This window comes from Peromyscus eremicus, chromosome 7, assembly GCF_949786415.1.
Source record: "Peromyscus eremicus chromosome 7, PerEre_H2_v1, whole genome shotgun sequence".
NCBI lineage: Eukaryota > Metazoa > Chordata > Mammalia > Rodentia > Cricetidae > Peromyscus > Peromyscus eremicus.
Window position 1 is genome coordinate 55,079,326 of NC_081422.1, and position 125,107 is coordinate 55,204,432.

The 125,107-nt window shown below is 43.2% G+C and overlaps 1 protein-coding gene across 2 annotated transcripts; it reads right to left on the minus strand.

The window, feature by feature from the left end:
- Positions 1-12,655: 12,655 nt before the first annotated feature.
- On the minus strand, positions 12,656-118,012 carry Lrrc49 (leucine rich repeat containing 49). 2 transcript variants are annotated; one of them, XM_059268028.1, is made up of 17 exons: positions 117,661-118,012; positions 116,984-117,040; positions 114,480-114,567; positions 109,387-109,584; positions 108,970-109,072; positions 104,853-105,056; positions 100,672-100,738; positions 94,416-94,559; positions 79,084-79,145; positions 52,934-53,081; positions 42,654-42,737; positions 37,968-38,131; positions 29,621-29,858; positions 28,230-28,415; positions 23,771-23,880; positions 18,110-18,263; positions 12,656-13,293 (listed from the first exon to the last, which is right to left on the minus strand). In XM_059268028.1, exons 1-17 carry the CDS (start codon positions 117,706-117,708, stop codon positions 13,090-13,092), a joined length of 2,259 nt encoding a protein of 752 aa, XP_059124011.1. In that variant the 5' UTR covers positions 117,709-118,012; the 3' UTR covers positions 12,656-13,089. The 2 variants fall into 2 exon arrangements, with proteins under 2 accessions (XP_059124011.1, XP_059124012.1); XM_059268029.1 differs by lacking the exon at positions 109,387-109,584.
- Between the last annotated feature and the right edge of the window lie 7,095 nt (positions 118,013-125,107).

Here is a 125,107-nt window from a genome sequence, read left to right on the forward strand (position 1 = left end):
TTTGTGGTTGTGTGGAAGGCAGGCTGTGTGGAGTTCAGATCGGAACTTGGCAATCTACATGGCATGTAGGTGGGGAGGAGATGCAGTGACCATTGTCTCCATAGAAACCTTGGACTGCAGAACTTTCTTTTTTTTGTTTAGTTGATGCCAATTCTGTGATGTAAACTGAAAATGAGGCCTTTAGGAACTTGTGATTGGCTGAATACCAGCTACGTTTTCAGGCAAGAAAGTTGTTGTTGTTAACAAAAGGGATCTGGTCCCACTCCATTTTACAGAGAAAACACTGGGTTATATTCCGGCCTGCGCCCCCCTCCCCCCGTGTGTGTATACATATGGATGCATGTGTGTACGGAAGAGAGGCCAACAGTGTCTTCCTCAATTGCTCCCCATCTTATTTTTTGAGACCCAGTCTCTCACTGAACTTGTAACTCATTGATTTGGCTAGACTGGGTGGAAGTCCCAGGAAGTCTCCTGCCTCTGTCTCCCCAGTGCTGGGATTACAGACACGCATCACTACCATACACAACTTTTATGTGGGTGCTGGGCTGGGGATCCGAACTGGCGTCCTCATGCTTGTCCAGCAAGCACTCTATCAGCTGAGCCGTCTCCCTGCTCTCTGGACTCTGTTTTCTTTGTGTTGAGAAGATGATAGAAACAATTTCCCAAAAGAAAGTTACTATATGTCTGACTTCTTACCATGCTAAGTGAAGAAATGAGCAACAACTCAGGAGATATGGGGATTGTAAGGGTTGGTATCCTGGGGACAGGTGATGTTCAGTGGCTTTAAGTATAAAGAAGAGAATATCTTTATCAAACCCCTGCTTCACTGCCCCCTAAACACATCAAGGTTCAGGCATCTATATGGAAGAGGCAGCAGAGAGATTGTAAGAGCCAGAGGAGGTAGAAGATTCCAGGGAAACTGTCTTCCAGACACCACAGGACTAACGTACATGTGAATTCACAGGGACTGTGGCAACACTCACAGGGTCTATACTGGATCAAGCCAGACAGAGTCCAGGGCTGAGAGGGGGCAGAGGATAGAGGACCCAACCTCTAACAAAAGAGCTATTTGTAATAGAATTTCTTCATTGGCTTGTCACTGGGTAGACTAACCACACTCAAGGCAGGCCCCATGCCCAGGAGTAGTTGGAAAACACAAAAGCAACTCCATGTTTTTTGTTGGTGGTGGTGGTGGTGGGGTGTTTTGGCATTTTTGTCTTACTGATTTTTTGTTTGATTTTGATTTTTTTTTTTTTAATATTTATTTATTTATTATGTATACAGTGTTCTGCCTGCATGCCAGAGAGGGCATCAGATCTCATTACAGATGGTTGTGAGCCACCATGTGGTTGCTGGGAATTGAACTCAGGACCTCTGGAAGAGCAGCCAATGCTCTTAACCTCTGAGCCATCTCTCCAGCCCTGATTTTGATTTTTTTTTGGTTTCTTTTGGCTTGTTTTTTGCTTTTTGAGGTTTTTTTTTTTTTTTTTTTTTTTTTTTTTTTTTTTTTTTTTTTTTTTTAGAGAGAGAGAGAACATGAAGTTGAGCGGGTAGGGAGATGGGGCAGATCTGGGATAAGCTGGAGGAGGAAAAAACAAGATCAAAATATATTACATAAAAATTTTAAAATACAAAATTAAAAAAAGAAGTGAATGTCCATCAGGCTACCTTCTTAGCTAGTCTGTTCTTAGTGGACCTAGAGGAAGCCTGGTGCCAAGTGATCCTCACTCAAGTGATCTGAAGGAGGAAGCCTAGTCCTGAGTGATCTCCCAAGCAGCCAGGTTTCATGTCAGAGTGGCTCAAGTGTGAAGAAAAGATCACCGAGGCTCTGGGCACTGGAAGTCAGGAGCTGAAATGGAAGATCAGTTAGAGCCAGTGGTGGCTCCGGAAACACTGGGGAGCAGGGGGTGGCGGTCTGTCCTGTCAGAATGGAGACATGGTATTGAGGATGATCGCATATAAGTGTTTGCTTGGCACCAAGATCCTAGGTAGATAACACTGAATAATGCAAGGATAGAAAATGAGAGCTCTTATCAAAGATAGGAAGGAGTTTCCTCATGCCCATCCTTACTTGATTCTCTAGCTTGACAGGGAAGGAAGCAGACCACTGTGGATCACGGGGCTGGAGGTAGAGCACTTGCTAGCATGTGTGAAGCCTGGTGTTGAACCAGGAGCATCACAACAAGCAATGTGGTCTCCACAAACAAAGCAGTTGAAAGAGGAACAAAAAACACGAAACAGGAAGGACAAATAAAAGCATACATTACAGGCTAATTTAACCTACGTTAACTTTGCAAGCAGTAAATATAGGTGAACTAAATTCAACTTTTTAAAAGGTTGGTTACTGGATTGGATAGAAACATACATTTAAATTATACACCTTTAAAAAGAAACATACGGAAGCTGGGTATGCTCATATATGCCTGTAATTCCAGCAGTCAGGGGGCAGAAGCAGGAGAATCACCACATGTTTTGAGGGAAGCCAGGCTACAGATTCAGACTCTGTTTCAAAGAAAACATAAAAGCACAACTCTAGTAGAAACAGCTTCAAGGTATGTAATAACTGATCAGTCTTGTAGACAAGTAAAAGGATACAGATATCGGAACAGGTGTTTTGGAATTTTGGCCTAGTTGATGTCAACAAATGTAGTCTTCATTCAGAAATGGGAAGGAGCTCACCAGTCAAATCTTGGGTTAGATGTTGATGACACCACATTCATGTATCAAGAGAGCAGAGGCTGAGTATTCACAAAATGGGATCAAAGAAATCAAGAAACTGAACAGCATGCCTCTAAATAGCCTGTGGGTCAAAGAAGAAATTACTGGAAAGTGAAGACATATTTAAAAGTACTTGGCTCTTCTAAGTCTCTTTATATCATGGAGTAGGAGGGAATAGAGAGACAAGAGAAGTTTTACAGACAATACCTCTAATAAACATAGAGGCAGACACAAAGAAATATGAGCCAATAAAATCAAGTAATGTTTGAAAAGATAATATATAATTATTTTAGAAATGCAAGGTTGGCTTGAACTCTTAAAAGTCAGTGAGTATAGCCAATATGATGAGCAGATTGAAGAGGAAATATGTGATCATTTCAGTAGACATAGAACAAGTTCCACAAAATCCACTGTTCTTTTGTGATTTTAAAAAATCTCAACAAATTAAGAATAAAAAAGAACTAACTTAGTCAGCTCATCTATGAACAGCCTACTGCTACACTTAAAATGGTGAGGTACTAAATATGGTTAGCCTACTGTTAGGAAAACCAGTGAGTAACCTCATGTTTCTGTGGACGTTGAACTGGCAATCCTAGCCTACCCAATAACACAAGAAGAAAAAATTGAGAGAATTAGGATAGGAAAGGAAGATGTAACAGTGTCCTTTTTTTGGTTTTTCGAGACAAGGTTTCTCTGTGTAGTTTTGGTGCCTGTCCTGGATCTCACTCTGTAGACCAGGCTGGCCTTGAACTCACAGAGATCTGCCTGGCTCTGTCTCCCGAGTGTTGGGATTAAAGGCATGTGCTACCATCCCGGCCAAAAATGATCTTTTTTATGTAGAATGTCCGAAGAAAGTAATATGGGGTAGAGATAGGATACAAAGTCAAAATAGCAAACTCACATCATTTAAGATAGTTGTTTCAGGAGGGGGTATGGATTAGGAGGAGAGGGGAGATGAGAGGAGCTAGGAGTGGAGGGAGGGAATGTGTGGTTGGGATATATTGTATGAGAAAAGAATCTATTTTCAATAAAAAAGAAACAAGATAGTTATTTTCTATGAAGTTGCTGGCAACATGAAATTAGTCAACACGAAGTATTTGCCCCTGTGGGAAATACAAAGCTAGATTCTGGTGAAGTCTCTTTGGCTGTTTTGTCATCGAGCAAGCCATTATTTGGTTTTGAAGTGTGTTTCTGTGTAGAGACATCTTTCCCCATGTATACTGCTAGGTTGTTAACAATGAGCTCAGATCTAAGCAAAGTTTATCTAATACATGCATCTTTTCTAAGATGCACATCATAACCTTCTTACATTTAGGAACACTAGAGAACATAGGAACAGTAACCCTGTGGACATTTTAAACAGCAGAATCATCAAGAAAAAGCACAAAATGCAGTAAGTATGGCACCAAATATTAATTGAAAGAAGCACTTACTTGCATCATGAGAACTCAAACAAGAAGGCAATATTCCTTGTTTGACTTCTGCTGGGAGCATGTGTAGCAGGTGGCTCACGTTTTTAAATCATTTTGTGCATTTCCACAAATATTTGGGAAAGCTCCACGAGTATTGGCTTGAAGGTAACAAATAAATTTTACCTAGGAGACAAATTTCCAAATATAGAAGCCGAGAATTACAAGAATCAACTATACATAAAATCAAGAGTCAACTATATATAAAAAACTATGTCATTGGGCATGAAAATGCAATATACTTTCAATAGATAAAAATGCTGTGTTGGGCTGGAGAGATGGCTCAGAGGTTAAGAGCACTGGCTGCTCTTCCAGAGGTCCTGAGTTCAATTCCCAGCAACCACATGGTGGCTCACAACCATCCGTAATGAGATCTGGTGCCCTCTTCTGGCTTGCAGGCATACATGCAGGCAGAACACTGTATACATAATAAATAAATAAATCTTTTAAAAAATAAAAAATAAAATAAAATTTGTCTAAAAAAATGCTGTGTTATTCAGCTAAGTTAATCAACTTGTGTGTATGTGTATATGTTTATATGTATATGCATATGGGTGTGCAAGTAGGTGTGAATACATTTGTGTAGGGGTCTGAGGTCAGTGTGGGGTGTCTTCCTCAATTGCTCTCAACATCTTTTTTGTTTGTTTGTTTGTTTGTTTGTTTTCTTAGATAGAGTCTCTCAATAAACGTAGAACTCATCAATTCCTCTAGACTGGGCAGCCAGCAAGTCCCAGGGACCCTCCTGTCTCTGCCTCCCCAGGCCAGAGATTGAAGGCACGTGGAACCATGCCTGGCTCTTACATGTGTGCTGAGGGTCAAATTCAGGTTTGAGACATCTCTCCAGCCAGATAATCAATTCACAGCGATGTTTATTTTGGTTCATGGCTTTAGAGACTTTTGCCCATGGTCTGCTGGTTTTGTTGCTTTGCATCTGAGGTAGCTTTGGAGGGGATGCTGAGGGAGCTGCTTATATCATGGCAGCCAAGACTCCTTCCGGGATGGGCACTCCAGCACCTCCAGTTTCACTAGGCCCCATCTGTTAAGTGTTCCACTCCAGCACAGTCATACACAGGCCAACCCAGCCTTTAGCACCCAGGCCTTTGGGAGGCAATTGACTCAAACCACAGCAATGCTCAGAAATAAATTTACCTCAGAATAAACTGTAGTCTTAAAAACTACAACTGACAAGTATTTAAATACACAAACATATCATCTGGCATGATAAGAGCCATGGTTTGAGAGCCTCTCCAGTTCACTGTAGACTCAATAGAGTCCCAAGACTTTTAAAAATTTCATTTGCAAGCAGATTCTAAAATTTATACAGAAATACAGGAGACAGATTAGCCAAAGCAACTTTTTAAAAAGAAAAGCAAAGCTCAAAGTATTATAATACTTGTTTCCAAAACTTATATAGAGATGCAGGAATCAAGACACTGCAGGATTTGTGTACAAAAAAATGAAAAAGGGACAAAATAGTCATGAAAAAGAAATCTGTGCAAATATGTGCAAACCAATGGTGGGCTTTGCCTTTTCAAGTAGCAAGGCAGTTCAGTGTGGGGAAAGAAACCCTTTGAAACAGTCTGTATTGGAAAAAGGGGGCTTCCACAAGTGAGGGAAAATGAATTTGGACATCTGCCTCACACCATTCACAAAGAGAATTCCAAGATGAGCATGGTAGGTGCATACTTGTCCCCACAGTACTTGGGAGGCTGAGGGAGCAGGATCACCAGTTTGAGGCCAGCTTGAGCTACAGTATTGAGTTTAAATTCAACCTGGATTACTTTATTTAAAAACAACAAAAATCAATCAATCAATCCAAGAAGTTTAAGGTGTAATCAGCACAACTATAAAGCTTCCAGAAGAAGGGATGTGCAATCTGCCAATCTGAGGTAGGAAAAGCATTTTTAGAGAGAACATAGAAATCACTCAGCATAGAAGTGCATGCTCTGCTACTGTATCTAGAACTCATAGAGGACTCACATAAATTAATACTGAAGACAGCTCAAGCTTTATTAAAAAACAACAACAACAACAACAACAGAGGGTCATAGTCCTGAACATTTCACAAAGGATTTAAAAATGACCACAAAGCACACAAAAATGTGCCCAGCAGAACTTCACATGAGGGAAAATACAATTAAAGCATCAAAGAGATGTTGGGAAAAGACACTGAGAATAGCTCACATTGCTTTTGAAGCTCACAACAGACTCGGGCAAAAACCATGTAGCTCTCTGAGGCTCTGCCCGCTGCTTCTGCAGGAGGCTGTGCAGAATTGTCCAGCCACGATGAAAAGTGCCATTCCTTCTAAAGTTAAACTTGCCACTACTTTGTGAGGAGCAGTCGTGCTGCAGAAGAGGACTCCTCAAAACTGTCTTTACCTGCCAGAGCCTCGGCTGGACACAGCCTAGTGGAACGGATAATCAAATTGTCATATGTTTAGACCAAGCAACATAAATCAACGGATTAGCAATACATAACACAACACAGTTGATTCTCAAAGCACTGTGCTGGGTGGGAGAAGCCAGAGCAGGAAGAGTGTATTGCTGTGTGGTTCTGTTCCCAGTGGGGAATTACAGCCATAGCTGCTTACATAGGAGGGCGGGGGTTGTCTACAAAGAACTGAAGTAAGCAGGGTGTTAATCATGTTTTCAAATTGCACCAAATTGTGTCCTTATTTCATTCTACTGTATTTCTACTAGTTTGCTTTCTATCACTGTGATAAACACCATGACCAAACATAACTTGGGGTGCAGGGCGGCAGGGAATGGTGTTTATCTTACACATTCTGATTAGCCAATCACTGAGGAAAGCCAGGGCAGGAACTCAAGCAGAAGCAGAGGCAGGTGCCACCGCAGAATGCTGCATACTGGCTTGCTCCTCATGGCTTGCTCAGCCTGCCCTTTTATACCACCCAGGACCACCTGGCCAGGGGCAGCACCAACTACAGTGGACCAGGCCCTCACATATCAATCATCAACCAAGAAAATGCCTCACGGACATGCCCACAGGCTAATCTCGAGGAGGTAAATTCTCAGTTGACATTCCCTCTTGCCCAGGAGACTCTAGCTCACATCAAGTTGACAAAAATCTAGTTGGCATAACTGTATGTAAATCGTGTCTTAATACAAATTCCTTGAGCAATCATTCTTCTGCACAAAAGTCATCAATTTAGTATATAATACATACATACAATCTGGCGTGCGCGCGCGCACACACACACACACACACACACTTAGCATATACAAATGAAAACAAATACCCACACAACCTGACACACACACATGAATACACACAACCAGACACACACACAAGCTGGTGTATATACACAAACACACAATAGAACCAAACATACACACACACACACACACACACATTTATTTTCATACAGCTGTAGCTAGAATGAATTTTCTTGGGCCACCAACCAGCTCCCAAATAAAGACACGGAGACTTATCATTAATTATGAACGCTCTACTTTTAGCTTATGCTTGTTTTACAAGCTCTTTTAATTTATGTAACCTGTTTCTCTTCATCTACGTTTTGCCTTGGAGCTTTTTACCTTTCTTTAATTCTGTATGTCCTACTTTTCTGCTTCCTCTGTGTCTGTCTGTCTGTCTGTCTGGCCCTCGGCATCTCTTTTTCTTTCTTCCCCGAGCCTAAATTCTTCCTCCTACTCACTCTCCCTGCCCAGAAGTCCTGCCTATACCTCCTCCCTAGCTATTGGCCATTAAGCTTTTTATTAGACCAATCAGGTGCCTTAGGCAGGCAAGGTAAAACAGCAACACATTTTTACATAATTAAACAAACGCAACACATCTTTTCATAGTTAAACAAATATTCTACAACATGAAAAAGTTCAGCATATCTTTACATAGTTAAACAAATGCAACATATCTTTGCATAGTTAAACAAATATTCCGTAACACAAGCCAGGTTACAAAAACTGAAAACTCCAGTTGTCAGTGATGGTATGGGACAACGGGAGACTGTCTGCTTGTAGAAGAGCCTGGCAGACATCTCTTTATAAGGCCATGTGACAAGACTGAGCACAGCTGCATGTGCTTCAGGCCAGCAGGCCCTGTGCACATTGTGTACCATAGCAGCAGGTATGTTCCACAGGAAGCTCTTAATGTCCACTAGCAGGAAAGAGATGTGTCAGCACCCAGCCTACAGAGGAATCACAGTAACAGAAAGGAAACAATTACTACCATCAACATGGATGATCCTCAGAAAAACTGAAAAGAACATGTAGAGGAAAAGAACTGCATTTGACTCTACAAATTTGGAAAATATAAAACTCAATTAAATAAACTCCTTATGCATTTATGCATAACAGGAATAGTAGGGAAACAGGAACGGATAATCAGCATGAAATTCAATACAGTGGTTACCTTTAGGGAGGGGAGAAGGGACTCAGGGGCTCCTTCTCTATTTGTAATGTGTTATTTTAAGAACCTGAGGCAAATGTGGAAAATATTAAGATCTGTTATGCTTGGTGCTGGAGCCGGGTATTTATTTGAGATACTATTCGGCGTGCATTTCTGCATGCTGAAATCTTTCAAGATAAACACTAAGAAGGACTCAGTTCTCTTACAGCTGAAATTTAGAGGTACCATAACAAGGAACTCAGTTTCATTGTCTCCTAAAGAAGTGATTTTGCTCCCCTAGGAGTGCACTTATTCTCTGGGACACGATTATTCTCTAGAGCTTTGACTACACTTTGGCTCTTTCAGGAAAGGATCCGAGGTAGCCTGCAAGAAAGGGCACATACCAAGAACCAGGAAGCCATAAATATAAGTAGAAGGTCGGGATCAAAGATAACAAATATTCCATCAATACTGGTTGACCACAGTGGTTGTGATCAGGTTTCCAACTTGGGCTCAGAATTCTTGGCAGCAGGAACCACCTCTCCATCTTGAGCTGACCCAGAAAGGCGGGCTAGGAAAACTAACCTTTGTTCTCCAAGGTTTAAAATTAATATTTTCCTGAGTAGTCTTCTCTCTGTTTCATTTTGTGTTTGCTTTGTTAACTAGCCAGCACACTCCCCACCCCCACGAGCCCTGTTTCTCCTCTTCTTCCCTGACTCTGATCCCAGAGTATCTTACTAAACAGTCTCTGAGCCGGGAGAATTAAAGCCTGGGTTTACACAAAGAAGAGCTGACTGGGGCATGTTCAGGTCTATCAGGCGAGCATGTGATCACAGTAAAGATGGGGGGGTGGGGGGGTGGGGAGATGACTCAGTCTGTGAAATGCTTGCCATGCAAGCATGAGGACCCGAGTTCAAGCCTTAGCACTTATGCCAAGCAGTCAAGGATGAAGGTGTGTCTGCAATCTGTAATGACATTTGCAATCCCAGCCCTGGGGAGGTGGACAGAGAAGGATCCCTGGGGCTCACTGGCCACCCAGTCTAGCCCAGTCAGCAAGCTGCAGACCCAGTGAGAGGCCTTGTCTCAAAAAAATAAGATACGGGGTGATATCAAGCCCTGGCTTCCACACTCAAGTGCACTAACTTACACAGACATATATGAACACACATACACACACACCCACACACACAAGATAGGAAGATGTAAATTATTACCAACTCTAAATAAGCTCAATTATAATCAAAGAAAGCATAAAACACTGAGATTGGCTACATTAAGAAATATAGGGAAAACAAGCAAACTAAGTCTCTTAGATATAAAGATGATGTGACACCTGCTGCTAAATGTGGATGGCTCCAAACTGTATAATTTAGTTCACTCCAGCTTCTCCCTTCACCTCTCAGCTTCCTGTAGCCATGCGCACTACGGTCTGCACCTGGACATTTAGCCACTCTCTGCTCCTCCTCTGGACAGATGCTCCATGCACCGCTGCCTCTCATCTCAGAGGGTGGCTAGTGAGTCTTCTCGTTTGCCCAAGCCAACCCCCTAACATTATCATTCACCCTTGTCTCTCCTATCCCACATCCCACCAACCAGTAAATCTTACTGCCTCTGCCTCTAAAAGAAATCCAAGTGCAACATTATCATTCACCCTTGTCTCTCCTATTTCACATCCCACCAACCAGTAAATCTTACTGCCTCTGCCTCTAAAAGAAATCCAAGTGCAACCCTTCCTGACACCTCCTACCACCGCCACCTGGACCCACCACTATCTCTTCCTAGATGTGCCCGCCCAACATGGCCTCCCTGACTGCATTCTTGCACTCGACACCTCAAGTTGATTAGCCACACATTGTTGGTAAGAATATGGCCAGTATTATGCTTTTCATGTATCCTCACTATATAGCGATGTGCATGTGGTCATACATATTTCATGTTAGTATTTATACTTCACATCCTTCAATGTTCTATACATATAGACATACTGGAGATATTCTGTTTTAAGTTCTCAACACAACAGAACACAAAAGCAGATCAAAAAGACCACAGGCAACAAGCTTACTCTTGAGGCTGTTGAGACGGCTTTGCTGGTAAAGGTACTTGCTATCAGCCCTGATGACCTGAGTTCAATCCCTGGGACCTACATGATGGAAGGATAGAACAGACTAATACCAGTTGTCATCTGACCTCCACATGCACACCTTAGTGTGTATATAAACACATGTACACACACACACTAAACAAATAAATGTAACACACACAATCAATCAGTAATGTAACACACACACTCACACTCACACATGACTTTTCTTGACAGTGAATGGAGACCCTGCCTTCTAGTTTTAGGCTGAAATATGCTTAGCTGGGCTGCCAAACTGCTCCTGCCTCAGTTGTTCAGGACTCAGTTGTAACTAGAAGGCATATATTAAATTGTTGGTGAAAATGAGAGGGTACCTGCAGTGACCCTTGAGCAATCTAAAACACTGCGCAAGGAATCTTGGTTGTTGTGGTCATTATCATTCAGCAAGGAGGATATGCATCTCGGAGTATCCCCTGACCTTATCAGGAATGGATCAGGAACTTGGCAGGGTTGTGCTGGTTCACATACCAAGCATTCAGCCGTGCGAAACACTGTGAGTGGGGAGCTGATACCAGCTCCACCCTTAGCTCTGTAGCAGTTAAGTAACTTTAGATCCAATGGCACACTCTGTAAGTACCCAGGATGACTGCTAGAGTTGAACATGGATGGGGGCGGTATCTCCCTAATGAGAGGAGACTGGGTGTTTCTACTTTGGGGGTAAACACGAGCTCAATTTCTGCTTGAGATTGCCTTAAGAAGCAAAGTGACCCTTTGGTACATAGTAACCTGTACTATCTGTGGTGGTGGGGAGGTCTCTCGTCTGTTCTAACCTGAAAGCCCTGGAAATCCCAAGTAGAAAGAGAAATTGGTTGCATGGGTCTCCGCTCACTCCCAACAAAGGACTCTGGGTCACCTGGTGATCCTTTCATTCTGAGATGATTATTCTCACCTTGGAACTCTAGTAAGCAAAATGAGCTTGGAGGGTAGAGCCTGCTGGATACATAAGAGAGAAAGCCCAGTGTCTAAGAAACCATGCTTAGAAGAGATGGAAGGAAAGGAAATGCTTCTCGTCAAAGGAACAATTATTCCTCCCGTCTGTTTAGCATGACTTAAGGTGACTCCATCTTCCTGAGGGGTGGTCACTTAGCCAGGTGACTGACAGCCCAGTTGGAGTCCCAGGTCTCCATCCAGGCCAGAGGTAGATTCCATTCTCTTGACCAGAAGGAAATGGCTTTCCCTTAATGGGTCTGGAACACAATGAGGAAAAAGGTTCATGTGGGTCTCAAGCTAGTAAGGCAGAAACTCATATGCCAAAATACTAACCCAGGATAGCGACCTAAAAGTCTATGTTCAGAAATACCATACTAACTACTAAGCTGGAACACTCCTTCTGGATGGGAGGGCCTGACAGAGGTCCCAGGGTCTCTCTTAGGACCTCAATAGCAGCACTCGGCTTCCTCTGGTTCTCCGCCAGGCTTTCTGTCTTAAATCTCTTCTTTTGTTCACCCACATCTGGTGTTCTTACTGACACAATTGCTCTTAGGCAAAATCTGAGCACATTATCGAGTTCTCTTATTGACCCGCAGGATCGACTTCCTGAGGTTGTGCCATCCGCCCTTCTGACCAGAATAGACTAGTCCAACCTCTCATTGTCTTACTTACCTGTTTGGTTTTCAAAGTGAACTTAAAAACTACAATCGTCCACCCGTCCCTAATATTCTGAAGGATGAATACACATGTGTGCCTATTAAGAGACCCACAGTGGTCAATGACAGGAGGCAAGGCCTTTCAAAGAAGTGCATTACACACATGACTGCACCTTACACTCTCTCCTGAGTCCTGAAGACCAAGCATCCTCTTCCTGTGCTCAACTATCTTCACATTTCAGCCCACAGTGGTACCCTCTGGTACCCTGAGGTACCTGAACAGGCCTCTCCCATAGAGGTAGCTGAACATTAGGCATCTCACAAACAGAAGAGGAACATAACCACATTGGACTTTTTTCTTTTTTAACTAATGTATTTATTCTTCACTCATAAAAAAGAACATATGCTTGGCTTTGAAATCATGACATAAAATAAAAAGGCAAAAAAAAAGGAGAAAAGTCTAGAGGTTGGTAGAAGCATCTCATGCTAGCCTGTCAGCACACACTGCGTGCTTGGGGCTGGAGCAGGCCCACCAGTGAGAGCGGGAGCTGAAGAAGCATTCCGACCCAGCAGCCAGGCCTCCTCCTCCCATCCGCTCGGTTTCTCAAGGTTGTGTGGTCAGCATGCATGGGAAAGGAGTCCTCCCTCTCTCCTGTCTTCCTCCTTTCTCGACAGCGCAAGCAGCGAGGCTTCGATGCCACTCTTCCTAGTCTGTGGGATAGTGGTGGTGTCTCAACATGCCTAACCTGCATCTTGCCAAACTTTTAAAATGCTCCAATTGCCCAAATCCTCCAGAAGTAGGAGCCATCCCTATTTCTGGTCGGTGATCTGCTGCAGGCAGAGCTTCATGTAGGAATCCTTGCTGCGGATTTCTATGACGGCGTCCCTCACAAGCTCAATGAACATCTGTGGCCACAGCTTCTGCAGGGCCTCGTTTTTCATGTTGATTGCTGTGGCTTCCTTCACGAGGTCTTCTACATACATCTTGCAGAACTTCTTCTTGTCCTTTATTTCCTGTTAAGAAAAATTTACATTAAATCATAACTAAGCCAAAAGCCAAAACAATAATTAATAGAACCAGAGCTTGAAAGAATCAATTCTGCACCCCCTTGCCTCTCCTGTCCTGTTTCTTCAGGCTAGGAATTCTCTCCCAGCAGCTCCTGATAGGGGGTTCTGTTTCAGGAGGCAGCAGATAAGGCCTCTCACTGCTTTGCAGTCCTCTGCCTCAGTTGAGCACAGTACTTTCCAGAGGTCTAAGTGTTGGGGTGCTGATGCTGACCATTCTTCTAATTAGTCTGGGTTAGCTACTATGCATAATCCTTTATACTCATACTTTGAATTTACTTTCAAGTATAGAGACATACAAACACCACACCGTAGCCCAGGCTCTTGGGACAAAGTTTGAGAAAAGTGCCTAAAGAGGAAGCTCTATCACAAGCCTTGGACCCACACTACGTCATGAAAAGAACAGCATTATCACTCAGCTTCTGCGTCTGGCAGTCTGAAGATGAAAAAGCTATTTCTAAACACAGCAGGGTGCGTTTGGAGCCAGAAGACATTTGAGCATTCAGCTCCAATTTCATCAGGGGTGCTAACAAAATTATTCTATTGGGGCTAGGGTATAACTCAGTGGTAGGGGTTTTTAGTCTAGTATGTTTGAAGGCCCTGGGTCTGATTCCCAACACACACACACACACACACACACACACTTTATTTTGTCTGATAGTAGTAGAGGGAAAAGTCAGTGCGATACATGTGATGATGAGAATTATACCATAGGTAATGTGCTGATCAAGGTGGGAAGGTTAAATGTTGACAAGAAACTTAAGAAAAGGATCCATTTCAACTTCAAACTCAAACCACAATTCTAAGATGAATTAAATTAATAAAAGTGATACCATTGCTGAATGAAATGATTAGTCAGCAATCAGCCAGTGTCTACAGAGGACAGTCCCTGGACAAGGCCATCAGGCTGTCTTGAGGAAACATAAGAAATAGCAGGAGAGCCCAGGCTAGGCCCAGGAGGTCGCAATGCTCCAGGTGGTTGTCAGGAACTCACTACATGACCCTGAACAATTCCTGAGCTTCCAGTTTTCCTCGCCTGTCTAAGAGGAGAACTGAGTTCTTTAAAGTCCCTTAAATCTCTTTTAGATGAGGCAGGAGAATGGATGGATGGGCAAGACTCAAGCAACAGGACGTGTAATGAAAGGGACTGTTTAGCCTGATTTGTGAGCAACTCACCTCCATTAATTTTCCCAGCCACTCAGTGCGCACAGGAGAGGGAGGGACACAGCCCTTTCGCTGCACTGGTGTAAGTACTTTTCAAGATGTGGGGTGCGGGGGTGCGGGGGAGCGGAGGAATGCTGGGCTGTGAGTCAGGAGACAGTGATTAAGGGACTTGGGCAAGGTCTCCCAGGTAATAAGTGGTAATCAGGGCTCAAGGCCAAGTCTCTGGCTAGCTTGGTGCTTGTCCCAAAGTGTCACGTGGCTTCAGATTTCTTCCTTTGCCTTTGAGCTTTCTTAGAATAGGAGCCCGCATCTCCTCGGGTTACTTCCTCATTGCATTTTTATTGATCAAGCCACTTGAATCCAGACTTTGTTTGTTTGATTCTGCTGGAGCTCTTTCCATTAAAAATGACCTTGACTGTCAAATTTATAAAAAGTCTCTCTGCCTAGTTGGTCACTTGGAGTGTTCAAAAGTCACACCTACCCAACCAAGGCCATAAGATTTCTTCTTCTTTTTTAAAAATAAGAACTTCAAAGTTTTAATTTTTATACTTTGGCTTTTATTTGATCTGGAGTTAATTTTTGTCGTCCAGTATGGATGAGTTCAGCATGTTTTCCTCAGCACTATTTATGAATAGACTGCCCCCAGCAGTTTGTAATGGCTGCTGTCTGCCTAAGTCTCCCATGTACGTGCAGTGTGGCTCTGGCTCTGTGCTGTCCACAGTCTGTCTATTCCCACCTTGCCTTACTGCAGCATTGTTCTGGTTGGTTCTTGTTAACTCAACACAATCCAGAGACATCTGGGAACAAGAACCTCAGTTGCGAAAATGCCTCCATTAGACTGGTCTATAGGCAAGTCTACAGGTCATTTTCTTGATTAATGATTGATCACCCCTGGGCAGGTTGTCCTGGTGGCATAAGAAAGCAGACTAAGGAAGCCATTGGAGCAAGTCAGTAAGGAGCCTCTCTCCATGGCCTCTGTTCTGTTCCTGCCTCTGTTTTCCTGCCTTGAGTTCCTGCCCTGACTTACTGGATGAAGAACTAAAGGCCGTCAGGCGAAATAACCCCTTCCCTCCCCTAGCTGCTGTTGGCCAGGGTTTTACCACAGTAATAGAGACTTAACTGGGACACATACCCTTATGACAGTTACCTGGCACCTGGCACAGCACCTTTGTATACTCAAGGTTCTAGTTGTATCTGATAACTTTTAGGATTAAATAACCCTGTGCAAACTTGAACTAGAACTGCCTTATATTTATCTTATAACACAGAATACTTTGTCTATGGATCTAAACTTTTCAGTTCTTTTTTAGTGACCTGCAACACAATTTCAATTTCCCCCAATAAAGGGCGGGTGTGTTTTGTGCGAATATCGAACCCAAAGGTTGATGTCATGTGTTTTCCTCTAATGCTCTCCACTTTACTTTCTGAGGCAGGGTCTCTCAGTCTGGAGCTTAGTGATTCAGTAAGACCAGCTGGCCAAGAAACTCCAGGAGACTTCCAGCTGTCTCCTCGGTGCTAGGATTGCAGAGAGGTGCACACCGCCATGTCAGGTTTTCTACATTAGTCTGGAGATCCAAGCTCAAGCCTTCACGCTTGTGAGGCAAGCACTTTGCTGACTGAGGTGTCTCCTGATCCCAGCTTATACATATTTTCTTATCCATTCCCATAGTGTATCATTTATTCTCTACTTTCACAGTAAGTGGTATCCTATCTTATTTCTACACTGGTTGTAAGGTATGTAATTCATTTAATGTTTGCCTGGACGCTGCTTGATATTTCTTCACTTTTAATTCTGTGTGTGTGTGTGTGTGTGTGTGTGTGCGCGTGTGCGCGCACTTGGGTTTGTACATGTGAGTGCAATGCCCACAGACACCAGAGAAGGGCATCAGATCCTCTGGAGCAGGACCTAAAAGTGGTTGTGTGCTAGGAACCAAACTCATTCAGGTCCTCTGCAAGAACAGCATACGATCCTAACTTCTGAGCTTTTATTTTATTTTATTTAAAATACTAGCCCTAACTTGATATTTTAAAAGGATTTTTGCATTAATATTTCTAAGTATCTGACTTGGCTTTTATTTTCCTAGCAATTTTGGTGGATTTGGAGTCAATGTTGTGCTGTCTACCTTGAAAAAAACAAGAGTTTTCCTTTTTAAACATCCCTCAACAAACTAAAAATTAAAAAGCAGAATAATCTGTTTTCTGAGGTTACTGACTTGGCATGTTTCCTTATGAGATTGTCCCTGTTTACATGTAGCAATTTTGTATTTTTCTAACATGTTTTTCATGAGAATTTGTATATTTGGACTTCCTAAGCATATATGTTAATTATTTGTTGACAGGACTAATTACCCTTAGGAAGAGGCTTACAATCCTGCCAGCTCAGCTTTCATTTTCCTTGTCTGGCAAAACCAGGAAGTCCTCATTAGCTGACAGTTATGTGCTCAGCCTTTTCCTACTGTCTTCACATTTGACTGTGCGTGTGTGTGAGTATGAGTGATACTGGGAATGAACCCACGGCCCAGCGCACTTAGGCAAGTGCTCCACTGGGCTTCCCCGACCTCCCACACTAGAACATAGGGCAGAATCTGAGCATCTTTCAGGATGCTGCAGAAACTGTGAGATGAGTTGCTGAACGTTCTCAAGCTGTTATCCACAGACTTCTATGGATTCCAAAGATGCTTCGGATTGACAGCAGGGTGAAGGGAAGGTGGGAAAACAGAAGATCCAATTAAGTTCCAATGAAAGGAACTGCTGACCCCTCCCCAGCCTTCTTCCTCTAGGGCACTAGCACACTCTGCTGTTAGGTGCCCTGGCTTCTCAGCCACTTCTTAATACAGTTTAGAGCTGCCAGATAAGCATGTGAAAGCCTGCCACTTTAGTTCTGGTTTATACATACATTTGTCAATCAATCAATCAATCAATCAATCTCTTTATATATTTCTATAACTTGTCTGAAGAGATACAGAGAATTAAATAGATCTCATGTGGTGCCTCATCCATGTCATCAGATGCTCAGTAAATGTGCCTGCTCTTTCTTGCTCTTTTGTCTTCTGTCACCCCCTAACTCTGCCGGAGCATGGCACTCTCCTGCTATCAAGGCAGGCATTGCCCACTTTATCCACCTGAGCCTCTGGCCATGGCAATGCTGCATCCCCTCAGTAAACCCCACATAAGAAGTGCATGATTGCTCAAAGCAGCCATACAGTGCAGTTAGGAGACCCAAGGCACAGAATGCAATGCATAAACTAAACCCCATAAGCCGAGCCAGGAGCTCTGGAGTGGAGATTCTGCTGTGCCCTTTATTGATCTGGCACCAGCTGGAGAAACACCCGTGGAAGCCTCTTTCCTTTTCTCTTAATCTAGGCAGATCAGGTGTGTGAGTCCTATTTTAGTTGGGATTTTTGGTGCAGCTTTCTTATGAAGATGGTTTTGTTGAGATGGAGACACTGGAGCCAGAGGCTCTCTCTCTCTGAGGCATGCCACCCTCCCAGGCCCTGCTGGGGTTGTCCAAGCATTGTGTGAAAAAGGACAAAGTGCACAATCTGATTCCATGCTGCGTGGACAACAGGAGGCACTAGACCCACAGCCCCAGTTACTGTACCTCCAGCTTCTCGTGGTAGAATTCCCGGGTGGTGTAATTCAGGGTAGCGCGATTTGTGTTTTCTCCCATGAGCCTTTTGCTGTCGCTGGTCTCCTCACTGACAATGCCAGGCTTTTTACCTTTGCTTTCCAGTAGATAGCGGTATTGCTTCTTCCTGCAGAAGACAGTAAAGGGGTTCAGGGTTATTTATCAGAATAAAAAGATTATGTGCAATTTTTGCTGACTTCAGAGGGCGCGCATGCTCTGTTGAATGCCAGATCTGTAGAGTGAAGTAGTTAGTACTCCAATGTTTTCACTAATTAAGGTATTTGATGTACATTATTTGTTTTGTTTGAGACACAGTTTCACCATCGTAGCCCAGGCTAGACTCAAACTCCCAATCCTCTTGTCTCAGCCTCCTGAGAATTAGGATTATAGGCTTGTGACAGCGTGCTGAGCCCCACCACATCCTTTTGTTCTGTGACTGCCAATCATCAACATTAATAAGCCTCAAACATTTCTACAATGGAAAACAAAACAAAACAAAACAAAAAAACTCTACTTTAACAGGAAACAACTGAAAAACTGAATCAAAGCAGAAGCCAATTAAAGAGGTGAAGGACCAAGCCTCACCATCTTTACAGCTATAAAACATGTCAGTTTGTTTATATAACCACATACATCGCTGCTCACAGCTCCTTTATTTGCCTGACTTGTGTTCCTAGCTAGAAAAATCAAATTGGGTGGGTGTGGCGTTAACCTCAGCAAAAGCGAAACTGAAAGCGGGGAGAACCCATCCCAGAGGCCAAGTGATGGCTCCAGGCCCTGTGGGATGCAAAGCGGAACTCCAGTGGAGCCTGGAGCATCCCAGAGCTCTCCCCAAATCCCACCCATCCCACGGGCTGCAGCTCCTCTAATGTGAGGCCCATTTCCAGTTCCATTACTCAGGGTGTTTCTAAGAGAACTTACAATACGACTTTATTGGGAACAAAAGACTGGGAGCAGAAAATTTTAAAACTTTTTTCTTTTTCTTGTTTAAAAGTATAGTGATGTATTTTTAGAAATTTGGAGTAGTATAAATTTTGACAAGTGTAAGGAAATAGTCTACAGTTCATAATTCTATATAAACATCCAGTATTTGCATTCACCATATTTCAAGACAAGTATAATTCCTGAACAGAAGTCAGTTGTGATGCAGATCACAATTTTGCTCAGTAGTCTGTTTTATGAGATGTTTAGAGAGCACATGTTTCCCACTCGTGCAAAGAAAATAGTGAGTCACTGTAGATCTGTATTTGCTCTTAGGCCTTTTTTAACTGATTTTTTTTTTTAATTATAAAATCAATGTACACACACATTTTATATCACTTTTTGAACTCTTAAATGTGTGTGTGTGTGTGTGTGTGTGTGTGTGTGTGTGTGTGTGTGTGCAGGTGCTGGAGGAGGCAGAAGGGAGCACTGCATCCCCTGGAGCTGGAATCATATGCTGTTGTGACTTGCCCCACGCGGGTGCTGGGAACTAAACTCCAATTCTCTGCAAGAACAGTACATACTCTTAACCATTGAGCTGTGTCTCTGGCCTCTTCTAGGACTTTTAAAATAAAGAGCTCCATTTTATTTTGAACATTTTTCCATTTAACTTTCTTCTAGATTATTTTGCTGTTCTTTTTCCAATTTTTTGAAAGAAATATGTAAGTCATTAATTTTCACTCTTACTCTTTCTAGTGTGTCCAGTTCAAGGCTAACATGTTTCTATTTAGCACTGTCACTATTGATCACACAAGTCTGTCGATGCAGTGTTTTCACTGTATTTCAGTACAAGGAACTTGATTACTCCATTAGGAAATTCCCTTTGACTTGTGGGCTATTCAGAAATCCGTTTCTTTACCTCCAAATACATAGGCATTTTCTAGTTATCCTTTGTAACTGGCTTAAAGCTTCATTGTATTTTGAATAGAAAACACGGTCCACGTGGTTTTAGTTCTTTGCAGTCTGCTGACATTTGCTTTGGATGGTCAACGTTAATAACTGCTCCGCCCTCCTCCTCCTTTTCCCTCTGTCTTCTCTTCCCCCTTTTCCTTTCTCTTTGGCTTTCCTTTCTCCCTCCTTCTCCAGTCCTTGGAAACATGTTACTAAAACTGAGGAACCAGGGGCTGGTGAGAAGGCTCAGTGGATAAGAACATGAGCTGCTTCTGCAGAGGACTGGGGTTTGATTCTCAGCACCTACATGGTGGACAACAACTGTCTGTAACTCCAGTTCAGGGGCTCCAAAACCCTCTTCTGACCTCTGAGGACACTCACACATGTAGTACACACATACATGTAGGCAGAGCATTCATACACATAAAATAAAAATATATCTTTAAAAAACAATATTAATATCAAAGAAACCACACACACACACCCCTTTTGAATTGCAGGTATGAAGGGTATTTTTATGCTATAAGATGGCCAGGGGCTGGAATCCTAGATAATTTTAGGAGGGGTTGGATAACAAAAAGACAGGGCACACCTGTGTGGCCTCTACTACACTGACCTAGCTCAGCCTGATGCATGTCTCAGTGCATTCTGATATCTTCTGGTCACTTCCAACAGTTTAAAGTTGAGCAGGCCCACACTGGGGAGTGAATTATGTCTTTACCCATCAACTTCTTTTTGCTACTTTAAAAAAAACGTTATGTTGTCTTTCTGAGTCCTTCCAATTGCTTTGGCTTTCCTTAGGGATTTTTCTAGGTTCTCAAAGTGAAACCTCTTTCACTACTTTCTAGTCTTTCTCATCTTTGGTAATTACAGTAAAGACATGTACGTCATTTCCTCTCAGTGCCGTTTTGGCCATATCCCACAGAGTTCTAGTTGTCAAATGCACTCATAGATTTAGTATTTCAGTTTGAATTTCTTCCTCAATTCAAAAGAGTTGAAATATTTTGAAAGTACATTATGACACACAGCACAAAAATGCTGTAACAGGACCCACTGCTGTGTGTACTAACCTAAAAATCAGGAAGAAAAGAAAGTACTGTGTGTACTAACCTAAAAATCAGGAAGAAAAGAAAGTACTTTCAAAATACTTTTAAAAAATGAGAGTATTTTAAAAAGAACAATACAAACAGAACAAAAACTAAAGAGCACTCAAGCAGTACACACACATATGCAATTAAAAAAAATCTATATACTTTGGCATACTATTGGCCCTTTTTCTACTCAACATTTAGGGGTAATTGTTCTTTTTACAAAATAGCAAACAAACAAAACCCCAAAACTTAAAAAGTATCCAGAGTATTTCTGAACTGTATACCCTGTTTCTCAGAAATTGGAGTCTGCCACACAACTGTTCTTCACTTGGCACTTTCTGTTCTGGAACATCACAACCTGCTCCAGTTCCGATTCTTTGCTGTGACCGACACCATGACCAAAACCAACTTTGAGGATGAAAGGGTTTTTTGACTTACACACCCAGGTCTCAATCTGAGGGAAGTTTGGACACAAACTCAAGACAGGAACCTGGAAACAGGAACCACAGAAGAACACCACGAAATGGTTTGTTCTCTAGTTCAGCTAGCTTTCTCCTGTGCATGGTGCCACTTAGAGTGGGTGGGCCCTCTCACATCAATCATCCATCAAGACAGTCTCTCACAGACACGGCCACAGGACAATCTGATGCAGGGCAACTCTTCATTGAGGGTGTTCTTCCCAAGAGACTCTAGGCGCATCAAATCAAAGACAAACAGTAGGACACACCCGCTGTTTCATATAGGAACTGCTCATCATTTTTACAGCTACAAGTGGTTGCTTTTGTTCTACTAATGGACATTCACTATTTTGTTACAACACAGGCTGTGATGAAAATCCTTGGACATATATTTGTGTTCATGTAATATAATTTCTAGGAAGAAATTCTGTTCTGTGAAAAGGTTAAGTCCAAAGGCATGGCCACCGCAAGTATGTTAGGTATCACTGAGTTGCTATGAAAAGAACCACAGCACTGGCCATCACGGACAATAGCACATAGGACCCACTTCACTACACAGCATATCGTCAAGGTTGTGGCTCTTCCCACAGTTAGGTTATTATTTTAAAATTTGCATGGCTATAGCTTTGAATGGAGTCAAATGGGTTCTTTTTTATTTTATTTTTTATTTTGTTTTTTGAGACAGGGTTTCTCTGTGTAGCTTTGCACCTTTCCTGGATCTTGCTCTGTAGACCAGGCTGGCCTCGAACTCACAAAGATCCACCTGTCTCTGCCTCCCAAGTGCTGGGATTAAAGGTGTGTGCCACCACTGCCCGGCTCTTTTTTATTTTTAAAGTTTAAGGTCTCCTATATTTTATATTCTGGCAACTTCATTGTTTGGGTTTTTGTTATTTTCCAACTGCACCAAGATAAGTTTTTGGCTCTCTTGACTCCTTAGCAACACTGCCTCCTGTGACTCCTGGGTCAGCCATGCCATGCTGACTATGAACTCCTATTATTACCACAGAGCTACACCTCCATGCTCCTAACTCCCTGCATCTCATGATTATCGGCCTGTAGAATGCTGATTGGAGACAATAATCTGCATGAGTGTGGTCTTTAAATACACAGAGTTTTTTCTGAGTGTAAGGTGTGTTCAGCCTCTACAAACATCCATACATGCTTAGATACTTTTTCACTATTTGACTTTGGGCATGAGGTACTGGGATCAAGGTTTGAAATATATTTATTTGATGCATTATTAAAAATTCTTCATATTTTCTTATTTTAATTTATTTGATCTTATTTATGAGACCCTTCTATTTTCAAGTTATTAAATCATCTAAATACATAAAAGTTATTCAGAAGAGCATAATTTTCATTGATTTCTATTTAAACTATAATTTCTTAATTCAATAGCTTATCAGTATTTTTTGTATTTCCCTCCCCAACTATTTTTGGGTAATTGTGTGGGGGGATGATGGGCTGTGTGTGTGAGAGTGTATGTGTGAGAGAGAGAGTTTGTGAGTGTGTGTGTAGGCCAGAAGTTGACATCTGGATGTCTTCCTCAGTTGCTTCTTATTTTGAGACAGGTCCTCTCACCCAGCCTGGAGGTTGTCATTTCAGATGGACTGGTTGGCCAGTGAGCTCCTGACCTGCCTGCTTCTGTCCCTCAGTTCTGTGGTTAGACAAGGCTGCCACATCTGGCTCTTACAGGGGTGCTGGGGATCTCAACTCAGGTCCTCACATTTGTTTGGCAAGCACTTTACTCTCAGGATGGTTTTACTTCAGAATAATTCTGTGGATTGTAGATGGGATTTTCATTGACCAGTCAAATGCACTTGAATGAGATTTTCATTGAATAAGTCAAATGCATGTGAATTCAGAACCAAACAATCCTGTTTATAATTCTTTTTTTAAATAGATCTCTTTCCCCATATTCTAAACCTAAAAACTCCCTACTCACTCCCAAAGAAACAGATTAAACAGGCAGCCTTTTCCAGTGTTCTGAATACAGCTAGTCTCTACCCATTCTCTTGCTGCATCCAACAGACCGGACTTGAATTGTTTATGTGCCTCTTTATCTATTAGACTGTAACCACAGGAGAACAAGCACTGAGTTTATAGAGGGTCAGCCATAAGATAAGCCTGGGGTACGTGTCTGCATGACACATAAGTGCACAGTTAAGAGATATTTCTAGTGCAACAGTAATCTATAAAAAGTTCAGGGTTACCTGGCATCACCCAGAATTGAAATCATGCGGTACTGAGGCAACTCAGAAGATGCCACATGGGCTAGGATTCCAAAGAGCCGCTCAGCCATTATCATGTCGTTTTGTGTCACCTGAGAAGAAATGGTAGAAAAGGGTCAAAAATGACATTGCTTCTTAGCTGCTTATAACAAATACAGTTCCAAAGAAATGTCTGGATTTCATGTGTTCTTTTAGCACAGAAAAGGACACTTCCTTGGGCTCTGGAAGAGTCTTCACTGAAATTCCGCTTTTTCCTTTGAGTCTACTTATAATGGAGATGCTCAAACGTGACTCCTGGAAGCTGACTTGGGTTTGACAAGTTAGCTTTGACATGGAAGTCATGTTTCCTGAGGACTGCACTTGAGGTACCTTAAATTCTTACAGGATGTTTTTCTTTTATTTCATGTTTATGTGTGTGTGGTATGCATGCATTCATGTACTTGTGTTTGCAGGTGTGTGGGCACATGCGCATGTGGCTGCATGTGTGCATGTGTGTGCGGTATGCATGCATTCATGTACTTGTGTTTGTAGGTGTGTGGGCACATGTGCATGTGGCTGCATGTGTGCATGTGTGTGCGGTACGCATGTATTCATGTACTTGTGTTTGCAGGTGTGTGTGGTATGCAGGCATTCATGTACTTGTGTTTGCAGGTGTGGGGCACATGTGCACGTGGCTGCATGTGTGCACATGTGTGCATGCACCTGTGGAGGCTCAAGGCTGATGTCATAATCTTCCTCAATCATTATTCCACACTACATTTTGAAGCAGGGTCTCGGTCAAACCCAGAGCTCACTGACACATACACTCTCACTAGCCATCATACTCCAGGATCCCACCTCCGCCTTCGAGACTGGAATTACAGGTGGGCATTTATGTGGATGCTGGGGATCCAAATTCCAACTTCTTGTTTGCTTAGCAAGCATTTTAACAGCTGAGTCATCTCCCTGATTCTTAAAGAATATCTTAAAAAGGAATACTTGAGTTAGGCTGATTCAGAGAGGAATGCCAACGGGAGAGATTCATCTTAACAAGGTGCTGCTCACGGGCTTGCCCTGTTAAGGACAATTTGTCCCTTCCTTGAGATGGAATGCTTAGTAGGCTAGCCAAGATACTCCAGTGCATTCTAATCCATGAAAACCTCTTCCCTATAAAGAATAACAGTCATAAGCATGTACTCTGAAGGCTCATCTGTGTTAATCAGGAAAACACTGAGAGAGTCAGGTATGGTGACACACATCTGTCATCCCAGCATTAGGGAGGCTGAAGGAGGAGTATGTCGTCAGTTCGAGGACAGCCTTGTGCTACATAGCATGACCCTGTCCCAAACAAACAAACAAACAAACAAACAATCAATCAGCTAAATGCACGACTGGGATTAATATCTGGATATATTCAATATAAAACAGAGACAAAATAGCATTAGAATTTGCATTCTATCTTTCTAGTACTTTTTCTGCTTTGGTTTTTGAGACAGGGTCTCACTTTGTAGCTTTAGCAGGAATGGAACTCACTATGTAGACCAAACTGACCTTGAACTCACAGAGATCCACCTGTCTCTGCCTCTTGAGTGCTGGGATTAAAGGTATGCATCACTACTTCCAGCCCTCTTCTAGTACTTTTTAAAGTTATAAATGCTTAATAGATTTTTGAAAAAAAATCCTATTTGAGTTTTAATTCTATTATGACATTAAAGAGATGGAGTTTAAAGAATCAATGTAGAACAGGGTGGCTTGCATTTTCAATACAGTTGGTTGTTCTACACAGTGTAATTTGATTCACCAACCCGGACCCATGTGGTCCCCTCAGGAACATTAGGCAACACCTGGTTAGGGGTGCTACTCACATCTACTGCATAGGGCCAGGGATGCTGCTAAATGTTTTTTTGTTTTGTTTTGTTTCGTTTTGTTTGAGACAGGGTTTCTCTGTGTAGCTTTGAAGCCTGTCCTGGAATTCACTCTGTAGACCAGGCTGGCCTCAAACTCACAGAGATCTACCTGGCTCTGCCCACCAAGTGCTGGGATTAAAGGCATGCGCCACTATGGCCAGGCGCTGCTAAATGTTTTAAATGCACAAGAGAACTGCCACCATGGTTATCTGCCCCAAGTCAGCAGAGAACTGCCACCTGGTTATCTGCCCCAAGTCAGCAGAGCAGAAGCTGAGAAAGCCTTTATCTTTGTGTAAGCAGTTTCAGATTTTTTTTTCAAATACAAGGGGCCTCCATCTATTTATTTATTTAGAGAGAGTGTATGTGTGTGGTATAGGTATATGTGTACTTGTGTGTCTGCATGTGTAGATATACTCACCAATGCACGCGCACACAGGACAGAGATTGATGTCAATGTTTCCCAGGTCACTCTCAATCTGCTGTCTATAAGGCAGGTTTTCATTCGGCCTGGATCTTGCAGTTTCAGGTAGACAGGCTGGCCACTGAGCCCATGGGACCTACCCTTCCCTGTCCCACCCAGCTCTAGGGTTCCAGCTATGTGCCGCCATGCCTCACTCACTTGTGCGTGGGTTTGGAGGATCTACACCTAGGTTCTCAGACCTGCACAGCCAACGCTTTTCAGACTGAGCCGTCTCTGCATGCCTTTTGCATGCCTTTTGGCACCAGGAGACAGGGCCTCACAGCAAACTTCCTGTCTCGGCCTCTCCAGTGTCGGAAGAGCAGGGTTGTGTGTATTTGTGATAATAGATCACAAAAAAATCTTCTGAGGAAAAGCCCACAGTTTGATGTAAATACAATGTATACGAATTATATGCAATCAGTGTAGACTGGTTCTTCCCTATCCTGGGCAGTCATGGTTAGGGATGCTGCTGTTGTCTGGTCCAACACGGTCACCTAGTGGCCAGTGCAGGCCACTGCTCCATCTTCTTGATGCTCATGATTCAATCCGACCTCTAGCAATACCACTCTATTACAGAAGGGGAGGTATAATGTAGCATATATGGTATAAAATGGCAAGAATACGGGGGCGGGCATATCTATCCTTCAGGTATTTTAATAACAAATCAAGTATTTGTGGCACTGAAATTTTCTAAAAGTTAAACTAGAACATTGCATTGGTTCTGTTTAACTCCCTGTACAATTACAATGCTCCTTATTTCAGCAGTCCTGTAGTGATGCACATCCCACAGCTGGGTCATTCACTACTGACAGCTGATTAGCACACCCAGTTAGGCCATTAACGAGGAAGAATCCTTCGTTTACAGCCCAGAGAACCTGCGTGTTGTATTTCGAGTCCAGACTAACTTTGAAAACCCTCCCGCTAGTTACCAGGCCCTACCAGAGCTATGAGCTCTGTACCAATACAGTACTGAAGGGCACACAAGTTTGAATGTAGACTCCCAAGAACTAGTTGGGGGACTTTTAGTCATCTGAAGGTTCTGGACTTTCCTGGCACTTTAACAGAAGGCTGACACTATGGCCCTGGCCTACTATGGTTGAGGTATGGTATGGTTGCTTTTGACACTGACCCCCAGATCTCCATGCTACCAACAATCTGCTGGATTGTTGCAGGTCTAGGCCAGAGGCAGCTGTGGTGTCTGTTGTGAAGCAATACTATGCCAGCAAAGCTGACTACAGCTCATCTTATAACAGGGAAGTCTTCTGACCGTCAAGGGGCCCCACTGTGAGAGTAACAACAATTAAAAGATGGCTTCCCTTCGGAAGGTCATTTAGCTTCAGTAGCAACAGAAGCATAGTTTCCCCCCGCCCCCCCCCCCAATTAATATCTAAAGAGAAAATAGTCTTTGAGTAGCTGATTAGCCTTGGGACAAACTCAGAAAAATCAATCTAAAAATAGCTTTCCATGAATAATTTTCCAGTTATTCAGCTCAGACCTGAGTTATCCCACATCAGGCCACAGCAGCCACAACCAACTATTAACGGAGCAGTCCAGATGTGAGCTCAGATTCTCTCCCTCTCCCTCCACTTTAGTCTTCCCTTCTTTATTAGTGGGCATTTGGTTTGACTTCTCCATCCTCTCACGTATGCCAGAGTCTGCAGAGCATTTTGAAAAATAAAAAGGTTGCCTTACCTGCAAAAGTCACATTTTTTTCCTTTTTAAAATGTCACTTTCTTTCAAAGTTTTACTTCTCTGAATGTACACAAACACTAGGAAAAGCAGCTACTATTCACCAGGAAAAAACATCTGTCTACTGCTTCAGTTCCTATGCTTGTTGTGTGTGTGTGTGTGTGTGTGTGTGTAAATTTGTGTGAATTTGTGTGTGTATGTGTGCATATGTGTGTGTACACACGTGTGCATGTGTGCACATGCATTGCCTAGTACGGTTTTTTTTTTTAATATTCTGAATGCGCAGAGTTTGTTTTTAGGAAACAGTTCTTCTGCACAGTTCTAGCACAGTCAGGTTTATAAACCTGTGCAGTCGGGGGCTCCATCAAGTAGAAGCTCACTCTGCAGTCCGCTTTGCTTTTCTTACCTCCGTTCCATTTATTTTCTGCATGCTGAAGTGGCTGAGCCTAAACAGCACATAGTACTTCCAGAGCGTAAAGTTGACCACTGGGTTTCCCTGAGGATCGATTGTCAACTGGTCAACCCGACGAAGCTGTGCTAGTGCGTTGAACTGCTGCAGCATTACAAGGTTGGTCTCCTTGAATTTAAGGTGCTGCAAAAAGAAACCACATGCAAGGTCTTCGCTTGGAGTTTAAACACCTTAAAAACTAACATTAACACTTCACAGGCCATTTCCCATGGAACTCTGCAAGCGTCAGGCTTAGTAATACATTTTCAGACACATTAAGTCAACTAATGCTCTAAGTTCACTGAAGTTCAATGTGCCCAATCCATCTGTCATTGATGGCATTGAGCCCAAACTGACTCCTCCTGCAAAGGATATCCTCAACAACCAGGCTCCCTCAGTGTTATCTAAATGTCAAACAATTCAGACTCTTTCAGGCTTTACATATTCTACACATTTTGCATAAACATTCATGTGTAAAGGGAAGACTGGAACATTCCTGAAATTTCTAAGTACAGGACGCACTCTGGTCCTGAGGACTAGCATTGTCAACACTGTGTCTTTCTGAAAACCGTGCTGGTCACTTAAATTGGTGAAGCAGAAGCAAACCGCTGAACAGAAACACTGAGGCAAATGGTCGATTTGTGAACTTGAATATTCTCTCCAAACACCTGCCTCTGCTGCTACCCATCTTCTTTAGGGATGAAGAAGAAGAAAAACACGTATACCATAAAAGGATGCCTAGAGAAACACAATGTGGAAAAGCTCAAGAGGAAGCTCACTGTATGACTGTTTCCTTATGCTTGTCAGTAACCAGTGAAATACCATGGCCGGGCAAGCTGCCTTCAGTCAGCAGCCTCAAGTTTTTTCCATGCTGTCAGAGGACTATTGACAGATCACATACTGAACATACATGCCCTGTCCATACCAGTATCAGATCATGTAATGAACATACATGCCCTGTCCATACCAGTTTCAGATCATGTAATGAACATACATGCCCTTGTCCATATTAGTTTCAGATCATGTAATGAACATACATGCCCCATCCATACAGTTTCAATGCCTGAATACATGCTATAGGGCTGGGTGGCCTTCTTTGTAAAACTGAAATAGATAATGTGCATACAATTCCATTGGTCTTTTCTACTGCATAAAGGATTGTTTTTAGCGATATAATTCCTAATAGTAACACAAACCTGCAAGGCCATTTATGGAACTAATTTAAATTCCAGTGCCAGAAACCCAGCACAAAAGCAACTACAGAAACTGAAGCTGAAACAGGCTTTGGCCTGAACACACCAGTCATAATGGGGAACAACTCAAACATACTTTCAATGGAAAGTGTTTACCAGAGAGTTCGGAAACTTCATCTTCAGTTTGGGAAGCACCTGGACGATTTCATCAAATTCGATGAATGTGAAGGAGACGGTGGTGACCATGCCGGCAGTTTGGATACTCCAGTTCCGGTCCAGGCACTCCAGCGCCCCTGAGCCGTACAGCGAGAGGGTGTCTCCTTCTATCTCCACCAAGTGTGTTTCTGTGGCCGACAAACCTTGTAATGCACTGCTGAGCCCTGGGTCTAGAGACCTGCAAAAGTCTTTTTTTAAGTAAAGTCTTGAGCATGCAAAGGAAGTAATAGGCTAGAACATGCTGGAAAGCACTTTACAGTTTATATTCATTACCTCCATTTCTATAATTAAACCCAGAGCATCCTAGATTAATTTTTATTAGTTTTTTTTTAAGTTAGCTAATAAAGTAATAGGCTTGTTCCGGCATTTTCCTATTCACTGTTGTTGATCCCCCTCCCCCTCCCCCCACCTCATCCGTCTCCTGCTGGTCCCCCTCCTCTCCACACAGCCTCCCTCATGCTTTCATGGTCATGTATCCTTAGACTAATTTACCAGATTATCTGAAAGATTAACATTAACATCCAATCTTGTATTTTAGCTGAAAGTAGAAAAATTATTAATAAAAACCCACCTCCAAGTCTAAATTACTCATCATATTAACAAAAAGTAATAATTTCATATACCTTAAATACATCATTGAAATCTTTTTACATCAATATAAATATACTTTCCCAATTTACAAATTTATCTAGCTAAATATATTTTACAATATATTTCCATAAGACATTATAAAATATTATTTATAAAATACAATTAAAATGTTTGCAATATATTACATTAAACTATCTATTTTCTGTCTTAGTTACTGAGTTAAGTGAGCAATGCTGACTCTGTTTTTGAATGGTCTGATAACAGGAAAAACTATAAATGTATAGTTCAGTTGTAATCAATAAAAATCAATCAAGTCTTCCTCCCTGAATTGAAACAAGAGTGAAAAAAACAAATTATGCTACACACACAAATCATATTGGATACTCTACTGATAGGATCATTTCTATTATTCCCAAAGCAGGAGCCATGCTGCCTATGAAAGCCAACCTGAATGGCAAGCAGAGAATCAATAAAGCTCCTTGATCTAATTCAAATTTTTGGCTCTGTAAATAGAACTGTAATGTTATGGGTCTGTCCAGCTCAACACTTGGACAGCACTTGACGTTTGCTGCGTGTTTTCACTGAGGATTTTATTCTCTGCCCTTGTTGGTTTCCTGTATGGCAAGCTTGTGGACTCATCCTGTGCTTCAGATCTCAGACCAACTATAATTGTATGTTGGCAATTTTGTCTCCTCCTCCACATAGTGAGTTCATGAAGCTGAAGAGCATGTCTTCACATCTGGAGACTCTTAGGTCCACTAATGGGCTTTTCACAACATATTGATTATGAAGAAGCTGAAGAGCAAATGTCTTCACATCTGGAGACTCTCAGGTCCACTAATGGGCTTTTCGCAACATATTAATTGATTATGAAGGATCTTTAATGGTTTTAAATTCTGGTGTTGGACAGTAAGCCTGACAAATGGTTATCCCATTGGTTTATTAGATTTATTAGATTTGTGAACTGTTACACATCTGTCTGTTTGTTAACAAGTTAGCTAATGATATTTGTGTACTTAAAGTGAATATGCAACTAAGAAAATACACACAATTATTTCGTATGCAATCTTTAATTTTTATCAAAGGATTAAGAGGGGCAATACTCAAACACCCCATGAGTAGTGGTGTGGACTAGCCTTAGGTGGTCTTCGAAAGGAAAAACTGCTAACAGCACAGAATTAAAAAAGAATTGTTTCCATCTATTGTGCTTTGGACAACATACTGAGGCAGGCAGAGCAGTAGGATTCCTGCTCAGACAGGGCAGGAGACAGCACTCAGTATTTGCTGGACTAAAAGGACGAAGTATTGATGGCTCACACACTCAGTCCCAGCACTGACAGCAGCACACTGCAACACTGCTCACTGCAACACTGCTCACTGCAACACTGCTCACTGCACACTGCTCACTGCAACACCGCTCACTGCTCACCGCAACACCGCTCACTGCTCACCGCAACACTGCTCACTGCACACTGCAACACTGCTCACTGCACACTGCAACACTGCTCACCAGACAGAGTGCCTTTCGAGTGTCAATCCTGCTGCATGTATTACAGTAGAACCAACATCTAGCAATGCCCAGCTCAATAAATATTTCTTGAATTAATAACCAAGAGGACATTCAGGGGTATCTGTTCAATCTTTTAAGGATGCTATGGTATGAGCAAACAGGGAGAATGGATGATATGGACGCACAGTGAGTTAACAAGGCTAGGTGAGACAGAGACATGTAGTAAAAGGTGTGGGGGTGCCTCATGGCCACAGCAGCCAGAAAAGTTTAGTTTAAATGGCAGTATAGTGGATAATTAGCTAGATACTAAAGAGATGGATGAGCAAACCCATTGGGAAGTGATCTTGTCCCATATCACATATTTAAGAGTGGCTTACTCTTCTTCTGCTATGTGATTAAAAGATGAGGAATACAGTAGAGTGGTGGTGGCATACTCCTTTAACCCCAGCACTCAGGAGGCAAAGGCAGGTGGATCTCTCTGAGTTTGAGGTTAACCTAGTCTACAGAGTGAGTTCTAGGATAGCCAAGGCTACACAGAGAAACCCTGTCTCAAAAAATAAAAAAATAGGAACATAAACTCTAGAGTAAAAAGTATATTATCATGAGGAAATTATTCTGTGCACACTTTTGGCAAGCACGCTGTTGGGAAAAGAAGGGGAAAAAGTAAATAAGCCTAGAGTTAGGACGATGTAACACAGTCAGAAAGCTAAGTCAAAGGGAGCTCCAGCTGCTTCAGCCCTCATGAGACACTCAGCTGCTGAGCTGTAGACAGCCTTGGCCTTCCCCGGAAGAAGCAGAGCAGCTGCCACCCAGGTCATGAAAAGCTAAGACAGTTCATGATGAGCTACTGGGGTTAGCCTCACACTGAGGCCACTACTTACTGATTTGCTTCCCTAACAAGGCCTGCTCAGTTTCCATACAAATGCCTTTGAAAGCTCACTGAACCATGTTTGCATGATGAAGCGTATCCCTGCAGCTTTCCTTGGATGAACGAGAGCTATGTCCACATCTCTGTTTAGTTAGAGCTATGCACACAGTCGTTCATTTGTTAACTCATCAAACATCACCTGAAAGCCTGCTGTGGACAGAGTTCTGTGCTAAGTCTTCTGGCACAGGTGACTAAGTCATCTGCAGTCATACGGGCCATGAGCAGAGAAAGCACGCATTTTTTTTTTTTTTTTTTTTTTTTTTTTGCTATATCAAGACTATTGCTTGTAAAGCCAAATTAGGGAGTTATAGTTCCCCAAATATGGCAGCTGTAATCCAATCAAGCAAGCCATATAATTTCTAAACCAAAATGACCTCACTATGTCATTGAACTAATCAGTAGGTTTTGCAGAGGTACTTTGTGTGAGGTACTGTGCTAGGCACTGGAGATATAGAAAGAAATCAAGATAAACCTGCCCTCCAAGATTTTCCACTCTAGGTAGAGGATGGAGAAGAAGGTAAACACACATTAAATATAATGTGCTTGTTGTCACAGAATGAGTATTTCAACCTCACGCTATGGAAACAGAAAAAAGAGTGACAAGTTCCTTTAGGAGGAGAAGCTGGGTCTCAAAAAGAAGCAGCCTTTGAACTGACCCTTGAGTCGTGGGCACAGTGCTTTACCAGGGGAAGAGAAAGGGCAGAGGAATAGGGGGAGGACAGGAGCCTGACTATGTGTAACAGCGGAGACAGCTCAGTTTCAATGTGACAAGGGACTGTAACACTGACACTGTAAGACAGGAGGGCAGTACAGAAGTGAAGCTGAAAAGTCAGACGCTATCCCACAGGGATGAAGACCAGCGGGAGGCTTTCAGCAAAAAGGGAGAGACCATATCCAGTGAGCCTGGGATTTAGCTCAGCCCACCGTGCTACATGACGGTAGCACACCGTCATGTCTGAGGCCCTGAGTTCAATCTTCAGCAATATGCATACATACAAGGAAGGAAGGAAGGAGGGAGGAAGGAAGGAAGGAAGGAGGGAGGGAGGGAGAGAGGCAGGCAGGCAGGGAGAGAGGCAGGCAGGCAGGCAGGCCAGCCAGCCACAGTTGGAGCCTTTGTAAAGTAACTCCAAAGAGCCACACACGGTGTAAGTACTTATGCTGGGATACGTGGATGAAGAGCATGCATCCTCTGCCTTCAGGAACCCACTCCAGACCTGTTAGTACATCTATTGGTGAAGGATTTGGGAGGAAGAGGCTGGATGCAGGGGGATTAATAAGACTGGTGCAACGTCAACCAGCCCACAAGAGGGCATAACAGAAAGATATGGTAAACTACAGGGGAGGTGGCATTGCCAAGAAAATCGGAAGGTTCTGGATTTCTGAGTTTGAGGTTCCTTGTTTATAAATGGCAATTCCATAACACTGTGTTTTCAGAGGTGCTGTGAAAACTAGAAATAATAAAGGCATAAAACCATGCCTTGTACTTAGTTCAATACATTTAGGGATCATTATCAATGAAGGACAACACATTACCAGGCATTTAGGAGAAGATAAAAGGGGGACTTAATGGTTAACTGGCCATAGACAATGAGGGGAGAAGAAAGAACTGGGTACAACTTCAACTTCTAGGGAGTGGCTGGGCCCCACCAGCTCCCTACCCCCACTCAGCCTGAACCTACAGCATGAAAAAGGCAGTGATCTTCCGTGGAGGCTCTGTGGTTTTCAAACTTGATTGTGCATAAAGCTAAATACCTTACTACTTATATTCTCCAACTCAAAGATTAGTAAGTGATGGCAGGCAGCAGGATCTCCAGTGGGAATTATCTTCAAGCTCTTTAGTGGTCAATTTCAAATCCAGATACTATCTATCCAACCAGCTCTCTCTAAGAGAACCAGGAAATGTCCTATGTCTTCTCAGTTACTGGAGGAACCTAAGGAAAGGCAGGGGGTTGGCTTGATGCAGTAAAGTGTCAAATTCTTAAGAGCCAGGCTAACTGCAATCTGCACCCAATGTACATGCTGACAAAAAGGACACTCTTCCAGGGGCCTACACCTTTCTTTTTTTTTTTTTCTTTTTTTCCTTTAGGCTTCTTATAACAGGCAAGAACAGGAATATTTCAAGTCTTTCAGATGATTTTTCCCCACCAAGTAAGTGGTGCTGATTCCTACAATAACTCATTTTATGAATTTTCTATTACAACATTCGTGTGTGTGGAAATTCATTTTATGCATTATATTTTATTATAGTAGTGTTGGCTAAAAGGCCAGTGTTCATAGACAGGAAATGACCAAAAATAAGCCAGCTTCACTACATGCATCCAATGTAAGCAAAGGAAACATTACACCTAGTATTTTGCCATTTCTGCTGGGCAAAGACCTCTGCAGTGTGTCGTTTACTGCTGAGCTGTCCCAAGTTCAGGGAACAGTAAAATCGTTAATGGGATATACCAAGTGTTAAAGAACTTCTTTCCTTTATATGCCATGTTTTCATGGACACTTGTTCTAGGCATTTATTTATATGCCCAGGAGTCAGAGGTCATGGACACTGTAACACAATAATGACCTATTTTTTTAGCATTATGAAATACTAAGGACTGTCAATGATAGTTTAAAGTAGAAAACCACCTGTAGTATTTAAACACAAGCTGAACCACTAAAGAAAAGACTTAGTGGCTCTCTACACTAGCCTTACACCTTTAGGAAGAATGGCTAATCACTGTTCAAAGGCAAGCGTTATTTTATTTTAAAGATTTATAAAGAATGTCGGAATACAATCTCTAACATTTAAAATGCTTTACTCTATACTCTCAAGCAAAACAGTAGAGAGGAATGAGCACACATATCCAATCCCTTCCTTCAAGGTGCCATTCAGGAACGTCAAGGGACTGAGAAGGTCTAAAGTCACAGGAGCTCCAGATGGAGGGACTGTTGGCAGCAGGGAGCTCAGCAAACTTAGGAGGCTGGAGAGTGGAGGCTGTCCCGTGCTGAAGAAGGGACAAACCGCAGCCTTGGCTATGCAATGGGAACACGGATAAAGATGGCGGCCACTCAGCTGAGAGGGCCCTTCAAGGGACAGACAGGATAGGAGTGAGAAGGGAATGACACAGAGAGTAAATGAAGCTCTGAAGGACTAGACTTGGGGACCAAGCTCAGAGGCAGAGCTCTCACCGAGAACAGTGATGCCTTGGGTTAATTCCTAGCATTGAGTGAGGAAGAAAGAAACTCCCACCTACTCCCATTTCTAAGAAAACATTCAGCTAGATCCCAGTGGGGAGAGGAAAGAGTACTCTGAATGTAACACCAGAGTAGTGGTTGTTCCTATAGACGGAAATGAAAGTCAACCCTCGCCTCAAACATGCAAATCAATATGAGGTGTAGCCAAGACTGATGAAGACCAAAATTTAAACTTTTATGAAACAAATGGGGACAATATTTTTAGAATTTCTTTCTTATGCAACATCTAAATGGGCAATCCATAAAGGAAAAGCTATGCATGTTGGTATTCTCATCTATAAATGGCATTTAAACTCACTGACATCACAAGCTTCCCGAGCTAGACAGTAGAGAATGAGAAGAAAATCTCAGAGTAAGAGCTGAGGGATTCTACCACTTACGAGGCTGAAAGGATAGAAAGAAATAAGAGAAATAGAAGAGGATATGAGATCAAAATATAATACCAGGAAAAAGTCACAGTCTACAGTGACATGGTAAAACAAGGCAGTAGGAAGGCAGCGACAAGACTGGACTAGGCCTGGAGACAGTGGACTTCAGCAAGGGTGGCTCTTCTCAAGAGAAAGAGAGAAACTTGACTATAGTACAGGGACACTCCTTTCAGCTTTAAAAACAGCGTGCATTATGAAATTCCAGATTAAAAAGAATCTGTGTAAGAACAGAATGGCTCAGATATGGAGCAAACCACAGTGTGGTAAGGTTTGGACAGTTCTGGGGGGCGATGAAAAGAGGGTGTCTGAATTTGATGCTGGGGTTCTTCTCTCTGAGTGACATGGAGGGCAGAAGAGCATCATAGTACATAGCTTAATTCTGAAGTCAAAAAATACATACCCCATAGAAACCTCAGCTCTACTAAACAGTTGTGAAGGTTTAAATGCTATCAGCTGACCAAGCTTTATGCTTGCAGAGCAGATGTAAATGTTATTGATCCTGTAATGTAACAGCACATATCACAGACTCTACTAGAGTCCTAAAGAGGGAAGAAACAGAATAGGAGTCAGATTATGGACTCACTCTAATACAAAATCATGCACTCCAGGAAAAGCAGTCAGATCAACAGACTCTGAATTCTAACATCTAAAAATGACGATAACCAGAGGAATACTCAATGAGGAACAGCTAATGTGGTGAATTTCAGTGGGACAGTCTGGCACCTTCACTTCCTGTGATCCTCACTCACCAACTTGCAGCTTGTCCTGAAGGTGACAGCCACAGTCCGGAGGCAGGCTCAGGCAACCAAGCAGGCAGTACAGACCAGAGTCCCCAAAGCTGTGCCTGTGTGTTCCTGTGTCTGGACCTGACCCCTCCAAGGTCTGCCCTTGCTGAGCTTACCCTAAAGCATTGCTGGGGCGAAGGCAGCTTCTGGGTAGTATTTGTTCAAAGCATTTTCAGTGCTGAGGACTGGACCTGGCCTGGTGCATGCTAGGCAAGCACTTTCCCACTAAGCCACATTCAACCTCTGGTCACTTACTATTTCTTTAATTTTCAAACAAAGGCTCACTAAGTTGCCCAAGCTAGACTTGAACTTACTCTGTAGCTCAGACTGGCTTTGAACTTGTGATCCTCTGGCATCAGCTTCCCAAATAGTTGGGACTTTGGCACCAGGCCTGGCTGTCAGAAGCATTTAAAGGTGCATGTAGAAGCTGCCACACAGGGCACAGGGTAACACATGTAGCTAGCAAACTCCTAAGACAGGAAAGGCTGGGAAAGGAAGTGCATGGGAGGAGGGGAGCTTTCAGCTCTCTTGAGCCAGGCTATCTAGAAGGCCATGTGCACAAACAGAGGTCCTCATAGTCTGCATGTAGCCATCTAAACTTTTCCCCTTCAAAAAATAGCAAACCACTGTGGGCTTTTCCATTAGGGAAATGTTAGTTAGATTTATATTTTTAATTTTTCCCTCTTCTTAATTTCAGCTTTGAATTTCTTAAGAAAATTATTCCTCAAGAATAATTCTGTTAAATGGGTTCCCATCTCTATTCAAAATTCAACTCTAGAAATGCCAGTAGCATGAGAGAAACATTGCGTACCCTGTTTCCTCTGGAAATTCTGAGATGGAGCCTCCATCGATCTGACAGGGTTCCTGAGGAGGAGACTCAGAGTCCTTTCTGTCCTGAGTGAGGGCAAGATTGGCCACACGTTGCTGCAAGTCCCACTTTCGAGCAACATTGTTAATTGTTAGCCTTTTCTTCTCCTACAGGAAGGTAACAGAACAACAGTTAGATGATACATACTTGTGAAGAGAGAAACATTGGCTTCCGTCCTTTCCTTCTGGTACTTTCTGAGAGAATTCCTTGAAGGCAAACAACCAGCACACCTTCTAAAGCAAGCCCATGAGCCTGTGTTCACCCCACATGCAAATCTCTTAATAATGATGTCAGCCTACATGGAAAAGTATCTATTAGATGAATACTTGTTGTTCTGAACAGTGAGTTATATACTTATTTCACTAATTGGAACTCTGACTTGGCAAAGTTATATGCCTCTGTCCTTGAACAAAGCAAGAAAAAACTACTAATGTTTTCATCTTTTACCCCCAATAATTAGGGAGGTGGAAGAAGGGTAGGGATTGATTAGTAGTTCATATTTCATGGTATAATATGGTTTTAAAAATACTTATTTTTATTTATGTGTATGTATGTACAGGGGCCTGTGGAGGACAGAAGAGAGCATCAGATCCCCCAGAACTGGAGTTACAAATGACTGTGAACCAACAGACATGAATGCTGGAGGCCAAACTCATGTTCTCTGCAAGAGCAGCAAGTGCTCTTAGCTGCTGAGCCATCTCTCCACCCCCCATGGTACAGATCATGACATTTAAGGCTGAAAAAAATATTATATAGGCTACTAGAAGAAGTTCTGTTGGATAAATTTTTTTTTCTGGATAACCACTATCATTTCAGAAGAATAGGGAAGCAGAGTTAATTAAAGCAATGGATGCCTTAGGCAGTGGTTCTGAAGTTGAGGGTGCCTCAACTAACCTGGAGGGCTTTTGAACCTGGGCCATCTCTGACCATGTACTTGGATGCTCAGGAGTCTGCTCCTCTGACAAGCTCCAGCACTGCTCATGCATTGAGAACCACTGACTTGGAGCCTTGACACTCAACTGTCTCATAGAAACCCTTCTGAAATAAGGAAATGTAAGCCTGAAGAAGCCATGCTCTATTCTACCCAGATCCAGCTTACAGCGATGGGGTAAAGGATTCCTACTCTGGCACTATCACCATTTTCAAAGGTAATACTTCATTTGTTTTTATTTTATTTAAAAAAAATGTTTTATATGTATGGATGTTTTGCCTGAATGTATGTCTGTGCACCACATAGTTTCAGTGTTCACAGATGCCAGAAGAGTGTGTCAGATGCCCCGAAAGTGGAGTTACAGACAGTTGTGAGCTGTCGTGTGGGTGATGGGAATTGAACAAGTGTCCTATGCAAGAGCAGCCAGTGCTCTCAACTGATAGCCATCTGTGCATCCCTGGTATTTTTATTACATTTTATAGTGTGTGTGTGTGTGTGTGTGAGAGAGAGAGAGAGTGTGTGCTTGTATGTGCCATGATGCACAAGTATGGAGGTCAGAGGTCAGAGGACAACTTGCAAGAATCAGTTCTCACAGTCTACCACTTGAGTTCTTGGGACTGAAGGGGTCATTGGAATTGGTGGCCCAAACTCTTACTTGCTGAGCCATCCTGCTGGCCTCAAAAGTTAACATTTTAAAATTACATCTCAATTAGATCAGAATGCTAAAAATAGCTTCTTTCTTTTCCTCTTTCATTCAAAATTTGCCAATGAAAAGCATCCACTGAGCAAGCTACTAACCCTCTCCAGGAAGTCTGCTCTTGAGCCAGGGCAGGGGGTAGGGGACAAATGAAAACAAGCCTTTCTGGTTGCACCTTGGCCTCTATTTGTTTACCTAAGAGTTTAGCAAGTGTGTGTGGTACTGGATAGGAACTGCCCGTGAGGGCTTGCTTAATGGAACTAGCCTTTTCAAAGTTCTCCTTCTACATTTAGAAATGTTTTTGGCCCAAGTTCTTTGTTTCTGCAGTTTGTTATTTCAAATGTCTGTATAGTTTAGAGCAAATACTGTGTTACTTCTGAGATGACTGACACTTGGTGCATAATGTTCTTGCACACAGGAACTGAAATTCTACTCTTCTACTATAAAACACTATTACCCTAATCTAGAATAAAAAAACCAACTTACCTTATGGAATTCTATTTCAGTTTGCAAACGGCTATGCCAACCTAACTCTCTAATCTAAACAATGCTGTCATTTCTACCTAGTGGCCAGACCTCTGGCTCCATGTGTTTGGTTTCCTAGCTGGTAGAAAAAAGAATCATAATGAGATAGATATAGCAGTGTTTAGAAAAAGTCATAAAATATCTTCCCACCACTGGGTATGTTAACAAATGCGTAACAAGACGTCCTCTGAAAATGCAAACACTTTCTTACGCCCACACCAAAGGGGAGCTTCCTTTCTTTAGGTTATTAAAAGCAGCTTGATACCAGGTTGACTAGATGAGTAGGTGATTTTTGTTGGGGTCTAGATAAGGGAAAAGGTACATTAAGTCAGGACTCTATCCTGAGGTTAGGTGGGCATCCCTGGTTGGGCAGGGAGCCATAGGAGGGCTCAAGATGTCTATGGAGCAAGCAAAGGGGCTGGATTATGCCTCTGCAAGACCCAAAGGGTACCCAAGAGTGCTCTGTTCCCAGAAACCACAGAGACACCGATGGGCCAGCTGTATTTATGCCCATCATCACTTAGGTGGCTGCAGGGTGCCAAGTACATGTGGAAGGGGCAAATATCTGCGGAGTGAAGGTCAGCTCCCGCCATCCGAGTCTATTCTTCACTGACCAGACGGGACCTCATCAGTGCCTGTCACAACTCTCACTTCCATCTCCAAGGTGGCACATGAAACAGGAAGATAAGAGAAGCCAGCTGCAGAGGCAGGCTTTGCACGCCTCGGCTCCTTCCCACCCCACTTCCACAGCCTCCATGAGGCGTCTGTGCAGCTGCGGGAAGCAGCCTCGGGAATGCTGATGCTGTTCTGACGTGGCTTCAGCTCTCAGCAAGGGCCAGGTCTGAGCCTGCTGCTGCCAACACTTCTCTTATTAAAAACAAAAGGCTAAACAATCTTCATAAGCAACCAGACAGAGCTCCACCACTTCAAACAAAATGCTGTTTCTAAAGTCACTAAAGCTTTCCAAACAGCCCTTTAAATGTTCACCAAATTCATGGCCTATTTCCCTGAATGTTGGTGGTACGAAGAAGCTGAGTGGGGGATGGGGTAGTAATACTGAGATAAGATTTCAGTTGGACATGAAAATCAAGTTGATTCTGTGCCTGCCCCAGGCTCTCCTCACACTGGCAAGTTGGCAGGCTTCGAGCTAAATCATCAGCAGAACTTCCGTGTTCATTCTTCCTTGCCAGGCTCTGGGCCTATCGCACGAGAAGGTTCCACAGGCCTGGACTTTACTCCGTGAACGTACATACGTGTCTTGGATCATTCACTGACTCACTCATTCACATAGGCACTGAACAGCAGCAATGGTGTGACAGGGAAAGCCACTTGCCCAGCACGGCCACTTTGGAAAGGTTTGCCTCAGTGAGACCTGTCAATGGCAAATCTTACTCCTATAAATTTTTTAAAATACCACTGCAGTTATATTTTTTATAAATAAAACATTAAAATGTAATTTTGATAAACTCTTGGGGGCAATCCAACATAAGCAAATTAAAATCCTGTTGTTAGGTAATGAGTACAGAGGAATCTGTGTCAGCAGAGGGCTTAGGCACACTGATGAATGGGATAAGGGATAGCCAAAAAGAGCTGGGGGAGTGGAGTCTGGAGGTCAGAGGTAACAGCAGAGGAGAGAGCGACCTACAGCTAGCACATGAACTCTAGTCACTTTCAGATCCGTAGTCTTGACAGGCAAGGTGCTGGAGACAGGTTCTGATGCTAATTTAGGAATCATTATCCTACTGCACAACAGTTCCAACGAAAGCATGTCCTTGTGCAGCCCGGACCTCTGCCAGGCCACAGAACACAGCCACCACTTTGGGGGACTAAGGACACTTCATACACATAACTGTGTCCCCCTGGTCACTTTGAATTTTGCATGTCACTTCAAAGAGAAAAGGAGTACTGCTCAAGATGGCAGGCTTCCTTAGAAGCCAGTGTGACACAGCTAGAAGCCAGACATTCTAACCTGTCTTGATCAAGCTCTGTGATGATGACACGAAATATTTTAAAAGCATCACTACTTAAGGAAGTTTATATTAGTTATGCTTGACACTTAGAACTACTTTAAAATGAATTTTCATTTCTGAATTCCTCAAGATTTTCACCATTTCTGTATCAAAGGTGCTAATGGAGAAATGTTTTTGGTTTTAAAAGCTGTCCTTAAGAACCCAGAGCAAAGCTCATAAAAACATGTCAGTAAAGATGACTGTCAATCACAGAGCTATCCAAAGTGACATGCTAATCCCAGGCAACACAGGCATGAGACATGCCCTAATTCTCCTTGTCTTGCTGTTGCACCTATTTTACAATGCCCATCTTGCCCATCTTGTCTACACAGCACCACTGTACTTCCTAAGTTCAGGTCTATTTACCTAGTAACCCATCAAAGTTCTTAGCAGGGCTTATTTAGTTCTGAAAGCCATGTCCCTGTGGGTGCTCCTGTGCACCGTGGAGGCAGACATGGACAGCATACCTTCAGCAAAGACTGCTTATGACTTTCCCTCTTCTTCTCCTCCTCTTTTTTGGCTACAACAGATGCCACGCGTCTTTCTTCTTCCTAGAAAAAGAAATGTTTTTAGAGACGGCCTCCTGAGGTGTCAGCCATATTGAATGAGGTGTGTGCTAACAGAGACAGTCCTGGAGGAAGGGCTGCGTTTTCTCTACACTTCCTTCTCACCTCCTAATTCTAAGAAGTATGTACTCCTAAGTCCACATCTGACTCTGTAGGTGAGCTAAAGCTAGTGGATTAACACAAGAAAGAAAACAAGTTTGTCTGACTTTTCATTATAAAAATTTTCCCTATAATTTTGTCAATTTTACTTCAATAAAGATGGAAAAAATTAACTAATGAAATGAATTCAGGACACATCAAAGATCATTCACCATGATCAAGTTGGATTTATTCCAGAGATTCAGGGAGAGCTCAAAACATAAAAGTCAATAAATACTATATATTGCATAAATGGAGTGAAGGACAAAAATCACATGCTCACTCAACTTGATAGTTGCAGAAAAGGCTTTTGAAAAAAATCTAACATCCCTTCATGATAAAAGTATTGAAGAAACTCAGAATAGAAGGATTGTATCTCAACATGATAAAGACTATAAACATGGGCTGGAGAGGTAACTCAGCAGTTAAGAGCATTGGCTGTTCTTCCAGAGGACCAGGGTTCAATTCCCAGCACCCACATGGCAGCTAACAATTGTCTGTAACTCCAATTCCAGGGGATCCAACACCCTCACACAGATATAAATGCAGACAAAACCCCAATGCACATGAAATAAAAATAAATAAATGTAAAAAAGACTATAAACAACAAGCCTATAGTCAATATTATAGTTAGTGGAGAACAGCCTAAAAGCATTCCCACTAACACGAGGAACAAGACATAGGTGTCCACTTTCTCCAGCCTTGGTCATATAGACTGGAAGTCTAAGCTCGAGCGGTAAGACAAGAGAAGCAAATAACAAGGACGCCGACAGCAAAGGGAGGAGTCAGAGCATCTCTGTTTGCAGATGATACGATTCCATACTTAGGAGATCCTAACAACTCCACCAGGAAACTCCTAGAACTGACCTTTAGCAAAATGACAAGCTGAAAAAAATTAACGCAAAACCAACAGCCTTTCTATCTACCAATGACAAATACAGTGAGAAAGAAACCAGGGGAACATTTACACTAGCCTTAGAAAATACACACTGGAATAAACCTAGCTAAGGATATGAATGACCTCTATACTGACAACTAAAAAACACCAAAGAAAGAAATCGAGGAATATACTAAGAGACGGAAAGACCCCCACCCCACCCCCATGCTCATGGATCAGAATTAGTATTATGAAAATGGCCATTCTACCAAAATGAATCTACAGATTTAACACAATTCCAATCAAAATTCCAGGACCATTCTTCACAGAAATGGAAAAATAATCTTAAAATTCAATAGATAAGCAAAAAAGACTGAATATTAGCCAAAAACATGTCTGAACAAAAAGAATATTGCAGGAGAGATCACCACACCTGACTCTAAGTCATATCAGAGCCAGAGACTAAAACAGCATGGTACTAACCAAACCCCAGGAAACAGCAAAGGGAAGGGAAGAGGGGAGGGAGGGAAGGAAGGAGGAAGGGAGGGAAGGAAGGAAGGAGGGAGGGAGGGAGGGAAGGAGGGAAAGGAGGAAGGGAGGGAGGGAGCAAGGGGAGAGAGGGAGGAAAGGAGAGAGGGAGGGAGAGAGAGGAGAGAGGGAGGGAAGGAAGGAGGGAGAAAAAAGAAACAAAAAACAAATGCGTTGAAAGGCATTGGCTTGTAGTGAAACAGTCAGTGACAAAAATCAGCCCAGAGACTGTCTGGCTTGAAACGTAACTTGTAATATTGTTGCTGCCTAATAAAGATTTATTTAATTTACTTTTCTAATTCTAGAAGTTTAGAACCTACCAGTGCTTTGTCATGTAATGTAGTTCTTTTAAAGGGAATGGAAATTTAACATGGTTTTTGGTAAATTTAAAGTGCTTTTTTTTTAACAATATGGAAAATAATTCCTATTTAAAACTAAGCATAAGTAAAAAGGAGAAATTAAGTAAAACCTTTAGAACTTTGCTCCCTAGCTTCACAAACTAGCTGGTTTAGAAATTATGCCAAATTGGTTGATTTGCTGGGTGCTAATGTGCTCCTCAGTTAGAGATGATCTAAGTGAAAATATCACCTATATTAACAATAAAAAATACTACCCTGTGATTCTTAAGGACTGTGCAGCATTGCAGTTACGGAGCACAGGACTGTCTACACATCTGCTGAGGTGGCCGTTCAGCTGCCTTGCCGTTAGAATGCACCCAGTTCAGCCTACACTGGGGCCACGGGTGAAGCCACAGCCTCTGAACCATCCTCTGCAGTTTCTGAAGGAGCAGACAGACACTGTGCCCTGAGAGGCCTCATCTAGAAGATCAAACTAGAAACATCGGTCCTTCCAAGGGCCAGATGCAAACGCTACGGGAAGCTGCGTGGATCACGTAGGGCACATACTTCAGAGATGATCTCATCTGATTTCCAGAGAAAATGAGCGGCTATTAAAGGCAGTAGGACTTTAAAAGGAATTCTAAACCTTGGAAAACTGGATTTACACCAAATCCATTTAAACACTGAGTGTTATAAGGATATGTATATATCGTATATATGTATGTGTATATATTTGCATTTGATGACTATATTTAATGCACATAATTATCAAATAGCTGACTTTATAAATAAAAACCTGAATCTCTAATTGTGAAGATGGGCCATGAATCTGTTGGCAAGAAGGCAAAGAAAACCAGGCAGTAGTTCTGGCTCCTCTAAAAGACCAGTTCAGACTCTGGGATGGAAGCCACATCCATCTTTCATGTAGCTAACAAGGGGATCTATCTGAACCAAGAGATTTAGATGTTTTTCCTGACTTTAGTTTGCCCAGAAAGACCCAATATGAAAACAATGTCAAGTTAATTGACAGTGCCCAATGACCTAGATCACACTTGCTTCAGGTCACCAAGCTCTAAAACAACCGCAGACTATCTGAGAAGTCCCCAGTGATGGCAGTTCATGATTTGGGATTTACTTCACTCCAGTGTATTTTTAACAACACACTTTAAAACATACAGCTAGAGCCACTGTTTCCCTTCAGTACATAAACACTAAAGCACTTATGATCACAGGCACTGTGTTGTTCGTCCAGGACCATTAGACAGAGAAAAGCAGTTTGTTTGTTTGTTTTTTTCAGAGTCTTAAAGTTAAAACTCGGAGCCAAATTACCCATCTTCGATTGCTCTACTAATATTGTCAAGGCCTGGGCTGAGGAGATGGCTCAGTCAGGAAAGTGTGTGAGGTGTGCCTGTGCCTGCAGCCCAACACTGGGGAAGCAGAGATGGGAGGATCTCTGGGTCTGTTGGAATCAAAGAGCACCGGTTCAGTGAGAGACCCTGCCTCAAAAAATAAGATGGAGAGAGACAGAGGAATATACCACTGTCAGCTACAGGTCTCTGCGTGCATATACATCTACATGTGCACATGTACTCACACAAACATGCACATACAAAAACACTTTAAGAACACAAAAATTGTGTTAAAGAAGTTTATTTCTTCACCATGCACAAGCGCACTGCAAATGTTTTTGGTGTAGGGGTTAGATATTCCCGGCAGCTGTTATTTGAGGGCATCTTACGCTCAGTGCATGCTTCCATAATGACCAGTACATGGGGAAAAGCATAAAGAATCATGAACACACTGGTTTCCAAAGGTCTCTCTGGAAATGACACACATTAGTGATGCTTTCCGTAGCCAAAGCAACTTACAGAACCACATGAACTTCAGAGGCCTAGAGAAAGCCTTCTGCACACACCACAGGAGAACACGGGTTTCAGTGGCATTGGTAATGTCAAACCTTGTAATGTCTTCCATTTTTTTTTTTTTTTGAGATCAAAGTTTACACTGAACAAACTAACTGTGGGCTTGAGGTGAACAGTCTGATAAAATTTCTCTTTAGAACTGTGACTGCACCTGCCTCCCCACAGCGTTGTCTTAGAAATAGAGAAGAAAATTCTATTCTTTTAAAGTATTTTACTTTTATTATTTGTGTATGTGTGTTGTTTGTATGAGTGTCCACCATCTATGTGTGTGGGTGTCCTTGGAGCCCCGAAGCTGGGGTTACAGACAGTTATGGACTCTGGATAGGGGTGCTGGGAACCAAACTCTGCCTCCCCACGTTTTCTCTGTAATGGATTTTGTTCTACCTCCTCAGAATGTGTCCACTCTTTGCCTCTGTTCAGGTGTGAGATTTGTGACACTCACTGCAAAGTCCTTCTTCTGCCTTCTCTGCTCAATCCAGGCCCCTTGGAAATGCTACAGATGGCTGCTCCCTGCCTAAAACATAAAGCTGCAGCTCAGAGCTGGTGAATGCTCAGTGGGCAGTACTTACCGTGCACACATAAAGACCAGAGTTCAGGCCCCCAGCACCCATGTGAATGCCAGGTGGGCATGGCAGCCCCCATACAATTCCAGCATTCTGCACTCCAGAGGACAGGGCACCCTGAGAAGCTGGCTACTCAGACTAGCCAAATCAGTGAGCTCCGGGTTCAAGTGAGAAACTTGCCTCAGGAAATAAAGCAGAGGGTGATCGTGGCAGAGTCCTGATAGCAACTCTGGCCTCCACTTGCACACGCATGTATACCCATATATATGCAAACATGCTTGCATACATACACACACCACATATATGAATACCCTAAAAGTAATAGTTCAGAAGTAATCTGACCGTTGAAGGGAAAGAGAAAGAGAGAGATTATCTCCATTTCTTGATTTCTTTGTTTCTACAAAAGAATATAGTGTGAAGTCAGGTTACCTATCATTCATCATTCACCCAAGTTTGTGCAGGTTCTTCCATGTGTGTGGCTCAGTCTGCTCACCACCCCCACACTTGTGTAGGAGACCCTTCAGTCTGCTGTGCTGTGAGGAAACAGTCCTGCACTTGTGCTAGGGATGCTTAAGTTGGCTGCTGCTGTCTCTACTTAGCTAATGTTTTACCTTCTTAAATTCTTTTCTTTTGCTAGACAAAAGGTAATCAAACTTTTTCCGTAAAAGACACAGACCGGAGCCAGGTGTGGTGGTACACATCTAACCCAGCACCTGGGAGGCGGAGCTCTATGAACTGGAGGCCAGTCTGGTCTGCACAGAGCTTTCCAGGCCATCCAGGGATACATAGTAAGACATTGTCTCAAAAAAACAAAAAAAATAAAAAACAAATAAAAAAAATAAAAGAGCAAAGTTTTGGAAAGATGGTTCAGTGGTTAAGAACACAGGCTATTCTTCCAAAGGTCCTGGGTTTAATTCCCAGTACTCACATGGCAGCTCATACCTACCACCAGGGGATCCAACATCTTCTTCTGGCCTCTGTGGGTACCAGGCATGCATGTGGTACAAAAATATGCATGCAGACAAAACACTCATACACATAAAATAAACAAATAAATACATTTTAAAATAAAATAATAAACATACATGCATGCACTCACATGCACACACATGTAACTCTAAACAAACAAAATCTTAACAATTAAAAATTTAAAAAGACAAGATGCCAAATACTTTAGGCTTTGTGTGCTGGATATGATTTTGATCTCAAATCTTCTTTGTTTTTTTTTAAGCTATATCTTAAAACTATTATAAACTATTGTTCCCTTGAGAGCCATATGAAGACGGAAGTGGATGGATTTGCTTGTAGGATGTTGTTTATAAAGCCTGCTTGGGCGGTGAGCTACTTCTGGATCCTGACTGGATCAACCTATATATCATCACCTCTAAGCTCCCAGCTTCTATCACCCATATCACAAGAACAACAATGTTCTCTCATCAAGACATTAACAAGAATGTTCAATAGAACAGGCTGGAGGAAAACCCACGCATACTCGTGGCAATTTCTCAGAGGCTGGCATCCATCAGTTCCTGTGTTCTGTGGGGATCTGTGAATCGAGAACCTGCAGGCACAGCTTAGCTCAAAATGACAGCACCAAACTTCGCCAAAGCTTTGCTCAAATACCAACGATATGGTTTATACCAACCTCAGAGGGACTACTAGTAATGCGCCTGGTTTGATCATTGTTACACACGCACACTGTAACTATGTCCCACAAACATGGACAGGTATCATGTCTACTAAAAATGTTTCAAAACGAGAATTCTTTTTGCCTGACAGGAGAGATGCTCAGTGAACTGATGGTGCCTCCTAGTGAGCACGGCCTGCAAGACTCAGGTACTAGTTCTCTCAGCCGACATCAAGCTGTTACAACTGCAGATTTTAAATTCTTTCCTTCTGTGATAAGAAGACAGGTTAGTTAGCCTTGCCTTTCTGCTGCTCTACTGTTCTACACCACCAGGCCAGAGTCTAACCTTAAATATGTATGTATGTATGTATGTGTGTATGTATGTATGATGTATGTGTGTATGCATGTGTTATGCATGTATTGGGGGTGTATAGATCATGACAAGAACGTGGAGATCAGAGGACAGTTTGCAGGAGTTGGTCCTCTCCTTCCATGCTGGTCCTAGGGATCAAAGGAAAGTTGGCAAGCTTGGTGGCCAGCACCTTTACCCTCTGAGCCATCTTCTTAGCCCCTGGTGTAACTTAATTAGTCCAGCAAATGATTCAGTGTTCTAGATCGGGGCTTGACAAACTCCAGGCCACACATAAAAGGCCAGACTGCCACTTGATTTGTAAGTAAGCTTTCACTGAACAAAGCTGTGCTCCTTCATTTGCATATTATCACATTTCACACTGCAAGAGCTGAACAGTGTCAGCAGACAGATCTACTCCCCAAAGCTGCAAGTTCTCACTCTCAGGTCTTTTGTGGATGAACTTTGTTAACGTCAGCACTAGGTAGGCCTGGACCCAAACCTATCCCCCTTTATCTTATGAACCTTCATTCTACTCTTGCTAAACCACAACCTGTTCTTCCTAGGAGCGATAACTAAGAATTGAGAACAGCAGTGGGTAACATCACCTTGTCTTTTGCTAGTCCTCTGGACCAGATGCCAACATCTTCATGCCCTGGACTAATGACCTCCCACTTCATTCTTCAGGCTGATGCCCAGATGGACAGCATTGTTTTTAGCATTATTCTTTGACAACTTCATACACGTATATAACGTATTTTGGTTGTTTCCACCCTCATCACTGTCTCTTACCCCCTCCCACTCCTGCTGAACCTCTTCTTCTCCACAAGTCCCCTCCTACTTCCATCTTTGGGGAGGGTTATTCATGTGTGTGTGTTCCATGAGGTTCAATTAAAGTCATTAGCAGGAGCATAGCTTAAGTGTTTTTTGTTTGTTTGTTTTGTTTTGTTTTTTTGGAGTGTGGACAAACAACACCCAGTGGCTCTAACACCCACTGAAGAAAATGACATCTCCCTGAGCGAACACTAAAATGGCCAATTACGTCTCAGGAAGGGGTGGGGCCTAAAAAGCTCCTCCCCCACACATGATGGAATGTTGACAGGCCCTATCTTGTTGGACAGTATTTTTTTTAATTTATTTTTACTTTATGTGCATTGGTGTTTTGCTGTGGGTGTCGGGTCGCCTGGAACTAGAATTATAGACAGGTGTGAGCTGCCATGTGGGTGCTGGGGATTGAACCTGGGTCCTCTGGAAGAGCACTCAGTGCTCTTAACCACTGAGCCGTCTCTCCAGCCCCCTTGGACAGTATTTTTAAGAGGCAAACTGTTTTACTTAACTTCAAGGCTTCAGGAGCTCCTCTTATTAAGCACAGGACAAAAACACTCTAAGCCTGCTTAGACATTTTTGCCTGCAGCTATTCTTTCCCACAAACACCCAATGATTAGCTAAAATCAACTGCTGCTATCAACTGCCACATTCCCTTAGTCCTCTCTGCACTGTGCACATCACCCCTCTGCAGTGTGCACATCACCCCTCTGCACTGTGCACATCACCCCTCTGCACTGTGCACATCACCCCTCTGCACTGTGCCCATCACCCCTCTGCAGTGTGCACATCACCCCCCTGCAGTGTGCACATCACCCCTCTGGAGTGTGCCCATCACTCCTCTGCACTGTGCACATCACCCCTCTGCACTGTGCACATCACCCCTCTGCAGTGTGCACATCACCCCTCTGCACTGTGCACATCACCCCTCTGCACTGTGCACATCACCCCTCTGCACTGTGCACATCACCCCTCTGCACTGTGCACATCACCCCTCTGCACTGTGCACATCACCCCTCTGCACTGTGCACATCACCCCTCTGCACTGTGCACATCACCCCTCTGCACTGTGCACATCACCCCTCTGCACTGTGCACATCACCCCTCTGCACTGTGCACATCACCCCCCTGTAGTGTGCACATCACCCCTCTGCAGTGTGCCCATCACCCCTCTGCACTGTGCACATCACCTCCCTGTAGTGTGCACATCACCCCTCTGCACTGTGCACATCACCCCCCTGCAGTGTGCACATCACCCCTCTGCACTGTGCACATCACCCCTCTGCACTGTGCACATCACCCCCCCTGCAGTGTGCACATCACCCCTCTGCACTGTGCCCTTCACCCCTCTGCACCTTGCATGCCATCATCCCCCCTGCACTGTGTACACCTTTACTCTCTGCCTAGACATCATCATTCACTGCTACTCTTTAAGTCCTGCATTAAATGTTTTCTCCTTTGAAATTTTTCTTATTTCTCTGGTAAAATTAGGAATTACTTTGCTCTCTTGTGCCATTTTGCCTCAAGAGTCTATGAGTATGTAAGTATGTGGGTATGCATGCAAAGCAGACAGACAGATAGCATGCTGTGTTTTCTAACTAGACTGTCACTGTGTGTTGTAATATGGCTGCACACCTACCTCTGTCGTAGACTGTAAAGAACTGTGACTCTGATCTTGTCATCTCTGATGTCTCATAAACACCCTACTACAGAAATCTGTGGCTCAATGGTGTATAAAGGGAATATGAAGAATATTTTCACAGTCCTTCTTGGTCAAAAGAAATATATAACAATTCCCTTTACTAAGTAGTTAGGTCCAAACAACTGAACTGGCATTTACATTCTAACAAAGTAGATATCGTGTTCATGTTCTAAGTAGCCATTTGAAAAAGCAATCTGTGCAAACTAAAAGAAAGATAACTATTTTATATCATCATAAATACATAATCAGTTACCAATGGTGTAGCCAAATTTCTAAGCAGTCTTATTAAATAGAAAACATGGAGCCAAATACAGGAGTGAAAGAAAGCCTTAGAGATCAGGGAAACAGTGAGAGCCTCCAACCAACCTTACCTCAACACCCATGCAACTGGGACCCCAATTTCCTAAGCCACACTCAGGGAACCAGGGAGGCACACAGAAGGCCACACTCACGGAACCAGGGAGGCACACAAAAGGCCACACTCAGGGAGAGGGAGGTACACAGAAGGCCACACTCCGGGAAAGGGACACACAGAAGGCCACACTCAGGGAGAGGGAGGCACACAGAAGGCCACACTCACGGAACCAGGGAGGCACACAGAAGGCCACACTCAGGGAGAGGGACACAGAAGGCCACACTCGGGGAGAGGGAGGCACACAGAAGGCCACACTCGGGGAACCAGGGAGGCACACAGAAGGCCACACTCAGGGAGAGGGACACAGAAGGCCACACTCAGGGAGAGGGACACAGAAGGCCACACTCGGGGAGAGGGAGGCACACAGAAGGCCACACTCGGGGAACCAGGGAGGCACACAGAAGGCCACACTCGGGGAGAGGGAGGCACACAGAAGGCCACACTCGGGGAGAGGGAGGCACACAGAAGGCCACACTCACGGAACCAGGGAGGCACACAGAAGGCCACACTCACGGAACCAGGGAGGCACACAGAAGGCCACACTCACGGAACCAGGGAGGCACACAGAAGGCCACACTCACGGAACCAGGGAGGCACACAGAAGGCCACACTCAGGGAGAGGGAGGCACACAGAAGGCCACACTCGGGGAACCAGGGAGGCACACAGAAGGCCACACTCAGGGAGAGGGAGGCACACAGAAGGCCACACTCAGGGAGAGGGAGGCACACAGAAGGCCACACTCCGGGAAAGGGACACACAGAAGGCCACACTCCGGGAAAGGGACACACAGAAGGCCACACTCAGGGAGAGGGACACAGAAGGCCACACTCGGGGAGAGGGAGGCACACAGAAGGCCACACTCAGGGAACCCAGAAGGCACACAGAAAGGTGCTCACCGTGATTCTCTTCATGTCTAGCTGGCGCAGCTGCATCATATTCTGAAGGACCGTGTGTTTGTACCATGACTCTTGCGCTATTGGATTGCCATCAAAGGTGATGTCCGAGAGAGAAGTTGAGTCAGCAAGGCAGGAAACACTGTCAAAGCTGCAGAAGAGAGGCCACTGCATTATTCTGAGGCTTTTCAAATAATATTTTCAGTTTCTAAAATAAGATTTTGTTTAGTTTTTTAAAGTATTTTATTTTTTATTTTTTAATTATTTTTTATGTACACATTTGTTTCCGTGAGGGTGTCAGATATCTTGGAACTGGAGTTACAGGCAGTTGTGAGCTGTCCTGTGGGTGCTTGAAATTGAACTCGGGTCCTCTGGAAGAGGAGTCAGTGCTCTTAACCCCCGCGCCATCCCTCCAGCCCTTGTTTGGTTTTTTGAGACTGTCTTGCTAGGTAACCCTGGCTGGCCTAGAACTTACATACTAGGTAGACTGGGCTCTACAATATAATCCTCAGCCTCAGCCTCTAAGAACTGAGATGACAGACAGGTGGTATCATGCACAGCACATTAGGGACCTTTGAAAGAATAATTTAGATCTGCAGAAGAATTGAGACGGTGTACAGAGTTTCCATACGCTTCATCCCCCCAGAGTCCCTCCACACTCTTAGTTAAACACATGTGTGAGTATATATGGATATACAGGGTTAGCACTCCCTTGGTTTCTGGCACGACATTACTTACTCTCTGAACTCACACATTCCTTGCCCATTCCTGAAAGCAGCCACTTCTCAGCACAGTAGTTCCTTGTATTAGAGACCAGAATCAGCAACCAAGGCCTGGGAGGGAAGTGTACTTTCTAGCTATTGTGACACCACTTCTTTTAGGCCTCTCAGATGGAAGAGGAAGTGTGTGTGTGTACACTGTCCTGTGTGTATGCATATACACATGCCTTAACATGTCTCCATACAGCCAGCTGTGTTTATATTAACTAACACAAGTTCATATTGATGTCTTCAAATCTCATCTATTAGCCAAGCTTCCCCCTCTTCCCTGTCTGGAAACCCCCACTCCAACTGAGAAGAACCTGGCTCATAGCATCCACTACCCATTTTCTGGAATTTCCTATTCCAGTTTATATATATATATATATATATAGGCACTAGAATTTTTTAAAACTGTACCCAGAACACTATTTTCTTGATCAAATGACCAATGTTATGTAGGTCACCATGCCCCTCCGCACCCCAAGATTAGCTCATACATTTGCAATACAGTCAGAACTTCTCAGAGTCAGAGCCTGCATCCCTTGCTGGGATTTCCATGTCCCTTGATGATTTTTCCAATGTTGCACACCTTGAGGTTTACTCTCTAGGCTTTGACATTCCATGACTTGTAACAAATGCATAGCAGTATGTCTTTACTACTAAAGTACTGTGTAGAGTAATTTCCATGGTCTTAAGAAACTCCTCTCTGCCTTCCCCTGTCCCTCAAATTCCTGGAAAGCACTGATCTTTTTAGTCTCAGGGTTCTACAATTTCCAGAATGGTGGATGGCTGGAATCATGTACTACAACATACTCTTAGGGAAGGACTTCTTTCATTTGGCAATACACGTTTAACAGGCTTCCACCCACGTCTTCTCTTCATAGTGCATTTCTTTTCATAACTGAGTAATATTCTGTTGTATGAGAGTACCGCTTTCTTCATCAACTACAGAGCACACCTCAGCTGATGATAAGTGAAGCCACTGTGCATCCTTGCCCACAACTCTCTGTGGACATTTTAACCTCAGCTGGATACATAACAAGAGTACTTCTGCTGGCTCACATGTAAGGCTGGTTATTTGGCTGTGGGAAAAGCTCATCTAGGGCTCTCAGCTTCCTGTCTCCGCCAGCATCTAGTGTTCATGGGTGTCTCTGGATGCTAAGGGCTCCGTCAGGTGAACAGTGGTAGGGCCTTGTTTACTCAGCAGATCCCTACTGCAAGTGACTTGAGCATCTCACAGGCACACTCACAGTGCAGCATCTTCCTGGAGTTTGCAGAGCCTTTGCTCATTTTAAGTGGATTATTTGTCTCCTTATTGTTGAGTTTTACAACGTTTATTAAAATATATTATGATGCCAGGCAGTGGTGGCACATGCCTTTAATCCCAGCACTTGGGAGGCAGAGGCAGGCGGATCTCTGAGGTCAAGGCCAGATAGAGTTTCAGGAGAGCCAGGGCTACACAGAGAAACCCTGTCGAGAAAAAAACAAATAAAAAAAATGTATATTTATTATGTAGAGTGTGCATGGATGTGCAGACGCCACGGCACTTGTGTGGAGGTCAGAGGAAAACGTGGGAGCGGGTTCTCCCCTGCCACCATGTGGGTCCCGTGGGTCATCTCAGGCCCTTGGGTATGGACTGGATGTCTTTACCTGCAAGCCAACTTCCTGGCCTCTTCATTCCCTTAACAGTGCCTTTCACAGAGCAGGGGGTTAATTCTAATGATATATAACTTAGTAATTTTTTTCTTTTTCTTTCTTTTTTTCTTTCTTTCTTTCTTTTCTTTTCTTTTTTTTTTCTGATCCTATTTTGGTTTCTGAAGGCTGTCAGGGTTTTCTTCTATAATTTACTTTTAAGAGTTTTACATTTAGGCTTACAACCCATTATGAGTTAATTTAATGAAAGGTCCAAACTCACATTTTCCCACATTGATGAACTGTCTGCTTTTTTGCTGCAGATCCTCTGACTGTATCTCCGTGGGTATTTCCAAGCCTGTACGTGGTTCCATTGATGGACAACATGTCTATTCTTTTACCTCTGACCTGCTGTAAATGCTGTGGCTTCAGAGGAGGTCTCCGTAATGCAGCTTTAAAATGATTCTAAACATGTCACAGTTCACTCTGCGAATGTCACTGACAAGAACATGTAGTATCCCTTCCCATGAAAATGTGACATTGTACCTAATCAGGTCACAGGTGAATGACTGTCTTCAACTACTAGACTCCAAACTACGCATCAGTCCACCCTCCCCACAGACATACTGAAGACCTAGCCTCTGGCACGGCTGCTTCTGTAAGCTGTAAACTGCTCTCCCAAGTGTCGCTTGTGAGTGCCGAGGAGGCTGTGTGCCATCGTGGATCTTGTCTGTGCTGGTCAAACCACCACCATGAGGACATGCCATGGAAAAACACTCCTCAGCTTAATTGGACTTTATGTCTAGAAAGGCTTCCTTCCTTTCTACTCTGGCACCTAGACTGTAACAATTGGGTTCTAAGGGACATAAAACTTCCTGTGTGGTCACTATCCTCATCTGTCAAGCCCATTCCTTCTTCCCTTGTCAAGTGCTGTGAGTGAAAGCAGAGAAGCATTGCCTCCCCAGAGACAGTGAACTGTGTGGTTAATGAAATCAGAGTTTCAGGGGCAACTCTGCTCAACTGTACCTAACAGTCCTTACAGGCTGGTGTAACTCTTCAAGTTCTGTCCTTCAGTGTTATGCCAGGACTCTGGGTATTGGCCCTTATACACGAGATGTAGAAATCATCTTTTGATATCTAGAAAACCACACACTGAGATTTTGATTTTTTTAAAGACGGGAATAATCACTTTATAAATACTACTCTGAAAAAACCTGGGAAATTCATTTACACCGGAGTTCAGCAACAAACACTTATGCTGAAGAACGCATAATTTTTCAGGATTTATGTTGAAGATTACACCCCTCAATGAGGAAAAGAAGACACACAATAGTGTGCTACAAAACAATCATGTGACAGGTACAGAAGACTTTCCTCATTTGTTGTCATATTCGGACAATTCCTCATATTTTGATCAGATTCAAAGTAAAAACATCCTGATGTAATTACACCTCAGAGCTGATCTTTACTGAGCTATAAGATGAGTTCACGATCTGAATGTGTGTCAAGGCATTTGAGACACATCAGGATAATTACCGGAAGGCACTTAAAATGGGGGGAAAAGGAAGTCTGCAAATTTAAATCTAATAACGGCTTTAAGTATAAGGAGATTTGAATAAAGAGCTGCCACTCAGCACCAATGCCCTTCCCCAAAACCAGTGAGTGAGGATAGAAACTAACAGGACGCATCAGGGGATTTTAGAAATGAAGTGGGTAGGGGAGAGGGCTGGGAGCTGGGGAGTGGGTAATGGAAGCGGTCATGGTCAGAACTGTAGTTCAGAAAAATCACAATTCAGTAACACTGCACAGTGAATACAGGAAAGAAAAGGGCTCCGAATGGAAAGCTGGATGTAAGTTTGATTGCAGTGGTAGGTGAAAAGTTGTTAGAGACGAACACAGTAAAGACTATGGCAATCTTTCTGGGAGTAAGGAGGAGAGGGTCTATGGAAGGCTGGACCGTGAAAAGGAGTCTGTAATCACTTGGAAAAGTTGTTAGAGACTAACACAGTAAAGACTATGGCAATCTTTCCGGGAGTAAGGAGGAGAGGGTCTATGGAAGGCTGGATTGTGAAAAGGAGTCTGTAATCACTTGGATGTGATAGAGAATGCTGAATAATATCTAGGCTTCTCTCTCAAGTGACTAACCACAGTTGCGGTTACAGGGTACAGATGCTGTCAAAATTCATTAGACTATGCTTCAAATGAGTATATTTACTACATGTAACTTATTTTTCAAAAAGATGACTCAGAACAATTTGAGACTACTTTGTAAGAAACACATAATTGTAGGATTGGATGAAACAATGGGAGAAAGTCTAATTGTTCCAAAGAACTTCCTGATGATAAAAAAAAAAAAATGATAAATGGATTTTCCCATCCTAGTCTTAGAATTACTTAAAAGCTCATATACTACTCAAAAATTATTATAACCTGATGCATATTACTAATCAGATAGACACACTGAAAGAAAAGCAAACAGTATGCCCAGAATCAAAGACAAGTGGGATGCCTTTATCGCATAACAGGTGGGTTCTAGCTGTATTCTTATTCACTATCTACAACTAGACTGCAGAACCTAAGATTTATTTCTTAGTGCTGTGTATAATTTTGAAGTAACGCTAGCATCAAAACTAAGGATGCAGGAAACGTCAGCTCACAAAGAATCTCAATTACACTCACCGGAAGTCTTCCCAGCCCCACCTCTGCAGTACGTCTTTGGGGATGGTCTAATGGTCATCAGTTGAAAGGATGGGTGGTGCCACACACACAACTAAATGCTATCTTCAACAAAGACAAGTACGAAATGAGTTTGTGTGTGGAGTGGGAAGCTGTACACCCAGGGAGTGTGGTCGCTAGGCCACACTTCAGAGATCTGAGAGGCGGGGAGAGCCAGCAGACCCACATCTGCAGCTCAAACCCAACCAGAAAGACTCCAGGAGGGGAAGCGACTGTACTTCTAGGCAGATACTGTCCTCAATGCCAGCTCCAGCACTCCCACCTAACACTCACATACACACTTACACACTCACATACACCCTCTCTCACACACTCACATTCACAACCAAGCACATCCCCATTCACACACACATTCTCACACATACTCATACTCAGATACACACACATTCATACAATAAACGTGAAATCACTAGAAAGATCCATAAAATATGTACAATTATTAGAGCTTAAAACATAAAGAAAAAAGCATTACAAGAATATGTATTGATGGTACAGTGATGAACTTAAGAGCTGAATAAAATTATTGAAAAATTTCAAATGAATTCATGATCTGCTCAAAAACATCAAGAAAGAAGGAAGAATTGGGAGAAGAGGGGGAGGAAAAGGAGAGGAGGGGAGATAGAGGGAAAGGAGGAGGGAAGTAGAGGGAAGGGAGGAGGGGAGATAGAGGGAAGGGAAGAGGGAAGTAGAGGGAAGGGAGGAGGGGAGATAGAGGGAAGGGAGGAGGGGAGATAGAGGGAAGGGAAGAGGGAAGTAGAGAGAAGGGAGGAGGGGAGATAGAGGGAAGGGAGGAGAGGAGCAGAGGGAAGGGAGAAGGGGAGCAGAGGGAAGGGAGAGGCAAGAAGAGGAGAGGAGAGGCAGGAACACAGGGAGGCAAACTAACCAACCCAAATCAAAATAACAGAAATGAGGATTTGCTGACCCCTGTGACCTTGAGCTTTGGTTTGCAGGATCTTCGGTGCTGTGGGGTAGTAAACAGATCCCAGGAACCACACAAATTAGAAAATCTAACCTGACATTGATTCATAAATCCAGGTCCTCAAACAGGGATAGAAGAGTGATGGGTGTCCCCACCTGCTCCCCTGGAGACACGCCCATCTCCACACTTGCCTCAGTAGGAACGGAGTGAAGTCTTTCCTTATTGATTTCAAATACAAATAATAATTTGAAGCACAAGTCTGAATTGAACAGGTCTAAAACACTCCAAGAGGAGAAGCTTTTTCTTCAAACATCCAAGTCTGCTTACACTACAGGGCTATAGGGCTCTGACAACAGATTAGATTCAAGGACCCCAAGATTAGATATTCAGGGGCAGTCACAGATACCCACAGCAACCAAACAGTTCCATCTTGTAAAGAAATTAAGCTTCCTGAAGACCTGTAAAAGCCAGGTGGTATAGTCAAACTGGCCAAAACTTCAAATAATTGGACTATCAAGATCCATAGTCTTAAACCCTGGAACAGGGCCTGGAGAGACGGCTCAGGCGTTTAGAATACATGCTGCTCTTAGGGAGGACAGCGGTCCAATTTCGAGCACCTACACTGGAAAGTTCACAACTGTAATTCCAGCTCTAGGTGATTCTATTCCCTCTTATAGACACTGTGAGTGTGTGCACACACACACGCGCACACATACACACACACACACACACACAAATTTTTAAGACACCTATAATATGTTTTAAGACTTAAAAGTAGCCTTGAAAATATGAGCAAAATAAAAAATTTAAAAAATCAAAGAGTAAATAAATGAATCAAGTCTGTGTCCTGTTTTCTTTTATCAACTAGTCTTTGCAAAAATAAAAGCCACAAGAAAATCTATCTTTACAGAAGAATTATAGTTAAGAACAGAAGGAGGAAGAACAGGTTGGGAGTTAATTTGAATTCTGAACATAATGATGGAAGCAGACAACAGCAATCAATGATTGGCACCTCGCTGAAAAGGAGATGGGATGCTTTACTAAAAGTGAAATAAGCTAGTAAAAGCCAAGCCCAACGATCCATTTTGTTTTTTGGTTCTTTTGTTTCTTTTTTAAAGATTTATTTATTATGTATACAGCTTTCTGCCTACATGCCAGAAGAGGGCACCAGATCTCATTACAGATGGTTGTGAGCTACCATGTGGTTGCTGGGAGTTGAACTCAGGACCTCTGGAAGCGCAGACAGTACTCTTAACCTCTGAGTCATCTCTCTAGCTCCCAACGATCAGTTTTAACATAGTAAACAAGCTGTCAAAAGATAATAGGAGCCAGCTCAGGTCACAGAAAAATCTAGGTACCAACTTTTATTTGGGTATCAATTTATAACAATTATTATTAAAAGACTGTAATACCTGTTCTATTCCTAGACGCAATACACACACACACACACACACACACACACACACACACACACACACGCGCGCAAAGGGAGCTCTAACTCCCAAGGGTTAGAGGTCTGACTCTCCTGAGTCAACACACGTGTATTTGAGCAGTTAGTTCACATCTGTAAAAGGCAGAAATCCACATCAGTGCCTTAGTGACAGGATGGAGTACAGAGGGTGAGGAAAACAGGGTTTCCCAACTCTCCCCAGAGCACAGTGAAGGGAAGTGGTACCTGAGCAGAGACATGTGGGTGCCCATGCTTAGCACGCTAATCGTGATTGGAGAATAGATGAGGAGGAGGAAGCAGGCATCTTTTGTATCTAGGTCAGGCGGACAGATGGCTTTGTGAGGTGAAGGAGACTAGAAGTAGAACACATGGAGGGGGGCATGACACACACACCTGCACCCCCCCACACACACACACTGGTGAGATGAAGCCAGAGTGCTGGTGAATAGAAGGTTCTGCCATCAATGTGTGCAAAAAAAATGAAGATATGCGCTCAGAATTCTTCCCTGCAGTAAAGCCTTCCACACGCTGACTCCACCCCTTAGGTCCAGGACTGAGTGCTTTGTGCCGCCCCATGTCCTTGGCCAGGGTGACTACTTCCAACTGGTACCTGACCTAATTAAGGCCACTCCAAACCCTCTGCAGCAACCCCTCCCAAACGTGCACTTGAGTCACCAGGATCTCCAGAAAATGGCACTGTGATCCAGGAGGTCTCGGATGGGGCTTGGCGATCTGCACTTCTGATAAGCTTCCCAGTGGGGTGAATGCTGATGGTCCAGAGACCTTGAACATTCGACTCCTCAGAAGCCTCCTGCTAGAGTCTGCAAGGATGAGCTGCTCTTCCCGCAGAGCCGTGGAGGGACAGACTGGTACACAGGGTGCCGGCTTGCCTACAACCTACAGCATTCATGGCTGCCACTCGGGGTTTGATGTGTTCTTTGTGACCTGTTCACACAGGAAACAAAAGCCATACATTCAATCTCTGCCACTCTCAACAATGCCATCATTGGTCTTTTGTGAAAAGAAATGTCTATCAACAACCCGCTGGGAAAACACCGAGTTCTTTAAGGAAAGAGGTGAGGCAGAGATTGTACTGAGCTGGGAAAGGATGCAGCGGACAGAGGGCACCCGGCTACAGCACCGGACAAAGGTGAACTTCCTCTGTGTCCTTAAGATTTCCCCGACTCACCTGCTATGACAAACTGGGGTAACACTCTAGCCCCCTGTGCTCACTCAGAAGAACAAAAGGCCAACGCCCTGATGTGTAAAACAGCAAGACCCCAAGTCACAGCAGAGCGATCCTGCCCTTCTAGCAGATGCATTCAGTGCTTCCCACGAAATCTTACTGGATATTGAAAATGAGTGTCTCTGCCTTGAAGGTCTACAGCAGACACTGCCAATTCATTTTTAAGCCATTAAGTGAGAAGTTTTAGGAAAAAAGGATCTGAATCAACATTTGTCAAAAGCATGGATGCAATCAGTCAACAGGCACATAAAAATGATAATGAAATTCCAACTGAGACCACAGTGAGACACTAGCTATTATCAAACACAGGGAGTGGGTGCTGGCCAGGACATGGGGTATTGCGGCTTGATTCAAGTGATCCCCACAGGTTTGTGCTCTGAATAGCTCCCCATCCGGTGGTGCTATTTTAGGAGGCTTCTGAAGGTCAGGCCCAGCTGGCCCAGCAGGTCCCTAAGGGCACGCTTTCCAAGAGTATACTGCCCCTGCTTCTTGCCTTACTCTCTGCTTCCTGGTCATCTACAATGTGAAAGGTCCCCACCACCCCAATGCCTCAGCATACCTTCTTCCCCACAGGGGCCTGAAACCCAGAGAAGTCCTGAGCCAAAATGAATCTCTCCTTCCTCAACTTGTTCCTGTCAGATATTGTGGTCACAGTGAAGCAGAAGTAGCACACAGAAAGGGAACCTTTGTAAAGTGTCATCTACCATGGCAGGAATTTAAGTCAGTATAGTCAATGTCAAAATCGGTACGGAGCACCTTAAAACGTTAAAAACAGAGCTACTGTATGACCCAGCAACCCCGATTATATCCAAAGGAAATGAAATGACAATGTGAAGAGACATGCTGTCTCCCATGCTCATGGTTACACTACTCACAATAGTTATGATAGAAAACCAACTTAAGCATCTATTGACAGCTGAATGGATACAGAAATGTGGTAGAGTTGACAGTGCCTGCTGAGCAACACCTGAGGGTGTCCTACACACACATGAATTCACACCTGTATGCACACACACACACACACACACACACACACATACACACACACACACACACACACACACACACACACACAAAGAAAGAAGATGTGAGGCTATGTATACAGCACAATCCTAGTCAACCTCAGAAGGAAGTCTGGTCCTTTGCAACAACAGGGATAAATCTGAAGACACTGGACAGAGAAAGATAAGCCAGGGACAGAGGGACAAATCCATTTTATCTTACTTCTATATGGAATTGCAAACAGCAAACAATGAACAGCACAGAGGTCACAGGAGTTAGGGCAGAAGCAGTGAGTGGAAGAGTAAGTGCAGAGATCAGGTTCAATGGACACACTTCTATCAGAAGGAATGAGTTCAGGAGAGCTGCGGTGTTGCGTGGTGATTATGTTTAATAACAATGTATCATATTTTTGAGAAGTGCAAATTGATCTGATCATTCCACAAGACGTACATATGTCCCACTTTGCTTTCCACTGCTGCAATAAACACCACCACCAAAAGCAATGTGAAGAGGAAAGGGTTAATCTGGCTTACACTCCAGGGAAGCCAGAGCAGGACTCCAGGCAGGAACCAGGAGGAAGGAGCTGAAGCAGAGCACACAGCCCACTGGCTTGCTCCCCACAGCTTGCTCAGCCTGCTTTTCTATCCAGCTCAGGACCACCTGCCCAGGGATGGCATAGCCCACAGTGGGTTGGCCCCTTCCACATCAGTAAGCAATTAAGAAAATGCCCTACAGACAGGCACACAAGCCAGCCTGATGGAGGTAATTCCTCAGTTGAGAGTTCCTCTGCCCAGGAGTGTGAGGTTGACAACTGAAGCTAATTACGACAGCGTATATCTAAATCTCAAGTTGAACACCATAAATATACATAATTTTGTAAAACAAAAAGTATTTTTTAAACAATAAAACATTGCCCAAAGACTAGCTGAAAATGTTGAACTATCCTTTCAGGTTATTAGAAGTTTATAATTAGGTCACTGGGATAGCTTTTTATGCACTCAGGATAAACAAAGCTGTTAGATTTCCCTTCAATGAAAGAATCCAGACATTCCCTCATCTCCTTTATTTGCATGCAAGGGAGAGGTTCTTTTATTTGAGTGTTTGTTTGTTTGTTTTGGGTTTCGAGACAGGGTCTCTCTACATAGCCCTTGCTAGCCTGGAACTCACTATGTAGACCAGGCTGACCTAAACTCATAGAGATCCGCTTTCCTCTGCCTCTCCAACGCTGGGATTAAAGTGTGTGCCTGTAAGACTGACCAGATGGAAGGGTTTTTAAAAGAGAAAATGGTTTTTCCTGTTTTAACCCAGTCAAGTGCTCTGCAAGATCAGGCAACCATTTTCCTTCCTGGACAAGTCACGATTCAGCACCACAGCGGAGCCATCTTTAATACTAAAAAGGAGCATGAGAGAGTGATGAATCCACCCATCTACTGAGTCCTACCACACAGTCACAGCCTTTGTAGAGTTCAGATCTTTGATGCTAACAAAAGGCTGGTGTGTTCTGTCCCTAAGGCAATGGTATTCAGAAGAGGAGGCCTTTGGGAGGTGACTGGGTCACAAGGGTTCCGATCTCAGACCTGAATACCGGAAGAGTGGTGGACACTTTAGGAGGTGGGGCCTACTGGAGAAGTAGTCCTAGAACTGTGCCCTTGAAGGGCCTATTGTGTCCCCAGCTCCCATTTCTGCACCTTCCCTTCTCCTTCCAAGCTGCTTCCAGGAGCTTATGACACTTCTTCCACTAGGCATTTCTGGCATGATACACTGAGCTCCTGCACCCTAAAAGCAACTGGGCCGAAAGACCCCAGATTGGAACTCCAGAAACCACGAGTCAAAACAAATGTGCCCTCCTCTCACTTCTCTGATATTTTGTCACAACAATGGAAAGATGACGGACACACCCTTCTTTCAAAACCTCCCCAAAGAGGCAAATGTGATCTATTTGACTGGAAAAACTGGAGGGCCCACTCTGCACATAGGAGAATCCTCAGTTCTCTCTGTCTTTCTGAACCACTGGTACCAGATTTGTAGCCCTGCCCCTCCCAGAAAAATGGCTCCAACTTCCCAACTCCTCTGCCAGCAATGGTGTAAGCAAAGCTCTATTTGGAAAGATACATCGAGAAGCCTGATGGGGACCTGAAGAGATGCTATGGCAGTTAAGAGTGTTTTCTGTGTAACTATGGGGACTCAAGTTCCAATGCCAGCACCCAGGTAACAAGCCAGGCTTCCCACAAATGCGTGTAACTCTAGCTCTTAAGGATCTGGTGTCCTTTTATGGCCTTTGCATGCATGCCTGCCCCCCTCCACATGTACATGCACTCGCATAGATCTCTCTCTCTCTCTCTCTCTCTCTCTCTCTCTCTCTCTCTCTCTCTCTCTCTCACACACACACACACACACACACACACACACAAATACATTAAATAAAAATTTAAAAGCCAGGTGTGGAGGTGCACACCTTTAATCCCAGCACTCTGGAGGCAGAGGCAGGCTGTGAGTTTGAGGCTAGCCTGGTCTACAAAGACAGGATATGTCAGGGCTCAGTAGAGAGACCTTATTTCAAAAAACAATAAATAAATAAATATTATAAAGATCCTGATTGTGCATATCAAAATTACACTGTTATTTTCAGCCCTGTTTGTCTGATTCCTGTATCTCTTCAACTGGGTCAAAACATAGAGCAGAAGTTAAAGGCTCGGATTACCAAACACCAGGTCAGCAGCTCTGTGTAAAGACACTCCAAGAAGTTTGTTCCTACATAATTAACACAGCACAGCGTTTATGTTTCCATCACAACAACAGAAGCACGCTCTCCTTCAGAAGAGCACATCCTGCACTCTTCGCTTGGTTCCTATGATCTTGTTATGAAGATTAGAATAAGCTAAATGACTGTTTATGATGCCGCTTCTACAAGGAGAAAGGGTAATAAAGACAGTGAGGGGCCTTCTGGACTCTACAGAACACCTGGGCAGAGCTTGAAAATCTAATGAGGAGAGTTTTAGTCTTTTTCTAAATTGTGCATCTCGGTTATAAGGGAAGGTTTACATAGAAAAGCCAAACTTTCAGTTGAAGATTAGGGTATCTCACCAGCTCCTGGGCAATGGAACGTTCTATTGGTTTATAAGGAATTCATGGCCTGTAAGTACAGACGAACAAAAGGCAGAGATGACCTACGGTCAGCAAGTTGAAAACCTGGTAGACAGAACTTGCAGTTTTAGCCACAATGACACCAGACTTTTTGTCACAATGTAAACTGCTATAAAACAGGAGAAACATCGAATCCAAGTGATAAATAGGACATGGAATAGGAGCTGTGCCCCCTTGAGAGAGCGAAAAACACATGAAAGTCACATTCACCTTGGCTTCTGCCTGGAGAACTTTCCAGACCACAGGATGCACTTGGCAGCAGATACAAAGAGAGAACAGAGGTATCGCTAGGGAGACAAAACACAAGGCAGAGTCTGGGTTATCTGGGAGTGCTGGGATGTGGGTGGTGGGCAGCGAAGATGTAGGCCGACTTTTCTGTCCTGCCAGCTGCTCCCCAAATAACCACACAGAGACTTAATATTAATTATAAATGCTCAGCCAATAGCTTAGACTCGCTTTTTACCTAGCTCTTATAACTTAAATCAACCCATTTCTATTCATCTATGTGCTGCCCCGAGGGTCATTTACCTCATGTACATACTTCCCATCCTGCTCACTCTGCATCTCATGGCATCTCCTCCAGACTCCTCAGACTCTGCCCTTCTTCCCAGTTTGGCTCTCCTGCCTACCCTCTTCCTGCCTGGCTAGTTGCCAGTCAGCTCTTTTATTAGACCAATCAGAAGATGCCTTGGCATAGGCACATCTTCACAGTGTACGAAAAGATTATTCCATAACAGAAGAGTCGGCATTCAGGGGAGACCCAGAAGCCTATAGAGGGGACTCTGAGAATCTGCCTGAATATCAGGATGTACATGCAGAGCTGATGCCAGGAAGCCTAGCAAAATGCAAGTATTGGGAGGGCTGTGAGATCAAGAGCATCTATAGACCACCCGGAGTTAGGAGACAAAGGTATTCTAGGCAGAGTGAAGCAACTTCACTGAATATTCAGATTATGCACTGGAGTACCTCCCCACAAAAGCCAGGCCTCAAGTACAGGGTGGCTGTAGAAGGTGACCATTTCATGTTTCTCTGTGGTAGAGGCTTTAAAGGGTGATTAGACAGAGAAGTTGAGAATAATCTAGAAATTGACTTCCCAGAGCTACATGTTTACATTCCAAACAGAAATAAAATCTGGAGCCCTTTGCTTACATTCCAAAGGCTAGCTGGCTAAGCTATTTCCCCAGTTCACCAAAGAACACATGCCTTAGGGAGATGAGGTTGGGTGGCCTCTCACTCTCCTCTTCCCTCTCCACTGTCTCTTTTTCTTCTCTGGAGAGAAGGTACAGATGTGTAAACAGACCTCTATAAACTATGGGGTTAATGATTTGGAATCCTGCCATGTGTTGAGGTCCCTCCTCACATATGGAGGTGGCACATGCCTTTATCACAAAGGCCCAAGGGTCAAAACAGAACATGGGAAACAATGCAGGTAAATAACCATCTTCCACAGATCCAGAAACCCTGTGTTTAATGTAAGGATAACATAAATAATGTATTTTAAAATGTATCATCTAGTTCTAGAATAAGTATTACTCTAGATCTGTCCTATTCAATGAAAAAACAACTGCAAACATTCAAAACGAGTCTCAGTTAAATCAAAGTGATTCTCCAGGAGGTTACCAAACAGAAGCTCGACGCTTTCAAGTAAGACAACACAACCCGCACTATCACCAAAGGCTTGGGCAGTGTGGAATGCCCAAAACACAATTCTTAACAACTGCCAGACTAGACAGTAAGTAATAAAATATAAAATATAAGCTGAGGAAGAAAAAGGTACCAAAGAAAACAAAGATGTCGGAAGTAGTAAGCTAGGACTCAGAGTGTCCACGGTTCCATCTCTAAATATCAGCCCTTCACACTAAGGGAGTGCTAGTTCCCTTTGCAACAGATGACTTGGGAGCTACCTCCAGGAAAGTACAGTTTTCTCCAAAAAGATGTTAATCTTTTCAAATGTCCAAAGAGTACACCGTTGACAGCTCACAGCACTGAAGAGACCTTTGGTCTGGGAGAACTTGAGGCAGTGTGAATACCACTGTAAATGAATGGAACACAACCCTAACTTGGCTTCTCTGTCCTATTTACTTTTGAACAAATTTACATCCTGGGCTATGGCCACGAGAATCAGTGAGGGACTGAATCCTGAGACAGCTACATGAGGGAATTTGCTGAATGAAGCCATTAAAAGATCTATGAGATGCAGGAGAGATCCAGTAGATCCAATGGCCTCTTCTGGCCTCTATGGGCACCGGAAATACATGTAAAACACTTACACACGTGCAGGCAAAATATTCACACACATTTTTTAAGAAGTTAGTTATGAATATTGAAAAACATCAGATTCAATTGGGTTTTATTTACTCATTCATTAAAGGGAATAATAATTGTCAGCCTCCTTCGCCAGGTGTCACATGCTACAACAACATGAACTGACTGGGCATCCTGTAGTCTATGAGAGGAGTAGAGGAAGGGAAAGAGTGTAGAGGAAGGGAAAGAGTGTAGAGGAAGGGAAAGAGGAAATCATTTCTTCATCTGGGGTTAGATCCCCAATGAATGAAAATAATTCTTTCCATCTGGGCTTGAGTTTGGATTGTAAAAAGAAACACATTTTTCTCCAGTCGGTCAAACTTAGAAGTCCCGTAATTGGAAGGACACATTTGGGCTTTGACATAATTGATTGTAGACAGGAGTGTCTGCTCAAATTAACTGACCAATGTATTCAGTCATTTCAGTACTCTGCCCTTGTCTGTCTGCCTCTGTATCAAGTGGCCACCTCACCACAGGTAGGGTTTCATTTGAACACTAAGGACTTCATCTTGCCTTTGGCAGGGTTTCTACATTGAATCTATAAAAACACTATTAGGGAAGGTGAGCTACTTAAGCATGTTCCTAGTAGTCTTTTTGAATTTGTTTTTTAAATTGTGAATTTAATCTATTTATACCTTAATTTTTCTGAATATACTTTTAATTTCTTCCTGTGTGATAGAAAAACTAAAAAGGAAATCATAAATACATATTGGTCTCAATTAGTCATACTTGTTTGCTTCTGAACCAAGAAAAAAACTACCCAGTATTTAATCACAAATAATTTTTAAGGCTTACGGGCCTTCCTTTTAAACATATGCAACAAAAACTTCTATTCTAGAACCTTCACAGTAACAAAACTTCAGAGGGTCTTTGATACATCATTGCTTTAAAAGAATGTCAATTCAACTCACAGCTTCTGAAAAGAGCATTATCCCCTGCGTAGGGTATAAGACCAATTAATCTCTCTTTCTCTCTCTCTCTCTCTCTCTCTCTCTCTCTCTCTCTCTCTCTCACACACACACACACACACACACACACACACACACACACACACACACACTTCCATGTGGCTTTTTCAAATGTCTTTAGCGTTTAGCTATTCTCCCCCCATCCCCTCCTCCCCGCACCCTCCCTTCCCTCTTTCCCTTATTCCCCACCTCATCTTCATATCACCTGTGCTCTCCTAACCCCTTCCCTCTTGAGGTTTCTCCTCCCACTCCCACCAATGGTCCCTCTCTAGTTTCCTGGATTCTCCAAGTGAAACAAGCAAAAGTCTAAAGGTTCAGTGCTGGGATCCACGCATCCAGCATCTGTCTTTCCAGGTCTGGGTTACCTCACTCAGTATAGTGTTCTCCAGTTCCATCCATTTGCTTGCAAATTTTATGATTTCATTTTTTCCTAGAGCTGAATAGAATTCCACTGTGTATAGGAAGCACATTTCTATTACGCATTCATGAGTAGATTGGTGTCTAGGTTGTTTCCATGTCCTAGCTATTGTGAACAGGGCAGCTATGAACATGGATAAGCACGTGTCTGGAGTAGAAAAAAGACAGTACCAGATATGGGATACCTTCCTTCAAGTTGTTGGTCAAGGGTGTCTGAGTGACCCCCCAGAACAATACAGGCTATTACAATTTCTCTTGGTTGCCCACCAGAACTTGGTAAGACCCTGTTACTGAAAACATCACACACTTTGATCACAGGACACAGAAAAGTCAAACTGGCCAAGAAGCTCTCTCCCGAATGGCTGGCATTTACAGCTGGAATGTGCTATGCAGGCTGCTGCAGGAAAGTCGTCAACAGTCTTCCCCAGATGTGAACCCTGGGCTACAGCGACAACTCTGGCAAGACAAGCCCACCGCTGCACTAGTGGCACCAAGGCTATGGGGACAACCAACCACACTCCAGCTGGAGTTATGACCCATTCCTCAGGGAAAACAATGTATGCCTGGTCTGTAAATCTGGCCAAGAACCAATGTTTGGGGAGCTCATGGGCCTTAGGGGTGAACCCACCACTATTATTTTGCTAAATGAACATTGTATCAATCTGCCCTCTAAATTCAGATCTCCATACCCATAGATTGGTGCAGCTCTCAGACCTCACCAGAGAAGCCTCTTTGTTCAGTGGACAGAGGTTAACACTGAGACTCATGGCTGGCCAAAGTGAGAGGATAGGTGTCTGTGGACTGCTCAGACATAAATGGGACATCTATATGTATAATCATTCACACACACACACACACACACACACACACACACACACACCCCACACACACACCCCAAGCTCAGGGACCATCATGGATGAGGAGGTAGAAAGACTGTAAGTGCTAGAAGTCAAGGAAAACTGGAGGCAAATAATGTCTTCTGGACATGGCAGGGCCACTCACTCACAAATTCATGGCAGTTATGACTGATCAAGCCAGTCAGTATTCTAGGTTGGAGGGAGTGGGGCTTATAAGCCTCTATCCCTTGCTAATGAGCTATGGACAGTTGATGACTTCTAGGAGATGGAGAGCCAGTGTACTTTAAGGGTGTGGCCAATGGTTGGTCTCTAGAACTCTGTCCTGTGGACCTGCTCCAGTGGGTGGTCCCATACCTATCAGGATATTCACAGCAGAGACTGGACTCAGTGAGTCATTTAAAAAAGGGGGTGGTGGCGCACGCCTTTAATCCCAGCACTCGGGAGGCAGAGCCAGGCGGATCTCTATGAGTTCGAGGCCAGCCTGGGCTACCAAGTGAGTCCCAGGAAAGGCGCAAAGCTACACAGAGAAACCCTGTCTCGAAAAACCAAAAAAAAAAAAAAAAAAAAAAAAGGGGGGGACAGGAAATTGAGATGGGGTTTGGGTAGACCTGGGAGGAGTCAGGGGTAAATGTGATTACTGCTTTATCTGCATCTATGAAATTCCCAAGGAATTAATACAAATATTATATTAAAATGTTAATTCAAGCCAGCATGGTGGCACATACCTATAATCCTAACACTAAACAGTTTGATTACACAGCAACTTCAAGACTAGCCTACACTACATAGCAAGAGCCTCTTTCTAAGTAAACAACTATACATACATTTATGCTAATTCATTGCCATGAATAGCTATCAACCTCTCAGCTTCTTAAGTGTGAACACAGCCTGATGCAAGGTGTGTGAACAGGCAGCAACCAGGACTTTTGCCTAATTTTAGTTTAAGAGGGCTTCTTTTGAGAAAAAAAATAACTCAATTTATTTGAACTCATGAAAATGAACCTTTATAACTAAAATAAAAGGAGCTAGAAAATTCATGGTGACTTCAAAATCATATGTGTTTATTTATAAGCTGGTTGAGAAGGCTCAGAAAATCTTGAACCAACTAATGATACCTGCAGAAGAAAGGCAATCTCTGAACTGAAAACACAATTGTGGAATGATTAACCTCAACATTTTCTCCAGAGGAGCTGGACAGTCCGCACACAGCATACCACTCCCTACTTCAGAATGCCTTACTACAACCCAGGGCAACATTTTTATGTACTTTTGTACCTGCAGAGTTAATATTTTAAATGACTACAGATAAGACATGACAAAAGTATAGGACAATAAAACAAGGCATATAGTAATGGTAAAGCAAACAACGTAATGATGTACATTAGATTTCTGTGCCTCTCTCCTTCAGTGACCACATAAGGGAATAAAGAAGCATGGTGGAAGTCCCCAGATTCTCCACTAACTTATACTTTCTTCCTTCTCTCTCTCTCTCTCTCTCTCTCTCTCTCTCTCTCTCTCTCTCTCTCTCTCCCTCCCTCCCTCCCTCCCTCTCTTCTGTATCTGCTTCGTGAACTCTGACCTTCAATAAACTACAAGGCTTACAAACACTGTCCTCAGAAAACACCATTTCTGATAGTTGCTGAGGCCAGAAAGAGGAAAATCACAGTGCAGGAGGAAGCTGTTGAAAGGAAAAGCCATTGGACCATACACTTAACTTCTCAAAAGCCCATTCAAACAAGACTGCTACATTTTGGGGTCACTAGATTTTCAGGGCTCCCCAGTAACTCAAAGAATGAACCTCTATCCTCTAGTCATGTCATTTAAATACTTTTCTTGGCAGTCAACTCTGTACACAATTCAGTGAATTAGAAGACACAATGTAAATACATTCTGTTAATAGTTCAAAGAGAACCTCACCCAAGTTATAATTGTACAAGATACAAAAAGACTCAGGAGACACACAAAGAAGCTGACTTCTGGTGCTCATTTATCTACAGAAATACAATGTTACTCCACAAGGTTTTTAGCAGGATGACAGTGATGTTAGTTGCCATAACAGAGGGAAATCTTATACTTGCTTAGTATGTACAGGTCCTGAGCTCCATCCCCAGCAACACACACACAAACACACACACACACACACACACACACACACACGGAGGAATAGGAGAAAGAAGAGATCATTAATGGTTATAATTCTCTTTAAGAAAAAGTATTTGTGTGTGTGTGTGTGTGTGTGTGTGTGTGTGTGTGTGTGTGTGTGTGTGTTTATGGGTATTTTTGCCTGCACGTATGTGTGTATACCACATGCATGCCTGGTGCCTGCAGAAGATAGAAAAGGGTGTTGGATTCCCTGTAACTGAAGTGACAGATGGTTGCGAGCCACCATGTGGTTTCTGGGACTTGAACCAGAGTCTTCTGGAAGAGCAGCCAGTGCTCTTACCTGCTAAGCTGTCTCTCCAGCCACATCAGACTCTTTCTAACAGCACTACTTCCCCAAAAAAGTGAAATAGGAGCCAAGATTAAAAGTTTCAATGTCAGGGTCTGGGAGATGGCTCAGAAAGGCACCTGCCACCAAACCTGGTTCACCTGAATTCAGTCCCCAAGAGCACATGGTGGAAGGAGAAAACCAATCCAGCAAGTTGTCCTCTGACTTCCTCATGGGTGCTGGAGCACACGCCCCTGCCCAATAATAAATAAATAAATAAATAAATAAATAAATAAATAAATAAATAAATAAATAAATAAATGTTTTTTTTTTAAAAAGATAAGGACCGCACTGAGAATGCCGTGATTGTTTTGAAAAAGTTGAGCTAAAGAGGTGGCTCAGTGGTTAAGAGCTTTAAATGCTCTTGCAAAAGACCCAAGTTCAGTTCCCAGCACCCATATTATGTGGCTCACAACTCCTTGTAACTCCAGTTCCAAGAGATCTGATGCTCTCTTCTGGCCCCCAAGGGTACCTACATGAATGTAGCACACACACACACACACACACACACACACACACACACACACACACACACGAATAAAAGGTTTTTTTTGTTTTTTTTTTTTTAAGTTTCAATGGCAGAGTGTGGTGGCTTACATATGTATTCCCAGGACTTGGAATGATGAGGCAGGGGATTGCTGTAAATTCAGTAAGGCCCTGTCTTAAAAAGCCAATAAAAAAAATCACAAAACAAACAAAAAGTTTCAGTAAAACTCAGAGAAAGCTGAGTCCAAAGCATTATCTGTAGTGTGTAGCCATTCCAGCTTTGATCTGGAGGTTCCAACCCCCATTGAGGCTTCAATAACTGTCATGCCTACAAAGCAGGGCCGAGAGAGGACCCTGAAGATCCGAGATCCAGATGGGCCGGCTCTCTTGGTTCCTGGACCCTGGACGCTGGAGGTAGACCAAGCAGAGTTCTCCAGAGAACACCTTCGGACTGCGATACACCTTTCCCAGACCCTGTAACCAATCCCTTCACTTGTAAGTTACCCCACAAAATAAACCTCCCTCTTAACTACGTGGAGTGGCCTTAATAATTTCACCAATAATTATCCTTATAAGGAAAAAAGGTTTGCAAGGTACAGCCTTGCACAAAATAATGTCCCATCACCCATGCAGTTTAGGAATTCCAGTACATGGGAACACTAAAAGGCAACATTATATTTTCCTTATTTTTTTTATAAATGTTTCACAGCCATTGTTCCTGAATAGATACAGCTCAAAGCAGGCCCTGTCCTTGATAGGCTCTACTGCATAACCAAAAGCCTTCATTTCTGTAGTTTTTTCTTGTGTCTAGAAGTTCTGGCAGCAGCCTTATTGACAAATCAATACATCAGCCTAGAAGCCTCAAACATCTGCCATGAGAACATGACTGATTCCAGCTTTAAACTTCGCAGGTCCGGGCAGCAAACAGAACCTAAATGACCTAGTAACAGCATGACATGACCAAGGGCACAGCAGAACTAGACCCTGTATTGGAGGAGGTAGAGCCTAATTGCAACTGTCTACACAGTGGTGAATTTCGTACAAAGAGCATGCTAGGTGCTGGGGACGAGGAAATAATGGGCAGCACACACATACTCCTTTGTCACTGTCCAGTTCACAGTCTAGCAGGGGATAATTTAAAATCAGTACAAGCTACACAAGCTTCAATAGCAATACAGCTAGCTCAGGAGGCTCTCAGAGCACACAGCAGTTCTCAAACCTTAAAACCAAACTCATAGTGAGAGATTTCCATTATAAACCAATGCACACATTTCTAGAATTCCCCCCCCCTCTCTCTCTCTCTCACACACACACACACACACACACACACACACACACACACACACACACTAATCCACTCACAAACAAAAGAAAAATTCCATGAGACAGCATTTTCCTCACAGTGTAGGGTGGACTCTGGTATTTTCTCTTCTCTTCTTATTTTCCTGGTCCTGAGGCACCAAGCTGGTTATAGCATCCCTGGATATGTTCTGGCTTGAGGTTGCAAGACACAGGTATAATTACTTGTTTTACCTATGAGTTCTTGAACTGGGTTAAAACTACAGAATTGGGGAGGGCAGCTATGAAATTGGAATCTGCAAAAAGTAACACCAAATGCTGCATTTAGCATGTGAACTCTTGGTGTCATTTAATCTGAGCAGTATAGGATGATCTGGTTATTCTGATATGGAGAAGAAATGAAAAGGTGATTGCCAAAGGTGAAGGCAGACACAAAGACTGAGCAGAGGTATAGGATGTCTTTAAGGAGGTTAGGTGGAACAAAATGTTGAGCACTATGTGTGTGTGGGGGGCGGGGATGAGGGACGGGGGAATGAGAACCAGAAGGTAGGGGTGGCCTGTTCTCCAAGTTCCCTCTTCTGGTGTGTTCTATACTGTCTCAAGAATCCATGAGTGTTCAGACTTAGGAAGGAAATTCTGACATGTAGCAACATAGATGAACCTTGAACATATTATGCTAAGTACAATGGGCTGCATATAAAAATACAAACATTGTAGGATTTCATTCCTGTGAGGGATCTCCCTCCAGCAATCAAATTCAGAGACAGAAAGTAGAATGGAGGTCACTAGTAGCTGAGGGTAGGGAGTAATGCAGACTTATTTAGTGAGTATACAGCTCTAGGTTTGCAAGATGAAAGAGCCCTTGAGACTGGCTGCAAAACAACGTGGCCACACCCCACACTACTGACATACACATTTTAAAAACAGCATTACATTGCAAGAGTCATCATCAGAGCCTCAGGAGATTGCTTAGAACAGTGACAGCAAGTGCTGGGAGCAGACACGAGTAGGTTGTCTGGGCAACCTGAAGGGCTGGAGAGAATATACTAACTGAACTGAGCTCAGGAAACAGAGGTCAAGGGAAGGGTTCTAGGTATATTCTGAGGGTGGAGGTCACCAGGGCAAGGTTGTAAGTATGTCCTTATGGCCAAGGTCTCCAGGGCAAGGTTGTAGGTATGTCCTTATGGCAGGTCACCAAGACAGGGTTCTAAGTGTTTTCTGATGGCTGAGGTCACCAGAGCAGGGTTCTAGTTATGTCCTGAGGACTAAGATTACAAGGGTAGGGTTCTAGGTATGTTCTGATGGCCGAGGTCAACAGGAATCCTCCACTCTGAAGAGGCAAGCTTCCTTCCTGTATGAGCACATCCCAAAGAAAGTCCAACTACAGATCAGATATGCTTCCCTTGGGACAGCATCCTCTGCATACAGAGCTCCTGAATTTACCATCTGCAGTCACAGAGCCTTTAAAAAAGTTTGTGTTGAATAAATAAATTGTCTTAGTCATTGTTTTATTGCTTTGAAGAGATGCCATGACCATAGCAACTCTTATAAAAGAAAACATTTAATTGGGGCTTGCTTATATTCAGAGGTTTAGTCCCTTGTCATCATGATGAGAAGCCTGGCCGCATGCAGGCAGACATGGTGCTGGAGAAGTACCTGAGAGCTCTATACCCAGACTGGCAGGCAGAAGGAAGAGAGCCTGGCTTGGGGTTCTAAAACCCCAAAGGCCAACCCCAGTGACACACTTCCTCCGACAAGGCCACACCCAGCCCAACAAAGCCACACCTCCTAATGTCACTCCCTAAGCATTCAAATATATGAGCCTATGAGGGCCATTCTTATTCAAACCACCACATAAATCTATCTCTGAATTCCATAGTGAAATCTCACTTTGGAACTTTCTGTGTTTCCACAAGGTGTCTAAGTGTTGGTATAAATGAATCATTAAGAATCCAACAACTTGGTGAAAGCCTAAGAAGTCCTTCAATAGAAAGGATCAATAAACTTTTCCCTCTAAACGGCCATGTGCTGGATATTTTCATTTGCCAGACGCAGTGGGCATCTCTACAGGGAGCACTAGAAGCTCCTATGATACGTGCCTTTAGTGTTGCTTCTTCCCTTCATGACCTGTGCTACCCAGGAGCACTGGACTGTAAAGCCTGGCAACTCCATTCACCAGAACATGGAGTCCAGAAATGCACTGAGTTATCACTGAAGATGGTCTCTAGTGGTCTGTAGCATAGCTAATTGACATACATGTATCTTAAGTAAAGTTTACACAAATGTTTTCAAAGCTTGCTCTTCAAGAGATTTTTCTTCCCTAGACCCAGTGTACGCACCCATGATACAGAACCTCTGGGCCATAGATATCAACACAGAGTAATAGATCATGATACAGAACCTCTGGGCCATAGATAACAACACAGAGTAATAGATCATGATACAAAACCTCTGGGCCATAGATATCAACACAGAACAACAGATTATGATACGAAACTTCTGGGCCATAGATATCAACACAGAGCAACATACAATACAAAACCTCTGGGCCATAGATAACAACACAGAGTAAAAACAGATCATGATACAGAACCTCTGGGCATAGATATCCACACAGAGTAATAGATCATGATACAGAACCTCTGGGCCATAGATAATAACACAGAGTAATAGATCATGATACAAAACCTCTGGGCCATAGATATCAACACAGAGTAATAGATCATGATACAGAACCTCTGGGCCATAGATATCAACACAGAGCATCAGATCCACTCCGTCCCCAACACAGATCAGGTAGAAACACTAAGCAAATCTAAAGCTTAGCCCATGGAGAAACACAGAGAAAGCAGTCACAGAAGAACAAAAGCCTTGAAATGTTGCCTCACTTATTTCTCAGTTTCTTAGGAAAACATGCTTTTTCAAGAAAAAAAAATCCTATTAATCTTATTTTGCTGGCTGGGTGAACCTCCCTTCTGGATTTTGAAAGAAAGTTCTCCAGCATATAAGCAACCAAAGCCAACTCCTTACAAGCCCAAAGTTTAGGAGTTCAGAGAGCTGGTGCCCTGGGGCCTGGGAGTAGCATCATCTATGTATAAGCAAATACATATCTCCTCAGTTGCTCACACAAACAACAAGAAGAAACAAGTTCACCGCAGACTGGGGAAATCTAAGGGTTTGCAGCAGCTTAAACAGTGACTACGGTCCTTAGAGCAGTGGTCGAGACCCCTTTGGGTTGCATACAATTCATAACGGTAGCAAAATTACAGTTATGAAGTAGCAGTGAAAATATTTTATGGTTGGGGTCACCACAACATGAGGGACTGTATTAAAGGGTCGCAGCATGAGGAAGGTTAAGAACCACTGTGCTAGAGCTTTGACAGTCTTTAGGTAGAAATTCCCTGAAGAAAACCAATGCTGACAAAAGAACTTACACACACACACACACACACACACACACACACACACACACACACGGCAGAGGGCAGCTAGAAAAGTACATGCAAACGGAGAGGGACACTGAAAGTCCTTCAGAAAACTTTCATGCTTTTCTATGGAGGAGAAGGAGGAGGGTTGCAGGGCATTTCCTCTGAAACAGCATCTCTCTAAAGTGCTCACCATCTTCAGGATAGGGAGATGAGGTTAAACTGGGGGTGAGGGGTGAACAGAAAGATGCACAGAGCACAGAACTCCATGGTTTCTAGTCCTCAGAAGCAGAGACCTGGAGTCCAGGAAGAGCGTGCTTTTAAACTTAATGATTCCCAGAGAACAGCCTTGAAGAGAAACTAAAAAGTGGAGAAGTCACGGAGTCAAGCCCCAACAAAGATGGAGGGAAGGAGAAGACAGACTAGGGAAGTGCCAGGTCTTTCTGCACTGGACAGTCGCCTCTGCCTCTGCTTCAGTTCTGTAAGCTCCCACACTCACACCGAACAAGACATCATGATATAAGGACAAGGATGGCAAGCCAACTGTGTGCGTTCATATGTTCTAATAATGCTCTTAGCAGATTCACTGGAAGCAGAATCACTTAGAAGGCTGGCACGGCCTAATTCCCAGGCAGCTCCGTGACAAATATAGCCTGCTTTACTAAAACTGCTCAGTGCTGTACGGATTGCAGATGATAATTTATGAAAGAAACTAATGCGATTGACTAAGGCAGCGGCGGTCAAACAAAGGCCTGCAAATCCACGCTGACAGCTCAGGCAGCCCACCAGCACACTACAGAAAGGCCATGCTTCGCTAATTGCATCATCTTTAACAACAGAGGCAGAAGACACAAGCGCTTCCTTTTCCCAACAAAGAACTTTGTCATGGGCGGTCCTCCCATTTTCAAATGGAAAATCTTTCAGGACAGTCAAACTCTCCACGGCATTGACTATCTCAAAGCAGGAGAGCCCACACAGACAAGTTATCTATTAATGACGAGTTGGGAGTTCCCACATACCTAGATATATTGTTGAAGCTGAGAAAGAGGCGTTGGAGGCAGGGCAAATTATCCACATCTCTCTAGAAGAAAACAGAAAGCAAAAATGTATCAGTTGAAGGAAAGAAATACTGTATTAATATGCTTTCTTGGTCAGCTGCTGAAAGACGTTCATGATCCCCCTCCCGCAACCTCGCTACACCGTTCATTTCTAGTGGACTCGGAGATCCATTCTTCTCTGCTGCAGAGCGAGTGAGTGGGAGGGTCTGAGCACATCCGCAGAACAGGCTACACCAGCGCTAGCAAGGTAAAGAGCAGTGGAGGGAGCAGGGAACACTGCGGCGGCAGGCAGCGAGCCTCCTTAGGCGTGCTTTTGGGAAGGATGCCAGGATGCTACTTCAGCATTTACTGTAGCATAGCGGGTGATCAGGGCTTGTTCAAAGTCACTTTTCAAAGGGAGACATTCAAAAGCTTTCCAAACAATGGTACAAATTTCAAAGTGATTTGCCTCATTATTCTCAAACTGTTGGAAATAGACCATCCAGTTATAAAGACCCAATACAGGAACAATCGCCCCTAAACTTAAAGCAGATCATAATGTCACTGGAGGGCATGCTAAGGTCAGCTCCTGATCTAGGAATAAACTGAAGGTTTAGACTGTATACTCACACATGTGCTAAAAGCATTTCTGCAGTATTTTCAAAAGTTGCCCTTAGTCAATACTGAAATATTTAGGCTCAGATGACTAAAAAACAATTACAAAATAAACACATCCAATTTCATTTGGGAAAACACAAACAAAAAACCTTCCGAAAAGCATGACTAACTAGAGGCATGGACTCTGCAGAGGAAGTGCGGCAATTTGACTCAGTCTAGAGAAGGAGCAGCTGAGGCTGCATAGATACAGGGCGGAGGGTGGGCGGCAGGATGGCCACAGAGCCCCGGAGGCTGAGACAGGGCATTCCGGACTTCACACACTCGGACACTTCCCATGTAAACTGTTTCATTTCCAGTACAGCATCTTCCTTCTATAGTAACTATCATTCTCATACCTCCCTGAAAAACCCCGATCACAAAGGTGAGGCGTGGTGTCTAGACCTTCCATGGTCAAGGTATGAGTCTCTAGAAAATAGCAAGGCAGCCTAACCCCCCCACACTCCCAACACCCCACCCCAGCCCAATTGTGAGTGATGAACGGTGTAAACTGGCAAACTTCAAGCCACTTCTTTCTGACTTTCCCACACTTGAGGAGGAGTGCAGGTTTCCCTCCAGGACCCTGTTTCCCACAGGAATGGCTGCTGCTTTTTCTCTCTCCAGAAACAAAAGTCAAAGCTGACCTGAAAGTCCTCTCTCTGTTCCTATTCCCAGTTCCTCCTGAGCTCCATCTGAAGTACTTCTGGGCACGAGCACCGCTGGTCCCCAGCTGGGGAGGACACACACACTGCAGGCCCCCAGCTGGGGAGGACACACACACACACACACACACACACACACACACACACACACACGCCGCTGGCCCCTGGCTGGGGAGGACACACACACTGCAGGTCCCCAGCTGGGGAGGACACACACACACACACACACACACACACACACACACACACACGCCGCTGGCCCCTGGCTGGGGAGGGCACACACACCGCTGGCCCCCAGCTGGGGAGGGCACACACACCGCTGGCCCCTGGCTGAGGGACACACACATACTGCTGGCCCCCCGGCTGGGGAGGACACACACACACACACACACCCCACTGCCCCCCCCCTCGGCTGGGGAGGGCACACACACACACTGCTGGCCCCTGGCTGGGGAGGGCACACACACATACACACACACACACACACACTGCTGACCCCCGGCTGGGGAGGGCACACACACCCTGACCCCCAGCTGGGGAGGCAGTGGCCTGCATCTATCTCCTGAGTCAGAGCACACTTTTACAGACTTCAGTCTCACTGTCTCTCCCATGCCACAGGCAAAGCAGACACACTCCTTTCAAGACATGATTGTTTTGCAATTAAAGTACAAACTCAAATTATTTTTAAGGACATACTAAGTTCTTTTTGACAAAATTGTAATGCTTCTGTATTTATCTTCTTTTACGAAATCAAATTTTAGCAGAAGTCTACCAGTTTTTCAAAATCATTAACTGTCATTTCTTGATAGTTATAAAAAATATAAAAAAATGAAAACTAAAAATCCAAATTTAGTTTACATACATCTCAATAACCACTTCTGTAGCTAGCTTTCCCAGGACTTCAAAAGGCAGAATAATTTCCTACAATATTTTTGTTGTCCCAAATTTAACATCAAGGGAAAATAATTATTTTTTAATTTTCCTAAAGATTTTAAGATATATTTTCATAGCAAAATTCTACTATTACAACAGAGAAAACATTTGTCATATCAATCAATTATCTAAACATAAGTTTCTTATAGAAAAGATGTTAAAAAGTACTAAAATGTGGCCCTTCTAACAGAAGCTCTGTAAGACCCAACTAGTAGGATTCACCACCCAGAGAGGCAAAGAGGAACCCAGTCATGCCCACATGGCAGGGGCCAAGGGCAATTGAACACAGCTTCCCTCAGACAAGCACAGAGGGTCCTGGGCATGGCAGCTCCAGAGACAAATGGAACAGATCACCTGACCACAGAGAGAACTGGTACTGCACTCGGGGCAGCTTTGTTATTGACATCTGAACCCTCAATTAATCGGCAAATGAGCTAGTTCTAATGCCAGAAAACACACACGCAGACCAAACCACTGAAGTTCAACACAATGGTCCAAGACTAACTTTGAAAACCTCACTTAGCTGTGTCCAACAATCCAAATCCGTTCTATCACAAATGTATCAATTTTAATTGAGCATTTAAGGCCTACATTAAGGCCTTATTTTTATAGAGTAATTTTTTAATGTACTTATTTTATGTGTATGAGTGTTTTACCTTCATGTATGTACACACACCGGTGGTCAGGAAAGAGTGTTGCATCCCTAAAGTTACAGCCAGGTGTGAGCTGTGGGTGCTGGGAAGCCAAGCCCAGTCCTCTAGCAGAGCAGCTGATGCTCTGAACCACAGAGCCATCCCTCCAGCCCCTGAAAGCCTGATTTTTCTCTTTTTAAAGGTCTGTAGTTTTCTTTTTAAGATCTGTAGGTTTTGTTATTGCTGTTTAAAGTTTATTTTTATTTATTTTTTAGTTTTTGAAACTTAAATGTCATGACAACATTTCCCCCTTCCCTTTCCTCACTCCAACACTTCGCATGGACCCCCTCAAATTCATGGCCTCTTTTTTTTAATTACTGTTACATATGTATATTCTAAACACATAAACATAAGCGGCTCGGTTGCTCTAATGTTACTTGTTTGTATATGACTTCAAGGCTAACCATTTGGTATTAGATTCCCTGGGGTGGACTTCAATAAATATCTTGCCTTCACCTTCAGAAACCAGACCAAGACTACAATGAGGTAGCAGACTCTAAGCTGAGCTTTCCCAGTAAGTTATTCTGATGGTAGGACTCAAATCCATCCATCTGCTTGGCACCAAACTATGATGTAAGAATTTTGGAATGACAGAGGAAGGAGAAAGGGTGTTAGAAGTCTATAAAGATGCTCAAGCCTTATCTCTTTAAGGAAAAGCCAACAAATTCATTTTATTGTCACAGATTCAACAGTCCCATCATATCTCTTCTGGAGGTAACTATTTCACAGGCAGACAGACTATTCTAGAACAGCTAGAAAATTAATATATATAAGCATGAACAAAAATGTTGATACCTACAGAAATATTTACAGGTCACATTATTTATCTGCTCATCACCTTAAGTTTACTGTACTTGAAACATTACTGAAAATTGTATTCAACAGATTTCTGAAGTATGATTTAAAGCATTTAACATCATTTCAAAATATAATCCTGTTAAAAATAAAGCTGAATGAAATTATGAACTCTGACTGATGAGGATTAGAATTCCTTTTTTTTCCAAAGAATGACTTTGCATATGAAGAACCTGTCTCCTCTGCTCGACACTGTTCTCCATATTCCCTTTGTAACAGAACTGGATGACTCAGCAATCTGCCTGTATAGAACATCTATTACTCATGATTCAGCAATCTGCCTGTATAGAACATCTATTACTATTGCTGAGTCCAGCAATCTGCCTATATAGAATGTCTATTACTTATGACTCAGCAATCTGCCTGTATAGAATGTCTATTACTTATGACTCAGCAATCTGCCTGTATAGAACATTACTCATGACTCAGCAATCTGCCTGTATAGAATGTCTATTACTCATGACTCAGCAATCTGCCTGTATAGAGCATCTATTACTCACGACTCAGCAATCTGCCTGTACAGAATGTCTATAACTCAGGCTATTCTTAGGGGCTCTTCCTACAGAGGAATGAGGAAGCAGCAAGGTGAAGACACAGGGTGTGGTAAGGCAGCAAACAGGACACAGAGGACTGGAAGAAAACCATCTTTACTCTTTTTGCATTATAAAAGTCAGGGTACAATATACATAGAGGAAATTTTTTCAATTTGGAAAGTGATAAGTGGATTTATTGAGCATGTTTGAGAACAGGAAAAAGAAAATTATACTCCTTTTCATTAAAAGACTAAATTAATTCCAAACCACCTGTTACCGCCATCACTCTGCAGCACAGACACACGTGTTATCCAAGGACAGCAACTACTGAGCTGTCACGTAGACCACTCTAACCACACACTTCTTTAAATGACAATGAAAACAGCCAGTATCTGCTCAGGTTTCTGCACGGTATTAATACTCTTACCTGCTTTTCCAGTTTCCTACTCTTTCTATGGCAATTGTTATCAATCAATCCAGCTCCATGAAGCTTTTCTGATCTGATTTTCATCTATATACTGTTGTAATTTCACCAAAGAAAAACTAAGGAGGCATTAAAACCTGGACTGGAAAGCAGGCGCTAACTAGGGAGAGTCCGCCCACACTCTAGAAGCACTGCTTAAACAGCTGTGATGGAAAGGACTCAGCTCCTCCATGTCACAGTCAATGGTCTTCCTGTATTTGAATGTGTACCTGAAATTTGCATCGCAAGCTAGATCTAAAAAAAAGAAAAATCAAGTCAAATCAAAAATATCTAACAAAAGTGGAGTCTGATCTACACGCCTCTAAGCCTCCCAGGAAAACTGTCTGGAAGACACAAACTCAACCAGTTTCCCAGCCTTCCAACCATCCCAAACTACTAACTTCTACAGAAAAATCTAATGAGGAAGGATGTGCTGAAGTGCCAAGTCATCAAATGAAGAAGTGCTAAGGCAGCGGAGGAGAGAGTAACCTCAGTGCAGCCTGCAACATCTACCCCTAAAAATTGCAGAGACAGAAGGAAAACACGGCATTGGAATTAACAAGCTTTGGAGCCTATGGAAAGAAAATATGATGCACAACTTCTAGAAGGAAAAAAAAGACAATTACTGAAAACTCAACAGTTAAACGACTGAAAATCAGATTAAACAAGAGTTGTTGGGTTGTTTTTTTTAAAGAATCAATTTCAAGGTAGAAGTAGAAAAGTAATAAGAAGGCAACTGGGAGAAATTATAATGATGGAAATTATTAAAGAGAGATTAAGAAATAAGCAATATAATGAGATGGCTTGTATTATATCCTGAGGGGTTTAGTAGAAAGAGAAAATTGAAGGCGATTTTTATGAAAAAGCAGATGCGGAATGTTCCCATAATTAATGAAAGACATGATCATGCAGATTCTGGAAACAAAAATACTAGATTTAATAAAAATTACCATTATTTTCAAATCTATGCAGCACCTAGAAAAAATGAAGATGGCGAATCCGTGATGGAGCAGTCTATCCCAGAGAAGTATTAGTGGCAACTGAAGGAATCTGTGGGTTACGTCCCCACACCCTTCATACAACATTCTCACTCACTAAAGGGACAATTATACAAAGCAAATGAACTTAAATTCCACAACATCATAAACTATGATCCAGGAGAGAATGGCTGAGGCACAGTGCTAGGAAGAGAAGAGCAGGTCTAGAAAAACTCGTGTCTGATTATCACTTACTTTCATAAACATGACAATTCAGTTTAGTGGGGAAATAGGTCTTTTTAATAAAACATGGCCAAGAAAATAAATATCCATATGTAGATAAAATAAACTATCATCTACTATCTTATAGCACATAAAAAGTTAACTAAAGGTGGCTCACAGCCCTGAATGAAGAGAGAAAGCTGAAAACTTTCTAGAAGGAACACAGGATAACAGTCATGACTCAGCAGTGGGAAGAAGACTCCTCAGACAGGACCCAGAAGACACCGATGACTAAGGAGGTCAAGTTATAGATGATGCCACCCAAATTGAAAGCTTCCACATACCAAAAACTGTTCTTAAGGGCAAGCCATGGAAAATACACTCTCTTGTAGACATACAGAGAGATACTAGGATAAAGAAAGAAGAGAGAGAGAGAGAGAGAGAGAGAGAGAGAGAGAGAGAGAGAGAGAGAGACCAAAGGGTTAAATCTAGGACATCACATGACCTTTCACAGCAATAGTCTAGACCCATGCTTCATTGCAGATGACAGATGAGAAGGACACTCAGTGCCTTCCCTCATCAAGGAAATGCAAATCTAAAACAATCAGAATGACGTAAGTGAACTACACAGATGCTCAGTGCCAACTGTCTCCGATGAATTTAGAATTTCCAATAAAGTAAGTTTCTGATAAATTCAGACATTCACACGACATTCCTTTGTTTCTACCGAGAAGAAATAGAGCTTTAGGCCCATTCAAATAAATAGATAAATAAAAATAACAAGACCACCCATAGTGACTTTGTGCAGGCCAAAAAGTAGAAAGAAGATTGGAAAACGAGCAAGCAAATGCTATGACAGCTTTTCTCCAGTGGAATCCAACCCAGCAATTGACAACATGGTGACAAACATAGCAAATTTATGACTATCAAAACGTAGTAAATGCAGGGAAGAATCTATGTTTATATACTCATGTGCTACGCAATGACCTCACAGCTAATGACTCAACACACAGTATAATCTAGATGAGTGCAGGCCACACCACCCAGGCTTACATGAAGTCTGTGATGTCAATCCAACAACAAAACCACCTAACACTACATTTCCAAGCATGCATCCCTGCTATGACATGCTATGTGGCTGTACACACTTTATGTAAAGTACAAATGTAGACAAAATCATCCAGAGACAGACATCAGAGTACCTCTGGGATAGGGACAGGACTGACTAGAAAAGGGATGCAGGAGAACTTTCTGGAACAATAGAAACATTTCAGACATTTTGATCCGGTTGGCAGTTACATTAAAATAAAAACAAGTTGAATTATACAGTTAAGATGGTATATTTTATTGCATCTAGATTATAACTCAACCAAGTTTAGAAGAAAGTCCTTGGCACTATGGGAACATGAAGGATGCAGTATGCTATAGAGGCTCCTTTCCTGTCTACAAGAACGGCCTCCAAGCAGTGACCACTCATTCTGTGTATCTGTGTAATGTGCAACAAATAAAGCAGAGCTGGGGAGAGTTCAGTGGGTAGGGGTACTTGCCACCAAGCCTGATGACCTGGTGCCCTGAGTGTGATGCCTGAGACCAATATGATGTTAGGAGAGAGCTGACTCTTGCCAAATTGTTCTCTGGCCTCCACACCCATGCTGGAACACAACTCCCCCTCCCCTACCAGCATGCAAAATGAGAATAGGAAAAATTAAATAAATAAACAAAATATGGACTATTGACATGGCTCTTACTCTGAAACTTCCTTTATCCATTTCAGAGGGTTGCCCGGTTTCTCCTCCTTCCCACTGCACCATTTGGCAGGGCACAGGCAGCCTCTCTGAACCAGGCTCAGTGATAGCATAGAACACAGCTCAATGAACACATGGCTACACCCTTTTACTACATTTGGTTAATAGTAGAGTAGATGGAAGTGCAGACAGTTTCTGCAGAACGTATCTATTCCACTAACATGAAGCTCATGCTCTCAGTGCTCCAGTCCCACCCATCCCTTTGGAAGGCAGAGCAATGTTTCATTTGTGCAGAGCACTCACTGGCCTGTCACTTTGGAGACTGGCTCAGTATGGGCTCGCCTAAAGTTCCATGGTCACTAGAGCAAGCTCAGGAGCTTTTGGGAGGGCCAACACAGAAGGGATGCTGAGTTCTCGGCACAGCTCCTTAAAAACCAAATACAGGCTGAGAACTTGTATTTAAGCTGGAGAACACAGCCCAAAATGCTGCTTATGAGTACTGTGTATATTTGGGTTGAAGATCTGAGGACACATACAACACGTGCTCCTACAAAACCACTCAGTAAAGTTGTAAGTAGTCAAGAGCTCTAACACAGTGATGACAGGAACAATTTGCCAGGAAGAAATATTGATTTCAAAGTGTTATTTTCTAGAATATAACTTCAAAATATTGACCATGCTCTAGACAAATATTGATGACCTGCTAGGCAATATAACACACTTCAAAGAACCAATCCACATTCATTGGACACAAAGCAATTAAATTAGAAAACAGCTATAATAAACTGAATAAGAAAATCATGTATTTCAAAAATTAAAAATATACTCCAGGGGCTGGGGATGGGGCAGAAATACAGACTGGATGACCAAAATGAAAGCAAGCAGGACAAGAATTATCCTAAGATTAAAGGAAACTACCAAGACAGCGAAGACTGCCCAGTCAAAGTCAACATCACCCAGCCAACTTCCCAATTAACCTTCACCACGTGTCCAAGGAAGGCATTATCTTTACCTCATATCTGGAGATTCTAAGGAGGAAAGCAAAGTGGGAAATCAGAGGATATGCAAGTGAGAGGCCCTCTGTAATCTCCTCAGGGGCATCACAGAATGAGTGCCAGAAAAGGAAGAGAAAGAGGAATTGCAGATCATCTCAAGTACTGTAGACAGAAACATTACAAACAGCCTCAGCAAATGCCTTCAGGACTGTGCACAAATTACAGCCTAGACTATGTAAGCAAGATGCTAAAATGACCTAAGGCTCTTGGAAATTATTTTGAAAGCTCTGTGGATTTAAGAATGGAATCTAATATGACCTATGTAGGAGTTACAGAAAATATTTTAATAAAATTCAATTATCATTCATAATACAAACTTAAAGCAAATTAAAAATAGAAGACAATTTCTTAGGCTGGAGAGAAGGTGAATTCTTGCTCTATGAGCATGAGGACCTGAGTCTGAATCCCCAGCCCACATGTAAAGAGCTGGCATGACTGTGCACATCCATATCTCCGTCTCAAGGCAATACAGTGGCTGTGCACACCCATATCTCTTGTCTAGAGGTGATACAATGGCAGTGTTAAGTGCAAGATGCTCCAAGTCCTGCCCTGCTCTGCATGCACACATATGGGCTCTGCACCACACACTCACATGCACACAACACTCACAGTTTCTTCAGGTTGATAAATGGCAGCTAATGAACGTAGCTGGTGATACATTTTCTTTAAAACTGGCCACAATCCAAGAACCCACTTGCACTTCCGCTTCAGCTAGTCTAAAGGCTCTTCTAGCTCAGTCAAACACAGAGCCATCAGTTCAGCGTCTGGAAAGGACCCTTCACTTGATGGCACCTCCGACATGTCCGCACTGGACACAGGGCGACAGGCTCCTCCAAGCCCCTCCTACAAAGGAATTCATTTGATTTGTCTCCTCACTCCTTTCTCTCCTGCCTCTCCAGCCTTCCACACTGCTGACAAGGTCTCAGTAAAACTTTAGAGGGAGACAAACATTCAAACACACAGCGAATATATAATGGTTGGTAGGAAACTGCTATTATTTGTTTAGAAAACACTAACAACCAAAAAAATCGAAACAGAACACCCATTTAGATCATTTACAGACATATTACTAGAATGAGTGTTCAGAGCAAGATTGCTATAGATAAAATCAATGGACCAAAGTCAACAATGGTTCCACATGCTACCAACAGTAACAAATCAATTTCTTAACAAAAATTTTATAATATTAACAAAAACTAAGATAGATGGGAAGAAACCTAGCAAAAAGCATGTCAGCTCTCCGTGGACTTTCAAGACAACTGACATAACAGCTCGGCATCTCCTGGCCATCTAGTGTTCTGTGCTGCTCTCCACAGATGGAGAAGGGGTCTCTCTGCTCTCTTCTCTCACCCCAGCCCTCCTTGGTTGCCTATCGTTCTTTGTGTAGGGCTGAGGACTCATGGTATTTCCCTGTCTACTCTGGCATGTTACTGTTGTCCTTCTTCAGCTCAGCTTTGGTCAGTGATGCTGGAGAGACTTTACGTGTAAGTTCTGACATTCCTAGGAGACACAGTCTCACAGCAAACTCCCTGATCCTCGGCTCTTAGTCTTTCAGCCCCCTCTCCCAGAGACAATAATCTAATTGTATTTTTTAAAAAGAAGACAATAGGAAGGAAGGAGCTGATTTCTCATTGGTCAAGAAATCAGTTTACTTGCTGAGACCAAGGTATCTTCAGAGCAATATTTTCAATGAGATAGAAAAGAACAGATGAGAATGTGTGGTTCTCAGAAGAGGCAGGTGTGTGTCCTTGAAATGTTTTCATTTTCTGTAACGGGACCATATGGACATGTATGGAGCAGCCATGCTTCAGTATTAACTTGTTATCATAGACCATAACAAAACCTTCCAAACAGTCTGTCTATAAAGAAGCTTTTATACATGTGCACAAATGTATGGAATGTTACTTGTGACACCTGTAATAACGAAAAATTGCAAACAATATGACTGTCCAGTATTAAATTAAAACTCTAAGATAGAATACTATATTGCTACCCAAATTAGTGAACTAGAGCTAGAGGTACTAGAATGGATGACTCTCATGGTATCAGTAAGAGCAAAATACAGAAGATATGAGCCACTAGATGGTGTCATACACAAAACACTTAAAGGCATGCAAACCCATTACTACTTATTGCTTAGGAATTTTAAAACTGGACTGAGTGGGACTGGGAGGAGGCTTGGTGGTAGAGTGCTAACTGAAGTGTGTAAAGGCCTAGAGTTGATCTCTAGTGTTATGAATTATTACACGGGGTAGGGGGGACACCCCCTCCCAAGGGTATCCCATGCGTGCAGGGAACCATACCGGCATGCTGGGAAGATGTGTTGGGGGTATGACTGGTGGCAACTAACTCCATTTGGGCATGGCAGCAAGTGGATGTCCACAGCCCAGAGGCTGCCTCCATGCGGGAATGGCTTATTATAATTGAAAGACCAAGAGAAGATAGGAAAGAAGAGAGAAAGAGAGAGAGAAAGAGAGAGAGGGAGGTGGAGGGGTGCACACCTCATGGGAGTGGAGGGAGAGAGGGAGAAAGGGGCAGAGTTTTTCCTTAAGAAGAGGCTGCTACATCAGGACGCAGGGGGGCAGGACCAGAATATTAACACCTAGCCCTGTAAACAAAAGGAGATGGAAACAGATGTGTGTGAGAACAAGTAAGAGGAATCTCAGGACGAGGCTACTTCTGTGAGAAGACAGTGGCAGGGAAAGGAACCCAAAGGCCCGGACTGTGCTCGAAAGGATCATTTATTCAGCTGAGTGAGAACTACCAATACTGATGTACTATCGTTTTGTTTGTTTTCTTGAAGCCGAGTCTCACTCCAGGTCACACTGATCTGGAACTCACCATGAAGCTTAGGCTGGACTTGAACTCGTGGTAAGCCTCCTGCTTCTTCAGCCTCCTGAGAGTTGGGAGTACAGGCCTGAGCACCACCCCTGAGTTCTAATTTTTAAAAGGGGACACCACCATGGAAACTAAAAATATGTTTAGCTCTACAATGACCCAATTTCCACGAAAGGACCGGCAAACAAACAGGAGTCCTGACTCTGAATACATGGGAGGTTTCTGGTCCCAGGTAACATGCAGGGAACACGCTTCCCTCCCAAGGCTCAACAGAAACACACTAACCTAACTAAATTCTCAGAAAGCAGGGGAGCTGTCACGGACAGACCGCCATTTTGGATGGATTTCAGGAAGCCCGTTGAACCTCCCAAGAGATGGCCCTGAGCAAGAGGACTGTAGCTGGGAACCTCAAGAGAGATGCTGCACTTCACATAATCCCTTGGACGGGAGGCCATGGCACATGCTCAGTCACATGGACACGCAAAGATCAGGTCTGGGAGGCATGAATGAAGCATATTGGATAGGTGTGTAATTTAACATCTGCCTGCTCAACAGCAATTCCTGAACCAACACTAACCCTACCCCACCTATCCCTGGTGCACATCCAGGGAGGCTGGGTGATGGAGTCCTCAGCAGGAGCTCCACATCTGTCCTCTCAGCAGGATGTGAAGTAGGTGGGTCAGAGAGGGAGCTTCCTCTGGGAAGAGGGTTAGTAATGGCAGTGGCAAAAACAGACTGGTTGGGGGAGGGGAGGAGGGGACAGGAAGGGCCTCTCATCCAGCACAAAAGGAAACAAAGTCCTTCCGCCCAAGTGAAATCTTCCTTATCTCAGCAATTAGCGGGTGAGCCAGCAGTTCCTCTCCACTCAGCCTGAAGGGATGTCCAGTGTGTCCCATACACCAAGTTACACAATCCAGTGATCAACTGAGACAGAGACAGACAGACACCCCGCCCCCTGCCCTGCCCCTTATGGCTAAAGATGGGCTCAGATACCCAAGCCACTACCCAACATTTTAAAGTCACTAGTTGAAGGGCTGGGGGCCATTTAGTGTCAGAGCATTTGCCTAAAGGGTAGTGGACAGGGCTGGAGAGGTGGCTGAGTGGTTAAGAGCATGTACTGCACTTCCAGAGGCCAATTAGTTCTGAACACCCACATCAGGCAGCTCACAACCACCTGGAACCCCTACTTCAGAGACGGCATGCCTCTGGCCTGCTCAGGCATCTGCACCCACACTTAAAAAAAATCCTAATGATCACCAGACACTACATAGGAAAAAAAAAGCCAAATGTAGTGGAGCACACCTGTAATCTCACACCTGGGAGGTGGAGGCAGAAGTATGAGGGGTCAATCCTTGGCTACAGAGGGAATTAAAACCAGTGTGGGCCCCATGAGATCCTGTCTCACCACAAATCTCCCACCCCCAACCCCAAAGAAAGAGTAAGTGTGGTAACTGAACCTAAGGGCAGGAAAAGATGAAGAAAAAAATGTAACCTCAGATTGAAAAGTCTTTTGGATGTTTTAAGCAAAGGTTACATGGCAGACATGGGAGCTCACACGTTTCATCCTAGCACTCGGCAGGACAGGCAAGTAGATCCATGTGAGCTCCAGGCCAGTCAGAGCCACATAAGAAGGCTCTGTCTGAAGAGGGAGAGGGGGAGAGACAGACAGACAGAAAGGGAGGGAGGGAAGGAGAGAGAAGAGGGGGGAGGGAGAGGGAGAAAATAAAGAGAAGGGTGCTATAGAAATAATTTAACTTAAGACCTGAACTACACCCTTATCTACCTTACATTCAACTTCCTGCATTACCTGTATTATACTTATCATTAGGAAAGATATATGCATGATACTGTTGTCTTTTTAAGTTTCATGAATGGATACAATTTCCTTTCCCATAGCTGCTTCTGCTGCAGCTGCCACAGCGGTGAGCAGAGTCAACACTCACTCGCAATCAGCGAGTTCCCAGCTGAGTGGCATATGCTTTCCCAGGGAAAGCCAAACTCCAGGCAGGAACACACTAGGGCAGTGGACTGCTGCCCACAACGAGCAGGAGCTCTTCAGATGCTTACCAGCCCCAGTATCCCGAGGACAGACTGAGTCCTGACTGAGCAGCTTGTGAGGATTCAGCAACACAGCCAAGTAATCCAGTCTGGAAGCTCTGAAAACAAACAGCCCCACTCCACCATTTCGTCCAATCTGTGGAGGCCTTGACACGATTCAGAAATAATTGTGCAATAAATTCATGTCTCAGGGAAGGTTCTGGGCGTATCCTCCCCTTCAGAAGCCAAGGCACTAGCTTCCTTAGACTTTCTGGGAGAAATGAAAGTGAAACCAATCCATACAGTGGAGCATCATCTGTCCCCCACATCTGCACACCACAGAGAGCACACTGTATTCTCTACTAAGGAAGGGGTTCTGTGAGGGCGTGCCTTTCAAAGCTCACGAATGACATCAGAGAGCCCACATTCAGCTTCTCTCCAGTGCTGACACAAAGGAAACTTTTAAAGTGATGATGATGATGCCAAGTCCACTGGGTTGGCATTTTATCACAAAACTGAAGATGTGTTTCTAGTCCCTCCCACCTTTGTGTTAATACACAAGGCCTCCACATCAGGCTACTATTTAGTTGCCCACTTCCGGCAAAACCATCAAGTCCTTCTGCAGGGGAAGAAGTAAGGGTAGTCACCCTATGGCTTCTGGGAACTGAACCCAGGTCCTAACACCACAGCAGGGGAGGTCAAGTTCTCATCATGGAGCGAGGAGGAGAGCATCACATGATTTTAAGCCCCACTGTTACGATTCTGCCATCACAGCACTAGTCAAACCCAGGCGTTCTCACCGTCCTAATGTGCCAACCCTTCTATAGAGGTCCTCATGTTGTGGTGACCCTCAGCCACGAAATCATTTCAGTTGCTACTTCAAAACTGTAATTTTGCCTCTGTTATGAATTGTAATGTAAATATCTGTGTTTTCTGATGGTCTTAGGCGACCCCTGTGAAAGGGTCATTTGACCCAAGAACCACTTCTCAAGTCAGTTTGAGGGCTCAGGATTTGTCCCCACAATATGTATGTCTCTTTCTCCTCTGCTCACATACTGTCCTAAGCTGTTGTTATGTCCTCTTTTACAGTCAGCAAGCCAAGAGACACAAATGGCAACTGAGCCCGATTACTTCATTTTTAAACAATCTGAAAGGAGACCCAGACAGGTCCAGTGTCTCAACCAGGGTCACACAACTGATTAGGGGTAAAGCTGAGACCCGAAGTAGGCCTCTGCAGCCCTGTGCACTCTTCCTTCATCAAGAGGCCTCCTGAGAACTGCCAGGAGACAATCACATGGACCTCTACGTCTTCTCTCTGTGTCTCTCCTGGGTACAGCTGTCACTCACCAGTACCCTTCCCATCTAACTCAGTACCCATGGCAGAGGATGAGGAGCAGTAGTCAGGAACACCAGCTGCTTCATCTAGAGGACACTTCTACCATTTGTAATTTTATATTTACCTTTGAAAATAGAAAACACCTTCTTTTCAACATATTACAAAGCTCCATAGTTATAGTCACAATTTAAATTCAAAAAAAAAAAACAAAACTAAATAACTTCAGATTCCGCCATTATACACACGAGGCTAAACTATCATCACTTCCTTCAAAGAGAAGCGGGGTGAATCTGTAGTCACTGTGGTACTCACCACAAAGGTGATCTGATTGTGTCGGAGGTTAAGTTCAGTTAGCGAATCCAGACCATTGAGATTGTCAACGTGACTCAAGAGGTTCCTGGCAAGGTTTAAAACTCTCAAATCACACAAATGATTAACGTTTTCAATTTTGGTGATCTGTATAAAAAAGAAAAAAGAAAAGGGCAGGGAGAAGCATGATTAGCATGGGCATGTCATAAAACTCCAAAAATAAAATATTCAAGTCACCAGATTTAATGACAAGTTTATACCGAGACATTCATAGTCCATCTAAGCATCTCACTGCAAGTCCTATGAAGTCATTCAACTTGTGAAAATTAGCTAAGGATCCTAGTGACCATTTGACCCTAACAAACATATCGAGAAACATCAATTTCCTCAAATAACCATGAGTCCCTTTGGAGCAGTTCTAAGGCTGCCAGCTCCTCCATCTACACACTACCTGTCATACAGAAACTGACTCTGGCCCCAAGTCACATGCTCACAATGCTTTGACAAGGCACACCAAGCCTCTGAGAACAAAAGCAAAGGACAGGACTACCAGGATCTTGAGGTCAGTGAAGAGTCTGACTGGAAAGATCGAGGGGACTAGAAGCCCCTGTGGGAAGAAAAGATGGACTCTGTAACAGAAGCGCTCAGGCCAGGAGACAATGCTCAGTTAGAGTGCAATGTGATAGGCACTGGCCTGCAGAACGGAAGAACTTAGGCTGTGGAAGCCACAGAGGCACAGAAGCACAGGCCCACAGCAGAGCAGCCTAAGTTCTCAGGAAGTGAGGCAAGCCTAGCATTATTATTACTCAGCCAGCACAGCCCACAGGTTGAGTGTCTCTGACACAGGAGGTAGGAGGGGTACTCATCAACCTCTTCACAGGACACCCGTAGGGAACAGAGATTTATTCAATGTATCACTTTTCATTAAGGGGCTATGTCTCGGGGCTGGAAAGACCCCCAGGGCTGGGAGAGCTTGCTGCTCTTGCAGAGGACCAGAATTCGGTTCCCAGCACCCACACGGAAGCTCACAACTGCCTGTATCTACAGCATCAGGGGATCCAATTCTCTCTTCTGATCTCCATGGCACACGCGCGCGCGCGCGCGCACACACACACACACACACACACACACACACACACAAATCTTTTTTTAAAGAATAATTTCAGCGTTAGTAAATACGAATCTGCTCATTTACATCGCTATAACAATTGGATTTTTTTTTTAATCTAACATTTCAAAGTAAATGTTTGCTTAAAGGCTCTCTTTTTAGATTCATAATACAGTTTCCATTTATGTGGACTCTTCGCAACCAACAAATATCTATATCTTTCTAAGCTCAAGAAGAGACATATGCAAGGGTGTACTATAAATTGGAAAATATATGAAGGTAACCTGTGGTTATGTCTAAAATTTGTTCCAAGTTTTTTCATCTAATTGATTTAAAGTAAAATAAAGTTATGTAAAAATTTAAAAAGAAATGTCCAGGTTATGGAGACTTATAGATGATAGAACTGTACAAGAAGATACAGAGTAGCCGGGCGGTGGTGGCGCATGCCTTTAATCTCAGCACTCAGGAGGCAGAGCCAGGCAGATCTCTGTGAGTTCGAGGCCAGCCTGGTCTACAGAGTGAGATCCAAAACAGGCACCAAATTACACAGAAAATCCTGTCTCAAAAAAAAAAAAGAAGATACAGAGTAAGACATTTGACAATAAATGTATAATATAATTTGAAATATATGGACTTAATTATAACAGAGACTGTATAAAAAGAAGTTAGTAATATAAACACAAACTTGAAAAACTCTGCCGAAATACTGAGAAAAAGCAGAAATAGGAGTGTGAAAGAGACAGGTATGGAGATGGACAGGAGCTGTAATTATAACAGAAAAAAGAAGCAGTTTGAAAATATGAATGGCCAACTCTGCCAAGACACAAGAAAGACATGGGTTACTATAGTTGAGGTCAGTGTGCCCCACAAGTCCCCATAGAAAGGTTGGCTTCCTAGGGTGCAGGTACCAGGAAGTGCCACAAGTATTAAGAAGTAAGGCCTAGAGAAAGGTCATTAGGTCACTGGTATGCGCCCCTGAAGGGGATTATGGGACCTCAACCTCCCCTCCTCTCCTGTTTCTTGATTCAAGATGTGAATGCTCTCTCTAATGATTTCTCCTGGCTTCGCCAGAAGCCCAAATGCAGACACTTTATTTTAGATTTGAACCTTTGTGAGCAAAAAGGAACCTTTCTTTACTCGAGTGGTTTATGCCAGGTATTTTGTTTTCATGAACTAAGTTTGACTAAGTACAGCAGTTCTCCTTTCTTCTATATATATAGTCCTAAACATTCCCTTAGAAAACTGTTTCTCCAATTCCTCATAGACCTGTGGGCCCTAAATCAGAGCCTCTTGCATTTTTCTGCTACTTTTACTTTGGAAACATTGTTAGTGCTTTTATTTAAGTATTAGTCTATAATTTTAAAAATATTTGCTTATCTTCTATGTATACGTGTTTTGCCTACATGTTTGTATGTGTACCACATGTGTGCTTGGTGCCCTTGGAGGTCAGAAGAGGGCGTTGGGTCCCCTGGAACTGGATTTATGGATGGTCATGAGCCACCATGTGGGTGCTGAGAATTGAACCCAGGTCCTCTGCAAGATCAACATATGGTTTTAACCACTGAGCAATCTCTCCAGACCCATTAATCTATAAATCTGTAAAAGGATCACTAGGGATGTTAATTTGGCTTCTTACAATTGCATAAGTCACAGCAAGTGGTAGAATAAAGTCAGTAATTCTCTCAGCCATGGACAAAGTCACAAGGACAGAGAAAGTGACAGAAACTGTAGGCAAAGAGTATGCAAAGAGCACACACAAAAGCTTTGATTGAGACTTCACAGACAGACAAAATGATGATGGGAATGTTGAAAAGGAAGGTCTAATTGTGAGCCATGGTGACTAGAGTCCAGGGCTTCTGAACACATCAGGAGAACTGTATGTTCCGGTGTCTGGATAAAGACAAATTTCCCACTCTGGATAAGGAAAGGGCAGTGTCTGTGAACCACAGGAAAGGTATGTTCTCCCTGAGAAAGCTATTACTAAAAAACGAAATCTTCTAGAAGCACATATGTATCTTTTTGAAGAATCTCTAGGAAAACAAAGTCTGGCAAGACAGCTCAAAATCTGGATTAGAAACCATATAGAGCCAATTTCCCAGACGCCTCTGTATTCACCATGGAGAAGGCTAAGTCTTAATGTGCCTACTTTATAAATATTTATTCAATCTGCCACCTTACCACAGACCTACCACTAAAGTGTCCCCATTGTGAGATTACTCTGACTAGTGTCCCAACTGTCCTCTCTCCAGAGAACAGCTTCCCCCGTGCCAGTCAGTCTTTTATCACTTAATACAAGTAAGAGTTATCCAGAAAGAGGAAACCTTAACCAAACTGGCCTGTAGGTAAGTCTGTGGGGACATTTTCTTAAGTGACTTACAGTGGAGGGCGCAGCCCACTGTGTAGTCACCCCTGGGAGGTTTGGTCCTGGCTGCTATTGGAAAGCAGGCTGAAGAAGTCATGAAGAGCAAGCCAGTAAGCAGCACCCCTCCATTGCCTCTGCTTCAGTTCCTGCCTCTGAGTTCCTGTCTGACGGCCGTTCATGACCGACTATTGACTTTAACTTTTCCTCCTTGAGGTGATTTTGGTCATGGTGTTTATCACAGCAATAGGAAGCAAACCAAGACAGCTCCTCCCCATCACTTTCTACCCTTCGATTCATTTCCTGACCAGAATCACCACTCCTCAAAATACTTTCATTACCAATGAGACTACTGTGCTGAACATTATGCTCACCGGGCAATCTTAATTTCTAATGAAGCATAGTAAGGTAGAAAAGACCAGTTATTAGATATTGATTTATTTAATGATTCACTTACAGCACCACCTGGACTGCCTACTGCTACACACGGGTTCCCTTGCTACCTGGAACAGAGTGACCTGGAGACAGAGCTGAAACAAAGGGTCGTTGCCCTTAACAACCTGCTGACGGCGGCCACACAGGCCTCTTGCTGACGGCCATGGAAGCGTCTGTAACACCTTGCTCGCTCGCTTGCTCCCCCACCTGGTGGTTACAAACTGGACCTGGCACTGAAGCCTTTCAGGGGCTGTACTGGCTTTGGTCCACTGGTGCCATCTCCTCTCCTCCACCCTCACTGGTGTTGAATGCTTACTCCAGAAAGACTCCCACAATGCTAATGAGAGTGAATTCTAAAGGTCATCAACTTTCATTTAACTGGTGCTTAACCTTTATTTATTTTTCTTACATTTATCCATTTTATTTAGGGGAGAAGGCATGCAGATGCCCAGCATGAGTGAGGTCAGAGTCTCCTTCTACCATGTAAGTACCAGGGATAGAACTCAGGGAGTCAGGTTTGGGAGTACATGTCTTTACCCCTCAGCTGTCTCTCAGGCCCTGATGCTAATTTGATGTTTGTATTGAATGGTTCACCTTTTGACATTTTAGGGACCTAACACCACAAAGGCTCTTTGTTATGAAACACCAGTTTTGCTTGTTGAAGTTGGGTATTTTAAAAGAAGACTCAGATTCTCATTTCAAACTCCCTCCTTGTGACTATGGAACTTTAGGAAATAACTATTTGATACAAACGTGCAATCTTAGTATCGGACTCTGACAGCACGAAGCTGTAAGGTATACAGTAAGGTGAGCCTATGAAGCACAGTGTTTGCCTGAACAGTGTCCAGCAGATGACACTTGCACATGATCAAGTGACGTGGTGTTCATTACAGGTGCCTGCAAATTCTCAAAGGTATATCATAACTTTAAAAACCTCATGCAATCATTATTTCTCTATCAAAATAGTCTTACTAAAAGTATTAGCATCATAAAATGCTTCACCTGCATGATAGTTTTTAAATAGTGTGTATGACTGACTGCTGATCTGGTCATCAAATTGCCTGGATGTGGAATGAACTAAGGTGCAGGCTGACGAACACTCCAGAGGGATTTTCCTCATCAGATTACTTGAAGTGGGAAGATCCACCCTAAATGTGGGTGGCAGCCAGATAAATGGGTACAGAAAAGGGAAACTTTGCTTTTTGCCTGCTTGCCCTCACTCTTGCTGGCAAGGTCGGCTGCATTCCTTCACAGGTGTTAGAACCAACTTCTCTGGGATTCCACTGTAAACTGTAGACCAGGAGCTCTCCCAGAATTCTCCAGGCCTGTGCATCAGATCAGGAGTGCTAAAACATCCAGGCTTGTGGACTAAGCAACTAGCAGATTTTTGTTCTCTTCAATGGGAGACGACAATTGTTGGACTATAGTGTATGAGACATTTTAATAAAACACAGACACACACACACCGTCTTAGTTAGAGTTTCTATTCCTATGATGAAACACCATGACCAAAGCAACCTTGGGGAGGAAAAGGATTTATTTGGCTTATACTTCCACATTATAGTAGATAACCGAAACAAGTCAGGACAGGAACTCAAACTGTGCAGGAACCTGGAGGCAGGAGCTGATGCAGAGGCCATGGAGGGGCGCTGCTTACTGGCTTGCTCCTCATGGCTTGCTCAGCCTACTTTCTTATAGAATCCAGGACCACCAGCCCAGGGATGGCACCACCCACAATGGCCTGGGCCCTCCCACATCAATCACTAATTAAGAAAAATGCCTACAGCCTGATCTTATGGGGGCAATTTCTCAATTGAGGTTCCCTCCTTTCAGATAACTCTAGCTTGTGTCAAGTTCACATAAAACTAGCCAGCAGATACATGATATAATTTATGTTCCTCTAGAGAATCCTCACTAATAAGTATGCTACAAGATAAAAATTTTACTATGATTACAAACCAACTTAAAAACCCACAAGGGCATGACGAAATCCAGGACAGTGATGACCTCTGATGAAGAAGCAAGGGGCAGAGTGAATGAGAAACACTGATGCAGAAGGAAGATTACAGTTCTTGAGTTTGCCTACATAAAAACTGTCATAATTAGACAGATCCCCAGGGTCTTGTCTGTGATTTACTTCTAAGAAACTAGGAAACCCTGCACTAGAAGGCTGAAGACCTTAGAAAGTCAATGAATTCGTAAAGTGACTCTTACAATTCAATGTTAGCATGATACTGGAAACATTTGTAACATGAAATGTGCTGGAGACTGTCAGAGAAGGAGGGGGGAGGAGGGAGGGAGGGAGGGAGGGAGGGAGGGAGGGAGGGAGGGAGGAAGGAAGAAAAGCTGTACAATACCTGATTTCCATGAAGGTCCAAGACATCTAAATTTTTTAGATTCTCCAGATTTGAGATTTTCCTGATTCTGAAAATGAGAATAAGCAGAATTGAATAGAAATGTAGATACATCACATCTATGAGTGAATCAAAGCTGCTAAGGCAGAAAGATATGCTCATTTTAATATTAAAATTCTCCATCTCCCACTGAATGTGCACAGAGTAGTAACAGATGCATGCTACTGGGGAAAGACGCAGAAATGGCTTATTTTAGAGAAAAGCAATGCTACTTCTGACCTCCGGTCAAAGTGTGTGTTGTGGGGGAGGGGGAGGCAGTGCCAGGCACAGTGGAAGTGTTAGCCAAGTAAATCCTTTTCCTCCCCAAGGTTGCATTTTGAGACAGGGTGTTTCTCCAAACTTGAAGCACACCATTTTGAGTACACTGCCTGGCCAGCAAACCCTTACAATCTGCCTGTTTCCACTCCCCATCACAGGGTTACAAGTGTACATGACCATGCCTGGCATTTTTAAGTGGAAATCTGAACTCAGAACCTCATGCTTGTGTGGCAAGGATCTTACCCACCAAGCCATTTCTCCAGGCCCAGAATCATGCTATTAACATTTTGAAACTTACTCTCCAGGGATATCAGAACTTGTCATCATCCAGAGCACTCTGATCTAGAGGACCAATGGAACCCATGGGTAGTTAGAGCTCTCTGACCCACCCATGTGTAGTTATCACAGCAAAGTGGAACTGAAGGTTCTGGGTAATCATGTAATGACAGTAAACCTGAGACCTCAGGGCTTAGAGGACACAAAGGAAATGGCACTGAAGGAACTCTACCACGAGCCAGCTGAACCCAGAAGCCTGTATGCTCTGGTCCCACTGCCTCAGTAATTGTCAAAAGAAGGTGGGGAAATCTGTTCTGACCAACAGGAGACAGAAAGTCATCCACAACACACAGCTGGAGATGCTCAGCCAGGCCCCTTCTGCTGGTCAGAGCTCTCCTCTAAGAGTCTGTGGGACTTATGTCAGCAGATGTTCCAGCCAGGAGCACTGGCAGATGTTTTAGGAATCAGAGGTGTATGCAACAGATACTTGTGAGACACCTGATCTTGGAGAGTCTAGCATGTTTTCTTGTAACACAGTTCCTTTTGATGCATGGGCACTAGCAGCTCAACAACTGTTTAACGGTGTCTCCTGTAAAAATCAAAATACAGCTGTGCAGAGCAAGCAAATAAAAAGACGGAGGAGGAGGAGGAAGAGAAGGAAGAGGAGGAGACTATTAGATTGTTTTTAACTGCAGAAAACAAGCACTTAGCAGAGGATGTTGGGTCCCTAAGAGTAGGAACCCCAAGGCCTTCAATAAGGCCCAACAATGCTGTCTTCTGGGTCAAGATGAACAAACTGCTTCTCAGAAACCGCAAAGTAGAAACAGGCAGGAAGAACAGAGAGATGGTTTTAACTGATGCAACCAGGACCGGCATTTGAATATTGTTTACAATTAGAGATGGGAATCACAGATATCTCTCAAGAATATCTTCATCTTAGGATGAAAAGGGAGACATTCAGGCAGTGGCACTAGAGAATAAATGTGAGCTAGACACTAAGAACCAGATACTACGAACCAGACACTAAGAACCAGAAAGGAGCCATGTCTGTGGAAGCTTGCAAGGCCCAACTGGAAGAAAAGCCTTAAAGTTAGCTTCTCTCCTCACTTTCCTCAGTAAGCTGCCCGGAAACATCCTCCTGGTGTGTGGTAGTTTTTACACAGCTGACTATGCCAGATCCATCCGACCACTCCATTCCCACATCTCTAAAATGAAAGGACTTAACTTCTGAGGTCACTTTAAACTTTAATATTCTATGGCTCTATAATCTCCCAAATTCTCTTGATGTGAAACTTTTTCTTTTCTTTTATGTTTAATTATGTGTTTATGTGTGTGGAGAGCAAGTGAGTGCCCTGCCCACAGAGGCCAGACAAGGGCATCAGATCCCCTAGAGCTGGAGTGAAAGGCTGCTGAGGACAGGCCTGATATGGATACTGGGAAATAAACTGCAGTCCTCTGCCAGCTCTTAGCCTCTGAGCTACCTCTCCAGCCCCTCAAACTCCATAATTTATTTTTTAGTGGAATTCTTAATGCAACATTTGAACTAATAAACTACACTAATAGAAACTTTCAAAGAAACATCAGGGGAAAATACAATCCTAAAATTCTGGGACATGACCTTGAGAATACAGTTAAGAAGACAACATCTCCAAACACAGCACTTGGAATATTATATAATTTAGGCTGAAATAAAGAAAACTGGGCCGGGTGGTGGTGGCGCACGCCTTTAATCCCAGCACTCGGGAGGCAGAGGCAGGCGGATCTCTGTGAGTTCGAGGCCAGCCTGGTCTACAGAGTGAGATCCAGGAAAGGCACAAAGCTACACAGAGAAACCCTGTCTCGAAAAACCAAAAGAAGAAAAAGAAAAAGAAAAGAAAACTGGAGAGGCAGGAAGGTCACACTGACCTCCTCCCACCATTTCCCCCTCAGGCCCGACAAAGACTCTCTGACCTACATCCCTAAGAGTACATCTGGAGCCCCTCTGTCCAGATGAGTCCTGCTTATAAACAGAAAACAACAGGGATGCAAACAGCCACGGCAGGAACTGCACAAAGGGCTAGCTGAGTCGTCCAGGTTACGACCATAGACCATGTTCCTTCTGTCCAACACATTCCTCTAAGGTTGCCCATGAGCCATCAAACCTACAAATACAAATGTAACTTTTAATCTGTTTCTTTGGGTCTTCTTATCTGAAGACTACCATGTCACATAAAGTTATATAAACATGTTGTGATTTTCTCTTACAAATTGCTCTTTGTTATCAGGGGTCAGCCATGAACCTTGCAAAGGGTAAAAACAAAAAGTGTTACTAATTTTTAGACTCTGTTAATCCTTCTTCTAAGGTATCCAAAGTTATTTGGTAAAACTGAATGACAAGTCCGAAGTGATTTCAAGGCCATGAGTCAGGAACTGTGTAGCTACTGCCTGATGGAGCTATAGAAAGGGGACTGGGGCAGGACACAAGATGCGACACTCAAACAGACTGAGGGGCTGGGGGGTGGCACCCTTGTTAAGAGCACTTGCCGTCTTCACAGAGGACCTGGGTTCGGCTCCGAGAACCCATATCAGGCAACTCACAATGGCCTGCAATTCCAGCTCCAGGGGATTTAACACCTTCTTCTGGCCTCCATAGGCACCAGGCACACAGGCAGTACAGAGACATGCACTCAGGAAAACACACACATATATAAAATTAAAAACATAAATATTCAAATAAAACATACAGGAACTACTCTCTGAAAAAGAACTGACCACTGATTCAACAATCACAAAGTAGCAAATGTCCTTCTCAGGCAAACACTAACAAACAGCAAGAAACACACAAGCCTCAAGTGAGCACACATGCTTAAAATACATCCTAAGAAATCATAAAGTCAAAGCTGGGCTCTTTCCCTCACTTGCGTCTAAGGCATGGCGCTGGAGCAATGCCAAAGTCCCACTGAACAAAATCAGGATGGATTCTTCCGGTGCTAGAACTCAAGCCCAGGCTCCCATGCATGCATGGCCGTGTGCTACCCCTGACTTCTGCTGAGCTTTCCTCTAATGATACCTACAGTAAGTACCACTCAGCTGGGACTTACCAACTGAACACTATACGGATTCTACTGGGCTACAAGCCAGAACTGCTCCTGGGGGTTTAGCGGCTAAGAGTGCTGCATGCAAGCACAAAGAACTGAGTCTGCATCCCAAACACCCACACAAAAGCTGGGTGCATCAGTGTGGAATCACAGCACTGCAGAGGCGGAAACAGGAGTATCCTGGGGCTCACTGGCTGGCCAGTCTAGTACCCCGCCCACCCACACACCCAAAAGGCAAGCTCTAGGTTCAGCGAGAGACCTTGCCTTGGGAAGAAAAGGCAGAGAGACAGAGCAGGACACCAGTGGACCTTCTCTCACCTCTACACACACTGTGAGCACCAGCACAGGCATGTGCACACATACGCATCTGTTCCTAAACACACACACACACATACACATACACACGCACACATGCACGCGCGCACGCACACACACACACGTGTACAGTGCACACCCCCACACACCCCATAGTCACATGCCCACACACACACAGAGAGACTACTTTACAAATACCTGTTTTTTCCTAACAGAAGGACACGGAGGGACTTCAGAGTGGAAAGCCCACTGATTTCTTCAATCTGGTTATCGTATAAGTCCAAGAATATTAACCTCTGTAGATTAGAAATATTTTGGATCCGAGTTATAAAATTGTGCTGAAAGTTCAACAAACGAAGGTGTTCCTCCCCATCGATGATAGGACACACAGTCAACTTTTGTCTAGAAAAAAACGTGAAGTGAGTAAGACTCTGAGGCAGCAACCCCTTCCTGTTTCCTCTGTCAAACACTATCCAGTAGCATGTCTGTGCACCCAGGCTTTGAGAAGGAAAAGGTAAGTTGCGGCTGGAGAGCTGGCTCAGCAGTTAAGAGCACTTACTGCTCTGACACAGGACCCAGGTTCAGTTCCCAGGACCTCACCTCAGCACGCAAGTGCCTGTAATTCCAGTTCAAGGGAGTTCAGAGTCCTCTTCTGACATTCACAGGCTTGGGAATGCATGAGCTACACAGACATACACTCAGGCACACATGCCCACAATTAAATTTGTATTTTTAAAGAGAAAAAAGTAATTTGGACCATTTCCTGCCCCCAGGGAAGAGACTTAAATTTAACTGTAAATTGTGCAAAAACCAAAAGCCAGAAGACACTGACAAAGGTAACCACTAAAGTCTAAACTCACACTGTATTTTAAAACGAGTCTCTAATATTCATTTCACATGACATTAACATCAAAAACTGTAAAATGTAATTTTTTTCTCAGGGAAAGGTTTAGATGGTCAAACCAAGTCACAAAGCCATGGAAAAAAATGCCTTTGGTATCAGTCACTGATGGTAAAATTTTTCTGAGCGACCAAGTCATGGGAGCAAGAACCATACCAAAGAGCTTATCTGAGAATTACTGACTCACAAAATGCTCATGAGAATGAGAAGAAATATTGCCATCTACAAGAGGGGACACTGGTGGAAAATTCCACATGAAGCTCCTTAACTGTAAGGCAACCCTTACTGAACATCTCACAGGGCTGGCTGCCGGATTCGACTGTCCAACACTAGCTTTCTCTGTAGAGCCCTCGTGGTTCTACAAGAACAGATGAAAACATACTTCTGTGTCTATTTAGTTGTATTTAAAACAGTGAACCTCTTCTGTGCAAAAAGCTGGACTGTTTCGTATGTGAAGTAAATAAGTTCATGGCCCTTGAAGAATTCGACCCATGTCATAACATGGGGAAGGAGAAGGTCCTGGGTGATTCTGCATGAAGAGTCAAATACTCTTCAAGGAAAATACAGCTCGCTCTGTGCATTAACAATATTAGTGTGGCTAGTTAGAAACATCCCTTCAGTGAAATCACACGAATAGAAGCTTTGAAGAAAACAAATCAGATGCTATAAACACAGGCAGAATATGGAAGTGATCAGAATTCTTTTTGCAATGAAAAAAATGGTAAGCAGGAAAAAATAAGGGAATATTAATGGTTCTAAAGCTATCATGCTTTAAAAACAGACCCTTACAGCTGGGCACAGTGGTGCACGCCTTTCATGCCAGCACTCAGGAAGCAGAGGCAGAGGTGATGGGTATCTGAGTTTGAGGCCAACCTGATCTACACAGTGAGTTCTAGGCCAGCAATGGATACAGAGTGAGAACCTGTTTCAGAAAGAGAGAGAGATAGAGGCAGGGAAAGAGAAGGAGAGAGAAAAGGTGGGGGAAAGAGACTCTGGAGAAACTGGTTTAAGGAAAGAAAAGTAAAAACCACGGGCAATAGTACCAGTTTTGTGTGGCTCATATGAGAATTCATCCCATGCTTTATATTCTTACAGCTGACATTTCTGTTACATAAACTATAACTTAAATGACTACAGATATGCTAGCTGAAGTCTGTATTGTTGCTCTTAGCAACCTTGAATCGTACCCTCCCTGCTCAGTCTGTCTCTCACAGTGAAAGCCTCAACGCCTGTCTTTGAATCAGTTGTTACTCACATGGGAAAAATCACAAACTGCCTTCCTTTTGCAAACTTCTATGTCTTGAAATAAAGTCACTTTCCCTTACCCCAGGAATCCCTGCCAGTCCACCAAAACAAGACAGGAAGCCACCAAAACAAGACAGGAAGCCACCAAAACAAGACAGGAAGCCACCAAAACAAGACAGGAAGCCACCAAAACAAGACAGGAAGCCACCAAAACAAGACAGGAAGCCACCAAAACAAGACAGGAAGCCACCAAAACAAGACAGGAAGCCACCAAAACAAGACAGGAAGCCACCAAAATAAGACAGGAAGCCACCGAAACAAGATAGGAAGCCACCGAAACAAGATAGGAAGCAGTGGCCTAACTACCCCAGGAGGGCTCTGCTAAAAGCCTTGGGTTCTGACCCGTCCTGCCCCATCACTGATGCCTGCCTGTACACAATATACCATAAACTTGCCTGAGGATCAGAGAACAGAGCCAGCCACTGGATTAGACAGAGAGGTCAGGCAGTGGTGGCACACACCTTTAGTCCTATCACTCAGGAGGCAGAGATTTGTCTGGATCTCTGTGAGTTCAAGGCCACACTGGACTACAAGAGACTGATCCAGTATAGGAGAGATACAGAGCCAGGCAGTGGTGGCACACACCTTTAATCCCAGCACTTGAGATCTCATGCCTTTGCTTAAGAAGCACACACACCTTTAATCCCAGGATGTAATATGGCAGGGCAGAGAAAGGTATTTAAGGCACGAGGAAACAGGAACTCACTCTCTTTAGGCTGAGGATGTTGTAGAGGTAAGAACTAGTGGCAGGCTGTTCTGCTTCTCTGACCTTTCAGCTTTCACCCTGATATCTGGCTCTGGGTTTGTTTTTTTTTTTTTTTTGTTTTTGTTTTTGTTTTTTTTTTAATTAAAAGACCATCTAAGATTTGAACAACATGCCTGTATAGGACCATGAGTTTGACTTGTTTCCTTCTTTGAACAGGCTGTCTTTTCTGGTATTTCAGGCTTCTTTTCATACCAGTGAGAGCCAAGTACTTCTTCTTAGGGCCAGAATCTTCCCTTGAGCACTCAGACCCCTGACCAAGAAGCCACACACACACACAACAATGCAGAAATCACTACTATTACCCACTAGCTATCAAACAAGGTTTCCCAAGGTGGTTCCTTGCTGCTCATCCAACTTTTTTGACTACACATACAACACCTTATGGCACTGTAATGCTACGATCTCACAGCCAGCCTTTGAAGGAGAGCAAGTGTCTACTCATCAGTGCTAGTTTCTCCATTCTGGAGGCTTATGCTGCCAAAAACCTCATCTTTAAAGCTGCCCAAGCCACCCCCGAGCTACAACACAGGCATCAAACTTCCTAAGTCACAATCTTACAAACAGGGCCCTACTAATATCAAGTAACACAAGGCTGGGTTACTATTCTTGATTGTGTTTTTAAAGACTGAAGGGGAAGTTCCTAATTAATCCTTCAAAGATTAAGACACTACTGGGAAAATTAAACATAAGGCAGTATTTAGGATGGGAATCTCAAAACCCACTCACTTTCTAAGGCTGTCATAAGAGATGTTGTTCTCAACTAGAACTCTGCCTACAGAACAGAGCCTTTCCCTGATACATGCAGGAGGGTTGATTCCGTGTGTGACAGCTGTGCCCTTCTATGGCCAGCTGTGCACAGCACAGATGTTCTGTCTGGTGGGATCCTACACCCACCATCCCATTACAAATCCCTTCCTGGTTATAAAGAAGAGATTAAACTATATATATATATATATATATATATATATATATATATATATGTATGTATGTATGTATGTATTCACCTCCTCATCCACCATTTTATCAAGAGCAACTTTGTACCAGGCTCTGTTCTAGGTGCCCAATAATATAACTGAACAAAAAAATTACCATTTATGAAGATTATATTCTAGTAGGTCACAGACAACAAACAAAGTCAGTATTTAACATATTAGAGAACAACATTAAGTACTAAGGGGGAAAATAAAGCAGAGAAGGGGGTGAGGATGTGTATGTGGTAGGGACTGCATCTGGGGAGAAGGTGGTCACAGAAAGTCACACTTGGGATGATGACGTCTAAGGGAAGACCTGAAGCAAACAGGAGAGACAGATGTCGTGAAAAGGAGAAAAGAAAATGTCCTCACCTTTCTAGGGTCAGCCTGTCTGAGTAAAGAACTTTCTCTTCAGAAGAACGCTGGAGAATAGGAAATGATGGCATTGATGAGGTCACCAGATTAATATGATCACCTATTGAAAATGATACACAAATCACTTGATTAAGGCAAATCTTAACAGTTGTGATACTAGAGCCACTGTTTATTTAGAGAACTTTGGAATCTACAGATATCTTTTCTAGACATTTCCACAGCTTCCATACTAGAAGATTATTACACTCTCAACCCTAAGCTCTGTGCTCTGTTGGGGCCAAATAGCTTTTGCTTGCCTTACAGGTCAGCTGAAAAATCTAGACGTGCTCTGGTGCTGTCTTTATCCCTTTACAATTCTGACTCCTGACACTACATGCCAACTACATGATACACTACATGATAGCCCCTCATTACCAGATACATTGGGGCCAGCACTATGACAGCCCTGCCGGATTCTGGGCTTTGAAGGTGTCTGAATGGAAGAGTCTCCAAATGCTGACAAGGAGCTTGTGGCCGTTCTCATGTCCAGCCCACAGGGTTCTGTCCCGTTTGTTGTGGATGAGATGAATGATGACTTATTACGAGGCGACGGACTTACTACTCTTCCATCTCCTTCAAAATATCAAAAAGTTTATCACAAAGCTATAAAATACATGACTTTGCTATAGGATAGACACAGAAAGTAGTTTGGGATAGCAGATGTAAACCTCACATCACTGTTTTTTTTTTCCCTTTGAGTAGGCTACTACTATTATTCGATAATGTTGCAAAGACACCAAAGTGGATGTTGACACATTTAGGATACTGTAACTAGGATCCAAGAGCATATGATACCCTGTGAAGTCTACAGGCTGCTGGCTGGGTGTTTCTGATAGTAAGAAGCATTTCATCTTGGAGAAAAACACACATGAAATGAATAAGCTAGAAGAATGTGCAAAAACACAGACTATATAAGAACAGTAGAGGTAGCCCAGTGGTTAAGAGCACTAACTGCTATTACAGAAGACCCAGGTTTGATTCCCAGTAACCACATATAGCAGCTTAAAACCATCTGTAACTCCAATTCTTTGAGATCCAAGTCCCTCTTCTGGCCTCTGGAGGCACTGCATGCTTATGATGAAGACACATGCAGGCAAACATCCACACATACATTTTTAAAATACTTACAACTACTCTTTAAAAAGAAGAACAGTATCTTTGCACGTAGTGTGTCTAGTTACTGGTTAATCAAAAACATCACAGATGAGTTAAGAAAGAGGTGAATACCAAGATATATTCTAAATAAGTAGAAGATTATAGAGTGGTCTGGAAGCAAGGATAAAAAGGTCCAAAAATCTGAATACCAGAGGATATCTACTATATTCGTCTCTATAGAGTGAGCATCCACTGAAAGCAGCAAGTGACAAGGAAGAACCTGATGGAGCAATCGGCAGGATGATAGACCTCGAGGCTACCACAGAATCCTGCTCCTTAGACTACCTGAAGAGGAAAACCTAACCGAGAAGCTGACAGACTTTCAGGAGGTCGTTACTGATATGAAAATAGCCTAAAATCAAGTCACACACACACACACACACACACACACTTCTTAACTGAAAAGCAGTGGTATCAGTATCAGTTGGCCTTTCCAGCAATATAAGACTAGGCCATCTCATGCTTTCCACAAAATAATCAGTGCTCACATCTCACTTTCCTGAATAACATGAAACATCAAGAGAGCTAATAATGCTGTCCCAAGAGGTAAGCACCTAGAATTGACACTGCTCAGCAACAAATGTCAAATAACAGGAACACTCGCTGGCAGGATCCCCAAGCCACAGGAACCAATGTTGTTTTTTTCTCTTTTGGGGGGCCCACCACCCAGCTCCCAAATAAATCACACACAGAGGCTTATTCTTAATTATGAATACCTGGCCTTAGCTTGGCTTGTTTCTAGGCAGATTTCCTTAACTTAAATTATCCCGTCTACCTTTTGCCTCTGGGCTTTTCCTGTTCTCTTACTTCTGTAAATCTTACTCTTACTCCTACTCCGTGGGTGGCTTGTAGCTGGGTGGCTGGCCCCTGACGTCCTCATCTTTCCTCTCTCACTTCCTGATCTTTTCTCTTCCCAGATTTCTCCTTCTATTTATTCTTTCTGCCTGCCAGCCCCACCTAGCCTTTCTCCTGTCTTGCTATTGGCTGTTCAGTTCATTATTAGACCATCAGGTGTTTTAGACAGGCACAGTAACACAGCTTCACAGAGTTAAACAAATGCAACATAAATGAAAGTAAGACACCTTAAAATAATATTCCCTAACAAACCAACACAGGGATTTGGAGTTCAAAGATAAAAACAGCTCAAGGATTAGCTGCAGCATAAAGATTAGCTGTCAAGGTAAGTAGAACACGATGAAAGAAAACTCAAGGGAATAAAGAATCTCACTTTGTCTGATTAACATTTCATTAGGTTTTTTTGAATTACTATTAGAACTTCAAGGCAATCTGAGATTTAACAGTAGATCAAAAGCTTCCATGACTTGGAATGCAGTGGCAAAAATCAAAGAGTAGGTTTCATTTACACTTCATGAATAAAAGAATTCTATCCTCAAATGTTTCAGCTCCTCTTACATGCAAATGTCATTATTTTCAGTTTACCACTGATATGATATACACCCGACCATAGATGGCAAAAGACAAAAATGATTAGGGAAGAAAATCTTAAAATCTATACACAGGATCCTGTGACTGGGACACACAGGAAGCTTTGAACAGCCACGTGTCTACGTGGGTGTATGCACTCCCGTGGAGACTGCCCCCAGATGGCTTGATGTCCACAGAAGGGGTGGTGTCACTCCTCTGTCACACGTCCCCTGACTTCCTGACCAGATCTGTAAGGTCTCAACCGCTGGTCTCACCTTACATCTCAGCAGAACTTAGATGCAGGGGCCAATCGGGAGATTTTCCACTTTATAGGAGCTTAAATGAAAATCTTTTTTTTGTACTTTATTTCTATTACAAAGAAATAAATCAGAAATTCCTGCATTTTCATGTAAGTAGTGCCTCAAAATGCTCAGAAGCAAAATGCTCTACAACTGGTTAAAACAACTGGTGTGGTGTAGGCTAGACAGCTGGAGGACGGACGTCCCCATGAGAGGGTGGTAGCAACAGGCAGCCCAGGGAGCATAGCACACTGTGGAGGACAGCCACTGAGCCTCATCTTGGAGAATGTTCTGATGACCAACATTCTGACTAGATTTTCCACTCATCTGTCATGACATCAGGAGCTGAGCATTGCTCCTCCCTCCACAGACAGACTGTGTAGGATCACTTAAGGGACTGAATGGGACTGCAGGAGTCACTGGACTACTCAGATCTTACAAAGCCTTGAGGACACAGGCTAATAGTGCTCAGCAACACCCAAAAGGCCTACCAAAAGGAAACCACACATGGAGAGTTAGATCTAAACCTTACCAGTCTGAAGTCTAAACTTTAGACAAACTAGTTTTGGAATATCAAGTTCCTTTATTTTGACTGAAGGAACCATTGGCTATGTTGTGTTGGTAGATTGTGTGTGGTTAATTTTTAAAAATAAGGAATGTCTGAAGTGGGTTGTGGAGGGTTAGATATGAGAGTGTAGTTTATCACACAGAGGTCTTCTTGCCTGACAAATTTAAATTTAAATTTTTTTAATTTGTCAACTTAATTTTTTTCCAGAGTTGTATGCTCTAGGTTGTAGAAAGTTGAGTACAGAAGTCAAGATAATATCTACAACTTATGTGGCTTTCTTTACATAATACTGCCTAGACCATGGAAGAGGTGTAGTGGAAATGTTGAAGTCCACATTTAAGACATTTCAAATGAGTGTCTTGTCACAGAGAATGGCTATGAATCGGATCTTTTAAGAAAAAGCAAATTCAATTTCTTTCTGCTTAAATTTATTTTTATTTTGTATTTTATGAGTCATGGCTCTTATATATAAAACTTTGCCTCTGGGGTTCACAAAATCATATATCCACACTACTTCCTCATTAGGAAATATTTGGTAATGTTTTCTCACTTATCATACAAATATAAATTAACAATTCCTTGAACTCTAGAAAAATGTGAGAAAGTAAGATTTGTTCACAGCTGAGGGACAAATCAAGATGCTCCTGTGCAAAAATTTTAAAGAAATTCACAATGAAGACATAAAACAACCTCCAGCTGAGAGTTTGCAGCTCCATGTTGACAACAGTGGAGAGGGCAGAGCACACACCCTAGGAATGCACTCAGCACCAAATGAGGGAGGCGGGGGTGGGGGTGGGGCCTGGGGGTGCTGATGCTCCTGCACTCCGGAACTAGAGCTAAGTGGTGTCGGTTCTAGGAACTGACAAAGTCTTGAGTGGAGGATGTAAGAAAGAGAAAAGCCAGCTAAAGTTATATGGGTCCAAGAGGAAGGCCCAGAGATATAAAAAAGACATATTAATCAATATTCAAACTATGCAATACTGCCTTCTGTCGACACAGTAATGAAACAGACAATCAAAGGGCCTGTACTGTACAATCAAAGCCCTCTTACGGCAGGCAAATCAACAGGATCAGAAGGCATAAGGGGCCGGGGGTGCAAAGCAAGTGCTCCTAAGAGGCAGAGGTAGAACCAATTAACACAAGCACACCCCAAATAACTAGCTCAACTCAGAGTAAAATATTCTGAAATAGACTTGACTTGTGTTTTAAAAACATGTTTCAGAAGTACCACCAAATCATACTACCTAACATCTATTCAAGGGTGGTCTACAAACCACATCACCACCACACCTGTCAGAACCACCCTGGTGCTGTGAATGCACACCCCAAATAACATCCAAAACTTACCACATCACAGTGAGGAAGAGGGGAAGGATGCACTAAGATTCTGCATTTTGAACAAACTCCCAAGTGATTCACATCAAGATTAAGGCTTCTAATGATGAAATGCCTGTGACTGTGTGGCTGTGTGGCTATGTGACTTAGTGGCTGTGTGACTATGTGACTTTGTGGCTGTGTGACTGTGTGGCTGTATGACTTTGTGGCTGTGTGGCTGTATGGCTATTTAACAGTGTGGCTATGTGGCTGCATGGCATTGTGGGAAGAAGACGGTTACCTTGTATACCTGATTTTCCACTGTTTTCTTATTTTCAAAATACTTGTCTCCACATATCCTCAGTTCTACTAGTTAGCCATTATTTTTATTTCTAATGTATGATCAGAACATTCTTTTCCTATTCTCTATTGTAACCTACTTTCAAACTAAAATAAGTTTTTTTGGGGTTTTTTTGTTCGTTTGTTTTGTTTTAATGCATTGGAAGCAATCAACTATGGGGTGTGTGTGTGTGTGTGTGTGTGTGTGTGTGTGTGTGTGTGTAAATCTATACCACCAAATCTGATTTAAACAAATATCAAACCAATTTTGTAATCAATTGAACTATTTCATTTTGTAGTTCTGGTTCTAGGCAGACAAGAAACAATACTGTGTAAAAAGCAAACCTGTCACAGCACCCTGACAGTACCTTGTCTACTTGAGTAGTTTCTCTCCAGATCATGCTGTAACAGTCTCCCAGGAAATGATGGTGTTTCTCTATTAAGCTTGAATTCAACCTGCAAAACAGTATTTAAGAAGATATTGGGAGAAAAAAGTAACAATAAGAAATGAAGTTTATTATAAAGCAATAGATAAAACAAGCTTTAAAAAAAGTTGACCCTTGAAAACATCAAGGGCCATATATTATATGATTCTATTTATATGAACTATCCACAATTGGAAAATTCATAAAAATAGAAAGCATATTTGCGGTTTCCAGGGGTTTAAAGTAAGTGGGGAATAGGGAGCAACTGCTTAATAAATTTGGGATTATGTTTGGAATGACGAAAATGTTCTAGAACTAAATCGAAGTGATAGTTGCATAACACTGGGAATGGCCTTAATGCCACTGAGCTGAAAACCTTAAAACAGGCTAAATTGGAATTTACCTGGGAGGTGTGACTCCAAACATAAAACTGAAAACAGTTATAGAAGATCAGATTAAAATACTTCCGATCCCTCCACAAATATAATTGTCACAAATACCATAACTGAAAGAATCCCTGCTCTATTAATAAAACTGCAAACAATAAAAGCTAAATGGAACTGTTTTTATTTTTAAAATATTTAAATGTCAAATTTTAACATAATAAAATTGCATATTTAAGAATAATTTTAATAATTTTTATTTTTTAATGTTGCAAATTTTTAAAAAATTAATTTTAAAATTAATAATTTTTTTTTTTTAAAGATTTATTTATTTATTATGTATACAGCAGCATGTATGCCTGCAGGCCAGAAGAGGGCACCAGATCTCATTACAGATGGTTGTGAGCCACCATGTGGTTGCTGGGAATTGAACTCAGGACCTCTGGAAGAGCAGTCAGTGCTCGTAGCCTCTGAGCCATCTCTCCAGCCCAAAATTAATAATTTTTAAAATAATTTTTCGTAGGACTGAAAATAATTTTTCATAGGACAGAATGACCTCTTATGTTTAGCCATAAAAACTTTAAAAATATATCTTCCAAGGCTTATGATGCTTCTCATTCACCCATCCTATAAACACCACATCAGCATTAGCATCTTATCATCATGAAGACAACATGTCTATGCACAAAATGAATGGTACAAAAGTGAATGGTACAAAAACGATGGTGAAAACCACAGCACTCCTAAAAGCACTGAACAGTAGAAAAGGACTGACCAGCAAAGGCAATCAGGAAAGCTATACGAGCAATCCACTACGCCTGATTCTAAGAAGAAGCACCTTTTCCATTAACTCAGCTCTTATTGCAGATGATCAAATGATGAGACAGGGGAGTCAAACAAGGAAGCGTTTGCGATGTTCACATTTTAGAGGCGGCAACCTCTATCTAAACTAGTGGCCCCTTCCATTCACCTTCCTCTGGCCCTGGTTTAGTCTCTTCCTGCCGCTGTCTGTAAACTCTGGCCTTTATACTATAGAGATCCTAAAGAAATGTCTATTTCACAACTTTTTAGGGAACAATTGAATTGTGATCGTTGAAAATGTACACTTTGGTTAAAGGGAGAAGTGTATTGTGTATGAATAGCACGGGAGGGTGGGTGAGTATGTGTGAGTGCTGAGGTGAGGCCGGAAAGAAAGAAAAGGTTTTATCTCAAAAAACAAAGGAAAAGCCAGAAATTCTGGAAGTTTCCAAAATATGACAGGTAATTGGTATGAGTGTAGAAAGATGGTTCCGGGGTTAAGCCCACTGCTATTCTTCCCCAGGACCTGAGCATGGGAGCACCCATGACAGGTGTCTCACAACTGCCTGTAATTCCAGATCTGACACCTTCCTCTGGCCTCCACAGAGACACAGATACACACACACACACACACACACACACCCAGGACCTGAGCATGGGAGCACCCATGACAGGTGTCTCACAACTGCCTGTAATTCCAGCTCCACGGGATCTGACACCTTCCTCCGGCCTCCACAGAGACACAGATACACACACACACACACACACACACACACACACACGAATCCCACACTCCATATACTATGAAAACACTGTAACAACATTTCCACTGCTAAGCCAGTTAGTTATTATTCTCTGATTTGAAATGAAGTATCGAGTGAAACCCTCCTAAAATGTTACATTTTATTCTTCCTGAGGAACCACCAGTAGAATGACACCATCATTTTACCTATGTCTAAGATATAAAAGCATTTCTCAATTAAACTATGTCATACAACCAATCTTAAGAAATACCTTTGGTAGAAATGTTTACATGTAAGGGGTGGGGGTGGGGGAACTCTTGTAACCAATGGAATGACCTAAGTTAATACAAGAGGGGTGATTTGGCTTTTTGTAGGCAGAAAATAAAATCTACTTTACATTGAAAACCAAAATAGATATACTCAATCTCCAGGTCAGAATCTATTGTTAAAACATGCAACTATTTGTGTAGACTATCTAACAATTTATTTTCAACTTTTTAATACAGATCATCTTAAATCTTACTTTGTTTTTGTCAGGAATTGACGACGTTTGAATAACCAGATGAAGTCCACAGTTCACCTGAAATTAAATCACAAAATGTACTCTTAATATATGTAAATATATGCACCACCCCCCCATGGTACAAAGACATCACAAAAATCAGAACACCGTCAAATGCTCCATCATTGTTTGCTTTTCTAGTTAATAACCATTTTCTGTAGATTTGTAAAATAATGTCTAAGAATTAAAAGCTTTCATTGATTTATTTCTCAAGATGTCGGAGGCACCAATTTAACCCACCTTGTATCTCAGGCTTTGGATCCCTGCCATTTCTCTTGCCAATCAATATATCAGTGTTCAAATGAAGGAAGTGGGAGTGTCTAAGAACAGTTTCCTTTCTCAATAGAAAAAAGAAAGAAAGGGGGTGGGAGATAACTAAAGGAATCCCAGTGTTTACCTAGCAGACCAGCTCCACCTTCTGGGGAGCTCAGATCCTGGGCAAGATTTTAAACATCCATCATACCATATTCAAATACCCTGCGAGTGCTTTGGACTAGCCCCACGAACCCCTAACCTCAGTCAGACAATAGCTTGAACAGCCCTGGCCCCAGTTATGCAGCCCATCACCTAGGACAAAGACGCCAGTCACAGAGGACAAGACTACTGGAAAGAGAAAAAAGCAGAAAGGCCCAGCTCACATTGTTTGCAGCCCGGCCAGAAACGGAGCGGTATTTCCCGGGAATCATGGCAGGAGACAGTCCAGGATGTTCGATCCTCCTTCGAGGTAATGCTACAGCTAAGATTCAAAGAGACCAAAAGGGGTCATCTCCCAGGCAACCCGCTCAGGGGTTGCCATAGAAACCACCATTTCCGGTCTGGTCCTCGTCCCAGATCTGCTGGCTGTCCGAGTGGTTAGCCTCGGGGTGTATCTATCAGGCCCGGTGCGTCAGCACTTCCTCGTTCTGGCTTTTTTCCGGGCCGCGTGAAAACAGCGGGAGGATCCGGAGGAGGATAAGACGAGGAAGAGGCTGGCCACATCGGTGGCTATGGCAACCGTGACTTCCGGTCCTTTCCTCTTTACGACCCGCCTCAACTCTGCCCGCGGGAAGTTTGATTCCCTTTGCCTGCATCTCCCGGTTTTCCTGGGAGAATCGTTGGGAAGAGCTGGATGAAGATAGCCAAGAACTTTCCCATTTGGAACCCCAGTTCGGCACTTCCGCTGAGCCGAGGCCAGGATGGATACAACTGGTCAAAACTGGAGACAAACAGTGAAGGAGAAGCCTGCTTCCCTGAGGCCACTTCGGGCACAGGGACCAAGTGCGCTGGACCTGGAAGCCCCTGCCCCTTAGCTCCAAGACTGCCTACCTGTCAAAAAAATTACTGAGGAAGGAAACTGTGAAGCTGCTGACTGAAGACTAGGCTTGCTAATAATCTCTTTCCGTACTCAAGCTCATTTGACTGATACTACCTGCCTTCAAGTTCATGTTCCTGGTGAGCTGAACTTCGCATCTTGTCCCCGCTGCTCAATTTTCTACCCCCCAAAACACGATTACACTTACCTTGCATCTGATTACCACTGCTTACTCTCTTAAAGACTTCCAGGGCCTCTTTGAGACAATCAGGCTTCTGCCCTATTACTATTACGTGGATTAAACAATGGCTCCATAATTGTGCAGAAGAAATGTTTAGTTCTAAATCTCAGAAAAGTTTGCCAAGAAGTCAAGTAGTCTGAGGCTGATCTCCAAAATATATAAATAACCCAAGAAACTGGATATCAAAATACCAAATAATTCAATTTTAAAAATGGGTACAGATCTAAACAGAGAATTCTCAACAGAAGAATCTCAAGTGGTTGAAAGACAATTAAGGAATTGCTCAGCATCCTTAGTCATCAGGGAAATGCAAATCAAGACAACTCTGAGATACCATCTTACATCTGTCAGAATGGCTGAGATCAAAAACACTGATGACAGCTTATGGTAGAGAGGATGTGGAGTAAGGGGAACACTCCTTCACTGTTGGTGGGAGTGCAAACTTGTACAGCCACTTTGGAAATCAGTATGGAAGTTTCTCAGAAAGTTGGGAATCAATCTACCTGAAGACCTAGCAATACCACTCTTGAGCATATACCCAAAGGATGCTCAATCATACCACAAGGGCACTTGCTCAACTATGTTCATAGCAGCATTATTTGTAATAGCCAGAATCTGGAAACCTAGAGACCACCCTACCAAAGAATGGATAAAGAAAATGTGGTATGTTTACACAATGGAATATTACTCAGTGGTTTAAAAAAAAACCAAAAACAATGGCATCATGAAATTTGCAGACAAATGGAGGTAACCCAGGTCCAGAAAGACAAACATGGTATATACTCACCCATAAGTGGATATTAGATGTAAAGCAAATGATAACCAGGCTACAATCCACAGCCCCAGAAATGCTAGGTAACAAGGAGGACCCTAAGAGGGATGCAGGGATCACTCTGGGAGGGGGAAATAGATGAGATGGCTGGGTAAACTGGGGGCAGGGGGGAAGGTAAAGGGGAAGGGATTGGGATGGAGAACATGAAGAATTGGGATGGCTGAGCTGGGGGAGGGATAGAGAGGGAGAGTAATGAAAGAGATATCTTGATAAGGGGGGCCATTATGGGGTTAGCGAAAAACCTGGTGCTAGGGAAACTCCCAGAAATCCACAAAGATGACCCTAGTTAAGACTCCTAGCAATAGTGGAGAGGGTGCCTGAACTGGCCTTCTCCTGTCACGTTGGTGACTCCCCTAATTGTCATCAGAGAGCCTTCATCCAGTAACTGATGGAAGCAGATGCAGAGATCCACAGCCAAGCACTGGGCCGAGCTCCAGGAGTCAACTTGAAGAGAGGGAGGATCCTTAACTGTTCAAGATTATGACGGGGAAACCCACAGAGACAGCTGGCCCGAGCTCATGGAAGCTCATGGACTCTAGATCTACAGCCAGGGAGCCTGCATGGGACCACCTAAGCCCTCTGCATGTGGGTGATAGTTGTGTAGCTTGATTATTTGTGGCCCCTAGCAGTGGGACCAAGATCTGTCCCCTGGCATATGAGCAGACTTTTGGGAACCTATTCTCTATGGTGGGATGCCTCACTCAGCCTTGATGCAGCAGGGAGGAACTTGGTCCTGCCTCAACTTGGTATGCCATGCTTTGTTGACTCCCATGGGAGGCTTTACCCTTTCTGAGTAGATGGGGAGGAGGTAGAAAGAAGGTGGGAAGAGGGAACAGGATGAGAGGAGGGAGGGGAAACTGTGGTTGGTATGTAAAATAAATAAAAAATTTAATTAAAAAAAAAGAAGTCAACTGGTCTGTAACTGACATTTGGGCTTTGAACATGAGACATGTGTAGAATAATAGGGCTGAAGGAAACATTATTTCTCAACTAGTCCAAACCCATCATTTTTACATTAGGAGACTTGTCCAGAAATGTTAACTTCCTCAAGGGTCTGGAATTCTTATTGTATTCCAATTACCATACCAATATTCTTTCTTCAATACCGAGCTACTTCCACATCTGGGTGGATGCCTAAGACCCTTTCTTTAGTTATATTCTGCCACTGTTTGGAATGCAAACATATAATTTTTGGAGCAAAATTATGAACACAACTTACACATCCTTGCATGCTTTTTGTCCTTGCTCTACTACACCTGCTGAATTTAACAGTCCTTACTTAACTGTTCATACATGTAATATTGATCTTAGATTTTGGTTCCTCTGTATTCCTTTCTACCAAGACTTTGATCAGCTGTCCCATTAAGTAACTGAAGTTGTTCCTCTTCCATTTTCTGGGACCATCAATAAAGTCCTGCATGGCAGTTACAAGAATGGACTTGGTGGCCAAGTCCTGGGTTTCAATGATAGCTCTGCCAGTTACTAAGCATGCTCCTTACCTGCCTGTGGGCAGACTCCTCATCTGTAATGTACGGCTGTTATCACGTCTTCTGTCATAGTCTTTCAAGAGCTATAGAGTGTTAACTGCTCAGAGCAATGCTTGACGTGCAATACCCATCATGTGAAGCATTGGTTGTAATCACAGGCAACCCTTGACCTGTCTGTCTTGCTTCTGAAGCCTGTGTTCAGCCTGCCCTCTCTTTGTTGACTCGTTTTTCAGACAATGTTTTGAATGCTCCATACCCTGAAGCTAGTGGAGACATTACATGTGGTGCTGAGCTGAAGCACGAAGGAAGCACTGGGACAGCCAAACCAGCACTGCAGAGCTGCATACAATTATGGGAGTTAGTCCATGCTTGTTGCAGCCGAAGCTCAGGGGAGTTATCTGATGTGATCGATGACTGCAATGCTCTCCGCAGTTCAACTGTGAAGGCCCCTCTTGGGTGATCTTGGTTCAGTTTGACTAAATCTGTAATCGACTAGAATGTAAGCCACTAGGCATGCCTGCAAGAATTTCCCTTAATCAGATCACTTGAAGCAGTAAGATCCCCCGCTTCAATGTGAGTGGTACCTTCTTATGGTACCAGGTGAAAGGCTATGGAAGATGGAAACTTTGCTTTCTGCCTGCTTGCCTTTTCTCCTGGCAAGTTCATCTGTCTTGTCGCTGTGTTCCTTCTTTAATATTAGAGCAGGCTTCTTTGGGTTCCCAACCAGCACCTCTCCAGGAATACTCGTGGCCTTCATTGCCAGATTGGGACCACAGAGACGCAGCCTCGTGGACTGAGCAACTAGCTGATTCTCAGGCTCTCTGCTGTGAGATGACCATTGTTGGACTACCAGGACCACATCCTATAAGCCAACCTAGTAAATCACCTTTCAATACATGTAAAGAATATCAATCTGTGCCTTATGGAACCCTGGCTAATGCACCAGCCTTCCTGTTTCTGGCAAACCCAACTGCACTCTTCTTTAGAAATGGTTCAGTAATGGAGCTGGATACTCCTGTAAGTCCCGCTTAGTGGATTTCTCTAGAATAACTGGATCAAACCCAAATGACACAGTCTTCTTCCTATGGGGAGGATCAGCTAGTCACTGACTACTGAGTTTCCTTGGTGTGTTTTGGAAGGTGTTCAGATAATACCTGTTAAATGAATCATAGAAGCATTCCCTATATTTAAACCTCTAGATATTTCGGGTCTTCTTGATGGGCTCTGAAGAAGACCCTGTCAATCATACTCATTCCTTTTGTGTGTATGTCCATCCTTTTCTTTTTCCAGCTCCCCTGAAAAGGTTAGAGATGGAAGGAACTTGGAAAACCGTCCCGTCAGAATGCTTGATTCTGTCAATGAGAAAATGCGGTGAAGTGTTTGTCCACACTGACTCAGCTGTTTAGTGACAGATAACATCAAAGTCTTCCCTGGCTCACCAACTTAAAGATTTTGTTTACGGCAGGTTGAGAAGTCTCAGCCATTAAAGGCACTTGCCACCAAACCTGGTGACCTGAGTTCAATCCCCCGGGACCCACAAAGTGGATGGAGAACTGACTTCCATATGTGCACCCTGCCATATGTGTGTGTGTACACATATAAAAACAGGTAATAACTTAAAAAACACCATTTAACTGCCTTGGTGACTGTCACATGTCTTCTACCCACCCTGCCCTTTGAATATTTCCTACTCTTTCCTCCAGGCCACATTCTCAAGCTTATTATTAATTTAAAGGATTTCCTCTGGGGGCAAGGCTTGACATTCACATGCTGCCAAGTCCTGATGTTGATGTAAATAACTCGGCTACACAGGTGTTGTCACCCATTCATCCACTTTTTACCACCCAGGGCTTAATTCCTGCCCTGGAGAAGAAAAGTGGATCTTCTTTCCTGGTGGAACTAAGAGGGCCGGATTTGCAGGTATTCCAAGGGAATTATCACTGCCTGCTTAGTTTTAGGTCACAAGGATCCCAGACACCTAGGGCATGTTTGGTATTGTACCATGATGGTATTTGTAGCTATATATTCTCTCTCTCTTTTTTCCAATACAGGGCTTCTCTGTGTAGCCCTGGCTATCCTGGAACTCATTCTGTAGATCAAGCTGGTCTTGAACTCAGAGATCCACCTCCCTCTGCCTCCCGAGTGCTGAGATTAAAGGTGTGCGCCACCACTGCCCAGTTTATATTCCCAATATTATACTTCATTCTGAGATAACTAAAACCAGATCATCCTTAAACAAGTTTTCCTAGCTGGACTAAGTTTCAATCAGGTATGGTTTTAGCTACCACCACCTGGAATAATGAATTTCTACAGTCAAGGATTGTGTTTGCCAGGGTCCAGCCTCGGCTTGGGTTTAGGTCTTGAGACGGGGAAAGGGTGTTGGCACAAGGAAGAAATCTGACCACCAGGTGGATTGTGCTCAAGTGGCCCCAAATAGCTTCAGCCATTTTTATTTACACTGTAGCAGTTTTTTCTACCAGGCTCTCATGAACAGCTTTACTATTGGCTACTTTTTTTTTTTTTTTTTTTTTTTTTTTGGTTTTTCGAGACAGGGTTTCTCTGTGTAGCTTTGCGCCTTTCCTGGGACTCACTTGGTAGCCCAGGCTGGCCTCGAACTCTATTTTTGACTTTTAAGAAATACATTGTAATCATTATAAAAAGCCCCCCCATTGTTCCCCTTTATGGTTCCCCAAATACACTTTCCCACTCCCCACATAGCCTTATTCTAGACCTAGAGTTCAGCATTTTTGCAGGCTTAACTAAATATTGAGACAGACACATCCTGCTCTCACAGCACTTACGTCAGCTGACAGCTACTGAGGTTACAAAGTTAAAAAGTAATAGACGTGGGCACAATGCTTTAAGAACAACATTCGAACTCAAACAATTGTTTCATGTCTGTAAGACATGCTTTTATACAGTGTCCTGTGAAAGGCACGCTCTGATAAGGCACTCTTGTCCCCTGTCACTATACCATACTTCTTCACTAATATAAGCTCCTGTGTATGGTAAAGATGGATCGATCCACCCCATATTTACATTGAATTTTTTCCCATTGGATCATTCCAGATCCTGCCATTGATTCTATATTCTTGGTGTCCAAGGAACTTACTCTCAACAGGTGGCACTATGTGTATTCCTGAGGCTTTCTCCTGAGTCTGTGTATGCATGCCCTGCTCTCCTTTCCAGAACTGTGAGACATGGTTAATGTTCCAGGTCTTGTTTTCTCTTATGTACCTAACTATCTCCATTGAGTCAGAAAAGTTCCCAGGATTAGGAATTGTAGTTAGTAATTCCAGATAAGAGATTTGAGAAGCATCAGCCCCCTGCTGAAGCTTAAGGGAAAGTATTAGAAAAAGAGCAGAATTTCCCAGGAAAATGACAGCTGTCGTGTGTGACTGACAAAGTAAAACTAAAAGCCACCCAAAGAATCATCAATATAATGAGAGAAAAAAGGACCTGCAAACCACACAAATTTTGCAAATTCCTACACTGTCCCATGGTCTACTGATCCTTGCCAATTGAGAATCCATTTCCATGGGTGCCTTGCCCCAAGGAAACCCACTGGACAGGTCATAGGCTGATCTGAGACTAGGAGGCTCCCGACAATGTCTCTGGTATTTCTATCTTTTCTTTACTGTTCCATGGCCATGTGCACTACCTAGTTGATGTATCGCATAAAGGCCAACACTTATGGCATTCCTGTCAGGAGGTAAAATCGGTTTCTCCATTTTTTGATTTTAGTTGGCCATGTGACTTTCTCTGACCAATCAGCAAAGGCAACTCATGCTGAGATTTGAAAAGTACCTTAGCAATGGAGTTGCCCCTTGATGTGTTCCTGACCCCAAGATTACCAGGAAAACTACCTCATACTGAGAATGAGAAAGCCATATAGAGAAACAACTGGCTCCTTCAAAGAGTAATTCAACTGTCCCTGTGTGAATGAGGACACCACAGGTCACCGAGCCCCTTCTTACATACAGGGTGACTGAACAGACACAAGTAAAGCCAGTAGACCACTGAGCCTGCCAAGACAGACTGCACTAGTCAACCCAGGAGATTGTGAGATGAATCAACAGTGCGCTGTACGCCATAAAGTTGTATCATTTGTTATGCAGCACACACTACCTGATATACTCGTGGCTTATCAGACTTCCTTAAAAAGGGAAAAAAAATCAATTACTGCTTTCCTCTGCCCTCCCCGAATCATAGCCCCCATCTTCCTAATTTGGTT

Bases quoted from the DNA above. Each gene is read 5' to 3' on its own strand.
- Lrrc49 (XM_059268028.1), bottom strand. From the start codon at position 117,708: ATGATTCCCGGGAAATACCGCTCCGTTTCTGGCCGGGCTGCAAACAAT. The intron at 109,585-114,479 runs GTACTGTCAGGG...GATATTTTGAAG, and splicing joins AAACTACTCAAGTAGACAAG to GAGATGGAAGAGTAGTAAGT. The intron at 94,560-100,671 runs GTATTGTACAGC...TTTTTTATACAG, and splicing joins TGGACCTTCATGGAAATCAG to ATCACCAAAATTGAAAACGT.